The 113,023-nt window shown below is 46.3% G+C and overlaps 3 protein-coding genes across 12 annotated transcripts; 1 reads left to right on the top strand and 2 right to left on the bottom strand.

Annotated features, from left to right (window-relative positions):
- Positions 1 to 282: 282 nt before the first annotated feature.
- Positions 283 to 29,322, bottom strand: COPS7B (COP9 signalosome subunit 7B). 8 transcript variants are annotated; one of them, XM_026491701.4, is made up of 9 exons: positions 29,108 to 29,322; positions 28,753 to 28,989; positions 24,831 to 25,240; positions 23,023 to 23,200; positions 19,896 to 19,971; positions 17,505 to 17,593; positions 15,574 to 15,776; positions 12,952 to 13,057; positions 283 to 1,524 (listed from the first exon to the last, which is right to left on the bottom strand). In XM_026491701.4, exons 4-9 carry the CDS (start codon positions 23,182 to 23,184, stop codon positions 1,366 to 1,368), a joined length of 795 nt encoding a protein of 264 aa, XP_026347486.1. In that variant the 5' UTR covers positions 23,185 to 23,200; positions 24,831 to 25,240; positions 28,753 to 28,989; positions 29,108 to 29,322; the 3' UTR covers positions 283 to 1,365. The 8 variants fall into 8 exon arrangements, with proteins under 8 accessions (XP_026347486.1, XP_048070260.1, XP_044236778.1 ...); XM_048214303.2 differs by having other exon boundaries at positions 24,831 to 25,112; XM_044380843.3 differs by lacking the exon at positions 24,831 to 25,240.
- Positions 29,323 to 29,413: 91 nt separating this feature from the next.
- On the top strand, positions 29,414 to 77,618 carry PDE6D (phosphodiesterase 6D). The gene is made up of 5 exons (XM_026491706.4): positions 29,414 to 29,933; positions 73,281 to 73,369; positions 74,178 to 74,303; positions 75,013 to 75,118; positions 77,016 to 77,618. Exons 1-5 carry the CDS (start codon positions 29,884 to 29,886, stop codon positions 77,095 to 77,097), a joined length of 453 nt encoding a protein of 150 aa, XP_026347491.1. The 5' UTR covers positions 29,414 to 29,883; the 3' UTR covers positions 77,098 to 77,618.
- A 15,100-nt stretch (positions 77,619 to 92,718) lies between these two features.
- On the bottom strand, positions 92,719 to 97,887 carry PTMA (prothymosin alpha). 3 transcript variants are annotated; one of them, XM_026491708.4, is made up of 5 exons: positions 97,449 to 97,887; positions 94,630 to 94,701; positions 94,267 to 94,360; positions 93,711 to 93,784; positions 92,719 to 93,471 (listed from the first exon to the last, which is right to left on the bottom strand). In XM_026491708.4, exons 1-5 carry the CDS (start codon positions 97,491 to 97,493, stop codon positions 93,424 to 93,426), a joined length of 333 nt encoding a protein of 110 aa, XP_026347493.1. In that variant the 5' UTR covers positions 97,494 to 97,887; the 3' UTR covers positions 92,719 to 93,423. The 3 variants fall into 3 exon arrangements, with proteins under 3 accessions (XP_026347493.1, XP_026347492.1, XP_057161550.1); XM_026491707.4 differs by having other exon boundaries at positions 94,267 to 94,363; positions 97,449 to 97,860; XM_057305567.1 differs by having other exon boundaries at positions 92,719 to 93,784.
- Between the last annotated feature and the right edge of the window lie 15,136 nt (positions 97,888 to 113,023).

Here is a 113,023-nt window from a genome sequence, read left to right as displayed (position 1 = left end):
CCATGGAACTGAAAGAGTGTCACATTTTCCCTGAACCACCCTAATCCCAGACCCTCCAGATCCACCAGCTACACAACCCCGCACTCCACAATCACATACATTAAATCTACACTTTTATTTTTTGTTCTAAAATGTGCTTTTTCTCCCATTGAACTTTAATCAGTCCAGGACCTCCACCTCCCCTTAAAAAAAACAACACACACACACAAACCACACACGTCGCCCTCCAACCAGGTGAAAAATCCCCGGCGATTAGTTTATAACAAATATTGACACGAGGGGGAAAAAAGGCATGTTGAAATGTATTAAATCAGAACCTGTACAAAAAAAAAAAAAATTAAAATATAACCTGAAACTGTTCAAGTTCAGAAAGGCTAGTCAAGTCCTTTTCTCTTGCCAGGAGAATGCCATCATCAGAGGGCTCTGGGTCATCAGCCAAGGAGGGGTGGAAAGAGAGAGACAGAAGCAGCAGCAGGTCCTTCACCAGACAGAGGGCCCTCGGCACTACCATCCCCAGCTCGGACATCGCTGGGAGAGATAAAAGATCTCGGGAGAGCAAGTGCCGGCAGACAGGCCCAGGCGGCAGCTGGGGCCTTCACACTGAAAACCAGTCTGAGTAGTCAGGGGGCAGCAGGAAGCGTGGCCAGCAAAGAACACCAAACCGGAAGGAACTTCTGCCACCCAGCAGACCCGCAGCACCCTCCACTGGTGCGCAGATACCAGAGGTTAGTCAACCCAGTGCTCCCAACTAACGAGAGATTGGAGCTGGGCTTAAGAGGCTGAAAACCCGCAGGTTTAGTAAACATAGCCCAGCATCACATCCCTCCGTGGCCTGATCGGAGCTGCCAACAAGGGATAAGGCAGGAGAGGGAAAACACAGCATTTGATACCTGGCTAGAGATCACCTGCACCAGCGTGGGTACTGTGGGACACGGGGCTGGAGAAGGCACACCCTCCTCCTCCCTCAGAGAGGAGCCTCCTTCGCAGTCATCCCTGTGGGCCGGCTAAAGCTGCCTCCGGCTTACGACCAGCCTGACAAAATGACATGGAGCAAAAGAAAAACTAGGAGGGAGACAAGCCCTTAAACAAAGACAAGAACCTCCTGGAGGGAAGCTGGGCAGTGTCTGACCCTGATGGGATGGCATCAGTGGAGCCCCTGAGTCTGAAGGAACAACTGGGGGAGGAGGGAGTGGGTGAAAAAAGGATGAACGGTTCTTCTGGAACAGTACCAACAGGGTGGGAGGCGCTGGTGAGGGGACGGGCAGGTCTGGAACTCACTGAAGGTAGACAGGGGAGGAAATAGGCCCTTGGTGTCCCCTCCCCACCTGACCCAGGCCTGGTGAGTGCCAGCTGCCCCAGCCGGCCCTAGTGGCGGCTGGAGACCAGACCTTTCACTTTGGACATCTTCTTGGTGGGCTGCCTCTGCTCAGCATGAGGGGGACACTCCCGTTCAGCCAACTGTTGCTCCATCTCCTGAGCCGAGGAGGAGGCGGTGGCTTTGAGTGTCTTCTTAATGTTGGTAACCTGGAGGGAGACACAGAATTAGTGTCCTCAGCCTGTAAGTGCCAAAAACTCATTGAAACTTGTTCTCACCATACTGGGGGCCACCCAGGGAAGAAACCAGAATCCTCTGCAAGAAAATGTGAGATTATCCTTAGAAAACCCAGATGAGGAGAGGCAAGCAGGGACTACTCGTAGAAGATACAGGGAAATGAGTCAAGCAAAAAATGGAACTAATGCTTCCTTGGTTGAAAAGAGGGAATAAGTCAGTGGAAGTGGACCATCTGGCAAAGAGGTACAACACAGCAGGTGAAAGAAAGCACTGGTTAAAATGGCTTTAGAAACAAAAAGGTGGCCCTAAGAACACTGTAGTCAGTTAACCACTGTTCATGTATGAAACCAAAATTATTTTCACGGGAACTTTGGGAATACAGCTGAATGAACCTTTCTGAACAAAGAACTAGAGGATGAACTTCAGGCAACCATGTGACAAATGATGAAAACATAGTATCAGGACTGGCAAAACACGATTACACGAGTTTTCAGCACACGTTTCTTTACTCAACAAAGAAGGGCTCAAAATTACTTAAGCAACTTCTGAACATTTTCCACATCAAAACACACATCCTTGGTATCATCTATGTACTGTTATTATGAACGTTTTGCAATTTTTAAATTAGTTCCCAGTTTGCTTTTCACTTACGTATACTGCGGCTAAGAACAGTCATCTATGTTTAACTGTTCGTACTTTTGTGAACAGCTCTGGAAGACATATTCCTAGAAGTGAGCTTTCCAGATCAAAGGGTTGGTACATTTTACACTGTAACAACTATTGCTATCTTGCCTTTTGAAAAGAGATTATACCACCTTGTACTTCTACCAACCGTGCCCTCCTGGGCCTGTTTATATACGCATTCCCCAACGCCAGTTCTAAAGGATCTTTTATGCTTTTGCCCCTCAGCCAACTGAGAGGAAGAAAAGGGGAAAGAATTGGAAAGCATTGGAAAGAATAAGAGGAGGTAAAGGTGCTTCCCCAGTTTGATGATCCCTGTGTTGTCTGGGAAGCAGGCAGTGTTTTCTATAAAGAAGAGAGTTGTCATGGGGCGCCTGGGTGGCACAGCGGTTAAGCGTCTGCCTTCAGCTCAGGGCGTGATCCCGGCGTTCTGGGATCGAGCCCCACATCAGGCTCCTCCGCTATGAGCCTCTTCTTCCTCTCCCACTCCCCCTGCTTGTGTTCCCTCTCTCGCTGGCTGTCTCTATCTCTGTTGAATAAATAAATAAAATCTTTAAAAAAAAAAAAAAAAAAAGAAGGGAGTTGTCAGGGTCAAAAGTTCTCAGCAGAAAAGAATACATCCGGAGGAGTTAAGATGGCGGAGGAGTAGGGGACCCCTTTTTCAGCCGGTCCCCTGAGTCGAGTTGGATAGGTACCAGACCAGCCTGAACATCCACAGAATCACCATGAGAGGCAGGAAGATACATCTGGATCTCTACAAATGAACATCTCCAGCGCTGAGTATTGAGGTACGAAGCGGGAGCCGTGAAACTGCGCACAGATATAGGAAGATAAACGGAAGGGGGAGGGAGCCGCAGGGTCTGGGTGCCGGGAAGCGGTAGCCACCTGCACCGGGAGCGGGCGGACTCGCGGATCAGCACCCTCGAGAGAGCAGAGAGAGCAGACTGAGACCGTGAGCCGGGGAACGCGCGCCACTAGACTGAAACGGAGCTCCGGTGTGCTCACTGGAAACAGACTGAGACCGGGAGCTCCGGGAGCGCGCGGGGCAGCTGGCGGCTGGCGGTGTTAGAAACACAAAGGACAGAGACGCGCCAGCCCTGGAAGTGAGGGCTGGGATGCCGGGTGTGGGGCGCACATCCCGGGACGCTGCAGGGTTGAGCAGCACCAACAGAAACAGTTAAAAACATCAGTGGAGAACGGTCCGCGATCCCTCTGTTCTGAGACAGAGGCTGAAATTCGGCTATTGCTGCTCTGACTCTCAGAAGAGGCACAGCAAACCGCCAGGGAAAGCCGCCAGAGAACAAAAGCCTGGAAATACCGGCTCACAGTGTGCCCATCCCCATCTCCACTCCCAGGGGACACGGAGACTCTACCCAAACAGGGTTGCCTGAGTATCGGCGCGGCAGGCCCCTCCCCCAGAAGGCAGGCTGAAAATTCAAGAAGCCCACATTGCTAAGATCCCTATAAAACAAGGGCGCACGGCCTGGGTCCCAGTCAATAATTTGGGCTCTGGACAACCCCGCAACCTCTCATCAGAATGACGAGAAGGAGAAATCCCCCCCAGCAAAGAAAAGACGAGTCTGTGGCCTCTGCCACAGAACTAATGGATATGGATATAACCAAATTATCAGAAATGGAATTCAGAGTAACAATGGTCAAGATGATGTGTAGACTTGAAAAAAGTATTAACGAAAATGTTAATGAGAATATAGAATCTCTAAGGGCGGAAGAGAGAGCGAATCTGGCAGAAATTAAAAATTCTATGAGCCAAATACAGTCAAAACTAGAGGCTCTGACGGCCAGGGTGAAAGAGGCAGAAGAACGTATCAGCGAATTGGAGGATGGGTTAGTAGAAGAGAAAGCTAAAATAGAATCTGGACTCAAAAAAATCCATTCTCATGAATGTAGGTTACGGGAGATTACTGACTCAATGAAACGTTCCAATGTCAGAATCATCAGCATCCCCGAGGGGGTGGAGAAAAACAGAGGTCTAGAAGAGATATTTGAACAAACTGTGGCTGAAAACTTCCCTAATCTAGCAAAGGAAACAAACATTCGTGTCCGAGAGGCAGAGAGGACCCCTCCCAAGCTCAACCACGACAAACCTACGCCACGTCACGTCATAGTGCATTCGCAAATATCAGATCCAAGGATACAGTATCGAAAGCAGCCAGGGCAAAGAAATTTCTCACGTACCAAGGCAAAGGTATCAGAATTACGTCAGACCTGTCTACACAGACCTGGAATGAGAGAAAGGGTTGGGGGGGGGGCATTTTTAAAGCTCTTTCAGAGAAAAACATGCAGCCAAGGATCCTTTATCCAGCAAGGCTGTCATTCAGAATTGATGGAGAAATAAAGACCTTCCAGAATCGCCAGTCATTGACCAATTTCATAACCACGAAACCAGCCCTACAAGAGATATTAAGGGGGGGTTCTATAAAAGTAAAAAGGCCCCAAGAGTGATACAGAACAGAAGTCACAATCTATAGAAACAAAGACTTTACTGGCAACATAGCATCATTAAAATCCTCTCTCTCAATAATCAGTCTCAACGTAAAATGGCCTAAATGCTCCCATAAATGCCACAGGGTTGCAGACTGGATAAAAAGACATGACCCATCCATTTGCTGTCTACAAGAGACTCATTTTGAACCTAAAGATACATTCAGACTGAAAGTAAAGGGATGGAATACCATCTTTCACGCCAATGGACCTCAAAAGAAAGCTGGGGTAGCAATTCTTGTATCAGACAGATTGGATTTTAAACTAAAGACTATAGTTAGAGACACAGAAGGGCACTATATTATTCTTAAAGGATGTATCCAACAAGTGGATATGACAATTATAAATATATATACCCCCAGCAGGGGAGCAGCAAGATACACAAGGCAACTCTTAACCAGAATAAAGAGACATATAGATAAAAATACGTTAATAGTAGTGGACCCCAACACTCCACTATCAGAAACAGACAGAGCACCCATGCAGAAAATTGACAAAGAAACAAGGGCTTTGAATGCCATACTCGACGAGTTGGACCTCATAGATATATACAGAACACTACACCCCAGAACCAAAGAATACTCATTCTATTCTAATGCCCATGGAACATTCTCAAGAATAGACCATGTTCTGGGTCACAAAACAAGTCTCAATCAATACCAAAAGACTGAAATTATTCCCTGCATATTCTCAGACCACAATGCTTTGAAATTGGAACTCAACCACAAGGAAAAATTTGGAAGAAACTCAAACACTTAGAGACTAAGAACCATCCTGCTCAGGAATGATTCGATAAACCAGGAAATCAAAAATCAATTTAAACAATTTATGGAGACCAGCGAGAATGAAAACACAACGGTCCAAAACCTATGGGATACTGCAAAGGCAGTCCTAAGGGGAAAATACATAGCCATCCAAGCCTCACTCAAAAGAAGAGAAAAATCTAAAATGCAGTTTTTATATTCTCACCTCAAGAAGCTGGAACAGCAACAGAGGGACAGGCCTAATCCACGCACGAGGAAGCAGCTGACCAACATTAGAGCAGAAATCAATGAATTAGAAACCAGGAGTACAGTAGAGCAGATCAACAGAACTAGAAGCTGGTTCTTTGAGAGAATTAATAAAAATGACAGACAACTGGCAAGATTTATCCAAAAGAATAGAGAAAGGTCCCAAATTAATAAAACTATGAATGAAAAAGGAGAGGTCACAACCAACACCAATGAAATTGGAAGGATTATTAGAAACTTTTATCAACAGCTTTATGCCAATAAATTAAGCAATCTGGAAGAGATGGAGGACTTCCTGGAAACCTATAAACTACCAAGACTGAAACAGGAAGAAATTGATTTTTTAAACAGGCCAATTAATTATGAAGAGATTGAAACAGTGATAAACAACCTTCCAAAAAACAAAACTCCAGGCCCGGACGGTTTTCCTGGGGAATTCTACCAAACATTCAAAGAAGAAATAATACCTATTCTCCTAAAGCTATTTCAAAAAATAGAATCAGAAGGAAAGCTACCAAACTCATTCTATGAGGCCAATATTACCTTGATCCCCAAACCAGGCAAAGACCCCATCAAAAAGGAGAATTACAGACCGACTTCCCTAATGAATATGGATGCCAAAATCCTCAACAAGATCCTGGCTAATAGAATCCAACAGTACATTAAAAGGATTATCCATCATGACCAAGTGGGATTCATCCCTAGGATGCAAGGGTGGTTCAACAATCGCAAATCAATCAGTGTCTTAGATTTTATCCAGAAGGAAAAATCCAAAAATTATATGATTCTCTCAAAAGATGCAGAAAAAGCATTTGACAAAATACAGCATCCTTTCCTGATTAAAACCCTTCAGAGTGTAGAGGTAGAGGGTACATTCCTCAATCTCATAAAAACCATCTATGAAAAGCCTACAGCAAATATCATTCTCAATGGGGAAAAGCTGGAAGCCTTTCCCTTAAGATCAGGAACACGACAAGGATGCCCACTCTCGCCACTATTATTCAACACAGTACTTAGAAGTCCTTGCAACAGCAATCAGACAACAAAAAGGGATAAAAGGTATCCAAATCGGCAAAGAAGAAGTCAAAATGTCTCTCTTTGCAGATGACATGATACTCTATATGGAAAACCCAAAAGAATCCACTCCCAAACTATTAGAAGTTATAGAGCAATTCAGTAATGTGGCGGGATACAAAATCAATGCTCAGAAATCAGATGCATTTCTATACACGAATAATGAGACTGAAGAAAGAGAAATTAGGGAATCCATCCTATTTACAATAGCACCAAAAACCATACGTTACCTTGGAATTAACTTAACCAGAGACGTAAAGGACCTATACTCTAGAAACTATAAATCACTCTTGAAAGACTTTGAAGAAGACACAAAAAGATGGAAAAATATTCCATGCTCATGGACTGGAAGAATTAACATAGTTAAAATGTCCTTGCTACCCAGAGTAATCTACACTTTCAATGCTATCCAGATCAAAATACCGATGACATTTTTCAAAGAACTGGAACAAATAGTCCTTAAATTTGCTTATGGAACCAGAAAAGGCCCCGAATCGCCAAGGAACTGTTGAAAAGGAAAAACAAAGCTGGGGGCATCACAATGCCGGATTTTGAGCTGTACTACAAAGCTGTGATCACAAAGACAGCATGGTACTGGCACAAAAACAGACACATAGACCAATGGAACAGAATAGAGAACCCAGAAATGGACCCTCGGCTCTTTGGGCAACTAATCTTTGATAAAGCAGGAAAAAACATTGGTGGAAAAAACACAGTCTCTTCAATAAATGGTGCTGGGAAAATTGGACAGCTACATGCAAAAGAATGAAACTTGACCACTCTCTCACACCATACACAAAGATAAACTCCAAATGGATGAAAGACCTCAATGTGAGACAGGAATCCATCAAAATCCTAGAGGAGAACATAGGCAGCAACCTCTACGACATCGGCCAAAGCAACCTTTTTCATGACACATCTCCAAAGGCAAGAGAAACAAAAGATAAAATGAACCTGTGGGACTTCATCAAGATAAAAAGCTTCTGCACAGCCAAGGAAACAGTCAAAAAAACTAAGAGGCAGCCCACGGAATGGAAGAATATATTTGCAAATGACACTACAGATAAAAGACTGGTATCCAGATCTACAAAGAACTTCTCAAACTCAATACATGAGAAACAAATAAACAAATCAAAAAATGGGCAGAAGATATGAACAGACACTTTTCCAATGATGACATACAAATGGCTAACAGACACATGAAAAAATGTTCAAAATCATTAGCCATCAGGGAAATTCAAATCAAAACCACACTAAGATACCATCTTACGCCAGTTAGAATGGCAAAAATTGACAAGGCAAGAAACAACAATTGCTGGAGAGGATGTGGAGAAAGGGGATCTCTTCTACATTGTTGGTGGGAATGCAAGTTGGTACAGCCACTCTGGAAAACAGTGTGGAGGTCCCTTAAAAAGTTAAAAATTGAGCTACCCTATGACCCAGCCATTGCACTACTGGGTATCTACCCCAAAGATACAGATGTAGTGAAGAGAAGGGCCATATGTACCCCAATGTTCATAGCAGCATTGTCCACAATAGCTAAATCGCGGAAGGAACTGAGATGCCCTTCAACAGATGACTGGATTAAGAAGTTGTGGTCCATATATACAATGGAATATTACTCAGCTATCAGAAAGAACGAGTTCTCAACATTTGCTGCAACATGGACGGCACTGGAGGAGATAATGCTAAGTGAAATAAGTCAAGCAGAAAAAGACAATTATCATATGATTACTCTCATCTATGGAACATAAGAACTAGGAAGATCGGTAGGGGAAGAAAGGGATAACGAAAGGGGGTAATCAGAAGGGGGAATGAAGCATGAGAGACTATGGACTCTGAGAAACAAACTGAGGGCCTCAGAGGGGAAGGGGGTGGGGGAATGGGATAGGCTGGTGATGGGTAGTAAGGAGGGCACGTATTGCGTGGTGCACTGGGTGTTATACGCAACTAATGAATCATCGAACTTTACATCAAAAACCAGGGATGTCCTGTATGGTGACTAACAATATAATAAAAAAACATTAAAAAAAAAAAAAAGTTCTGGGGCACCTGGGTGGCACAGCGGTTAAGCGTCTGCCTTCGGCTCAGGGCGTGATCCCCGCGTTATGGGATCGAGCCCCACATCAGGCTCCTCCCTGTGAGCCTGCTTCTTCCTCTCCCACTCCCCCTGCTTGTGTTCCCTCTCTTGCTGGCTGTCTCTATCTCTGTCGAATAAAAAATAAAATCTTTAAAAAAAAAAAAAAAGTTCTCAGCAGTCACAGTATCAAGAGCTTGAGTAAGCGGCAGTCCTAACACAGAGAAGAAACAATGCTATGTTTTAAGGCCAACACCAGGCTCCTGCAAGAGATCTATCATCTGCAAAATGAGCCTTGACTAGATTAAAGCTCATCTTTTACTTTGGTTTTTGTTTTTGTTTTGCGATGTAGGAACAGCCATGCCCTAACCTGCTGTCACCTGGATCAACACTACAACCTTCTAAAAGGAGCATCAACAGAGGACTGTGGGCTGGGACAGTGAATACAGAGGGCATCCTAAGTCAAGTGTGGCTTCACCCACTGTCCTGCCAGTCCAAGACACGCCATCTCAGGTTGCCTGGGTGGCTCAGTCAGTTGAACATCTGCCTTCGGCTGAGGTCATGATCTCAGGATCCTGGTATCGAGCACCGAGTCGTTGGGCTCCCTGCTCAGCAGGAAATCTGCTTCCCCTCTCCCTCTACCCCACCCCCTGCTCGTGCTCATGCACACTCTTTCTCAAATAAATAAAATCTTAAAAAAAAATTTTTTTTTTTTAAAGATATGCCCTCTGGAACCCGAGGCACCCCACTTCCCAGGGGCTCACTGCTGCTTTGGTATCTCTTATTCAGGACAGTTACTTAGGAATACAGCAAAAGAAGAATCAAAAGCAAATGATGGCTTGCCACCTTTTCTCTTACAAAAGAGATATTTGGTTTCCGTTTGTTTTATTTAAAGGTGCATTTTGGCCACCCAGGTAGGTCACCAATTAAACCTGTTTTGGTCATGTGGAACAATCATGACAAGTCTAGTTCTTCTTTCACGGAGCCACCCTTCAAATGATGACAAATATCCGCACAGACGTGTCTTCTTTGGCCTAAATGTCCCTGGCCCCTGCTAATTTTCTTCTGTGAGTGGCTGGCTTGCAGGCCACCCACATCTCACGACCCCAGATGACCCAAAGTTTATCAAGTCCCTCAAACCATGGGCCTTTGGGAACTTTCAAATGGGACTGCACCTGCTAACAAGACTGCAGCCTAGCTCCATTAGAGGCCTTAAAAATTCAGGCAAAAAGGAGCATTAAGAGCCTCCTAGGGGAGGAACACATTGGGCTATGGGGCAAAGGCAGACAAGAGGAAGCAGAGTCACAGCTGGAAAGATCAAAGACGAGGAGAGCCGAGAGGTGGTGAGAATGACCCTCTAGGAGGAAACAGGCGGGGCACCCTCCTGCTGTACTCTGGCAGCCACCAGACCTCAAGATCTGTCACTAATTTAACCCCTGGGAATCTCTACAGAATGGAAAACAGCTTATTTTGCCCAATTACGGTTTATCACCTACATGCCTCGAACATAGTCTATTTTTTGAATGTAGTAAGAGCCATATACTGACATTCCACAGAACCTCAGACATAAGCTCATTCAAATGTAAAAAATATATATACTTCAAAATCAAATATAAGCGAGAAGGTATTTTGTAATGCTTTGACTAATCATGACCTCCCCTCCAGAGCACCTGCTCAGAGATAATGAAATAGCTTTACTGTTACTGTTCAATCTCCCCCGGGTATGCTGGAAGTGTAACTAATACGGGTTACTTCTGTGAGCAGCTAAAAGGAGAGAAATATTCTTAAGCAGTTTATGATAGGGCTGACTTCATTAAGAGGGAAGGCTCTTGAAGCTAATATTCACCAGAAGCAAGCTGCTGTTAACAAGATTTGGGGGGGAGGGGAATCAAGTTTTTCCCTCTGAAGACAAGCAACCTCACTTAAGGACAATAAAAGATCAACTTAGTTGAGAAAATGGCTAAAAAAGTTCAGTTAAGGGTAACAGAAGCATAAATACAAGCAGAATAGGACAGAATTACACCTTCGTTCTTGGTAGATTTGTTTTCTTTTCAAGTTAACAAACAGCCTTCTATATGCCTTATGCTGGGGAATGATCAGCATCCTACACTAAGTACCCAGATTATACATTTACGGAACAGAAAACGGACAAGGCTCTGGGTTTTCACCATACTCCCTCTCTTCTCATACTGATCTGTTCCAGGTTTTCTAGAAGACTGTTAAGACAGTACACTGTTTTAACTGGTGGTGGTGGCGGCCCTGGTCTTTTCCTCAAATTTCCTTCTCTCAAATTTAACCAAATTATTACCGCCACCTGGTGGCAGCATCGGGTTCTGCCAGTAGAGTAACTGCAGCTGTGGTTTTCCAACAGTGGGTCGCACTGGCTCTCTCTTTCTTTGTAATAACCATAATTTAAGAGCCCACACTGTTCTCTAAGTATTGGTCATGCCTCGCCATTAGTCAGTGCCTTCTTTCATCAGATGCCATTTGTCATGGAAATAAACCTGAACCACTCAAAATTCTAAAACTAATATTCATTTTTGCTAGTGAGGACAATCCAAGCCCACCACCTACCACACAATTACAACAGTCTGGGCACAGTGGGGTCGCCAGCAGTGATCTGGCTCCTCTCCAGCTACCAACCATGTTAAAGATGGTTTGCCTCACACAGGGTACCCCAGGTCAGTGGATGCGTTTCACCTCCAAACTTCATTCGTTTCCATGGTTTAATTTATAGAGAAGAATCAATGGATAGGAGAGAGTGGTTAGCCCTTGCTACTTTGCTCAGACATCAATGCCAGCTCAGAGAAGACACCACAATCTTCAACACAGGGATTACACAGCTTATTAGAGAAGTAGCAGGCTTACTGTTCTAATTGTATTTGTCATTGGCTAATGCTAAATTAAGTGTAATTCAGACTTCTTTGGCTAGAAGTAGGGTTAAAAATTAAACAGTGTACTGATAATTCACAGACTTGGTATGTATATTTATGTATGTAGGCGTGTGTGTATATCAAAAATAAATGTGTTCTACTACATGAGAAGTGGAGTTCAGCAATCCACAGAGACACAGGGTGTACCAGAAATATTCGGGGCAAAAACAGAGCACCTACTATGGGTTAGGCATGTGACAAGGAACTGGTCTTACAAAGACAAATAAGGTTTTATTCTCAAGGAGTACATATAACAGAGTAAGGGAAATCCTCAAACTCCACAAATCCCCCTTTGGAAAGCACATCTACTTTTCTTATGTTTCTTAAGAACATAACTCTGGGTCCCATTCTGCCATACTCCTGGACACATGACTTCTAAAACTCATTAAAAACCATGAACACTTCAAGCTCCATCGCACTAGGTAAGGACTTCCAATGCCAAAATTTTTATCTTATGGGCTCTGAATTTTGAGGTTGCTCCACAAATGTCCAGGCCACAGGCACACAAGCTCCCATGAACCCAAAGGCTACACAGCCTGTGTTTTGAGAGGCTAAAAGTGTCCGGAACAACCAGGTATCACTAAAATCATAATCACACACTTTCTTCACTTGCGTTTCATCTGCCAAATGTTTCCCCTTTCTTCCTTTTTCAACATGAAATCATGCATGTTAAAAGGTTATAACATACATGTGTAGCTTAAAGAATAAAATACCCACAGTGCACCTACCACACACCTTCAGAAGCAGAGCAGAACCAGGGCCTTGAAGCCCCACGTGCGCCTGCCCCACTGCACCCCTCCCTCCACCCCGCCTGCTAACCACCACCCTTTCACCCATCTTTAAGGCCCACCCCCAAACTCGTTTCTTTTGCTCTACACCTGGAAGGTACACGTGTACCATGGAATGACAACATTCTCCGCTCTCCAAGCCTGCTCACCCTCCAGCCACCAGGAATCAGAAAGGAGACAGAGAGTATGAAAAGCAGGGACCACGTCATCCGCATCTGTACCCCGCTAGCCCAGTGCCTGTTTGTTGGTGGCTGTTGCACCTACACCAAGAATCACAAAATGAAGGATCAAACAGGGATATTCTGGAGAAGGTAACAGATGTCCTCTTCCTTACCTCTGCCTCTACCTGCTGCTGAGTTCGGCTGTGGTTCTCCTTGTACTGGTTGGCTCGCAGAACTTGCTGCTCGATGCCTAGCAGAACTGCTTCGCAGCCATCGCACCTACAATGGAGATAACCAGCCCTGAAAGGAGCCACAGAAAGGCCTGGGAGCTCTCCTCCAGCCTCCAAAACCTCCATCCCCAACACCTGATAGGGACTTCCCTTAACACCCTATCTGCCAAGGAAGGCTCTTGCCCTTCACAACTTCCAAAACCAGTATTTCTGAATATATAACACCTGGAGACAAACACGGACGATGCGGGATGGTTTCCTAGAACACAGCCCGAACGTCAACTTTTGTATCCCATGGGAAAGGTTTTTAGAATGTACCCCTAAGGGAATTAGGAGATCTCAGACCTTACATGTGGCACAGATTTACCACTTTTCTCAACAGAAAAAATGATTTTCTAAAAGCATCCTATTTTTTAAGATTTTTTAAAAATTTATTTATTCACCAGAGAGACAGCAAGAGAGCACAAGCAGAGGAAGCAGCAGAGAGAGAGGGAGAAGCAGGCTCCCCACTGAGCAGGAAGCCCAATGCGGGGATTGATCCCAGGACCCTGGGATCATAACATGAGCCAAAGGCAGACGCTTAACCGACTGAGCCACCCAGGCGCCCCTAAAGACTGCCCCTTTTCTCAGAAGTTTGTTACTTCCGGGATGCCCAGGTGGCTCAGTCAGTTGAGCGTCCAGCTCTTGATTTTTTTTTTTTTTAAGATTTTATTTATTTGAGACAGAAAGACAGCACAAGCAGGGAGGAGGGTCAGAGGGAGAGGGAAAAGCCGACTCCCTGCTGAGCAGGAAGCGCAATGTGGGGCTCGATCCCAGGATCCTCAGATTATGACCTGAGCCAAACGCAGATGCTTAACAGACTGTGCCACCCAGGTGCCCCCCAGCTCTAGATTTAGGCTCAGGTCATGATCTGAGGTCATGGGATTGAGCCCTGCATGGGGCTCCATGCTCAATGCAGAGTCTTTTTGTCCCTCTACCTCTGCTTCTCCCCCTGCTCCTCCCCCTGCTCTCACACACTCTCTCTCTCTAAAATAAGTGAATAAATAAAATCTTAAAAAAAAAAAAGTTTGTTACTTCCTAATTGCCATTCCCCTCATTATTTCATTTCCCCACTTTTTTTGGAAATGTTAAAACCTACAAAAAAGTTGAAAGAATAGTACAATAAATACACATTTATCCTCTACCTTAAAGTCAGTAATTGCTAACATTCTGCCATATTTGGAGTACTGCTCGACCTAACAATTTTATTTCAAATCTAACTCTAGTGCCTCAACACAAGCTTTAAGAATCTATACTAGTAACCATCCTGGGATGGGGTTCAGATGGCACCTCTCCATGGAAACACGGTGAAGCTAGACTATGGGCATGGAAACAGCATCAGTCATCTCAAAGATGGAGTAAGGCAGCCGACACAGTAGGACTGGAGGCCTAGATCTGTGTGCCAGGGCACTTTCATGCAAAGGGTGCTTTCTAAGTTTATTTCCTATTTATTCTGATTGAACACTTTTACAATCTTTTGAAAGTTCCTGCCTGTGTCAGGTGTTGTAAAGGGAAGGCGTTTGGGGCCACACTTGGGACAGAACCTGGGGAAAGGGGTGGACAGTATATGCCCTAGGGTCCAATAGTAGCCGAAGTGAGGGAAACTCAGAGGGGTTTGGACAGGGGGTCAGGGAGTCAAACCTCGGCCACTCATGCCTGAAATGTTTCAGTCCATTTTAAAGAAGACAATTTCCCTAACCCTCTGCAAAAAGCTTGCCTGCTCTGTTTCATGATTTCCAACAACACCATGTGCCTGCCTGAGGACATGCTCTCCTCACCTCCAACTATGCCCTAACCCTGCCCTCCTTCAACACTCAGCTAAAGCCTCTTCTCCAGCTAGACCCATCTGGCTTTATAAGCTCCAATTCATTTTAGTAAGTACATAACAAATCCTTGTAGAATGTCCAAAGCTCTTGCAAACATCAAGTTCCATTAAAATAGAGAATATGCAAAAAAAAATAAAATAGAAAACATGCAAATGTCCCACTTCTTTTTATATACCAGAATATGGTTATCAAATAGTCTGTGTATGCGTCTGTGTTTCAACTTAGAATAACCCATTCCTTGTCTTCACTATCCCTCACAATGTTTTACCAACACTAGCCCAATGTTATTGAGGCTGAACGTGGGTTCTCGTATCCACAGAATCTGAGCAACACTAACTTCCTGAGCTTGGTCAAACTCGGAGGCTGAATTTGCAAAGCACTGGATCCGTGTCACACGGCTAGGCTTCAGAGGCTCCACCTGCTAAGCCTGCTATGAAACAGCCGTCCCCCCCCCCACCCCCTGCCGCACAACGAGAACTATTTCACAACCAAGGCCCTGGGAGGCCTGCAGGGATTCCTGCTGCCATACAGCTCTGGTCGCAAATGCAGCCCCACTCCCTGGCTTAAGGTCCTAATGCTCCAGCTCCCAAGCAGCCCCAGCTGATACTGGGAGAAAACATTTCCCCAAGCAGAGGCACAAAGGGCATGCCATATGTCCCCCTCCCTAATAAGAAGGGACTCCTCCTTCTTTCAGCCTCACCATTCATGCAAGGTCTTGACAATATTATTGATATCCTTCTTTCGGATGTCACGGCCAATGCAGAAATCCACTTCCAGCAGCTGGTTTCGCTGGTCCAGCTTCCCCTGGATGATGTCAGTGTAGACAGCCTCAATGATGAGGTCTTCCAGTTCCCGGAGATTCCGCATCTCCAGGTCCTTCAGCAGCACAGAGTAGGGGATACACTGCAGATAAAGCCATATGATATTTACAAAAACCACTGACAAGAGCTAAAGAAAATGCGGGTGTACACCTGTCTCAGGGGTTTGGGAAATGCAGTGTGGTGGTAATTATTAATATCAATGGCAACAAGACATAGATAAATGTGAGCTGTGGGACCTATGGGATCCAAACAAGACCCACAGCATCTATGAATGCATTCTCCTAGATTCTCTACCTCCTGGACTTCACCCAGCCTTTAGCTTTCATGTTGTGAAGCACTCTTAGAAAATGTCCCAGAAGAGAAAGGGAAATACTCGGCGTGTGCCACTCTGCCACCTTCTGGAAGCTTTCAGACGTAAAATGCCAGATCATCACAAACTCCAAACAACTTCAGACACTGGAGAGGAGATCTCGCTGCCTACCCAGGAGAGCACAAACAAAAAAATTTTCAGGCTAACATATCCATCTACAGGTGGCCAGTGGATACTCCCAGCTCAGGGGTCATCCTGAAGTTTACATCTGTTTTCTCAGACTCCTGCAATCAATGTCAATTCCCCAACAACAGTCCCTTACTGGACACACCAACATTTTACATTTATCCAAGACAACTGTATATCTAAATATCCAGTTTTCTGGACACATCACTACTAGTTTGGAGGTTAAGACAGCAATCAAATCTCTGAAACAGATAGGACGAAGAGATATACAAACAAGAGAGTAACAGCAAACATACCTGGAGGGGTTTTTTATGACTAGAGGTCTGAAACCCAGGGATGCAGATGGGCTTATAATGACAGGTTGCAGAAATAAGGAAAAAAGTTACTCCTACTCTTTACTACACTTGGGAAGGCCAGGCTTAAAAAAAAAAAAAAAGGCCAGGTCCTCATTTCCTAAGAAAACAAGCCTCCCACCCGAAATGCCAGACTGAGAATCAGAAATTTGTTGTTAGTCCAGGGAAAATGACCTCAGCAACTGAAATGGCAATGCAAGAACAAATCTACATCTCTCAAGCTCAATCACACAGGGGAAATGCAAAGGGCAAACCCCTTCCAGTGGCAAAGCCCCACAAAAACTTAGAGAGTTGTGCCGGGATTGGGCAAAGAGCCAAAATCAACTATAAATTAACCAAATCTGGATCTTCTTTATTAATGGCTACAAGAAGCTGGCTGCAAGGCCTTTTCTAAATCGAATGGGGCAGAGAACTCAGAGATATGATGGAGTGGTTATCTTAGAGAAGGTTAGCATCTAAAGATAGCATATAAGGCAAAAATCCCGATTAAGATAATTAAGCTTGACAATCCCCAGAGGGAGGCAGCGTATTAAAAATCTAGCTGTCAGTAAGTCCAACATAGCAAGTTTTTCCTCCAGCATTGGCACAGTTCACTGTGCACTGAGCAACAGATGAAGTGGTTAACTTGCCTTGAGATGCCCCCGTTTAAAAAACTACGTTATCTCGAAACAGCTGTCTTCCTTTGGTACGGCAAAATGCTCACACCAAGTGAGTCACTGCAGCATGCCAGAACTGAGACCTGCTGATTCACAAGGTCTCCTGGGCATACTTTTCCTGAATGAAATGGTGAATACTTGTCTACACTATTTTAATTGTTATCTTTACCTCTGTTGTCCTCTGCCAAGCCAATTTTATGCGTTCATGGTATGACTACTATGCATAGCTGGGAGCTCGTGCACTGATGCCAGTGCAACACCTGCCTAAGGGTGAGGAGCAGGAGAGGAAGAGGTCGGCACTATACCTTCATTCTCGACGCCAAGCTCACGATGGTAAGGTGTTTCAGCTTGTTCTGCTGAGCTGTGCTCAGTTCTGGCAGGCTCTCCTTGTTGGCTGCTCAGTCCCACCCACCACAAAAATCAAGACACAAAATAAAATTAGAATTTCTTTATGGAATAAGCCCGCCAACGCCCCACACCAAATCTACTATTGATTCACTGTCATGACTCTGCACTTATTCATGAGGCAAAATGTTCCAGGGGCACCTCCTGTCTTCTCTGGAAGACCATGTGCTCCTGAAAAGCCAGGCATGAATGCACAAAATACGACAATCACCTTAATGGAATACTATCTGTGCCCTTTGTGACATTCAACCAAGGTCAGCATGTCTTCACTGGGAATCTGTTATGTACAATGTCCTGTCTTAAGTGATTTGGGGAAGTCAAGGACAGATAAGATGGGCCCTGTCAGGGCTGCTACGCTACACAACCCCAGGGACAATAACCACCAGACCTGTTCAACTCCAGGGCCTTGGACTTGTCCTCAGTCTTATAATCGGGTATTTCAACAGCTACAGATGCAAGACAGAACCACCAGAAGAAAGGTACAAACTATCAGGAGAGAGCAAGAGGCTGAGGAGGAGTGGGGAGGTAGGAGAGAAAAGGAAAGAAACAGAGAAAGGGAGACAGCAAGTGAGCACAATCATCTTGGGAGGGATAGGAAAGAAAAAGAAAGACAGGAGTCTGAGATGAGCCTTGAAGAATGGGCAAAATTTTAGTAATAACAGTAACGATAACAAGAGCAATGGCAGCAGCCACAGGGCACGTGTACACACACATCCAGTCAGTCCTCAAAACAACCTCGCACGACAGATCCCAAATGCCTTCAATTTCTTATCTGTAATCCTGGATTCCAAAAAGGTGAATCCAAACTGACTTTTTTTCTTGGGCATGCTGCTGAAATTCATCTGGTGGCAATTCCTGACCTCAACTGAAGCAGGCTTTTAATCTCACTTGTCGTACAACTTCATTTGTTTAGTTGCAAAACTGTGGATGTGTTTTCATTACAGGTGCTGCCCACATCTTGGAGGTGTTACATAAAAAGGCATATGCATCACAGTACCTCTTTAGAGTTCCCAAAATTCTAAATTCTGAAGCATCTAGCCCCAGGAGTGCAGGTAAAGGATTGCGGACATCTATTATTACTCCCATTTTACAGATAAGGAAACTGAGGTACAGAAGATTATTTAATTTGCCAAAGGACACACAGGTAGTAGAAGGGGAGCTAGAATATAATTCAGACAGTCGGGTTCCAGTCTGTGCAATGTTGTCCCTTTAATGAGGATGGAAACAGAAGACACCCTCACTGGAACAAAGCAAAGGTCAGAAAAAACTAACACGTGACAAATTGTCCAGATGACACAGCACAGGGTAGGTACAAGTGACCAGGAGGAAAGAAAGGGTAAAAGAAGTCTGGGATATAGGAGGGAAGGCCCTGAGTCATACCATTAAAATAAACTACCAGGCCTTTGTCATACCAACAAAAACTAGGGAAGCCAAACAAAAATGGCTTGAGTCAAAGTAAGTTAGTGTTTAGACATGCATTCACCTCATTCCTGATACTTAAAATCCTAATATAAAATGACTCAAATGATCAAGGCCCCCTGGCTGGCTCAGTCAGTGGAACATGTGACGCTTGATTTTGGGGTCATGAGTTCGAACCCCATGTTGGGTGTGGAAATTACTTAAAAATAAAATCTTTAAGAAAAAAAGAAAGGAAGAAAGAAAAAAAGATTCAAATGACCTACAAGAGGGAATGGGCTGAATACGGAGTTTTAGATCATAAAATGTTAAAAATGACTACAAAGACATAAAACATGGATAAATGCCTATGAAGTAAATGAAAAAAGATACAATATCACATACATAACTGAATGACACCTACATAATAGCACAAGGGGGGAAAAGTCCAGTACCATAATGCTAACAGTAGTTTAATGGTGATACAACAAGTGACTTTGTGTCCTATTTTCCAAATATTCTCTAATATAGTGACATTATTCTGATAATATTTAAAACACTTAAGTACTTTACAAGTGGGTATTCTGTCACTTCACAACATTTCAAGTGTTCTACAAACACCAGTCCTCAAGAATCTCAACTAGAACATAAATAAGGAATATATTTACACAAGAGCATAAACATAGTCCCCCTTTTACCCACAGAGATATAAAGGGTAAGAAGTAAAAACCTCATGTGAGGTCACCTACAGTGCACAGGAAAGTGGAAAACAGCCAGGTCAGAAAGTCCCCACCCCATGCTTTATATCCCAGAGTTCAGTGATCCTCATGGAAGCATTATGTCCAAATAGAGTGACATAATTAAGAAAAGTCTTTGGAAAAGCTTAACCAACTCACCTAAGTAATCTGGGTATGTTCCATAGGCAAACAGGTTCAGCAACTGCAAATATGCAGCATTAGCTCCTTCTGCAAGCTGAGGAAGGAAAAAACAAAAACAGTTCACAGACCAAACGGTCTACCAGTGATAGCAGTGTTCAAGCAAAGGGTGACGATCATGTGCCACAGCTGACTGTTTTACTAGATGGTCCCTGAGGTCCCTTCCAACTCTGAGTCTCTGGGAAAAAATAAGTAAGATTTATTTAATTTTATATTTAATTTTTCTCTCGCAGGAATACATGTTTTACACTCCACATAGCATGCCTAAGCAACTGCTTTTGTCACACACACACAAAGCAGCAAGTACCAGGAGAAGTTCAGGCTTTCTTAGAATTTCCTTGCCATTAAGACAAAGACTGGAGGGGCGCCTGGGTGGCTCAGTCAGTTAACCATCTAACTCTTGATTTCAGCTCAGGTCATTATCTCAGGGTCGTGAGATCCAGCCCCACGTCAGGCTCCATGCTAGCATGGAGCCTGCTTAAGATTCTTTCCCTCTCCCTCCGCCCCACCCCCCCCACTCGCTCTCTCTCTAAAATAAAGAAATAAATCTTTAAAAAAATTTTCCAAGAATTTCATCTATCATTCAGACCACTGAAAAGCAACTAGGGTTCCCAGTTCACACATGGAAAAACCAAACCTGGGGAGATAGAGGTGATTTGCTCAGCACCCCCATGAGAACTCTGGCTTCCTATTAACCCAGTCTACCTCCTCAGGTTATCAAGAACCTCTTGGGGTCCTAAAACAAACGAGGAAGAGACCATCAAATCTAGCCCCTACTTTTCAGACGGACAATTACAATACTAACCCTAAAGACTATTTTCTTTAGGGAAGAGACTCCAAAACTTCTCCCACTGGCCTAAATCAATGTCTCTCATTTTAATTTTCATCCATCTCCTCTCAGGCCATCTTCCACAGTTATGAAACAACCACTTGGCATATTCATTCAGGCTTTTTATGAACCTGAAGGAACTATTACTCCTTTGTCATCTCTTCTGTTGAAAAAATGATGAGCTATCAAGCCATAAAAAGACATGGAGGAAATTAAAATGCATATGACTAAGTAAAAGAAGCCAATCTGAAATGGCTACATACTGTATGATTCCAACTATATGACATTCTGGAAAAGTCAAAACTAGGAAGAGGGTAGAAAGATCAATAGTTGCCAGGGATTAAGAGGGGAAGGATGGATGAATAGGTGGAACACCAAGGATTTTTAGGGCAGTGAAGCTACCCTGTACGAAACTGTAACGGTGGACACATGTCATTGCACATTTATCCACATCCACAGAATGTACAACACCAAGAGTGACCCCTAATGTAAATTATGGTCTTTGGGTGATAATGATGTGTCAGTGTAGGTTCCGCACTGGAAGGGGATATTGGTAATGGGGGAGGCTACCCATGTATGAGGGCAGAGATATACTGGGAATCTCTACTTTCCTCTCAATTTTGCTGTGAATCTAAAACTGCTCTAAAAAGATAAAGCCTATTAAAAAAAATAATAAACCTAGTTTTAAAAATTTTTCCTCACAGGATTTCTTTTACAACTCTGGTAAATTAATTTTTACTAAAAGCCTACTGTGTGTCAGACTACATATTAAGCGCTAAGGAAACAATGGGGACCTTACCCTTACAGAGCTTACAGTCTAGCAAGCAAGGATGACATTAAATAAAAATTCATGGGGTGCCTGGGTGGCTCAGTTGGTAAGGCATCCAACTCTTGATTTTGGCTCAGGTCATGATCTCAGGGCTGTGAGATCGAGCCCTGCATCGGGCTCCACGCTGGGTGCGGAGCCTGCTTAAGATTCTCTCTCTCCCCAAACCCCTCTTTTAAAAAAAAGTTCACGATTAAAACGTAAAAGTGGCTCTTTCTGTCTCCGTTTATCACAGCAAGACAAGATGACACCACGTCCATACATGAGCAACGGAGGGTCATGGGGAACTGCTCCAGTTTCCCAATCAAGAGGAATAAGAAGATGTGCAACAGCAAGTCCCATAATCCGAAGGCCCACGCTTCTGCCACAAGCGGCTGATTCACCACAAGGCTATGGACATGGAGCCAGCACCTGATGGCAAAGGTGTCCTAATGGTCATGAAGTGAAGAACCAGACAGCAAAAGCCAGCCACTTCCTACATATGGACCACCATCAACACGAATGCCCAGGCCACTCTCAGCAGCATGGTGCACGCAAGCCACAAGAACAAGCACCACACTGATCTGTGCGTGGCGGCCACCCCCAGAGCTAACACCATCCTGGGCAGCCAGAGAGAAGCTGTGACGGTAAACAGGGAGCTAACCTACCCTCCAAGAGCTTCTGAGCACAACCCCCAAAACAATCAAGATGTTGCCAGATTTTTCAATCAATCAAACAGTCAATATAAAGTACGAATCAATAAATGTAAAAGTATCCGAAGTGAGAAGTAGAGGTTGAAAAGTGTAGGTTGCTTTACACATCTTTGTTCCACCTAGTCATTCTTCACCAGTCTTCTCATTTTTAAGGCACAAGAACCACAACTAGATACCCAACGTTTCAATAACAACAATCAAAAATAGAAGCAAACAAAGCAAAAAGGACTACTTCCCAGCTTTTCATGTCATATTTTTTTACACATCCATTAGCACAACATTGCCATTTTCAACAGGACAATATATTCCTTCTTCATGCCCAGCTTATGTTCAATAGCAACCATTTTCTGCTTTGTATGTACCTGACCAATCTTTCTTGTCTATATTTGTGCTGGAGGTTTTTTAGTCCTCGAAAATGCCTAAAACTACCTCTGTTAAACATCAGCTATGCTTATACTCTACTTTTCTTATTTATCAGGTTCAAGTGGATTTTTCCCCTATCTTTCAAATTATTAATAACCCAATCTAATTTTACCCCAAGTTGAGATGAAAACATTGACCAGAGGAGCCCAATCATCATCCTTCGTCTCCTTCCCTCTTCCCCCCCAATTCCCATCCCTCCCTCAACAGCACCTCTCACAGGTTCACAATCCTTCACCACTGAATTTCCTTGGAAACCTGGAGAACCACAGGAAGGTTTAGAACAAAGAAGACAGAGAAATTGTTTGGAACTGCTCTTACCTCCTGCACGTTGGCCAGCTCCAGCAGTTCTCCAAAGACATATACTCCAGGAGCCTCCAAGACTTGGCTTATGAGAGCAGTGAGGGCTGAGCCACTGGTACCTTTGGCTAGTAAAATAAACTGTTCCAGGAGGTTACTTGAGGGTTTCTGTTCACCTGCCATTCTCTGGCCTTGAGATCTGTCCAAAAGAAAAGTATTTCAACCATTCTTCCTTCTCTTTTGCAAAGTCTATGCTTATTCGATGCCAGATCAGACATCAGAATACTTTAATTTTATAGTATCCAAAAAAGAAAACAGTCCAGATGCTATGACCACTTTGTAAGATGGACAGGGTTCCACCTAGAGTTAAAGGGATTGTGTCCTTGCTTGAAGGTTTGAGACACACTTAGGAAAAGCCACTTCATCCCCATGTGGCCGTCTTCCAACAGCAGCACGTTGTAAGCCCTTAAAACTGACCAGACCCAAAAAAACACACAGGAGTTTCTCAGTAGCTGTTTCATATCTACCTTACTTATAGACTCTACTTAAGAAACAGAGAATTTTGCCCATACACAGAAGCAGCAGATGTAAGCAAAAGCAATCAGTTACAGCTTACAGTGTGCCATCAGAATCCCACCCACAGCCAGATACAGATAAGGAAAACCACAAAAAGACAAGAAAGATGTCTCCTTTAATCAGAGGAGTCATTTGAGCCTAGAAAAAGGGAGAAACATAAACAACATATTCAAACTAAGAAATACGTGCTGTTTAAGTCCTTGAGGAAAAGCCCTCTATTTGACCTCCTACAGCTATGTGATTTTGCCAAATATGACTTCAGAATTTGTACAAAATCTCAAGAAAATAATAAAAAGATCTGAGAAAACAATGAAGATATTGTATTGCCATCCTGAAGACATTAGGGACCCAGGGGCCCTCCATTGTATAATCCAATTACATGCTGAGTGTATGGGAACACACGCTGCATACCTACTCTGCAGGAGTCCTGTGTGAGAAAAGACTACTCCACCAGGAACGACACATTTTGGGGCAGTGTGACAAAAAGAAGAGGAAGAGTAAAGTGAAGAAGAGAAAATCTCAAACGATAATTTGGTGCAAGAGAAACCAAGTTTTCTGTGGACGCAGTCCTTCCACCGTATGAAAGAAACAAGCATGTCGCCTCACTTAGGGTTGCTTAAGAATGTCTTGTCCGAAACAGAGAAAGCGAAGTGCTAGGAAATAAAAGTTGCTGAGGAAGGAAGGGGAAAGAGGAGAGAGATGAGGTAAGGTGGGAGAAGGAGGAGAGATGATGGAAGGAAAACCTCGCCTCCAAGGGGACACGTGTGGAGACTGAATGGAAGGGCCGGGGGTGGGGAGGGAGTAGAGAAATGGACAGAAACTTCGGCCCCTCAAAAAAATCTCGGCCTAAGCAGCAAAGCCTGTAGGAGCAAAGAGGTAAGGAGGCGATGAAGAGTCGCTTTTTTCTGAAGTGGGAGGACTGAAGGAGGCGGCTAGCGACACAGGGGAGATGAATCCGCGTCGTGCGGGGGCGCTATTTTGATGCACAGGAGAGGGGCAAAGAGGCAGCCTTTGGGGGTTGGGGAAGCGAGAACCGCCTCAGCTGAGGAACTGAGGGTTGCAGGCTGGGGTGGATTTCAGGGCGGGCGGCGTGCTCCCGGCAGGGCCGCGGGTGGGGAGTGAGGGGCCGCGGGGCGCGCTCCCCGGGGCGGGGCCGGCGCGGCGTGGCCACGGGCTTTCGCTGGGACTGGCGCTAAGCCAGACGGCTGGGACAAGCCTGGCCCGCCGGGCCCCGCCCTCTCGCCGACCCCTACCTGCCCTCGCCGCCTCTCCGTCCTCTCGGTCGCTGGCTCGGCCTCCCGGCGCCTGTCCGCAGGTTGTCAAGCGTCCATGATCGGCCCGGCGTCCGACGCTTTTCTGCCTCCGCCGACCCGTTGCCCTTGCGGCTCCCCCGGAAGCCTCCCGCCGCTGCACTCGAGTTCCGCCCACACTAGGTTCCCCCCGCGGTGTTGGCGGCCTCAGACCTCCAGGGCAGTCTGGGCCTGGGAGAGACCGTCCGAGGTGGGTCGTAGCCCAGGAACGGGGTGAAGAGGAGCCTGAAGAGAGGAATGCAGTCTAGGCAGTGGCGGGGCCCAAACCATCGCCATCACCATCACCATCCTGGGCCCGAAATTCACCGCTTTGGCCGAGCTTTACCCCTCAGGAGCTCCTACGGCAGCAGCGGCTACCCCGGGATACAAAGACATATTAAGTGTAATAACAACTCCCGTTTATTGAGCGTTTTCCCATGTGCCTGGTGTGTACATTGTCTCGCTGAATTACCTAACTTCTAACTCTAAGCTTAAAAATCCAAAAGCTAGTAAGTGGCAAGGTCGGCTTTGGACCCCAGGCTATGGGAAGCCAAAGACCATACTCGTGACCTCTGTGGAGAAAACGTTTTAAAGTAAGCAAGAAGAGATGGGTTGAGCCAACAATGGTTCTGTGAGCAAAATGACACACATGGCGTTGCATTTGGTACTCAGCAACTCTCCTGGAAGATGGCTAAGGAATGCTACACAACTGAACACTTAAGCTGGTTCTTTTGAAGTATACATTTGAAGACTTTCGGGTCTTGAAGACAAGGAAAAGAGCCCTGTTTGCTTTTGGTGAATCAGAGTGCAGAAATCAGAAAAATGCAAAGGAACCTAGCACCAACCCACTGATTTATTCAAAAAATGTCTTGTTCTGATTTCAATGTTCTAGATTATATAAAGAGAAGACAAGGTTCTTGCCCTCAAAAAGCTTCAATGTGGGGGCGCCTGGCTGGCTCAGTTGGTAGAGCAGGAGACTCTCAATCTCCAGTCGTGAGCTGAAGCCCCACATTGGGCATGGAGCTTACTTAAAAAAAAAGAAAAAGAAAAAGCTTTAATGTGTTAAGTGCTATGAGAGAGATATGACAATACTTCAGAAGCACAGAAGAGAGTATGTATGTTGGGGAAGAGAAAACAGGCATCTTCCAGGCAAAAAGGGGAAGAAAAGGCGGCAGACCATAGTCACAGAGACTTGCTCTGTGTAGCATATACTAATGCAGAAAAGAAACCCAGAGTGTCTGGAACCCAAGGTTCAGGGATGAGAAGTGAGGGCTACAGACCTGGAGTCAGGACATCAAGGGTCTTGTAAACCACATGGAAGATACTATACCCGGTAAAAACATTAATACAGCGAAGTTCCTACCTGGGAGAGCCCACAGTGCCTGAGACAGACCTTTCTGGCAATCACGCCCTAGTGCTACAGATAAGGCTCTCCTGCCTGTGCTCTGGGGAGAGGTGATTTAAGGCACGGTTCTGGAGGAGATGAGGCTTGAGTTGAGCATGGAAGAATGAGCAAGCAAATCACAAAAAGTATAAGCATGTAAAGGAGTTTTTACTTTATCTTAAGGGCATTGGGGAACTACTTAGGGCTTTTAACCTGTGAGAAGTGTGAATAATTGACACTTTAGAATGATCACACTAGCTGCTATAGGAATGGATTGGATATGGAGAGAGAGCTGGAGGCAGGGAAACTCTTGAGGTGATTATACAGTATAGATAAGGGACTGTGAGATCCTGAACAAAGGCAGTGGCAGCTGCGCGTGAAAAAGGGACGTTGTTGCAGGCATTTAGACTATAGAATCTATCCCACCTGGTGACCAGTTCAATGCAGGGATAGAGAAGGAAGATATCACCCAGGATTGTGGGTAGGTAGGCCGGAGCTGTCTTGGAGGTGGTGTTAAGTGAATGGGGCTGCAGAGAAAAAGCAAATTTGGCGGTGGAAGGAAGACAACTAAGTTCTGTTTGAGTTCATAAATATTCTGGCAGTGCCTCTACTTCCCCCAGAATAATGTCCAGACTCCAAGGCTGCAGTGAAAGCCCTTCTCAGTATGCTCCCTCCAATCTTTACAGCTTTATCTTGCTCCACCTTCTCACAGCCCAACTCCAGGCCTTTCCATGCCCAACACAACTACCCCTTCCCTCTCTGACACTGGGGCCTAAGCTCAAGCTTGCTCTCTCTTCTTTTTTGCAATGCCCTTCCCTCCTGTTTGCCTCTTAAAATCCTACCAACCCTACAGGCAGAGATTTCTTAAACTTATTGCAAAAAGTACTAATCATAAAAGAAAACACGAAACTATTGCGCTACATTAAAATTAAGAATTTCTGTTTATCGAAAGAGACCAGTGCGAGACTAAAAGGCAAGCCACAGACTTGGAAAAGATATCTGTGAAGCCTGTAGCAAAGACCTCCATATCCAAACTTTATAAAGAACTACAAATTAATAAGAAGACAAAAAGCCCAATTTAGAAAGTGCACAAAAGACTTGAACAAGCACTTCACAAAAGAGAACACTGAAACAGTCAAAAAGCATATGTGAAGGTGCTCAACACCAGAGGCGATGTAAGAAAAACTATTAATAAGATACCACATTTAGCCAAAATAGCTAGTTAGAAAGACTGGTAAGACTCTGTTTTGACAAGGATAAGCGTCAACTAGAATTTTCTTACATTGCTGGTGAAGGCGAAAGTGATACACACGCTATGGAAAACTGGCAATATCTACTACTGTTGCTGATCATATGCACACTGTACAAGCCAGCTACTCCTCTCCTAGAAATGAGTGCGGAGTCTGCAAAGAGAACCTATAAGAATGCACATTGCAGCTTTGTTCACAAAAGCCCAAAACTGATAACTGATAACCTAAATACCCATCAACAGAATAGACAAATATTGCTAGCTACGTACAATGGAATACCAGTCAGCAATTAAAAAAAAAAAGTAACTGCTACATACAACATGGATGAATCTCACAAAAATAACTGATTAACAAAAAAAGCCAGACTCCTACTGTACATACTGTATGATTACAAATAAATGAAATTCACAACAAAACTAGTTTATGGTAATAGAAGTCAGAAGAGTGGTTATTGGCACGGGAGGATGCAGTGCCGGTTGGGAAGGGGCACAGAGGTGCTGGAAAAGTTCTATATCTTCATTTGGGGGGTAGTGACATATATATATATATATATATGTGACATATATATATATATATATACACACACATATATAAAAACAGTGCCCTTCCTGCATGTCATACCTCATTAACCAAAAAATTTTAAGATACACTTTTTTAAACAAACAAACAAAAAAAAATCCACCCATTCTTCAAATTCAAATGCCACCTCCTCCATCAGTTTTGCCAGCTGGAATTAATCTTTCCATCAGAACCTCTGGAGCATTCTGATGACTTTTCCCTTACGACATTTAATGCAGCTCATCTTGAAATCTCAGCAGTCTTCCTTTTTTTCCTAACTAGATGGTTATCTTCCTGGTGCCTGTGACAATGCCTTCCAGCCTTTACCGGAAACCTGAAAAGGCTCTTTGTTGAATTACAATGGAAGGAAAAATTGGGTGGGTGCCTAGATGGGTGAAAGAAGGACGGGAAGAGGAAGGAAGGCCTAGGAAAAGAGATAGGAGATGTCCAAGGAAACCTTAGCATACACGATGTTACCCAGTTCCTAAAATCACATTAAATGTCACCTTGAGCAACAAACAACAAATCAAACCACTAAGTCCTTCCCAGACTGAAGATAAGCAAACATCACACTCCTTCCCTTACAGGAAATCCACCAAATGAATGCTTGCCTAACTCTGGGTGCTTCAACCTGGGGGAAACTTCACCAAGGAGAATAATAATCACATAGCCATGTTGCTAAAAATATCGCCACCTTAGTGTGGTGTAAACAGCGCAGACTGCGGGTCAGGAGACTTAGAGCCGAATTCTAACTGTTCCAAGTTGCTGTAACCGGTGGACGATCTCTTCACCTCTCCGGGCCTCAGTTTCCTCGTATGTAAAACAAGAGGAGTTGGACTGGCAAATTCTCTTAATATCCCTTCCGGTATGGATATTCTGAGTATACAATCGATCTCTCTCCCAGTCCAACGCAGGAGCACACGAGAAACCCCTGCAAAACAATTAGAAGGCGCCCGAGACCAACAAACAAGCACAGTTTGAAGGAGTCATTTTGTCGTATCATCTCCCATGGTTTAATCTGTGTTTTTGTTTGTTGTTCGCAGCCTTACCATGATTTGCAGGAGACTTCTGAGTTCCGTGTAAACAGATGTTACCTCTCTGTGGGCTGTCATCCTCTTCTGAGAGTTAAGGGGGTCTTCCCGCCCAGTTTCAAGTCTCCGAATTCAGAAACCCCCCAAAGCTGAGGGAAGGTTTATGAATTTGCGCACACTGCGCGGCACACTGGAGTCTAAGTTACAGAGGAACAGGGTGCAAGGAATGCTGGGATTTGTAGTCCCTGGGCCTCTTTGTTGCGTGCTGGGATCTGTGGTCCCCCGGGCACTCCCCCTGGAATGCTGGGAAACGTAGTCTCTCTCACATCGCACAGGGCAGCCCGCCGTCATCTCAGAGCCCTCGTGTGCCCGGCGGAGGGAGCGGGCTCCTCGAGCCTCTGCAGAATTGAAGCTAACCCTCCACTGGGGCAAACTCTAGGCAACAAGACCTCAAGAAAATTTTGTCCTGCGGGACTTCCCGGGGAGGGCCCTTCCCACTGACGCTCGTCGTCCCCCCGGTGAAGCCGCTGAGTGTTTCTATTGGCTGCTCAGGATGCCAGTCGGCGAGGGGGGCTATCCATTGGCTTTGGGGCGGGAGCTCCGAGGCTAGGGGGAAGGAGAAGGGATCAGGAGCGGGAGCTGAGGGGAGGGAGAGGCCGGTCCGGGTCTGGCCGCTGCCGCTGCTCGCCCGAGGTCTTCAGGCCGGGCTGCGGCTCCGTCCTCCGTTCCTGGGCACCGTCTGCGAGGCTCCACCGGGCCAGCGTGGGAGAGCCGCGGGCGGCAGCCGCCGCATCATGTCAGCCAAGGACGAGCGGGCCAGGGAGATCCTGAGGGGCTTCAAACTGTATCCGCCCGGGAGCGGGGCGGGGCCGGGAGGACTGGGGAGGCTGCCGCTTGCTGAGGAGACGGGCCGGGGGCGGGGGCCGCGCCAGGTGGGCACCGGACGGGAGCGCAGCGGGAGGAGACGGAGGGAAAGGCGTCCCGGCCCCCGGCGGGACCGGGCACTGGAGGCGGGGCAAGGGGCGTCCTGAGGGAGGAAAAGGACGTTGTCGGGAGCCCCGGGGGCTGGAGGTGGAGGAGCCCCGGACGGAATTGGGCTGGGAGAAGCGCCGGGCATCGGAAATGGGTATCGGGGAGGCCGGCTTGGGTCCGAGCCTCGGCCCGAACCCAGAGGCCGGGACGGGGCTGCGGCCCGCAGGGAAGGACCGAGGGGGCGCGGTGAGCTGCCCTCGGAGCCCAGCAGCCCGTTTGGCGGGAAGCCCCGGGGGGAGCAGGAAAAAGTGACTTGGAGCAAGTGACCTTGTGTGGGACAAATGCAAATGCTTGTGCCAAACTCTCCCGGGTTCCCGCATCCCACCCCACCCCCTCCTTGTTTCCACAACTTCTCTGCCTCACTTGTGGCTCCTTCCAGGGCTGGAGCAGAGGAAGGTGGGCAAAGAGAAGCCGGGGATCGACCTCATCTTAACTCTGTCTTGGCCTTTTGAGGCATTGGATGGTGGCTGCTTCTTTCTCAGCTTTTCACTTTTCTGTCCAGCGAAGTGAGCACCCTAAACTCGTGCGTGAGGTGCCTTGAGGTGTTTTGGTGTTGCACTGGGACTCCTGGCAAAGGTATCTGCTTGCTCGCGTTTGTGTGGTTAACGCGTAGACAAGGTGGAGCTGTCCAGCAATTATTTGATTACGTTGGGGAGACGGTAGGATTTAGCAGGATAGAGAAATCATTGCCTTGGGCCTGTTGTGTTGCCTCTTGTGCAACCTTCGCTCCTTCAAGTAGTGAGGAAGCCTCGTGTTTTAATGGAGTGTCGCTCTGTAACCATAGGATGCGGATGAAAAAATGCAGTCCTCTACGTTCCAATTTCAGATTTTTCTGCTGACCTTAATCTCTTTTTACATCCTGTGCGTACGGTATGGAATATGCTCAAATTTCTCTCAGTGAAATTGTACTCATCACTTTAGGTCTCCTCCCCTAAAGGAAATTTAATGAAGCACTTCTCTCTGAGCTGCCTGTGTGTTTTCACAGTGCCCATTTTACCCCTGCAAATTTTAATTGCTTTGTCATCGTAAGAGACCAAGTTGGTGGTAAATTTTTTTTTTTTAAAGATTTTATTTATTTATTTGACAGAGATAGAGACAGCCAGTGAGAGAGGGAACACAGGGGGAGTGGGAGAGGAAGAAGCAGGCTCATAGCGGAGGAGCCTGATGTGGGGCTCGATCCCATAACGCCGGGATCACACCCTGAGCCGAAAGCAGACGCTTAACCGCTGTGCCACCCAGGCGCCCCTAAATTTTAGAACACAAAATGCAAAACAGTTACAGGACGCTTTGGATATACAAATGGAAAGTTTCAAACAGAAGCTGACCTGCTATGCTTCTTTTGAAAAAAAAATGGAGGCATTATCACCTAGGCATAATGCCACTCCTAGTAAACTTTCAGTACTTTTATGTAGTGAAGTTTAGTAACAGCCTCTTTTATAGCTCCATGTACCTTTTGGTGTTTCTCTTCATAATGGCACCTATAAGTAAATAGAGATGGCTGAAGTGTTAGAAAAGTTATGACATGGATTATATTTTTCCCTTAAGTAATTTAAATAGTTACTTAACATGTATGCTGTAGACAGTAAAACCGGAGACTGGAGAATTGAGAGATTTCAGAAGCAACATTTTTGTCCGATTGGAATTAACATATTGCTGAAAACAAGAAAATCTTTTTAATGGCTTTCAGACAAAGCAGAAAGGGAAAGTTTAACTTCTTACCTCAGTCTGGGCTCTTGAAGCTGTTGAAAAAGAGGCTAAGGGACAAATGTGAAAAGAGTAGAAAGAACCTACATCAGCCCACTAGAAGGGCATGTGAAATAACCAGTTCAGTGATGACGTTCGTGTGTTAAGAAACAGGCTTTCAGAGGTTTGACCTGAGCTGATTAAATCTCAAGGGAAGCAGCCACATAAAAAAGTTAGCATGGGAGCAAGAGGATGCTCAGCCTCTGGTAGCCTTTACTGACGTCTGAGGCTTGAGAGAGAAAGGGAAAGTTTTAGAATTTGCTACCACCTTCAGGAAAAAAAAACAATGTTTTAGTAAAACAAACTACCTATTGTCTACCTTTTTTATTGGGTAAATTGTTTTGCTGAGCTTTCATTGTATCTGTTTCTGTTAAGAGTTTTTTCTACCAAAAGAAAACACCATTATATTCTACCAACAATGGTAACAATGCTTATTTCCACATTGACTGTGTCTGTCTTTTATATTTTTGACAATTTAGACAAGTGATACCTTGTTTTAACTTGTATTTCCCTGGATACCTAGATCCTTGGACAGGTAATGGAGCATAGTGGTTAAGAGCGATTCTGGACTGTAGAGCCATACTGTCTGTGTTGGAATCCCAGCCCTGTACTCTCGGTTGTGTGTCCCTGAGCAACTCCTTTAACCTCTGCCTCAATTTCCTCATCTGTAAATGGGGAGAAAAATAGTACTTATCTCATAGGGTTGTTGTGAAGATTGAATGAGTTGATAGCAGAAGCATTTAGAAAAGCACCTGATGCCTAGTAAACATTATGTAGTAGCTCTTTTTTTTTTTTTTTTTTTTTTTTTTAAGATTTTACTTATTTGTCAGAGAGAGGGAGAGTGCACAAGTAGGGGAAGGGGCTGGCTGAGGGAGAAGCAGGCTCCCCGCTGAGCAAGGAGCCAGGATTTGGAACTCTATCCCAGGACGCTGGGATCATGACCTGAGCCAAGGACAGATGCTTAACCGACTGAGCCACCCAGGCATCCCTGTAGTAGTTCTTATTATTGTTAGAGAAATTGCAAAATCTTCTGTTTGGCAGTTTCTTTTCCATGAATTGCTTGTTGATTTTGTTTTTTCCCATTTTATTATTGAATTTTTTACTTTTCTTACCGGTTTGTAGGTGTTCTTTATTTTAATATTTGCCTGTTCTGTGTGTTGCAGATATTTTCCATCAGTGTATTGCTCATTTCCTTTTTTGTTCAACAAATTTTATTTATTTATTTATTTATTTATTTATTTATTTATTTATTTTCAAAGAGTTTATTTGAGAGGAAGAGAGCATGGAGGGGTAGGCCAGAGGGAGATGGAGAAGTGGACTCCCCTCCACTGGGCAGGGAACCCAACTGGGGGCTTGATCCCAGGACCCTGAAGGCAAATGCTTGACTGACTGAGCCACCTTAGGCACTCCTGTTGAACAAATTTTAAATTATCATTTTAAATTCATCAATATTTTACATGTAGCTTCTGCATTTTGCATTTTGTGCACCTTTTTCTTTTTCTTTTTTTTTTTTTTTTAAGACTTTACTTATTTATTTGAGAGACAGAGATAGCGACAGAGAGCACAAGCTGAGAGAGGGAGAAGCAGGCTCCTCGCTGAGCAGGGAGCCCAATGCGGGACTCCATCCCGGGACACTGGGATCATGACGTGAGCCAAGGGCAGACACTTAACCGACTGAGCCACCCAGGAGCCCCTGCATTTTGTGTCTCAAAGATTTATTTATTTGAGTGAGTGAGAGAGAGAGAGAGAGTGCTTGCGTTGCGCCATGAACCACACACATTCATGCACGCACAATCAAGAAAAGAGGTGGAGGGAGAGGGAGAGAATCTCAAGCAGACTTCCGCTGATTTGGAGCCCAACTCAGGGCTTGATATCTCCACCCTGAGATCCTGACCTGAAGTGAAAAAAGAATCCGATCCTTAACCAACTGAGCCACCCAGGCACCCTTGCATTTTGTATCATGACCTTGGGCAAGTCACTCCACTATCTCTTTCCATCTGTTTCTTTAATATTCAAACATATAAAAATCATAGTATTTACTTCATAGGTTTGCAATACAGATTAAATTAATTGTTATAACTAAATAAAACCTTTCTTATCCCAAAATTAAATATTCTATGTTTTCACTTCTTTTTAATGTTTAGCTCTCTAATCCACCTGGAATGTTTTTACACAAATGATATGTGGTAGAAATCTAACTTCTTGTGCCGTTTTAAGATGGTATTTAATTTTTCTATTACCAACCCCAACCACCCAGAAATGACCTTTATTGATATTTTAATATAGCCTTCCAATGTAGCTAATGTAATGTATTTGCTTTTATAAAAATTGAATCATAAGCATTATTGTGTAACTTAGTTTTTTCTCTTAATAATAAATTTACCATGTTCATAATTTCCAAAGATTTTGGAAATTGCTTTCCATGACATAAATCTGTCACACTCCTTTTACACAAGTTTTCTAGTGTAGTCCGTATAATGCACTGTTCTGCCTCTTCAAACTGCTCTTCCTCAACATAAATACAGTTGACTCTTGAATAACACTCTTTAAACCGTGCAGGTCCACTTACACAAGATTTTTTCAAATGACTATAGTATACAGTATTGTAAATGTATTTTCTTTGCCTTATGATTCCTTAATAACATTTTTTCCTCTAACTTACTTTTTTGTAAGAATATGGTACATAATACACATAACATACAAAACACACGTTGACTTTATGTTATCAGTAAGGCTTCTAGTCAACAATAAGCTATTAGTAGATAAGTTTTGGAGGAGTCAAAAATTAGACACAAATTTTCAACTGTGAGGATAGTTTGTGCCCCAGCCTGTATACAACTTTATTAAATTAATATCAGGAAACTGACAGGGGCACCTGGGTGGCTCAGTTGTTAAGCGTCTGCCTTTGGCTCAGGGCATGATCCCAGGGTCCTGGGATCGAGCCCCACATCGGGCTCCCTGCTCTGCCGGGGGCCTGCTTCTTCCTCTCCCACTCCCCCTGCTTGTGTTCCCTCTCTTGCTGGCTGTCTCTCTCTGTCAAATAAATAAATAAAGTCTTAAAAAAAAAAACTGACTACCATAAGAAAGATTATGCTTTTATAATTTTATTATTTTTATTCCATGTGGAATTTGCTTTGGTCTAAGGTATGAAGTAGTAATTTAACTTTTTCTTTGAAGATTAGCTAATTGCCCCTATTTACTTATACTCCAGAAGTTAATATAATATCTAGAATATAAATGATTGCCTACAGGGGCACCTGACTGGCTCAGTTGGTAGAACACGTGGCTCTTGATCTTGGGATTGTGAGTTTGAGACCCACTTTGAGCATAGAGATTACTTAAAAATAAAATCTTTAAGGGGCACTAGGTGGCTTAGTCAGTTAAGCATCCAATTCTTGATGTTAGCCCAGGTCTTGATCTCAGTATCATGAGATGAAGCCCCATATCAGGCTTTGCACTGGGCATGGAGCCTGCTTAGATTTTCCCTCTTCCTCTCCCTCTGCCTTTCTTTCTCTCTCTCTCTTTCTCACTGTCTCTCTCTCCCCCTCTCTAAAATAAATGAGTAAGTAAATAAATAAATAAAATCCTAAAAAAAAAAAAATGCCTACAAATCAATAAAATAAATGTTTGGGGCGGCTGTGTGGCTCAGTTGGTTAGGTGTCTGCCTTTAGCTCAGGTCATGATCCCAGGGTCCTGTGATTGAAACCCGCATCTGGCTCTTTGCTTAGTGAAGAGCCTGTTTCTCCCTCTGCCCCATCCCCCTCCTTGTGCTCTCTCTTGCACTCACGCTATCTCAAAGAAAATCTTTTAAAAAAATAAAATAAAATTTTAACTGAAAATGGACAAAGGATATGAACAAAGAGTTCACAGAAGAAAACTACAAACAGCCGATGAATAAATTAAGAGATGTTCAACCTTAATGAATCAACAGACTCTTTTTTCCCAATTAATTGACAAAAATTTAAAAGGTTGATAATCGGGGCGCGTTCAGTCAGTAGAGCATGTGACTCTTTTTTTTTTTTTAAGATTTATTTGAGAGAGAGAGTGTGCACAAGCTGGGGGAGGGGCAAAGGGAGGGGGAGGAGCAGACTCCCCACGGAGCAAGTAGCTGGATATGGGCCTTGATCCCAGGATCCAGGGATCAGGATCAGAGCTAAAGGCAGACACTTAACGACTGAGCATGCAACTCTTGATCTTGGGGTTGTGAGTTCCAGCCCCACATGGGGCATGGAACCTACAATGAATAAATAAATAATCGATAGATAGATAGATAGATAACATTCAGTATTGGCAACTGTTTGGCGGAAGGGACATTTCACTTGCTGTGTGTGTAGTTTTTATAGAGAAAATTTATGTGTAACTGCAGCAGAGCATAGAGCAGTAAAAAGTTCAGTGGTTAAGAGTGTGGACTCTAGGTTCTGACTTACTGACTCCACCATTGTTACCCTAGACAGAACATTCAAACTCTAAACCTCAGTATCCATATAATTTCCTCAGAGTGTTGTTAGAATTACATAAGATTACATATAAATCAATTAGTATAGGGCCTGGCACATAGTAAGTAATAAATGTTAACTGTGTTATTATTTGTTTTATTAATAATTATTAACATTATAACAATAACGGTGGTGATATTGCTGCAAAGCCAGTTTTTTTTTCTGAGATAAACCAATGCCTTTGTGCTCTTATTCTCTTACTGAGAAACTATAATATTTCTGTTTTGCCTCTTTGAAGAAATTATTTAATTAGTAAGCATTGATGTATGCCTAATGTTCATCTTGTTTTCTGGGAACTAATTACATTTCAACATATGACAGCAGAAAAGGAACTAGTTTGGCTCAGAAGGTTTCTGAAAGAACCTTTCACTTGTGTTCTTGCATTCCCTCACCATAGTTTGGTCCTGGATCCCCCATATCCTCTTTCTCATAGCACCTTGATCTTTGACTTTACTTCCAGTCAAAAATAGTTGGCTTTAAATCTTCTATTCACAGATCGTCCAGTCATAAACTTCATGTTGATTGTGATTGGTAGTGTGTTTTCCAGGATGAGAAGTTGTTATTGTTACCCTGAATGGATTAAATGAAATGATGTCCTTTTGATCATGTTATTTAGGATTTTTAAATGGGCATTCCTGCTTTCACATTTTGGGGAGGAATTTGGAATATAATTAGATACAGTCTTCTTCAGATCTTCTAAATTTCTTTCAAGATTCTGTATATGGGGCGCCTGGGTCACGCAGTCGTTGGGCGTCTGCCTTTGGCTCAGGGCGTGATCCCGGCGTTCTGGGATCGAGTCCCACGTCGGGCTTCTCCACTGGGTGCCTGCTTCTTCCTCTCCCACTCCCCCTGCTTGTGTTCCCTCTCTCGCTGGCTGTCTCTCTGTCACATAAATGGATAAAATCTTAAAAAAAAAAAAAAAAAAAAAAAGATTCTGTATATGGTTTATAGTGAAACATTATAGTAACTTCTGGAGAAATGGAACAGAACATGCTAAGACTCCCATGAAAAATTCTGGCTATATTGTCACTGTATTTGATAAAGGGCTAACAGTGGTGCTGAAATTTGGCACCTCTGAGTTCCTATTAAGCTTGACCTCACTTTTGGCTCAAAGATCTCCCTTGTCAGCTGTCTGCATCCTCAAATCCCCATGGTAGAGGAGGACTTGCCTTCTGAATGTGCGGACCTATCCCTATTCCTGAGTTTTAGCATCGTAGGAAGGTAGTTTAAAGGCCATCTTAACTAGTAGTAATAAAGGTTCTAACCATTGCTTGAATACTTAAAACTCAGATTTTCAAGATTTTAAGAGTACTGTTCTTTTTTTGCTTTTGACCTGATGATAATTTTGAAGCTGAGAGGAAAAACAAGTATATTTTCCTATAGTCCAATATCCATAAAGATCTCAGTGATTGGCAAAGAAGGTAACAGTCCCACATATGAGGAACTTGTTTGGTCTACAGTGAGGGGGTCACAGCTAAGTGCACCTGGTCCGGACGAGAGGCACTGGAATCCTATCGTATGTAAAATAGTCTGAGAATGGGAAGGTTGGACCTGAAGATGAAGAATTAAGCAAGGGACACGAGTGTTCTCTTCTAAAGTTTAAAAAACTATTCTAAAGAGCGATAATTAAATGTGTTCTGTGTGGCTCTCAGAGAAGGGAAGACGTTATAGGGGACAAAGTTTATTTAGCCCAGTTTCCAACAATTAGAGTTACCTGAAAGGAAAAAAAAAAAAAAAGCATTTTCCAGAAAGTATTTTTTTTTTAAAGATTTTATTTATTTATTTGACAGAGATAGAGACAGCCAGCGAGAGAGGGAACACAAGCAGGGGGAGTGGGAGAGGAAGAAGCAGGCTCATAGCAGAGGAGCCTGATGTGGGGCTCGATCCCAGAGCCCTGGGATCACGCCCTGAGCCTAAGGCAGACGCTTAATGACTGCGCCACCCAGGCGCCCCTTCCAGAAAGTATTGTAAGCAGCAAATGGATGTTCCTGTCCATCAAGAGTATTGCGGAGGGAAACTATGTGTGCATCAGATAAGGTTTTAGAGAGAGAATCTCCATAAGGACCAAATCATTTTCCAACACTGCAATTCTTTGATTTGGTGACAATCATTCTTAATTAACAAGGATTCTTTTCGGCAAGTATTTCTATTCAGATATATGCTACACCTAAAATAGGCAAAACATTTTTTGTAGTTTGATGTAATTAAAACAAGATATCATTTCCATTTTGTTTTTCAGACAACTCTTTTCTTAGATACTCAGTATTGATGAAGTATTCTATTTAGTGCATTGTGGAACCACTGATTCAGAGTCCCAGAGAGCAATTATTATCTCTGAATTTAGATAAAGTCTAAAGAACTAAACAAATAACTCTAATATAAATAACAGTTTAAATATAGCCGCAAGAAGAAAGGGGGTGGCCTAATAATAATCTGACATTCCTATAGTCTTTTTCCGTTTTTCAAAGTACTTTGAAATATTATTACATTATCACAACTCTTTATATTACTATCCTCACTTTATAAATGGGAAGTTAAGGATTGAGAGGTTATCCCTGAGATAAAGGCATAACCTTAAGGTTCTGACTACACGAATGTCAGATATTATTAGGCCACCCCCTTTCTTCTTGTGGCTATATTTAAAGTGTTACAAAATGATAAACTGGTTTTCATATCCAAAGAAATTTTATTGTATAAGGGAGAGAGAAAGGGACCATAACAATCGGAACACAACCGTGATAAGTGCCTAAGTAGCATAAAGTGCTGTGGCATCTCAGAGGAAGGTTGACTACTGCTCGAGGTGTTGTGGAAGAGTTCAGAATTGTCATTAGAATAGGATCTTGAGAGATGAGTAGGTGTTGAGCAGCTTAATTTTCAAGATCCTGGAGAGTAACAGAGGAAGGAAAATGACATGAGACATGCAGGAAGAGAGTGCTTCAGAGGGGATTTGGAATCAACAATGAGGAGGAACTAGGGTCAAAAACAAGTCCTTAGAATTGCTGGAAATTGAATTCATTCAGTGAATATTTGAAACTACTAAGAGTCCCATGATACCTTATAGGTCATTGGTGATCTTTTTGAGAGTAGCCAATACTTGAGGAAGCAAATTAAGTGTAATCTGCCAGGATTAGAAAATGGATAATAGGGGTGCCTGGGTGGCTCAGTCGTTAAGCATCTGCCTTCGGCTCAGGTCATGATCCCAGGGTCCTGGGATCGAGCCCCACAGTAGGATCCCTGCTCAGCGAGAAGCCTGCTTCTCCCTCTGCCTCTCCCCCTGCTTGTGCTCCCTCTCTCACTGTGTCTCTCTCTGTCAAATAAATAACCCCCCCCCCAAAAAAAGAAGCTGTTAAAAAAAAAAAGAAAATGGATAATAGATGAAGAAATTAAATCACCTTACTTTTTAAGAATTTAAAGAATACCTTACTTTTTCTAGAAGTCTGGTGACCTAGGAAAGCAGAGATCAGAGAAGTAGCTTGAGTAGGTAGGTCTTATTAAAGAATGGAAATTACTGGGGTGTCTGGCTGGCTCAGTCAGTGGAGTGTGTGACTCAATCTTGGGGTCATGAGTTTGAGCCCCACTTTGGGCGTAGAGATTACTTAATTTAAAAAAAAAAGAATGGAAATCACTTATTTAAGCTAGCTAACTTTGTGCAAGTTGCTTAACATCTGTAAAACAAGGAAAATGCTTGCTTTGTCTGCTTAACAGAGATGCTCTGAAATTTGAGTGAGATAGTATGTGCCAACTCGCTTTAAAAACCATAGCTCTACCGGAGCACCTCGGTGGCTCAGTCGGTTGGGCATCTGCCCTTGGCTCTGGTCATGATCCCGGGGTTCCAGAATCAAGCCCCACATTGGGCTCCCTGCTCAGCGGGGAGTCTGCTTCTTCCTCTCCCTCTGCCCCTCCGCCTTCTTGTGTGCTCCCTCACTCACTCCCTGCCTTTCAAATAAATAAATAAAATCTTTAAACAAAACAAAACCAAAAAAAAGTAGGTCTACAAATGCTTTGGCATTAATATAGCATTGTTTCAATTATTTTTCTTTGTTTTAAAGTTCAGGGTTGCTTTCTCTTTTGCAAATTTGTAGGTTTCATGTTTCAGGGTATTGATAAAGCCAGAGTCTTAGTGATTCTCTTTTACTCCAGCTTAGACATCTGAAGCCTTTTTTCACTATTCTGGGATGGGACATAGTGACTGTTGGAAGGAAGCCCTCTACATGACATACATATATGTCCCACTTGAAAACCAAAATCATCTTCAGCTTTGCTTTTCTTTTTTTTTTTTTTTTAAGATTTTATTTATTTATTTGACAGAGGTAGAGACAGCCAGGGAGAGAGGGAACACAAGCAGGGGGAGTGGGAGAGGAAGAAGCAGGCTCATAGCGGAGGAGCCTGATGTGGGGCTCAATCCCACAACGCCGGGATCACGCCCTGAGCCGAAGGCAGACGCCCAACCGCTGTGCCACCCAGGCGCCCCTGCTTTTCTTTTTTTTAAGAGGGTTCTAACTTGAAGTTGATTTCCCTCTCAATACTGTAGCGTTATTTTAAAACTAGGTAAAATTCACAGATCTCTGAATGTGGCTTTTAATAGGATTCCAAGCAATATCCGTATGCCTCCAAATAACATGTAAGAAATAGTGGCTGATCCTTTTGGGAACACACCCTTGGGGAAGAGCCTTGTATTATCTCCATGGATATGTCTATTCTAGCTTGTTTCTGACCAGTTTCAGGCACATAACTGCACATATCAGTAGAGTAATGGACCTATGAGGAAAAAAAAGGTTTGTTTCATTTGACTTTGTTAGTGAGAAGAGTGTGTTATGTTTCAAATAACCATCTTCTCATTACTAAATTACTTGCCTCCACTGTTTCCCAGGCCAGTTTGAATTTTGATTGTATGCTTTCCAAGCACAGTGCCTTTGCCAGGGCCAGAGTATTATTTCACAGGGATATCACCACCGACTACAGTGCTGCATATTATGTTTCAAGGATACTGAAACCTGGTTTCTCAGGGATCCATTTATATTTTCTCACTTCATCCCCCATAAATAGGAAAAATACCACAGGGAAAATCACTGGGAGATTATTGGGGAGAGAAAGATGTGTAAACATCTGTGAAATAGAATTGGTTCTCCTGAACGTGAGGATACGTACAGGATGTTCTATATAACCAATGCTAGTGCAGAAAAAACGTAGAAGGAGGGCTTTGAAAGGAGTGATATTTAAGAATTAATGAAGGTTTTGGGGCACCCAGCTGGCTCAGTCGGTAGAGCACACGGCTCTGGATCTCAGGGTTGTGAGTTCAAGCCCCATGTTGGGGGTAGAGATTACTTTAAAATAAATTAATAAAAATTTTTTTAAAAGAATGAAGGTGGAAATGAAATGGGTTTAGAAAGTGAGCAAGGAGGAGAGAGTTTGAGAGGGGAGAGATTATAAAGGCAGTGTTAAAAGAGACCAAGAAGCAAAAGAAAAGGCCACAACCCAAAACTAGGAAAGCAGAGCAAAGAAAGGCATTCCTTTAAAAAAAGAAAAGAAAGGCATTCCTATAATGAAAATGTGTAGGATACCACCAAATAGAGACTCCCTTTGTTTATTGCTAGTCATTACAGCTGCTTGCAGCCCAGAGGAATGAGAAGAGAGAGGTTTTTCTTCATGCCTGTGACCTTGGTGTCGAAGCTTGGCCTTATATGGCTCTGGTCTGCCATGGTAGACATTAGCATTCATCAGTATGTACTGAGTCAGCCGCTTTGCCTGGAAATTCAACTTACCTTGAAATTCCTCAAACTATAGGTAATGAACTGCATGCCCATATATAATTTACAGATACTCTGCCAAGTCATGAATTCAACCTAATGTAGAATGGGCTTTTAAATTCTAATGTGTTTTTACCTACAATTTGGCCGACTGACTTAGCTGTTCTCCTTAGGGAGAATGGGGTTTTTTTGGTTGGTTGGTTTGTTGCTTGTTTATGCCGAGCTCCAGTTCTAAGTTGCCCTTGCCACAGCCTTCTGAATCCTGAATGAGCAGTTCTCCATGTTTGGCTCCTGGACACTCTTCAATGAGCCTCACTTTCTGGTTACTCAGCTTGAGAGGGAGAATTCTAGTCAACCCCTCTGACTTGCTCTCTAATACTTATTGTGGTTCAACACACATTTGAGTGTCAATTATGTGCGGAGCCCTGAGAAAGAATAAATAATAGTGTGTCAGTGGCATTTGACTTGCAAATTTGATTTACATTCTGATAAGTACTTCCATGCAGGTGTAAACAAGTCTACAGGTACACTGAGGAAAGATCAGATAGCTTTGCCTCAGGGTGTATCAGGGACTGCAATTAGAGAGGAGGCTGACATAGCACTGTGGCTTTAAGGAGCATCGTAGGAGTGGGACGCATGTTCTAGGCGGAGTAGAGCAGCGTGTGCTAACCACTGAAGCACAGGAATATACTGTCTGGGAAATGCAGTAACGAAGCATGGCTGGAAGGTGAGGTGCATCTAGGGACTGGAGTATAAGGTGATTCTAAGAATGAAATGGATGGCAGAGACTAGACTCAGTGTCTTTCTTCCTCTAATAAACCTTAATTTACCCTCTTGACTTCATTACCCCAGTCTTATAGCACTTTATTATACCTGCTGCCCTTCTGGTTGCCTTTTGAGTTGCTGTTCTTTATCACATTGTCGTTTCTACTTGCTTGACATCACCTTCCTGTCCTACCCTTCTCTGTTCTTCTTTTAACCTAATATTAACTCATAACCCCCCCTTTTTTAAATCAGCATTCCCCAGACCTGTTTGCAAAGCTCGAACTTTATATGTCCCTCAGAAATGTGTATGTCTGAAAGTGGAAGGACTTTTTTTTATTGGACATTCGCATAGGATTATACTGAGACCATATCAAGACCAAAAGTCTTATCTTTCAATCTAGAATAGTGCTTCTTGAACTGCCACTGGTAAAGATCCAGTTTTTTACTTCTAATCCTTCACAGACCAATATTTTCATAAAATAAAATGAGTTAACAAAAATAATAAATGAGTTATTAGAAAAATGACATATAAAATAAAAGCCAAAAGGTTTTATTAGAATCCACAAATTACTCTGCTTAGTTGCTATTAGAGTTTTTAAACACCTTGTCACAAACTGGTAATAGACAATTCACAAACCAGCCCCACCGGTCGATGGAACACATTTTTGGCAGCACAGCTGTAGAATCCTCAGTACAACTTGTGCCTGATATACAGCAGAACTTCAGTGAATGAGATGGTTAGCGTGATTATACCAGAGAAAGGGAAAAATAACAATAGCAGCTCTCTTTGGAGGCTTGGGGGTAAATGATAAAGGGAGAAAGAGTACTACAATAACATTCACCACCACCACCCCCCCCATAAAACAGACTTTTCACTCTCTGAACATCACTTCTTTGGCTCTGTAGTGAGCCAGATATATATTAATAAATCATTTGTGTAGATTTCTGAGAAATTATAGTTTTGGTTTTGCCGATTATGCAAAACTTAGTGTCTGCAGAAAGATGTCAACCCATGTCTCTGAACTAGCCTTCATGAGCAAATCTACAGTTTGCCAGGATTGATTTCAAATCCTAATCCCCGCTCTTCGAATCAAAGCATTTCTCCAAGTCATAGTATGGACCTTACATTGCCAAATGCTTCCCCTGCCTGAGATTTTATTTCCTTTGGTATCTTCTGAATAGGGTAAGAAGTCTTCTTATCAAAAACTTTGTAGTGAATCAGCCTTCTATGTCAATTAACATAATTTTAGATTGCTTGCAACACTGCAAATTTTCAGTTCTTCAAAGCAAATTGTAAGGTCTTGAATCCCCTTCAAAGGGGGGATTCATGGTATCATTCAGAAGATAGAAAAAAGCAGGTCTACATTTTAATATTCAGACATATAGCTGCAATCGAAGGATATAATTATTTTGAAATATTTAAACTCAAATAATATTTGAATGTAACTTATAATAGGGAAGTTTTATTATTATTAATAAGATTTTGTTTCCCTTGTGGATAGGTACAGAATCAATAACTCGGTACATCATCTGCATTCTCTGCTAACCATACCCCAGGAGAACATCATTAGAAGGCTGAAAAGACCACTTCCATGGCATATTTGGGGATCTGGCTGCCTTTCTCACCCTCTTACCAGTTCCCTCAGTTCTTCTAGCCCTGGAGACCTATCCTCACAAAGATACCCCAGACCTTGCAGCTGCCTAAAGCCACTCTCTAAGTGTACGTAGTATGGACAGATCTCTGTCTGAACACTAGCTATGTTATTTACTAGCTATGGGTTGCTGAGAAAGGTATTTAATTTCTGAGAGCACCACTATTTCGTGTGGGTGTCAATATTAAAGGAGATAAGACTGAGAAATTAAAATGAGCTCTTTCTACAGTGCTTGGTATATATATTGAACGTAGGTACTCAAATAGCAGTTATTTTAACCTGCCTACTCTTTCTTTGAGGACTAGCTTTAAGCAGTGAATGTCGCCAGCTGCCAGATAAGACCGGAAATACTGTTTACCTTTTCCCTGGCCTTATACTGTCAGCAATTACTAAGTTAAACAAGACTGTTAGGAAGCTAGCTCTGAGAAATGCAAAAGATTAGGACTTTGTCTGCATTAGTAATGAACCACTGATTAGAATTATTGACCTTGGGGCACCTGGCTGGTTCAGTCAGAAGAGCATATGACTCTTGATCTCTGGGTGGTGAGTTTGAGCTCTGTGTTGGGTGTAGAGATTAAATTAATAAAACTTAAAAAAAAAAGAATTATTGACCTTTTTAACCATCATTAGACTAACGCAGTGAGGTTTCCCTTAGCCTTTGGAGACTTTGTAGAAACTCAGAAGAGAGACCAGAAGCTCAGTCTTTGATCTGTTTTCCCAGTCTTGAGTAGACTGGATTGTCCAGCCACACACCTTAGCATTTGAATGTGGAAGAGACCAACCCTTAACTACTAACTAGATCTGTCACCTGGACATTGTTGTGGCTCTATCAGTTTTACATACTTTGATGTGGTTCAATAATTTCTGGAAAGTTTGCGTAAGCTAGAAAATAGTGTCTCTAGTCCTACAATGTGTCTTTTTTGTAAATATCTTTTACCCATCAAGGATATATAAAAGATCAAGAATCAGGGACCCCAAAAGTAAATAAATCATGACCTATGGAACATGATAACAGCATAATCTGAGCTGGCATTCCATGGCACCAAAGACGTCTATATCTGCAGTGTTTGGAAGTGCCTTTCTAGGCTCTTGTGCTGGAAGGACTGCTTGTCCTGTACCATGAGCTTAAGGATCATGACTTAATTCATCTTCTGTCCCTGTCTTGAGTGTAGTCTCTCCCTGGTACAAACTGGGCATGCAGGATAGCTGACTGTGTCATGTAAATATTAAGAGCTTGGACATTAAATCAGGCAGTCAAAAACCAACTTTACTGCTTACTGGCTCTATGACCTTTGAGCCAGGTACTTGCCATCCCTAAACCAGATTCCTCATTCACGTAAGAACTCTAATAACAGTGCCTATTTCATAGTATTGTGAGGATTAATTTAGATATGGATAAGCACTTAGCCCAATATCTGGCATTCAGTACATGTTAGCCGTCGTCATTTTACACTAAGTCCTGAATGTCAAGATCAGTGGTATTGTTGTGATTGCCTGTGTTTCTCCCAAAGATCCTTACACTCAAGAGATGTGTAACATGAATTATCTGACAACAGAATCCTTTCCATTTCTTGGTAAAATCTTCCCCTCTAGTTTCTTCTGTTCATTTAAAAAGAAATTTACTTAGAAATGACCCATTCGAGGGGCGCCTGGGTGGCTCAGTCGTTAAAGCGTCTGCCTTCGGCTCAGGGCGCGGCTCAGGGCTTGATCCCAGTGGTCTGGGATCGAGCCCCACATCAGGCTTCTCTGCTGGGAGCCTGCTTCTTCCTCTCCCACTCCCCCTGCTTGTGTTCCCTCTCTCGCTGGCTGTCTCTCTCTCTGTTAAATAAAATCTTAAAAAAAAAAAAAAAAAGAAATGGCCCATTTGAGGGGCACCTGGGTGTCTCAGTCAGTTCAGTGTCTGACTTCGGCTCAGGTCATGATCCCAGAGTCCTAGGATCAAGTCCTGCACCAGGCTCCCTGCTCAACCAGGAGCCTGCTTCTCCCTCTGCCTGCCGCTCCCCCTGCTTGTGCTCATGTGCGTGCACGCTCTCTCTCTCTTTCTCTCTTTTTCTGTCAATTAAAAAAATAAAATCACAGGGCGCCTGAGTGGCTCAGTCGTTAAGCATCTGCCTTCAGCTCAGGTCATGATCCCAGGGTCCTGGGATCGAGCCCCGCATTGGACTCCCTGCCCAACAGGAGGCCTGCTTCTCCCTCTCCCGCTCTCCCTGCTTGTGTTCCCTCTCTCACTGTCTCTCTCTCTGTCAAATAAATAAATAAAATCTTTAAAAAAAAAAGAAGAAGAAGAATCACTACACTGTACACCTGAAACTAATATAACACTGTATGTTAACTATACTAGAATTAAAATAATAGAATACAGGTTTCTTAAAAAAAATAAAAATAAAAAATAAAATAAAATCTTTAAAAAAATGGCCCATTTGATAAGGAGTGCCTGATAAAGTATACCAGCTGATTCATATATTTGCTCCAGATAATTTTATCTGAAAGTTTTCATATTTTTTGTTTTTAGAAATTATTTTGGAAGAATAACAGTATGGTAGTGACTTATGAATATTTTTATATTAAGTATTTACTTTGTCATTCTAAAGAATATACTAAACATTTCCAATTTCCCTGGGAAAATCTTTGGGGGAAAATTTTTTCCCCTTTTTTTTTTATAGTTCTAGTGAAATTTAGAGATTTGAAGAAGGGTATTCCCAAGAAGCTGCAAAGAGACCCCATGGTTGAGCTTCTCAATGTTCTCTCTACAGACAAAGAGAAACATTTGGGCACATAGTCCACTGTTTGTTGTTGGTTCCCAAAGCTCTGCCAAGGGAGACCTAATACTCTCGGGGTCTCTTCTTAGGTCCCCAGGAGGGAGTTGACGGAAGATGGTTATTAATCTACACCAACCTCAGTTTATTAGCTGTAGTGGTTCCCAAACATGTTTTTGGCAGAGAAATAAACTCTGCAGTTCTCCTGGTAGTGTTTCTTTGTCCCTTTCCAGCACTGCAACCAAGGGTTTCATTTTTTCCATAAGAATTTTGTAGACGTTGGATTTTTTTTTCCTCACTGCCCACCTCTCTGCTTTCCCCTACTTGCTTGTACTCCTTTGTGCATACCAAATAGATAAGCTTCAATGATTGTTTTTCCTCTGAAGAATGTGTTATTCCTAACTTTCTTTCAGTTCTCTAAAAGCTAATTTCCTTGAAACATCTTTTAACAACCAGCGTCAATTCTTTGTCCATCCACTGTAGATCACCACCCCCTGTCTTGTGGTGTACGATATGGGCTTCAGTGGCTATAAGTTGTCCTTTCCATTCTTTAAGAGTTTTCTTTCCCAGAACCCTAAAGCTCAAAGTATGGTCCCTGGGACAGTAGTCCTGGCATCACCTGGGGACCTGGTTAGAATTGTAGAATCTCAGGTCCTACCCCAGACCTACTGAACTGGAATGTATATTTTAACAAGATCCCCAGGGGATATATAACACCACCACTCTGTTTCTAAGATTCTAGGCACCTTACATGAACCAACTCACTTAAGTGTGCTGTCCGTTAGCACCCTCTTTCATTCTCAAAAGTTTAAGAAAGCACTATCAATCATAATTTGTTCAAAGCAGGGAAAACTCTGTCATGTAGTAGTTCTCAGCCCTGGCTGTTCAGTGGAATCACCTGAGGAACTTTGAAAAATGCCAGTATCTGGACTCCCCATCTCCAGAAATTCTGATTTAATTGCTCTGGGGGTGGTCCCAGCATTGGGAGTTTTAAGCGTTTCCCGGGTTGATTCTAATATGCATTCCAGGTTGAGAACTACTGTTGTTCATGACTTACAATTTTTCCTAGTTTTTTAGAATGGCATGTATATATAAATCAGTGCAAGACTAATGACTAAAAACTATAGTTTTTATATTTATTGAAAGGAAGTATATATGCCTAGAAAAAAATTGGAAATACATACACCAAAATACACCCAGTAATCTCTGGGTTATAGGATATATAGCTCTTTCTAATTTTTTGTCTTCTGTTTTTCAAACTTTCTATAATGGCCATGAGTTCTTTTGGTAAAGAATCCTCATATGTGTATATATGCTTTTTAATAAATATAATCATATATGTTTTATAAAATGCTTTAAAATTTTTAAAAATTTTATTCTGCTTTTCACATATCGTTATATCAGTATATTATGAACATTGTCTCATACCTTTAAATACCACTTACATAGGCTCTTATATTGTTTAAAGTGAATCCTGACCCAAGATGAATGAATGGATTTTTGCCTTAAAAGATACATTTACAGGGACGCCTGGGTGGCTGAGTCAGTTAAGCGTCTGCCTTCACCTCAGGTCATGAGCTCAGGGTCCTGGGATTGAGCCCCACAGCAGGCTCCCTGCTAAGCGGGGAGTCTGCTTCTCTCTCTCCCTCTGCTCCCCACCCCCCCGGCTCATGCTTTCTCTCTCATTCTGTCTCTCTCAAGTAAATAAATAAAGTCTTTTTTTAAATGTATGTTTACATACTGACTGTTGTCTTGAGAGACTGTTTAACTCTTGCAAACCTTCAGTGTTTGGAAGCTTTCGTTATCCACAGAAGGGGAGGTGTTTAAATGGAGGTGTCAAAACTTCAGTTAAGTCAGGTCAGACCTTCCCAGGAGCTTTTGCAACTATTGTCAGTTGAGAACCAGCATTTTCTTGAGTTTTTAAACCTAATACATAGAACTTGACTTCTTTGTCCCACAATATGCTGCACCCTAGGGAATTATTTTTATTTTTTAGAGAGAGAGAGTACGTGAGTGGAAAGGAGTTGAGGGAGAGAGAGACTCTTAAGCAGGCTCCATGCCCGAGGTGGAGCCTGATGTGGGGCTTGATCTCACAACCCTGAGGTCATGACCTGAGTCGAAATCAAGGACACTTCACCAACTGAGCCACCCAGGCACCCCACCCAGGGAATTCTTAATGATGTTTGGATTGTAGCTTATGTGTCCTGTTGGAGGGAATTATATTTCTAAACTTCCTCTTCAAATCCTTTTTAGTTTAGTTGGAATTGTGCTTCAAGACAGTTAGTATCTCTTAATAGTTTGAGTTTCCTCTTCATTAATATGTACATTGTGATATGGAAAGCTAGAAAATTCCTAGAGCAACATCTTGAAACCTCAGTGGTGTGGAGTTGGCCAAGCTGTGTTGTAATCAAAGAAAGTCAAGTCCTTGGGAATAAAAACCAGTTTTATGACTTCAAAACAGTGATCTGCCTCTAAAACTGTTCTTTCCTTAACCGAGTCAAGTTGCATTATTTGAGAAAAGAATAATCTTGCTAATGGTCTCTTTGTAAGAGAGGAGACACAGTCTACAGTTGGGGAAACTTTCGTAGATGCATAGTAGCTTGCTTTGCAGGAGAAAAGCTCTTATTGCCATCTTCTCTACCAGAATCCATATATAAAAGGTTCAGAAATGTGCAGTTTTTAGTTTCAGAAAAACAGGCTTAATATTTTATTCAAAGAATTGAATTTCTGGCTAACAGCTTTTGAACTTAGCATTTCTTCTGAAGAGAAAGATTTGTAAGCAGTTCACAATGTAAAGACTTCAGGAGCTGTACCTGTTGCCTAAGGTCATGACTCGATGTGTGTTCTTTAAAGTACTTTGTGTTTGGTCTGAGTTTTCCCCTTAACCTGAGATGATAGCACACTATCAACCTTGGCTATCTGCTCTGAATATGCAAATCAGGAAGAGACACGATACGACACCTGTGTATAGCGTAGTATCGAAAGGTGATACAGGTTAGTAAGTGGGTATTCAGCATTGGAAGCATGTTTTAGACACTGATATTTATCTTATCTCACGAGACCTGATCACAGGTAAGCTGAAGATGGTACTTTGTACAAGCCTCCATTATAGATAGTCCTTCTCACATTGCATTGCAATTATTCTTTTACCTGGTAGTTTCCCCTACCTGGAAGAGAGTTCCAGGGAACATACACAGGGATTATGTTTTATTTATCATAGTATATCCTAGCTCTGAGCCTAACACTCATAAATCTTCAGTAAATGTTGGACAAATGAAATGTCCAATTCAGCCTTGTTATAATCCAGAACTCTTTGGTATATTCAAATCTGGGTTAACCTTTTTTTTTTTTTTTTACCAGTTATAACTTGAGCATTACTTAATGCCGGTAAATGATTAACAACTATAAAGTAGATGACTATGCTGGACATTTTGCAGGGAAAATAGAGGAAAAATAATTATGAAACCTTTTATCTCAATCAGCATTGGGGATTTGGGGGCCACTTGGCTGGCTCAATCAGTAGAGCCTGAAACTCTTGTGTCAGGGTTGTGGGTTTAAGCCCCACATTGGGTGTAGAGATTACTTAAAAATAAAATCTTTGGGCACCTGGGTGGCTCAGTTGGTTAAGCGTCTGTCTTCGGCTCAGGTCTTGATCTCCGGGTCCTGTGATAGAGCCCCAAGTCAGGCTCCCTGCTCAGCAGGGAGTCTGCTCCTCCCTCCCCAGTATTCCCCTCTCCCCCACTCATGCTCTCTCTCTCTCTCTCTCTCTCAAATAAATATATAAAATATTTTTTTAATTTTTTTAATAAAATCAAAAATTGGGGGAATTCGACTTTTAGACCACATCAGAATGAACATGTTATGGAGGACATGTATATATTTCAGTGTCATCGTGGTGCTTTTACTTTTTTTTTTAAAGAGAGGAAGGGAGGGAGAGGGGCAGCAGGAGAGGGAGAATCTCAAACAGGCTCTATGCTGAGCACATAGCCTGAGGTGGGGCTCAGTCTCACAACCCTGAGATCATGACCTGAGCCAAAATCAGGAGTTGGGTGCTTAACTGACTGAGCCACCCAGACACCCCATGGTGCTCTAACTCTTAAATAAGATATGAAAACACAAATTTAAAAAAATATTTCTCTGGCCACTGATGTTAATATATTAAGTAAATAGAGTGGATAAGACACATGTGTGATTTTTGGATGCCTAGCAAAGTTATGCCTAAAACCTTTTTTTTTTTTTTTTGACTCCTTAAGCATTAGTATCTACGGTAGTCAGTTTGGAATTTGTTCATCCTAATAGTTTTCTTTATTTTTAAGAAATGAAATCTATGATTGAGATTAGTATAGAATATGTATTATACTGTATATTAAACTATGTCTCAGTATATACCAAATTACTATTTAAAATGAGTTCTAAATACTACATGTAAGAGAAAATTCACGAAGAAAAAACTGTAGTAAAATAAAGGAATATTCTGTGCAAAAGAACAATTTCTTTATAAGCTTACAGGGTGGCTTATTCGTAGAGGTAAGACCTGGGTTCTAAGGTATTTCCACCTCTCACTAGCTATGAGGCTTTAAGTCTGTTAATGACTCTGAGGCCGTTTTTTAATCTTTAAAATGGGAATGATATCTGCTTTGAGAGGGTCAGCTGAGATAATATGTGTAAAAGTGATTTATAAACTTTTAAGGTGCTATACAAAAGAATGATGGATTTCACTGACGGCCTTAGGTTTGATCGCCCAATTCTGTATCTTTTTATTATTGCATAATAAACCATAGTAAGCCTATTAAAGCGATGGTTTGGAAAACATTAGGGTGGAAGGTTTACTTGGGCATAAAAAATAACTACTGTTAAGCTTTTCATGTATCTACAGAGCCTATGTGCAGACCAGACTTTTTTTTTGTAACTTCTACAACAATACTGCAAAGAAAGGTGGAACAGATTATGTTGGACTCTCCGTAGTTTTTCTTTTAATATTTTTCCAGTTTTATCATAGTATAATCGACACATAATACGCTTTTGCTTTTGCTTTTTTTTTTTTTCAGAATAGATCCAGACCAAGAATTTATTTCCTCTTTGTGCTAGATCCTTTCCATTCCTACAGATCCCTGTATCACATGTTTATCAAGTGTCTCTCTGAATCTTTTAAGATTTTATCTATTGAAAGAGAGAGTACAAACAGGGGGAGTGGCAGAGGGAGGGGGAGAAGGAGGCTCCACGCTGAGCAGGGAGCCAGACCTGGGGCTTGATCCCAGGACTCTGAGATCAGGACCTGAGCCAAAGGCAGACACCTAACTGACTGAGCCACCCAGGCACCCCAACTCTCTCTGAATCTTTATTGGATTTTTGCTTTTGAAACATTTTATGACCCTTTTATTAATTTTCAAAGTCTTTTCTTGGTATCTCTATAATCCTTTAAAAAATAATTATAAATATTGTATATTGTTGGTGAATATTTGGGTTGTTTCCACTTTTTTTGGCTATTATGTATAATGCTGCTATGAACAGTCACGTACAAGTTTTTGTGTGAACGTATGTTTTTCTCTCCCTTGGGCATATACCTAGGAGTGGAATAGCTGGGCCATATGGTAATACTATGTTTAATTTTTTGAGGAACTGTCAGATTCTTTTCCAAAGTGATGCACCACTTTACATTTCCAGCAATAGTGTGTGAGGATTCCAATTTCACTACATCCTCATCAACACTTGCTACTATGTCTTTTTGAGAAGACCCCTCCCGGAGAGTATAAAGTGCTATCTCATTGTGGTCCTAATTTGTGTTTCCCTGATAACTAATGTTGTTGAGCATCTTTTTATGTGCTTATTGGCCATCTTCGGAAAAATGTCCAGATTCTTGCCCATTTTTTTTTTAAGATTTTATTTATTTATCTGAGAGAGAGAGAGAGCTGGGGGAGGAGCAGAGGGAGAAGGAGATAATCTCCAGCAGACTCCATGCTGAGCACAGAGCCCGACATGGGGCTCAATCCCATGAACCTGAGATCATGACCTGCGCCGAAACCAAGAGTCAGACACTCAACCAACTAAGACACCCAGGCACCCCTTGTCCATGTTTAATTGGGTTATTTATCTTATGACTGAGTTGTAGAAATTCTTTATATATTCTGGATACAATTCCCTTATCAGATCTATGATTTGCAAGTATTTTCTCCCATTCTGTAGGTTGTCTTTCTATTTTCTTGATAGTATCCTTTGAAGCATAAGTGTTTTCAGTTTTGAGTAATTCCAATTTTTTGTTATTTTTGTCACTTGTGTTTTTGTTATCATACCTAAGAAGGCTGTGCCTGACCCCAAGTCACAAAGAGTTACTTTGGTATTTTTTTCTAAGTTTCATAATTTTAGCTCTTAAATGTGGATCTGCAACCCATTTTATGAGTTCATTTTTATTTATGTGAGAGCTGGGGATCCAGTTTGTTTTTTGCATGTAGATATCTGTGGTCTCAGCGCCATTTGTTGAGAAGACTCTTTTCTCCCATTGAATTATCTTGGCAAACTTATCAAATCTCAATTGACCATATATGTGAGGTTTATCTATGGATTCTCAATTCTATTCCACTGATAAGTTTGTCTGTCCTTATGCAGTACCACACTATCTTAATTACAATAGCTTATAGTAAGTTTTGAAATCAGGAAGTATGTGTTGCCCAAGTTGGTTCTCTTTCTCAGGATCGTTTGGCTACTCTGAGACTCTTGATTTCTATATGAATTTTTGTATCAGTTTGTCATTTTCCACTAAAAAAAAAAAAAAAATCCAGCTGGGATTTTGTTAAGGATTAAATTGAAACTGTAGATCAATTTGGGGAGTATTGCCATCTTTTTTTTTTTTTTTTTTCTTTAGTAGGCTCCACGCCCAGCATGGAGCCCAACACAGGGCTTGAACTCATGACCCTGAGATCAAGACCTGAGCCAAGATCAAGAATCAGAAGCTTCACTGACTAAGCCACCCAGGCGCCCCAGTGTTGCCATCTTAACAGTATTAATTTGTGCCATCTATGGAATTCGATTTTGATCTGTAGGAAAGAATAACAAAAAGCATTGTAATGAAAGAAGTTCTTGCCCTCCTTCCACAAGTAAAAAGCCTCTGGGGAGAATCCCACAAGTGGGTGGACAAAGAGACCTCAGAACCATCAATCCCAGTCTCCCAACTCAGAGAGTTACATACATTGAGCCTTGGAGAATCCACAGCCAGCGTTTCTAGAGGCTGACATGGGCCTGTCCCCTACTGATGGGGACATAGATTTTGTTCCTTCTGACCTCTAAAGTATCCCAGGTGGTCAGAGACAGAGCAGGGGAGGCATGTTTGTTTCCCAAGTAGATGAACCTGTTGTTTTTGTATCCTTTAAGCCTTTAACTTCCCTGGGCATGAGAAGATTGCTTTTTGCTGTTGCCATTTTGTTTCATGGCTGTTAGTTTCTTTTGCTTGTCTTTTTTGGAGTTCTTTAAATTTTATCAGCTAAAACAGTTGAGAGTTAGCAAAATAAAATTTGCAGGTTTAGCTTAAAGGCCGGACTTCTTTAGAGTCTGGAAACTATAGGTTCCAGTGTGTGATGATTCCAGTGGAAATCACTTCAAACATAATTACAATATCAGTTAATTTAATGGTTCATTTTTATGTTCCTTCAATTCTTACCCACCTAAAGTCCACTTGTATATAGTTTCACCCACATGTAATAGATCAGAGTAAAGAATATATACTGGTGGGGTCTGTCCTTCCTGTGCCCTTGATGGTTTTGTCTTTCTGATTCTTAAGACTCACAGTCTTTTAAATGTTACCTTTGGGGGGCGCTTGGGTGGCTCAGTCGTTAAGCGTCTGCCTTCGGCTCAGGGCATGATCCTGGCGTCCTGGGATCGATTCCCACATCAGGCTCCTCCGCTTTGAGCCTGCTTCTTCCGCTCCCACTCTCCCTGCTTGTGTTCCCTCTCTCGCTGGCTGTCTGTCTTCCTCAAATAAATAAATAAAATCTTAAAAAATAATAATAAAAAAAAATTTTTTTTTAAATGTTACCTTTGGGAAAAGTTGGCCTCTTCTGTACTCAGGAGGCTTGGCTCTTTCTGTTAAGAGCCTCTCTTTTTTATCCTCAGAAAACTAAAGGAGGATAAAGGATGCCTTTTGCTGATGGAAGCCTGGTTTTTGTTCTTGATCCCTGATGGCATGATTTCTGACTCTGGAAATGATCTTCCTCTCTTCTAGTAACAAAACATGGAGCTTCTAGTAGGCTCTCTGTCTGAAAGTCAAAGGGTAATGGCAGCCCCTGGAGGAAAGCAGGGGCTCTGGCTGTTTGGGGAGTGATGCTGAAGCCAGATCTAGTGACAACGCTCAGTTCTCCCTGTGGAAATCTCTAGGTAAGGGAAGAACGACAGAACTGGCTCATTAGGACTGCCCAGTGATCATTCGTAGAAATAGTAGGCAAGTTTCAATCTTAAAAATAAGTCCGTCAAAAAAATCACTTGCATCTTTATCCCACTATTTGCTAGCTATTTCATACTAGATAAGGTTTTTAATATCTCCAAAACTTCATTTTCCCATCTAGAAAGTGAAGTGATGGAGGTAATGATACCTAAACCATGGGGTTTTGTGTCTGTAAAGCCCCTAATGCAGGGCTTGGCACACCAACTGTTAATGAGGTGAAGTCTATAAAGTATAGGGAAACAAGACCTAAATATAAAAAGCTTAAATGTAGGAATGAAACAACAGTGCACACAAGCTATTACCAGCTAGTGAAACAGACTTTACACTCAGAGAAAAGAGTGTATTTTGACAATAGTATTAATACTAATCTAGTGAGTACTTACTGCTTTCTGGGCACTGTCCTACATTAATTTTCATTGAATCCTCACAAAAAATCATTGAAGGACTTACATTTTGGAGTTGAGGCAAACTAACCCTTCAGAATGGCGGAGCCACGGTTTAACCTAGGCTCTGGGACTCCACGCCTGCGCTTTAACCACATGTCCACTGATGGGAAGAGAGGGACGCTGGAGAAGTAAAAGGGAAAGAAAAGGGGGTTTCAGGTGGGATATCAGGCTTAGGAAAGCATGGACGGTTTCAGGGGCTGGTGTCACATAGAGGGATAGATCAGTGATGGAACCAGTTGGCTGGAGCGGATGTTTTTAGGTGAACTGGAGACATTGCAGAGTTTTGGGTGTTGGATGAGGGTGCGTCTACACTTGATCCACTGACAGTAGGAAGCGCTGAAAGGTTTTGGAGCAGGGAGGGGACAGGACCCAAGGGATATTTTAGAAACAATAGTCTGGCAGTAGTGTGCAGATTGGGTTGTAAAAACGTGCAAATGCATTTCAGTGGAAGAAATAGCAGGGCTTGGTGACTGACAGGAAAGGAAAAGTCAGGGGTGGAGTGCGGGAGTCATGAAGGTCAATGCCCAAAGAGACAGAGCCCTCAGGCAATTTTGACGCCAAAATAGTTTTGTCAAATTTGGAAAGCTTGAGACTAGGCTATAAATGACTCCCTGACTCTCATTCCGGTAAACTTCCTATACTTCCCAAAACACAGGCTCTTCCAGGCCTCAGTTCCTTCTGCTTGTCTCATCCCTTTGCTTATACGCCCCATTTCTCCCCAACAGCGCCCTGTCAGAAAGCCCTTTTCCTTTCTGAACAAAATCTCCTCCTCCTGGAGCTTTTCATGGAGTCCTCCCTCCCATTTGCCCACTTCCCGAAACCTGACCCTGCCCCACGGAGGTGGCTTCCTTGGGAGCACTGAGGAGGACAGCCGTTCCCCACCTGCTGGGGGGGGGGGGGGACAGGCTCACTGGGCCAGTTTGACAGGTGGAAATATGCATTTCCCCCATGTTTTGCCTAGTGTTCTTTTGAAACATTTTATCTTTTTCTTATATAAATGCTCCTTGTATAGTAAAGACCCTTTCCCTTTGCTTGTCATATTATAAATATTTTCTAGTTTTTCATTCGACTTTATTTATTGATGGTTTTGAGGTATGGAAGGTGTTCTGGTTTTACTTTCAGAAATACTTTCAGAATTAGTTAACTCAGGGAATACACAAGTACATTTTCCTTGTAAAAACTTAACATAATTTGAATAAACTAGTCCCTTTTTATATCTGTACCCAACCCTAGTCCTCTTTCCCTCCTACTGAAACCACTCAGGTTCTAAACTTTTTCTGTGGAATTCTATATACTTAGTTTTTTGTGTGACTTCTTTTGTTTTTCTGCTCAGAGAGGCCTTCCTCATCCTCAAGTCATATAAATATTCACCTAAATTTTCTTTATATCTAACTCTTGAGGCCAGTTGGGTACAGGTATCCCCTGCTTTTCGAAAGTTCATGTTAGGCCACTTCACATTTACAAAAGACCTACATTAGTACTTGATTTCACTAACTGAAAGAAATCCGAAGAGGATTTTCACTTCTACAGAAAAAAGGGGAAAACAACAATAGTGTTGAACGTTTGTCTTGCAGTGAGCCATTATGGACACAGCACGCACCCCGAGCAGCGAGCATGGTGCCGCCCAGGTCCCACCCTGAAAACTACACCCAGCATCTCAGCATCAAGCCACCATAGCTTTGAATTGTGTATGAACATTTGTGCTTTATCTTGATTTATTTTGTGCATCTGTTAGCAAGATGTATGCTAAGGTATCAGAAAAACCTAAGAGAGATGATTTTATAGGTGTGGAAACACTCAAAACTTTTTCTACCATAGTGATAATTACTTCTTGGCTTTGCACCATCTTGGCTTACAAAAGTTTTCTTTTCTTTTCTTTTCTTTTTTTAAGATTTTATTTATTTGTCAGAGAGAGAGAGAGCAAGAGAAAGCACAAGCAGGGGTAGCAGCAGGCAGAGGGAGAAGCAGACTCCCTACTGAGCAAGGAGCCTGGTGTGGAACTCAATCCCAGGACCCTGGGATCATGACCTGAGCTGAAGGCAAATGCCTAACCAACTGAGCCACCCAGGCATCCCTCAACTTATAAAAGTTTTCATAGGAACACTGTTCTTTTGGATAGTGGGAGAAACCTCCATTTTATAATAAGCAGTGTAAGATAATTAACTATTTTTCTTCACTGATTTGGAATTTAGCATATATAAAAGTATATGCTGGGGTCATAGCCAAGTTTTCTGGTATATCAATCTACCTATTTTTATGCTGGTACCAGACTAATTGTAGCTTGGATTATACTTCAGTGTACTTTCCACCACTACCACCTACATGTTCTGCATTACCTTTTTTTCTTTCATCCTTGAGGTTCTTGAAGGGCCTTCCTAATAGCATCATCCTTTACCAACCCTTTCCCCCTTCTCTCTAAAGTAAAAATCAGGGGCATCTGGGTGGCTCAGTCAATTAGGCGTCTGCTTTCGGTTCAGGTCATGATCTCAGGGCCCTGGGATCAAGCCCCATGTTGGGCTCCCTGCTCAGCAGGGAGTCTGCTTGTCCCTCTCCCTCTCCCCTCTGCTCGTGCTCTCTCTCTCTCAAATAAATAAGATCTTTAAAAAAAAAAAAAAAAAGGATGGTCAGTTTGAAATATAAATAAAGTAAAAATCAGTTTTTTCTCTTGAATTCCTTGATTTTCATTAAGTTCCATTATTTTTCTAGCTACCCGGTTCAAAACCACCACCAGCTGTTTCTAAGCCATCAGCTCTCTCCACAATGATTAACTTTTCTGTATCTTTTTCCCACCCCAAAACCTGTTAATTCTCAGGCCAGGAAATAAACCCCCAGGCAAAGGAAGACAAGAAACTACCTCCTCCTGGCCTTTTTCTGTAGTTTCTCTTTAACTTCACTTGGACTATACTACTGGCCTCTCTTTGCCCTTTTTCCCTATTGAAATTTTTGTTACACTACTGGAGTATCATTTACTCTGATATCACTAAGGGAAAAAAACTAAGTGATAAGGTTTAAACCTAAGTAAAGTACAACAACAATGGGATAGTGAAGTCCATAAAGAAGAGCCCAGCCGTAAAGTCTTAAGTTTTGTCTTAGAAACTAGTAATATGAATGTACAGGTGGGCGTCTTCATCAGTTTTTTTATTCTTTAACTTCATTTTGAGGAACTCCTGGGTCAGTCAGTTAAGCATCTGCCTTCAGCTCGGGTCAGGATCCCAGAGTCCTGGGAGTCTGCTTCTTTCTCTGCCTCTCCCCCTGCTTGTGCGCGCTCTCTCTCTCTCTCTATCAAATAAATAAATAAAATCTTTAGGGGGAAAAAAACCCTTCATTTTGAAATAATTTAGCTTATAAGAACTTATAAAAATAGTACAGTGAGTTCCCACGCACCCTTCATGTACAGTGAGTTCCCATGTATTCAATGATAACATCTTAATATCACCTACCATAGCCATAGTACATTATCAAAACCAGGAAATGGACACTGGTGCAATACCATTAACTGCTGTTTTACCTGGATAACATACATTCTAGAATTACCCTAAGAATTCACTTGGCCATGCATGGAATAATCATGGAACCAGCAGCTTTTCAGCTATCTTATTTACATTCGGGCTCAGTGATACATATTAAAAGAAGTGAAAGGTTGAGCAAAGAAACAAAGGGTAGTGGACTTTCTTGTCAAAGGCAGCTCTGCAGAATGTCCTTTTGTTCTTCCTCTGATAGACATTTCCATGTTCCCCAAGTAGCCAACCAGAAGTTTCATGGAATAGCAAATTACTCGACCCGTTTGGTATGTTCTGTCTCCAGTTTTATCCTGTTTCCAGGGGAGGAGTCAGGAGTCAAGTCAGGCAGGGGAGGGACTCCATAGCCTCTGCTGTTGTTACAAGCCCTCCCCTGTGGCTTCTGACTGAGACAAAGGAAAATAATGTGACAGGAACAAATTGACAGTGGCCACATCTGCCAGCAGTTACTAATATAGCACAGAATTTCAGGTTCTTTGGTTAAAGTTGGTGCTGCCCTGGAAGTTGTTTCCCATAGATAATTTGGTCTTGACCCTTGCTTGAGGCATCATTGGAAGTGTATGCTTGTCATAGAGTGTCATCAATATATAAGACAGTGCTGTTTTTGGGTTCTTTGGCAAAAAAAAACAAAAAATCAAAAAGGAACAAATGTAAGTTGATGAAGACATCAAGGGATTTTTTTCTTTCTTTCTTTCTTTTTTTTTTTTTTTTTTTTTTTTGAGCACTCTTTTGTGGCAGGGAAAGGGGGAAAGGTATATTACAGTGGTGTAACAAATTAAGGTCTGGCTTTTTAGGGACTCAGTATCTGAAATGTGTTTATATCTAAGTGGAGTATAATCTTTAGAAGTTGTTACCATCTGATAATGACTAGAACTCTTCCCCATCACAATGAAGACTTCTCACAGATATATCCTGCCTTGAGAAATCACCGTAAACAAGTTCACTTATAACTCTCAGATTAGGGCGGGGCACCTGGATGGCTCAGGCTTGAACCAACTCTTGATTTAGGTTCAGGTCATGATCTTGGGTCTTGGGATCGAGCCCCCCAGGGCAGACTCTGTGCTCAGCACGGAGACTGCTTGAGATTCCCTCTCCCTCTTCCTCTGCACCCCCCCTCATGTGTGCATATGCACACTCTCTCTCAAAATAAATATTTATTTTTTAAAAAACAACTCTCAAATTGGGGCTTTATTTTTTTTTAAGATTTTATTTATTTATTTGAGAGAGACAGCACAAGTGGGGGGGGGCAGAGGAAGAGGGAGAAGAAGACTCCCCACTGAGCAGGGAGCCCAACAAGGGGGTTGATCCCAGGACCCTATGATCATGACCTGAGTTTGAAGGTAGACGCTTAACAGACTGAGCCACCCAGGTGCCCGACATCTCACAGACTCTTAGATGTCGTACCTTTTTCTAGTTAAAAGTGTACATTCACATGACCAGCAAGCAGATACACTCATTTATTTTTAAAAGCTAACGTATCTCCAAGTATGAAAATATAAAGAGACTGTTGTTTATTTAGGATAATACCCATTTTAAAATGATCCCTTTGTCATATGTGAACTATTCTTCAGTAATAAATTTTTTAAAGATTTTATTTATTTATTTATTTGAGGGAGAGTGCGTGCCAGTGGGCAGAGGGAGAGAGAATCTCAAGTAGACTCCACACAGAGCCCAACATGGGGCTCGATCTCACAACCCCAAGATCACGACCAAAGCCAAAGCCTAGAATCAGACACTCAACCAACTGAGGTGCCCCTCAATAAAATAAATAAATAAATAAATAAAAATTTAAGATTTTGTTTATTTATTTGACAGACAGCACAAGCAGGGGGAGCAGCAGGCAGAGGAAGAGGGAGAAGCAGGTTCCCTGTGGAGCAGGGAGCGTGATGCAAGGCTTGATCCCAGGGCCCTGGGTTCATGACCTGAGCTAAAGGCAGATACTTAACTGACTGAGCCACCCAAGGACCCCAATAATATAAATTTTTAAGTAAATAAACATAGAAAAAAATTAAGCTTAAAATCATATATAATATTTATATCAGCAAAATTCAAGGACTTCCAAATGGATGTGCCTAATATTTGAAAGTGAATTGAAGGGGTGCCTAGGTGGCTCAATTGGTTAAGCGTCTGCCTTCAACTCTGGTCATGATCCCAGGGTCCTGGGATGGAGCCCCGCATTGGGCTCCCTGCTCAGCAGGGAGTCTGCTCTCTCTCTCTCTCTCAAATAAAAAAAAAATCTTTTTAAAAAATGAATTGAAGAGGCGCCTGGGTGGCTCAGTCATTAAGCGTCTGCCTTCGGCTCAGGTCGTGATCCCAGGGTCCTGGGATCGAGCCCTGCATTGGGCTCCCTGCTCATGGGGAAGCCTGCTTCTCCTTCTCCCACTCCCCCTGCTTGTGTTCCCTCTCTCTGTGTCTCTGTCTGTCAAATAAATAAAATCTTCAAAAAAGAAAAAAGTGAATTGAAGACATTTATGAGATAAGGATTGTGTACCTAGGATTTCTACACTTAATGGGAAAAATCATTCCAAATGAGATTTATTCATTAAAAAATTAAAACGAAAAAAATTATTTATTTGCGCTTGGTCAAGTTTCATGCTAATAGAGCTAATAAGGATCTCTTTTTTTTGGCATAGCATTAGGAATGTACCCCTGTTTTGACTTTGGTAGCATCTTTAAGAGATTTCATTTTCCAAAGTTTATAGTTCTGAACTGTTCTTAAAATGGCAGGAAAGGATTATTTCTAGAATCTGATTATTTTTTTATCTTTTTTAAGATTTTATTTATTTGAGAGAGAAAGAGAGAGCACAGGAGCAGGGGGAGGGGCAGAGGGAGCAGACTTCCCCGCTGACCAGGGAGCCCATCTTGATCCCAGGACCCTGAGATCATCACCTAAGCTATAGGCAGATGCTTAACTGACTGAGCCACCCAGGCACCCCTGATTATTTTTTAAATAGACTGAAAATAAGAACCAAGACCTAGACAAATAAGAACTCTACAACAACTCTAGGATACCTGTTAATAAGTGTTATGAGAAGGAGATAACTTGAGCTTTACAAAGTAGAATAAAAATAAAATGCTGATTAAGAAATTAGTCCCCCATGGGGCACCTGGGTGGCTCAGTCGTCAAGCGTCTGCCTTTGGCTCAGGGCGTGATCCCTGTGTTCTGGGATCGAGCCCCGCATCAGGCTCCTCTGCTGGGAGCCTGCTTCTTCCTCCCCCGCTCCCCCTACTTGTGTTCCCTCTCTAGTTGGCTGTCTCTCTCTGTCAAATAAATAAATAAAATCTTAAAAAAAAAAAAAAGAAAGAAAGAAAGAAATTAGTCCCCTTTTTGCTTTAATTCAAACATAATTCTTTTTTTTTCAAGGTTTGTTTTTGTTTTTGTTTTGTCAGAGAGCACGCACAAGCAGGGGGAGCGGCAGGCAGAGGGAGAAGCAGGCTCCCCATTGGGCAAAGAGTGCAATGTGGGACTTGATCCCAGGATGCTGGAATCATGATCTGAGTCGAAGGCAGACGCTTAACTGACTGAGCCACCCAGGCATCCCCAAACATAATTCTAAAATGAAAAACTTTTCTAAGAAAATGTACCCTATAAAAAACCGATACTGAAGAAAAATAAAACAAAACTGATATTGACTATCCTTATACAGAGTGCCCCAAACCTAATAATCTATAAACAATTTCTCTATCATTTGTCCTTCCTAGCCATATTACCCAAAAGAAAAATAAAATATTTTCTAAGTACTTTTGTATGCTAGAAAGTTACTGATTGATGTGGCCAGATTCCAGGAACTCATAGCCAAAGATTTCCCTGCTTTTGCTGTCAACTCAACGAGAGGAAACACCTCTCCCCTCAAGAAGCCCATAATCAGGGCACCTGCTGACTCAGTTGGTTAGGCTTCAGATTTCTGCTGGGGTCGTGATCTCAGGGTCCTGGGATGGAGCCCTATATGGGGCTCTCTGCTCAGTGGGGAGCCTGCTTCTCACTCACTCTCCCTCTGTGCTCTCCCTCACTCTCTCCCTCTCAAATAAATAAAATCTTAAAAAAAAAAAAAAAAGATTTTGAGTGAATAAAACCAAAGTCAAACATTAATTAATACAACTAAGTTTTTTGTGACTTTTCCTTTATTGAAAATTATAAGAGAGTTTAATGTGTGCTTTTATTAGAGAATGTGAAGTACCTCCCTAGAAGTTACTTCTTTAAGGTGTTTTTGCTTTGTCTAATCCTGAGTAATTATGATATTATTATGACTAGTGAAAACTAGTCAGACTTGATATATTTTAGAGAAATTTGCTTGGATGGCTTTGCTGTGCAGTTAGTACGTCTGGGCAGTTGTAACCAGCCTTTGCCAATGATAATTTCTTTGTCTTTGTTACTCCCATTTCCCTCTGTCATGGTTGCCTCCATAAGGGTCCTCTAAGTTAAAGAAAGGTTTCTTCCCACCTCCTTTTATCAGCTCATCTGGTGTGGCCTTGTGGTGATCATAACACCTGATTGGGTCCCCAAAAAGTAATTCAGTTCTTTGGATTTTGCTGGCTGCCCTCGTGAGAGGCTTCAAATGAGTGTCCAGTGTCCAAGCTGACCAGAGAGCATAGAGGTGTATGAGGGCATAGTATCTTCCCTATGTCTAGATGAGAAGAGGCAATAGGGAGGAGTGTGCAGCAGAGTGACCAGAGAGATGTTGGGGCCACAAAGTAAAGAACTTAAAATGCTAAGCTGAGAATTAGGAGTTTCTCAGTGAAAATCTTTTGATGGGGCACCTGGGAGACACAGTCAATTAAGCATCCAACTCTTGCTTTCGGCTCAGGTCATGATCTCAGGGTTGTGAGATCAAGCCCCACGTCAGGCAGTTTGCTCGGAGCAGACTCTGCTTGAGATTCTCTGTCCCTCTCCCCCTGCCCCTCCCACTCGTGCTCTCTCGCTCTCTCTCCTAAATAAATAAATCTTGAAAGAAAGAAAAAAAAGAAAGAAAGAAAAAGGAAATCTTTTGAAAGTTTTTGAAGGGGAAGTAATGATATGATCCAGCTTGTTTTAGGAGTGTTCCTCTAGTCACTGTGGATTAGATTATAAAGGCTAGATAAGTGGTACCTCAACTTTTTAAAATGAGCATTCCCAAGGCGCCTGGCTAGCTCTGTCAGAAGAGCATGTGGCTCTTGATCCCGTAACCCAGATGAATCCCTGAGACTTAATGGTGAGCATCTTAACTAGATATTTTTAAGCAGATTGTTTAGTGTTGAAACATTTTCATGTTGGAGATAAGAATTTAGGTATCAGAGCACAGTCATTTGATAATAAAATCAACTGGCCTGATATAAATAATTGAATAAAAAATCAATGGGAAATTCCAAATAATTCACATTCTTCCCTCAAGGAGATGGAGCATAACTCCCCACCTGTTAGTTTGGGCCGTATACAGTGACTTCCTTCCAAGAGTACAATGTGGAAGGAAGGGAAAAAGAGTATATTTATAGTGGAGAAACCTGGCAAGCACCCCCTCAGCCAGGTGGTCAAGATCAGCATCAACAGTGAGAAATCATGTTGATAGTACATAGCCTTGACGTGATGACATGAAAGTGGCACTTCACCTCAGTGGTCTTCCTCTTAAAAATTCACAACCCCAGACTAATCATGAGAAAAACAGCAGACAAACCCGATTGACAGACACCTGGAAAATACTTGACTAGTACTACTCAACACTGTCAAGGTCATTAAAAAAAAAAAAAGCGGAAAATCTAAGAAACTCTCATAGCCCAGAGGAGCTTCAGGAGACATGATAACTGAATGTAATGTGGGATCTTGGGGCAGAAAAAGGACGTTAAATTAAAACTAAGATAATCTGAACAAACTGTAGACTTTAGTTAGTGATAAGGTATCAGTTTCGGTTCATTAGTTGTGACAAATAGAAGATGTCTATAATCTGTTTTCTATAGAATATCTATATGGAATCTATAATCTAATAACTTTTTATAAATCTAAGAAAGTTTACTTTTCAGAAAGGGCTAGAACAGAATAACAATTGATAAACCAATTCCCTTCCTGGTAAATTGTTAGGAATTGAAATAGTATAGCTCTTCCATCCCTAGCTTAGTAATCAGGATCTGAGTTAATATCATTAGAGAATTATCTCAGTATCACTGAGAATTATCCAGCTTGAGTATGAATTGTTTTGAAGGACATGAATAAATAAGTTATTTGGTTTTACGTAGAAGAAATCCACAAAATTATCAGAATAATTCCCAAATATAAAGTGACCCTGAATATAGGGCAATCTCTCAACATTCCTATGAAAAAATATTTTTAAAAAGGAACATGGGTAGAACAGACAAATGTGGATTTTGCCTACATATTTAAGACCATAAATTTATAAAATAATATATAAACTTAGAAATATTGTCCCCATCCTCTTGTCTGTCACTTTTTTTTTTTTAAGATTTTATTTATTTGCCTGAGAGAGAACAAGCAGGGCGAGCAGCAGGGAGAGGAATAAGCAGACTCCTCGCTGAGCAGGGAGCCCGATGCGGGGCTCGATCCCAGGACCCTGGGATCATGACCTGAGCCGAAGGCAGACATTTCACCAACTGAGCCACCCAGGCACCCCTGTCTGTGACATTCTATGAAACAATATTGCCCAGATTTTGTACATGTCACTTTGATGTCAATAGCTGGCACACAGTAGGTTGTCAATAAGCACTTACTGAATGAGTGATAGTTTGAGATCAGATATATGGAGAGACCTGGATTAGTCTGTGAGGATCCTTTGAAGGATCCAGGAAAGTAATACAGCAGAGGTGAAGTGGTATTTAGCCTCTGCTCAGGGGACTCGGAGATGGCACGAGCTGTCTGCTTTAGGGGAGGCCAGGATGCAGCCAGGGTTGGCATGGGTGCACAGTAGGAGCCCCAACTTCAGAGCCAGGCACATCTGGATTCTGTAGACTGGGTGGTCCCAAGAGTCTCTCTGAGGAGGTGCCACTGAAGCCAGGATCTGGGGGTGTGAAGAGTAAGGGCAAGAGCACTTGGGCAGCATGACGGGCAGAAGAGACATTAGCGTGCTGAAGAAAGAGAAAGGAGGCCATTATGGCTGGAGCATAGTGACTGGGGACCTTGCAAACCATGTTTCCTTTGAAAACTGGGGATTAACATCTAATTCACAGTCTTTTTACAAAACTACCTTCTGTGAGGAGAGTAGATTGAAGGAGGAAGCAAGAATGAAAGCCAGGAGGAGCACTCGGGTAGCTCAGTTGGTTAAGCGTCCAACTCTTGATTTCAGCTCACGTCATGATCTCAAGGTTGTGAGATTGATCAAGCCCCACGTTGGGCTCCACACTGAGCGTGGAGCCTGCTTGGGATTCTCTCCCTCTCCCTCTGTGTCTGCTCCCCACCCTGCACTCTCTCTCGCTCTTTCTTTTAAAAAAAAAAAAAAAAGACTGGAAGCAAGGAAAGCCATCAGGAGCCTAGATAGGAAACGATAATGGATTCATAACACCACCGCTCTGCTTCTAAGATTCTAGGCACCTTACGTGAACCAACTCACTTAAGTATGCTGTCCGTTAGCACCCTCTTTCATTCTCAAAAGTTCTAGTTTGGATGACAAATTACAGGAAACTGTGAATCAGCCAATCAACATTTGGGGGGGGGGGATCTTCCTACCTATCAATTTCAAACCATTCTATGAAAGCCACTAACCAGGACAACTCTAAAACACAAGATTTAAGCAGGAAAAACTGGAATCTTGTCTCCAAACTTCCTGAGCCTCTTCTTTTTTGTTCCTTTCTGTTCGGGCCTGCTTCTCAGTTACATGGGGGCATTTTTACTTGTCTCTTTCTCAGTATGTTTTTTTTTCCTTCACACCCTCCCTTGTGTGTGTCTCTCTCCCCCTCTGTTTGTGTATTCCATGTTTCTCTCCTCTCTTCTGCCATGTACAGTGGATCTGTTCTATTAAATATATGAAAATGGAGTTTGTATTCATGCCAAAACACTTCTAGACGATTGTCAGTAAATATTTTAAATTCTTTTATCCCAGTGCCTGCATTCACGTCTCAAGGAAATTCACCTCGTCCCCCATTCATCTGACTGGTTTCTTCCAGCCCCCAAGCCTTTGCTTCCCACTCCACCACCACCTCCCTGCCAGCCTTCTCTACCTCTGGTCTGTCCCCAGCCCCCGCACTGGACCAAAATCATACCAGGTCACAGCTATTTAAAACACAAGAGGACTTATGTAACCTTCTGTGTGGAGCCAAGTGACTCTCATTCTTCCATGTGTATCTTAGCTTACTTCCTTTTTTACCTTTCCTAAGGCTCAACACTCCACAAACTATTGTTGTTGGGTTTTTGTGTGTGTGTGTGTGTGTTTTTTTTTCTGGAGCTTATTGTTTCCAGACTGAAGCTTATTTTTAACATGCTCTTACTTTTACATATGAGAGTGTGCTGCTTTTGTCTGCCTGGTTCCAAATAAGAAGCTAGTGGGAACAGTTCTCCCAGCAGAGGCTTCCCATAGTAAAGGAGTGTTCTTTTGTGCTCACCCTGGGTATAAATCAGCCAGGAGCTTTTAAATGAGAAAAGACCTGGCTGACCCAGAAGGTGGTATTTATAAATAGTCCTCCAGCACCCCCCTCCTTAAGGCTTGTACCTAATCCTCTCCTCTCTCAAGATTGGAAGTGACTTGACCTTTGAGTCTTAAAACTCAGGCTCTTTTTCTCTGAAAAATCTAGTTACCAAAAAGCTGCTAAAACAAAAATGTTTTCAGCCAGATGATGATCAGCCGTTAAACCTTGCCTTTCATCTCGAACATTTTTAGCGAAATATGCTTCCTCTTTTGAGGACCATCTTTTCTTGGGGTTATTATTTTAAGATCCCTACCTTAGGGGCGCCTGAGTGCCTCAGTCGGTTAAGCATCTGCCTTCAGCTCAGTCATGATCTCAGGGTCCTGGCATGCTCAGCAGGGAGCCTGCTTCTCCCTCTCACTCTCCCTCTGTGCTCTCTCTCAAATAAATAAATAAAACCTTAAAAAAGAAAAAAAGGTACCTACCTTAATAATTTTTATTTCTTTTTGCTGTTGGGCTGTCATGGATTTGTATTTTTATGATTTATAAAGCTGTTCCCAAACGGCTGCATCTTTGCCATTTGAATTAAGAGTGTCTCTTTTCGCCCTAACTTAGCCAGCTTGGAGGCGCTCTAAGTAGCCTCCGTCCCAACATCATTGAATGGGGTTCTGTTTGTATTTCTCTAACTTTGTGGTATTTATTGAGGGTAAAATCTTACAGGTTTTGTTAGGATTATACAATGAAGCCCACGATATAGACACGGATAGGTTTCCAGATTAAGGTACATGCAGGAAATGCTGGATTGTTGAACTGGCCAAAATATTTTTTTTAGTATATTTCCCGAAAAGACAATTAAGTCCTTAAACTGATTATTTATAAAGAGAGGAGGCGCTTATGTTAGGGAGATAAGCCTTGTATTTTTAGCACCTTCTCTCCCTTGCTATCAAATGGAGGAATCTTAAATTCACTATCCACTAATTATTGGAGAGCACACTCTCATATAAGACGTTTTCCTTTCTATCCTCTAATAGATGGAAGAGTAAATTCTGGTGCCAGGCTTTTCTTTGCTGACCCAGGCCAGCAGCAGTAATGCTTTTTTTGGAAACTGCTAGATCGGATCTAGCTGTTGCTTTACAGAGGGAGCCCCTTTTCCGGGGCTTTGCTTGCTGTCGTTTTGCTAGAATGCCCCACTTGTATGTGAGCCTGAAACTTCAAGAGTAATTTAGTTTTGTTATTTAATTTAAGAAAATCTGGTGTCCACTATATTGGTACCTAAGAGACTGTCTATAGAGAAAGAATGAAAAGCATGTACAGAGCAGGTTAAATGAGTGCTGTGTCTTCTGAAAACCTTGGGCTCGAATGTCTGAGGCAATTCTGTTTACATCTGAGCTCAGAGCGGACTCGGTGGAGCCGTAGTATTTACAGTTTCAGGTCTCCACTTGGGGAAGCTTTGTCTTCATATACGGAGACCCCGGAATAGCTAAGCGTGTTTGTAATTATTGGAATTCTAATACGTGATCTGGGGGTGCCTGGTTGACTCCATTGGTGGAGCATGCAACTCCTGGTTTTGAGGTGGTGAGTTCAAGCCCCACATTGGGCATAGAGCTTACTTTAAAAAATAATAATAATAATACATAGTTTTTTAAAAAGTGATCTAAGCAAATATGTATACTTTTGACTTGCTTTTGAATTTAGTTTTTCAAAAAGTGGAATTTCAAAATATGAAGCAGAGAAGAGAAAACCACCAAGGTATGTAAAGAGCAGCAGTATCTGGGGATATAATGAGCACACAAGGAGACTGTGAGGACTGCACACAGGAGAGGAGAGAAGCACACGGATGGGAGGTTCGTGCGGAGGGGAGGGGAGGTACAGTGCACACTCAGGTTGAGAGCGCAGGAAGCTAGGATAACCCTTGGTTGTCTTTTGTGACTTTTCTTTAGTAGCAGCAAAACCTAAAAAGAATCTCTCCAGAGGGTTAACTGGACCATTACCTGCTTAGTGATCCTCATCAACCGTGTTGCTCTGGGTTCAACACTGCAGGCTACCCAAACAGTGGGAAAGGTTGAAGGCTCCCTGGAGCTTCAGAACTGACAGCAGCAATGGCCACACAGCAGGAAAGTTTGGGTTAGCACTACCTGCTGCCCCATCCTAAAGAACTGCGGACTTTTCCTCAAGTCCTGTGTGACCAGGACCCAGAACTGGTACCCAGGCGTCCAAGGCTAGGTCATGTGCTTGCCCCCAGCTGCTCCAGGCTCCGGAGGGAAGGATTTGGATCTTCTAGTTACAGTAATGGATGGCAGTCACTGTCTCCCATGGGGACAACCGGGTGCTGTTGGGAAGAGGGTTTGGTTGCTAGACAGCAAAAAGAAAAAAAAAACAGAAAGACCTGTAAACTATCAACTATTTATCTGAAAGTCCGTCTCTTTGTAAATATTAACCATCGTTCTCAGACTTAGCCTCCATGGGATAATATTGAATTTTCTTTAATTATTTGTCCATTGTTTTAAAAAAAATCTCAGGACTGTGTTTTTAATTTTAATGTTTATATTTTTGAAAGTTGTGTGTGTACATTGTTCAGAGTCATAGTTCTCCCTGGTTTTGAATGACGAGCCGAGTTCTGTATCCTCCCATTCCTATTTTCTACTCCCCAGATAAAACTGTTTTCAATTTCTAGCTGATTTATTTGCTATTTATCTTCATATTTCTGAATTGCACACTGTGGCTATCCCTTAATGTCTCCGTTTTAAGCATTGTTTGTCGACTTCCCACTATGGAAAATGAGTTTTGTTCTTTCCCAACACTTTCTGCCTGACCACACATACATGCTCTTCTCCTTCCCCCATCCTCCCAGGATAATGGTATTGGACCCATAGTCTGTGTTTTTATTATTATGAGTATGTCAGCCCTGTTTGCAATGATGCCATGTAGTAAACTGCAACTACTTTTTTCTTCCAATACCACCTTTGATTTTTCCCTGATGTTAATTATTGTCTCAGTTTTTTATTCGTTTACTTAGATTTTCTGTGCTTCTCACTAATGAACCTCCAAATGTCCCCTAACTGTATAAATCTTTCCCATTTAAACCCATCAGATATTCTATGAATTTCATCTTCTTAAAATCTCTCCCTAACCATTTTGACCTGCTCTTGTGTGGACCCTTGACCGGTCGCCCTCCAGGCCTCTAAAGAGCTGTTACCCTGGGGTGTCCTTTACCTGTCTCTTGTTTTAGATCCCTTGCTTCCTGGATCCAATATCATCCTCTTCCTTAGTCTTCCCTGTCGTTTTGAAGTAGCATATTATCATTAGTTTCTTTAAAAAGTAAATCTTTTTTTAGTTTTAGGAATTTCCCTGAGAATTTTAAAGGCACTGCTTCATTTTTTTCTATCTTCCACAGTCCCTGTTGAAAAGTGTGATTCATTCTGATTTTTTTTTCCTATTCTGATTCTGATCCTTTATGTGACCTCTTGTTTTCCTTCTGAAAGCTTTGCTTTAACCTTGACTTTCTGCAAGTTCACAATGATGTGACTTGGGCACTTGCTAGATCCTTTCATTCTGGGACATTTTCTTGAATTAATTCATTGATGACTTCCTCTCCTTGGTTTTTTGGTTCTGTCTTTCTTGAACTCTTGTTAGATTTTGGATCTCTTAGACTGATATCCAGTTTTTGTATCTTTACTCTCCTGTTTTCTATCCTCGTGGCTTTTTATTTTTCTTTCTGAAAGAGTTCCTCAACTTTGTCTTCCAACGCTTGCATTGAGTTATTCGGTTCTGCTATCAAAATGTGTGTTTTTCTCGCATTCTTTTTTGTTCTCTGAATGTTCTTTTTTTCATTGTTATTAATGATTCATTTATTGTATGATGAACAATGCAGAAACTGGAAAATACAACTACTTAAGTTAAGAAGGCATTTTATGACAAAAAGAGATTATCAATTGACTAGCCTCAAAATTTGTAACCTTGAGCCAGAGAAAATCACTTTTCTAAAATATACAAAATTCAGTTGTATATAATTTTTAGTGTCCATAAGGGTTATGTTATCTCTGGCTGTTTTGTTTGTTTTTAATACTTCTTTTTAAATTTTGTATCTTCCGGGGTGCCTGGGTAGCTCAGTCGGTTAAGCATCTATCTTCGAATCAGGTCATGATCTCAGGGTCCTGGGGTCAGGCCCCACATTGGGCTCCTTTCCTTAGCAGGGAGTCTGCTTCTCCCTTTTCCTGCCGCTCCCTCTGCTTGTGCTCTCTCACCTCTCTCAAATGAATAAATAAAATCTTTAAAAAAAAAAAAAAAGTTTTTATCTTCCTCTGTAGTCTCTTTTTTCCTCTAAGTTGCTTTTTTCTCTTTGTTTTGGGCTGTCTTTCAGAGTAAATTCTTTCCTCGGTTTCTGGTGATCCTTGGCTAGTTTCTGATATTTAAGAGCAGGCCATTAACAGGTAGTTGAGATCTCTGGACTTGTGAGTAAAACTTATGGGATGTGATCGTCACTGTGGGGGTGGTCTGCATGAGTCATTTCTTGGGATACCTCTCTTATCTGTTTCTTAGGTCTTTTATCTTGACTAGTCTGATTCTGTTGAGAAATTTTTAATTTTGCTGTATTCATTTTCTCTCTCTTTCTTGCAATTTCTAGATGTGTAGTCTTTGGTTTTCATGTTGTGGATAAAAATATCTCCGCTGGGGGGTGCCTGGCTGGCTCGGTCAGTTAAGTGTCTGCCTTCAGCTCAGGTCATGATCCCAGAGTCCTGGGATCGAGTCCCACATTGGGCTCCCTGCTCAGCAGGGAGCCTGCTTCTCCTTCTCCCTCTGCCTGCCACTTGTGCTTGTGCTCTCTCTCTCTCTCTCTGTCAAATAAATAAATAAAATCCTAAAAAAAAAAAATCTCTGCCGGGTCTCTGCTTAGATCTTCCTTTAGATGTCCTCTGGACCCTCCTACACATTCTTACTTGCTTTCATGGCACTTGGCAGATAGGCAGACTTGCTAAAAAGTAAACAGGAGCTGAGAGCTAGAACACACCTAGAGTACAAAGTAAGAGTCACTTTCAGTGCATTATTTTCCTTAATATATCTGATCAGAAATTGGATGAACCTCCGGGATGCTGAGACAGGGAAGATACTGTGGCAAGGAACAGAAGACCTGTCAGTCCCTGGAGTGGAGCATGAAGGTACTCCCCAACCCTTTGTCTGCACAGGGCTCTGATGTTTCCGGAGCAGAGCCTTAGCATCAGGGAGCTAAATTAATGCAGACCCTAATGGGCAAACCCCTGTGGGCACAGCATGTGTTGTTGAGATTCCTAGTTCCTTACCTACCTGTTTTTCCCTCTCACTTCCCAAAACCCATTTTGTGCTGAAATTTTAGCATTAGAACATACCTAAAGATACAAACTAAGCTCTCAACTTTTTTTCCCAAGAGAAAATTTGCATTTTTATCTCCCTGAAATAAAAGAAAAACTAAGGGGTTAAAACCAACAGAACAGAGTAGAGAAGGTTGCCCATTCAGCACTTTTCCTGATGAGAGCAGCTGAGGAAGGATGCACTACATCTGGTGTTTCTTAAAAATCTTTCAGGGGGCACCTGAGTGGCTCAGTTGGTTAAGCGTCTGCCTTTGGCTCGGTTCATGATCTCAGGGCCCTGGGATCGAGCCCCGCATCCCAGCCTCAGGCTCTCTGCTCAGCGGGGAGTCTGCTTCACCCTCTCCTTCGGTGCTCTCCATCTCTTTCTGTCTCTCTCGAATAAATAAAATCTTTAAAAAATAATAATAAAGAAAGATCTTTCAGTCAGATGCACATGACCAGTTGGGGACCTCTGCCTTTAATTAAAAAGTGTAATTCTTTTACCAAGGCATTCTCTGAAATTTAACATAGGTAATGTGTTCTCTAAATCAGCTCTAAGAAGCTCCCAGAAACTTGCAGCATCATACTATGTGATTTTCATTGAGAATGGCTTGCTTCAATATTTCTTTTTCTTTACCAGCCCGCGTTCCCAAGAAAATCCTCAAGTGCAAGGCAGTGTCTCGAGAATTGAACTTCTCTTCAGCAGAGCAAATGGAAAAATTCCGCCTGGAACAGAAAGTTTACTTCAAAGGGCAATGCCTAGAAGGTATTCTGTGGCCTAGTGCCTGGAAGCCACACTTAGGGTGACAGGGAAAACAGGCAGGACCCATTCAACTAAAAACACTGCTTTGGTAATAATGTTCATTTTGCAACTTAGTTTGTAATGGGATTCCTACGTCCTCCGGGACTGGGGGCCCCAGCAAAAACAAAGCTGGCAGTGACAAGGGGCTTTGAGCCCAACAAAAGGGTTTCTGACACTGGTGGGCCTGGGTTGGCGCCTGCTTTATCACTGGCAAATTGTAACATGGTCACGAGGAAGCTGCCGATTAGGGCCTGGTACAGTGCTCTCCTCCTGTGGATCTGACCGGCAAGGCCACTCTGCCCTGCGTTTCCACCATGAACTGTAAGAGTGCACATATGTGTCTTAGAGCTGAAAGTCCAAGTGAAAGGCCTATTCTGTTCTTCTGTTTATTATATACGTATAGCCTACTTCTAAGAAAGCATTGCTTATACTGTATCCGCCCACCGGTCCTCATCCTTTAGACCCTAGGGCATAGGGAGTAAGCCTCTAGTTTGGTCCAAAGGACAGCCTCAGGGGGCTTTCACGACCTTTCTTATGCCTCTGGCCTGAGAGGTTTCTGATGGCTTCGTTTGTGGTTCTTGGGGTAAGAAGAGGCTCACTCTAAAGGGGGGCGGATGCGGAGCCCTGAGACTGTCTGGGGTGCCCACTCACCATCTTTTCCTTCTTCCTTCAGAATGGTTCTTCGAGTTTGGCTTTGTGATCCCGAACTCCACCAACACCTGGCAGTCCCTGATAGAGGCAGCACCCGAGTCCCAGATGATGCCCGCCAGCGTGCTAACGTGAGTGAGCAGACCACAGGCTTTGTAGAGTGGGTCTCGGAGCAGGTGTTCCAGGCGGGGGGACTTGTGGTCCTGTTCAGCGGGCAACCCAGGTTGAAAATAAGGGTAGAGAGTATCCAGGGGTATTCGAGTTTACAGGTTACTGACTTCTGTCATATGAAAAAGACAGTGTGATCAAATGGAAAAAAATAAAAAACCTTTAGATTAGACCTTTAGACTAAATTCCTGATTAACGCTGACTTGCTGTGCAATCTTGACAATGTTTACCTCTCTGGCCTTATTTTTCTCCTCTCTAAAGATAGAATTAATACTATCTCACAGAGGTGGAGTGAGAGTAAAATGAGATGATTTGGGAGAAACTGGCTTGTACTTTATAGTAAATCTAGGCTAATTTGCTTATTTTCCTGACTACCAAACTTCTAATACTCTGTACTTTTCTTGAATGGCCTTTAATGGAATCTGGCAAAGTTCTAATTTTGTTTTAGAGGATAATGTTTGGTTATAGTTTTTCAGAGACTAGCTTACCATTTTAATAGTTATGCTTCCTGCTCAAAGAATAATCAGTTTGTCCTTTATCCACAACACTGTCAGTATGGCCCACCTACCATTTTCTCTTGGGAAAAGGTATTAAACTTTCAGAGGTTTTAGTAATAGTGTCTAGTAATGAGTTATTCACACAGATAATTGTGCAATATTGGATTATCCCTTTGAACAGATCCTTGGTGAAAGCCATACTGAATATAAATAGAGGTTATTTACTTTATAAGTCTTTAATAGGTTTTTAATTATAACAGTAGGTATTTTTATATTCTAATAGCCAATTAAATCTTGAGTTTTTTATGTACCTATTTTATAATTAATTACCAACAAAAATGTATCTGCTGGCTATTAATTATCCTGGGAAAATACAGGGTGGTAATAGAAGGGCATTTTTTTTATTTTATTAACTTTCATTGACTCCTCCTTTGCCCAGGCCCAATTTCTTTCAGGTACTAAAACCAGTAAGTCTATGATGACATATTTCGGTTCTTTAAGTCGTATTTTACTTTTGGAACCCAAAAACAGTACCTCTATTGCCCTTAACTTGGTTCAAAAGTGGTTTGGTTTGGAAACACTGAGATACCCACCAAGAAAAATGAAATTCCACTCTGTGCAATACAGGTGTGTCATTTGGGGTTTTTGGCTACAAGCCATAGAAATGACTCCAGCTGATATGACAGCGCTGAAGGGGGTGGGGGGGCGGGCGCTGAGACCCAAGCAGCTTGAAAGATGCAGATGGCAGGAATCCATGGATGATTTCCTTCAGGAGCAGCCATAGAAAGGATCCTGCTCCGGGGAGAGAGTCTGATTGGCCAAATTATGTCCTGTGCCCACCCCTTTGCCAGATGAAGGAGGGGCTACTTGACTGACCTATGGACTGGAGATGGGTAGGTCCCCAAAAGAAGAGCAGAGTGCTGTTACCCAAAGTGATGAAAATAGATGCGGGAAAAGCCAACCCACAGCTATCTACCAGAGTAGGTGTTGTAGGGAAAGATACCACCCCTAAGGCCTGCAGGTTTCCATGTTTATCAAAAAGTCATATCTTTAAAAAAAAAAAAGTCATATTTATAAGCACCTGTATGTTCAGAGCACTCTGCTAAGGGCTTTACATATATCAAGGATTAAGACATGCTCTTTCTTCTGTTTTCTGAACTTGGGGAGAAAAAAAATCTAATCACAAAGTTAAATGTCACATTGGACTTCTAACCCCATTTGGACATAGATTTCAGTGTCCCCAAGCCAAGGTTCAGGTAGGTGTGTGTCCCTGGGCCCGGCGGACCCAAACTGAAACCACTCTGTGGAAATGAAATCTGTTGCCTAACACACTCACTCTTTTGCCCTCTCTTCTTACTTATAGTGGGAATGTTATCATAGAGACAAAGTTTTTTGACGACGATCTTCTTGTAAGCACATCCAGAGTGAGACTTTTCTACGTTTGAGAGAAGAATATGTGTGCATTTCAAGAATTTGGGTTTTGGGGGGAAAAGGAGGAAACTGTTTACTTTTTTCCTCCACACATTTGATTTTTGACACTTCTACCCCTAATTCCTTGTACGGCAAAACCCACCTGCGGCCACCAGGAGACTAGTTCTGTGTAGGTAACCAGATGGCTGTTTCCTCCCAAGCTGCCATCTTCCACTGACCAGACTCAACTCCCAACCCCAGACCAGGGCAGAGGGTGAGCCTTGACTCCTTCCCAGGGTGACACAGGGATAGACGCTTACCACGAGAGCCAAGGCTCTTCCCACCCCCTCCCTGCCTCCTCCTTGGGCCCTGCAGGCAACACATCTTCCTTTGGCCCCTGGTTTTGGAAGAATTCATATTCCTGACCTATGTTTAGTTTTTTTCCTACCATTTCTATTTCATACATTCTCATACATTTAACTTGTAAAATAGACTGTGATATTATTATTACGTAATGAATTAAAACATATGAATTAAAATATTCCTACAGTCTTTAGCATGGCACTGCTTTCATCTCTACTTTTTCTGGAACATGAACCCGGCCCCATGATGTGAAGAAAGACATTTATCAGACCGTAGGATCACAACTATATTTTACTCCAGGGGTGACTGATAGATCTTGAGTTCCCGATGCTTCAGTTGCTGCTTTCTAAGAACGTACAACGTACCCAAACAAGATGCATGACCTTAACATTTGTCTTTGAGAATGATATGTAGTGGTTCTCTTCCACAACATAGATGCCCTGTTTGTTTGTTTGTTTGTTTGTTTGTTTGTTTGTTTGTTGTTGCTTTTAACTTTTGTCATACCTTTATGATATACCTTTGCTCAAGAGGTTTCCAGAAAGGGTAGAAGTTCCAAGCTGGCAGAGGAGAGACTCTTCTATTCTTACGTGAGAGGATAGAAGTTACAGAATGGAGAAAAGATCTCCCGGAAGTCATGTGGAGAACGATGGGAACGCATCTGGGATGGGGTGGGGTGCTGGGAGGCCTTAAAACCCAGGCAGAGGAAGCCAGTGTGGACGAGAGTGATGGTAGCTGGGTGCCTGCAAGTCTGACATGAAAGACAAGTGTTCTTTTTTAGGAACTTAACCTCTGAGCTACCAGCAGGCTTCACAGTTCTTTGTATGATACCAGCAATTCAAGGGTTTCCAGTTCACACACTAGTGAGGTCTGAGGCCAGAGGGGAGGAGAATACAGCCAGAGATGGGCCCTCTCTGGCGTAGCCCCTGCTCACATATTTCTTCTCTCCTTCTGTCCGTTACCAAAGGGTCTGTTTGCATCTGTGGATGGGGAGGAAAAGGACATTTTTAGTGGACTGTCACCATCTTTCAGTGACAATTCCATTCCTCACATGAGGGCTGTTGTCTTCAAGAGCTAATTTTTAAATACCAAGATTGAATGAAAAAGTTAAAATGAATCCACATTTCCTTTTGCTTTCTGGAAATGCCATCTCTTCTCTCAGAGTGAACTCGTCTCCTTTTCCTGAACTACTACTGCTCCCCGGAATTCCAGTGGGGAAGGCTCTCAGGGAACTGGACACCTCCCAGTGGAGAGAGGCCGTTCCAGGGAAGCTTCTCCACCTGCTTAGAGCCTCCTTCCCTGCCCTTCTCCACTCACTCACCCAGCCAGAACTGTCAGGGACACACTTCTTTGCCAGCTGCTCTGAGAAAAGAATTACAGCTCAGTCATTCTTAGACGCTTTCCATCTCTTCAGGCAAATATGCTCAGGCAGCGTTGCTCATTTTATCATGAAACAAGTAAGGCCAGAATGTGTGCTCCGGGGACAGTGTGATTGAGGGGCTCTGAGCCGTGCAGGAGGGATTGGGGCTGGCTGGGAAGATGGCTGCCGCTGTGGTGGGAGGAGGAAGAGGGGAGGGTATGGGCAGGGGGGAGCACAAGGAGAGGGCACAAGAGCTGTGGGGACTAGGGCCTTGTAGGTCAGAGTCCGCTCCGGTAGAGTGGGCGCAGGTCTAAATGCCTGAAGAGCTGGGGGTTCTGTAGATACATCGAAGGCCACAGAATGTTGCGAAGGAGAGGCCTGCAGCCCAGGCCTGGCACATTTCCAGGTACCTGCCCCTGCCCCAAAGATTCTGATTCAGTAGGTGTGGGGCCCAGAAATCTACCTGCTACAGCAGGCGGTCTGTGGTCCATACTTCGAGAAACGCTGGTAGAGGCAGTAAGGAGGTGTGAGACGGATACATGTGCACAGGTAAACTGAAGTCGTGCGCCAGTGCCGTGGCCTTCTCCGATGGGTGTGTGGTGGAGCCCTGAGTCTGGCCTCAGTTGGGCAGGAAGGGGTGGGAGGAAGTCCAATCTACCAAAGGGGAGCCGGCCACGTTCAGGCCACACCTGCACTCTTCCTGTATGCATACCTGTGAGGCACAGGCCTGCCTTTCTGAGATCCGTCTCTAGTAGAGGGATGTGACAGGTGACTATAAATGCCTGTGATAAGGGAAGCACAAGGTGAATTTAAAGGAAGAAGAGATAAAAAAAGAAATGAAAATGAAAAAAATGAGATTACACACACTTCAGAAAAATCAGGAAAGCCCTCTCTGTTTTTTTTTTTTAAGATTTTATTTCTTTGTCAGAGAGAGCGAGTGAGAGAGGGCACAAGCAGGGGGAGCGGCAGGCAGAGCAGGGAGCCCCATGTGGGACTCGCTCCCAGGACCCTGAGGTCATGACCTGAGACAAAGGCAGATGCCTAACCAACGGAGCCACCCAGGCATCCCAGCCCTCTCGTCTCTAAACCCTTCCAACTCTTAGCCTATAAAACATGTTCAAGTGACCCTAAAAATATAAATTTTTAGGGGCGCCTGGGTGGCTCAGTCGTTAGCCATCTGCCTTTGGTCCAGGGCGTGATCCCAGGCTCCTGGGATTGAGCTCCTGATCGGGCTCCCTGCTCCGCTATGAGCCCGCTTCTTCCTCTCCCACTCCCCCTGCTTGTGTTCCCTCTCTCACTGGCTGTCTCTCTCAAATAAATAAATAAAAATAAATAAAAAATCTTAATAAATAAAAATATAAATTTTTAAAAATAAGGCTTGTGGGGCGCCTGCGTGGCCCAGTCAGTTAAGTGTTGGACTTCAGCTCAGGTCGTGGTCTCAGGGTCCTGGAATGGGCCCCTGGTGTCGAGCTCTGCACTCAGCAGGAATCTGCTCTCTCCCTCTCTCTCTCCCTCTGCCCCTCCCCTGACTCGTACTCTTTCTCTCTCTCTCTCTCAAATAAATAAATAAATCTTTTTAAAAATTAAAAAAAAACAAGGCTTTTCTTCAGTCCTGCAACGCCTACAGCTCCTGCTCCATCCTGCTCTTTCTCTGCAGATCCAAATTCCTTGGGATTGTCTCCACTCACTCTTCCCACCTCCCCGCCTCTGATTTACTCTTCCACCACTGTCTTGCTCTGGCCAGCGGCCACCTTTCCTCCAGTGCATCCCCGAACTCCACTGATCCACTGCCCCCTTCTGGTCCTCCCTGCTTTGTCAGCTGTATTTGATACTTCAGACAGCTCCTGGAAGTTCTTGTGGATTCGGGGAGCCCCTTTCCTGGGAGTTCTGCTCCTTGCGGGCTCTTTATTTGCTTCCAACCATCTTGTCCCTAAAATGTTTGTTAGTAGATTTTTGGATTTGTTTCTGTTTTCTTTCTTTTTCTTTCTTCTCTTTCCTTCTTTTTCTTTCTTTCTTTTTCTTTCTTCCTTTCTTTTTCTTTCTTCTCTTTTTCTTTCTTTCTTTCTTTCCTTCCTTCCTTCCTTCCTAGCTGTTGTATAGTGAGAACATTCTGTGTGCAAATTCTTTAAGCATTATGCATTCACTGCACATATATTTATTGAGCACTTTTTATGTACCAGATGCTGTTTTAAATGGTGGACATACTTGCTGGACAAGACCAGTGAAGTCCCTACCATCACATTCTAATGAGAGGAGACAGGAAGCAAATAATTTCAGATAGCAATCGGTGCTCTGACGAGAATAGGACAGTGCAATGGCAGCATCAGTCTTGTGTGAGAAGGAATGGAAAGAAGTCAGCATTCAGCCTTTGACCACCAAAACAGGATGGACAAGTCCCCAGCAAGCCAGCAGCCACGGAAAGCCAGGCTTTACTCGAAAAGATTTTTTAAGTCCATTAAACTGTCAACAAAGCAAGAACCTGGGGGGCCACACACCATTGTCTCACTTACTACAAAGAGCTCCTCCTTGTGGGAGGAGTGAACCTGCCTCTTCCAGCCTGGTATAGGATGGAGAGGGGAAATGAGGAAGAAGTAGGCCACAGAGGTTAGAGACAGATGTCCCTGCTTTCATTCACTGCACCCTCCCTCCCAGGCTGGGGTGGGATGGGCGGATAGAAACCAGGTTCCGGGGAAGGAAGAGAATTTCAGGGTTGATAACCACTTCCTGGAGGTTAGCGGGGAGAATGGGCTGCCCCATAATCCAGACCAAGGCCTGTTGACTAGCCTTACAAACATCTCCACCCTTACTGCCCATGCTGCAGTTCCTGGGGCCTGTCGGGCCAGCGTCTTCCCTTCTGATTTATCCTTAACATTTCAGCCAAAAAGAGCCCCAAAATGTGTTCCTGGTTGCCAGTCCCTCTACATTGAACAGTTTATTTTTAAAACTTCTTGCTAGTGATCTGGTAATTGTTTTGCAGCTTGCAAAATACACTGTTAAGGGGCACCTGGGTGGCTCAGTCGGTTGAGCTTCTGCCTTTGGTTCAGGTCATAATCTCCGGGTCCTGGGACCGAGTCCCACCTTGGGCTTCCTGTTCCGTGGGGAGCCTGCTTCTCCCTCCCCTTCTGCCTGCTGTTCTGCCTTCTTGTGCTCTCTCTCTGTCAAATAAATAAATAAAATCTTAAAAAAAAAAAAAAAATACACTGCTAAAATAGTCCTCAAAGTGAAGACCAAACCTGGCTTAGCAGGTTTTTGGTGCATTTTTATTTGGTTTGAAACTAAGCAGCTTTGACATAGGTTTTGGGTTTTTTGTGGGTTGTTTTTGTTTTTTGTTTTTTTAAGATTTTATTTATTTGACAGAGAGCAAGACAGCCAGCGAGAGAGGGAACACAAGCAGGGGGAGTGGGAGAGGAAGAAGCAGGCTCCCAGTGGAGGAGCCCAATGTGGGGCTCAATCCCAGGACTCCAGGATCACACCCTGAGCCGAAGGCAGATGCTTAATGACTGAGCCACCCAGGTGCCCCAGCTTTGACCGTCATTTTGAATAAACTGAGTGGTGAATTGGAATGGAGTGAGAAGCAGAGATTTGGTGAATACATTTGGTTCCCAAACTGTGCACCAAGGCACCCCAGGGCACCGCAGCAAATTCACAACCGTGCCAAAGGATTCTTTAATTTTCAAAGGAAATACAGCCACTGGGATGTCTGTTGTGCACTGCTCACAGTGAGCTCAAGGTAGTCAGTTCCAACATTATATTGCACCATACTACATTCTTTTGATGAGCTATCTTTGGGAATCTGAATTTTTGGATGTTTTTGTGGTAAACAAGTACCCCTGAAAAGTCAATGTGAACAGGGGTGCCTGGGTGACACAGTCAGCTAAACATCCAACTTTTGGTTTCGACTCAGGTCATGATCTCGGTCGTGGGATCGAACCCCACATCGGGCTCCACACTAAGGGCGGAGTCTGCTTGGGATTCTGTCCCTTTGCCCCTACCAGCTGCACTCGCGCGTGCTCTCTGTAAAATAAATGAATAAATCTTAAGAAAAAAAAAGTGTGAACAGGAAATGAGGGTGGTTGTGTCCAATCTGATTCCAAGGTTTGAGAAGCTGTGCCGTGCTCAGCAGGCACACGTCACGTCCATAAGTCATTGTGATTATAAATAAAATATTTTTTCTCTCAATTTATGTGGCTTTTCTTTTTCCAAAATAATATGACAGCTACTGGGTTAGAATATAAATACTTAACAAGTTGTTTGGACCTAACTACATAATTTTTTTAATTATTTATTTTGGTTTTGTTGCACTGTAGAAAAATGACTGAGACACTAAGTGTGCTGTGAACAGAGAAAGTTTAGGAACCTCTAATAAGCCCTTAGTTTTTTGGTTTTTTTCAGATTTTATTTTAAGTAATCTCTACCCCCAACAGGGGGCTCAAACTCACAACCCTGAGAGCAAGAGTCACATACTGTACCGACTGAGCCAGCCCAGCACCCTAAACCCTCAGTTTAAAAATACGTCTTTCAGGGGACGCCTGGGTGGCGCAGTCGTTAAGCGCCTGCCTTCCGCTCAGGGCGTGATCCCAGCGTTATGGGATCGAGCCCCACATCGGGCTCCTCCGCTATGAGCCTGCTTCTTCCTCTCCCACTCCCCCTGCTTGTGTTCCCTCTCTCGCTGGCTGTCTCTATCTCTGTCACATAAATAAATAAAATATAAAAAATATATATGCCTTTCAGGAGCACCTGGCTGGCTCAGTCGGTAGAGCGTGCAACTCTCAATCTTGGGGTGGTGATTTTGAGCCCCACTTTGGGGGTAGAGATGACTTAAAATAAAATATGCCTTTCCGAGGGTTAGAAACACATGCATTACCATCACTGACAGCCACAGCAGGAAGTGGGCATTGACTCCCTCTGAACCCTGAGACAGCTCTTGGTAATGGAATGCTTTTGAATTCTTGTACTTGTTAAAGAAAATGTTTTCAAAGGAAAAGAAGGCATTTTTTTCAAATTTCTTAAGAGTGGCTTTTTAAATGACTTGATTGATTCAAATCATCCCCCAAATAGCTCTTCTCAATTAGAAGAGGATAAGCAAGATTATTATCACTTGAATGTTTTATATATAATTATTACTTTCATTTGGGGCTAAAGTGTGTGCATTCGAGCCATACAATATGATCATTTGCATATGGTGCACAGGGCACCCTGTGTAATTAAGTTATACACGATTGGTCTACCTCTTAACAGAACTTGAAATTTCGTTTCACTTTTTTATGTTACAAAGATTGATAATGGTCTTTTTTCTTCTTTCCTGGTATGTTGTTGGCCATACACACTGTTTACTCAGAGCCCAGCCCTGGGTCAGGATTGGAATCCAAATCCTCTCTTCTGGCAGATTGTCTAATTGTTACTCACTTTTAATTGGCTTGTATTCAGCAACAGTCTACAACATGTTTGGTACAATTAGGCTAAGGTTTTTCTTGGAGGGTTCACATTTACTTAAAACGAGACACTTTTGATATTCAAGAGTTTTATGGCCATAATGATTCTCAGACATTTCCAGGCTGAAATGATATCGTTCTGGCTCAGAATTCTGAGACCTCAGGGTGGATGTGGTTGTGTTTTGAAGGAGGCACACAATCATTTGCTGAAAAAAACCTTGCTTCTGCCCACAGGCACCTCCTTGGTCTCCCTGGGGAGGCAAGTGGCCACTGGGAGTGCCACATGTAAAAAATGTCATTGCATAACGAGAGACTAACCATTTAAAAGTTAAGTCCTGTTTGTGATTTTGGCAGGCCCCTGAGCAGAGCCGGAAAATAATAGAAAGCCCGCCTACCTAATAATGGAACTCGTTTGATCCCACGGTCTTTAAAATGGATTCAGACCACACTGTCTCCAAGGAAAGAAATGAGCATCCCCTGGTGAGAGGGGCTTACTGAGAGGTTGACTAGAAGAGAGGTCAGCAGGCTCTCAAAGCTGGCCAAGGACAGTGCTGACAAAGGGTTAGACTCCACTGTCACCTCCCCCCATGGGGCTGGAACTCACCCAGCCTCAGTATCTTCCAAGGCTAGAGGTCTGCCCAGCATCAGTATGCAGCAGGCCACAACCCAGGCTCTGGTGGAAACCACGGGAGTCACACTTGGGACATTGTGGGGAGATTGGTGAGAAGGACCCAGAGAATACCTCTGGGAAGGGGTAGAAGTTTTCCTAGGATACAGAATGGAGTTGCAGATGAATTTCTTTTTTTTTTTTTTTTTTTTTTTTAAAGATTTTATTTATTTATTTGACAGAGACAGCCAGAGAGAGAGGGAACACAGCAGGGGAGTGAGAGAGGTAGAAGCAGGCTCACAACGGAGGAGCCTGATGTGGGACTCGATCCCGGTACGCCGGGATCACGCCCTGAGCCGAAGGCAGACGCTTTAACGACTGCGCTACCCAGGCGCCCCTGCAGATGAATTTCTAAGACAAAGGAGGGTGTTCACATTTTTCGGAACTTGATATATAGGGTCAAATGCTTACCAGAAAGGTTTGTACCCATTTCCACCCTTAGCTACGCCCAAAACTACTGACACCAACCACGTCCTGGGCTGTGTTGACAAGGGTCACAGGGCCCCAGACCACCTGCTGCTGAGGGAGCCTGCGTGAGGCCGTGCAGGATTCTATGGCCAGACTATGGAACCAGTTCTCAAAGGAATCCTTTTCCTATCGTCTGTTTAGTTCAGCAAACGCCCTGGGCCCTGGGAAGCGTCCTTGTACAGGATCAGCTTTTCTGGACACTAATATCCTTCAGTATGTTAATAGGCTTTCCAGGGGGGAATATTCTGTGAATTATTACTCAGCCATCAAAAAATGAAATTTTACCGTTTGCAATGACATGGATGGAACCAGAAGGTATTATGCTAAGTGAAATAAGTCAGAGAAAGACAATTATGATTTCACTCATATGGTATTTAAGAAACAAAACAGGATCACAAGGGAAGGGGGGGAATAAGATGAAATCAGAGAGGAAGAGACAAACCATAAGAGACTCTAAACCATAGGGAACAAACTGAGGGTTGCAGGAGGGGAGATGGGTGGGGGGATGGGGTAACTGGGTGATGGGTATTGAGGGCGCGTGATGTAATGAGCACTGGGTGTTATAGGCAATTGATGAATCACTAAACTCTACCTCTGAAACTAATACACTGTATGTTAATTGAATTTAAATTTAATAATTCCAGGTCAAATTTGGAATGAGCTACATGTTAAACTTTCCTCTTAGAGACTCCTTCGTATGTTAAAGACCCAGGGAGTCTGTTTTCTTTCGGTTCTGTTCTGTAGAAAGAAAACTGTTCCTGTTGCTTACCCCAGCACTTCACCAAACAGGATGGATGCAACCTCTCAGGCACACCTTGGAGCAGAGAGACAGTTGGAAGGTGCCAGGTTGCATGGAGTCGGGGGTCTTGCCCTTGAGTCCAGTGACACTGTGTTCAGCTGTGAGGCATAGGTGGGAACACTGTAAGTTCTGTGAGTTCCAGGGAGGTCAGAGGACCAGGGAGCACTGCAGGCTGGAGAGAGGGAAAGGGGGACTCCAGGCTGTGGATGCAAGGTGGGCAGCTCAGATGACTGGGCCATGGCCGCCCCACACACCAGCTGGAAATGAGTCCAGCAGGACTCTGTGGTCCTACCGAGTGATGAACTATGAGCATCACAGCCTATTCCGAGGCTGATTCACCTCCCTCTGCTCCCCTTCAACATGGAAACCACGCCAGAAATGCAGTGCCCACACCTCTGCCCTCCCCCTTCCTCAAGCTGTCTTTGTTGTTCATGGAAGTCTGATTGGCTTTGGAGATTAGAGCCCAGAGCCCAGTATTCTCATGTCTACTAGTATGACTCATTTACAGATGACAGAAAACCCACCCTGAACCAGCGTAAACTAAAATAAAATGTACTGACTTGCATAATTGAAGAGTCCAGAGATTGGTACGGCGTTAGGTACAGGTCAACCCAGAAACTCAAGCAATGTCATAGAACTTAGGGTCCCTCTGCCTCTTGGCTCAATTCTTCCATCTGTGTGGGCTGCAGTCTCCACCTCTCACATCGCCCTACGTTCAAGGCTCACCGCCCAGGCCCAGGCTTCTTCCCTTTGCAGCAACTCAATCAAAAAATCCCAGGAGACGGGGCGCCTGGGTGGCACAGCGGTTAAGCGTCTGCCTTCGGCTCAGGGCGTGATCCCGGCGTTATGGGATCGAGCCCCACATCAGGCTCCTCCGCTATGAGCCTGCTTCTTCCTCTCCCACTCCCCCTGCTTGTGTTCCCTCTCTCGCTGGCTGTCTCTGTCTCTGTCAAATAAATAAATACAATCTTTAAAAAAAAAAAAAAAAAAAAAATCCCAGGAGGGGGCCCCCTAGCTGGCTCAGTCAGTGGAGCGCAGGGCTCTTGATCTCAGAGTCCAGAGTTCCACCACCATGTTGGGCTAGAGCTAACTTTAAAAAAAAATCCCAGGACCCATTCTGATTGGATCAACTAGGGTCATGTGCCAGCCCTGAGCCAATCAGTATAGCCAAGGGTTCCTGGGCACTGATTGGCCAAGACCAAACAGCATATTCTGCTGGTGGAATTGGGGTGAGAGTGGGGGAGGGAAAGTTCTTTAGGAGGCAAACTGGACACCATTTCAGGAGATTATTGCCAAGAGAGGGGTGATGGGATGGCTGCTGGTGACAAAAACAGCATATGTCCCCTGGTACCTTATGGAATCCTTACCAGCAGCTCCCTCCTGCCAGAGATCTGCTCCTGCCAAGAGCCTCACAGCTGGGCCCCAGCACGGACGCATGTGAAATGAGGTTGTCTCCAGTGACCACCTGGCACTTCCTGTTGCTATGGGCAGCAGCCTTGACGGAGAGCTCATGAGGACATACTCCCTCCAAGCTGGGTCCCTTGGCTGTGTCCAGGACTTCATGGAATCCACACCAGCCACAGGCTGCTAGGTCTTCTCCATAAAATCATTCCCCTAGTATATAAGGTCAGTGTTGCAGGCGGCCTCAGGAGGTTTCGGCTGTTTCCTAATTTGAGCTTTCGTCCCCTCCCTGAACTCAGAGCAGACCCTGTGAGTGGAGGCTGAGGTCTCTGGAGAGGAAGGCCTGGGGAGAGCCTTGCCCTCTTCCCTGGCTGGCCCTACTACCCTTCCCACCAAGGGCTTGGAGCTAGGGGTTGACTAGCAGCCACACTGCAAAATTCGACTACCCCACATAAAGCTGGGACCAGGGTTTCTGTCCCCATGAAGCAGCTTTCCCCAGGCAGGGACCACGAAGTGGCCAGGGCCTGAGGCAGGCAGGGTTGGCCTGTGCCCAGGACAGAGGAGGCCACACAGGAGGCATGGCAGAAGGCTGGGCTTTGGGGATCTAGGTCTTTGGACCCTGGGGCCAGCAACGGCAGCGGAGGAGAGGTGGCACGAGATCCTGGCACTCGGGCCTAGGCCAGCCTGGCAGGCAGCTCAGAGTGCCAGGGAGCGCAGCTGGGAGCCTCGGAACTCCAGCCCCGCGTTCCAGGCAGCTGAGAACCCGGGGCCTGGGACTCAGCTCAGCAGCCACTGTGAAGAGCGAGCAGGCAGGACCAGGAGCTGGGCCCGCCCCAGGAAGGTGCTGTGCACACACCAAGCATTTGAACCGGTTAAGCAAGAAGGAGCCCAGGGGGCCAGAAGCCAAGGAGGGACCAACCCTGGCCTCAGCTCAGGCTCTGGAGAGGCCTGGGGTCTCCCCTGACGAAAAGGACCAATCAGCTGCCCAGAGGGAAGGCTTGGGAAATGACCACTGACTCGCATGTCTGACTGGGGCTCCAGAAACAGAGAGGGAGGAAGGTCTTTTTGTTGGGGTAGGGGTGGCTGAGGCGGCGGTCCCTGGGGCTGTTCCTTGGACTGAACAGAACCCTGCAGAGCCCCCTGCAGTTCCCCTATGTCCACCAGAGGGAGCCCGTCCCTCGCAAATCTCCCAATTCGGGCTGCAGGGGCCGCCCTGTCCTTGGGAGGAGGATGGACGGGACTCTGGACTCCGAGGACAGGTCCCCGGGCAGTGATAGTGTGCTAGTCTCGGGACTAGAGGAAAGTGGGCTCTGCCGAAGGCAGCAAGGACTGTTCCAGGCCGGACTTGTGGTGGGGTGAAGCTATGTGGCGAGGCTAGGCGGCTGGGACAGAGGATCCAGGGGGCTTGGTGCAGACGCAGGACGTTAAGAAAGGCCGCCCTGAGCCTCGCTCCTGCCTCGCACTCTTGTTCCCACTGCGCACAGGAGACCGAGGCCCAGCAAGGTTCAGTTACTTGCTCCGTATTAACATGGCTGTCGTGTCTGTGCCTGAATGGGGCTAAGCCTCTCACTGCCTTTTGAGGGGAGCCGTTCCTCGGGAGCAGGGCCACGGCCTGAGGGAGCCTGGGAGCCTGATGCCCGCCACACGTGTTGCCTGCCACGTGGTCTCTTGCCCACCCCACCCCACTCCCACCCCCACCCCCAACCCCCCGCCCCAGGCTGGAGACCCGCTCTGGGCTCTGGGCCTTGGGAACGTCCGCAGGCCTGAGCTGCCCTGGGAAGCAGAAGAGAGCGGCTGGTCAGTCTTGCCTCAGGAGCCTGTGCCGGTCCTGTGGGGCCGGCGCGCAGGGCCAGACGTTCCCTCCAACCAAGGCCTTGATCTGACCCTGACCCTGACAGTACTTTGGGTACAGCTCGAGGGGGGACGGGCAACCTGGGGCGTGAGCGGCCCAGTGAGGACACTCCACACTGTTGTCACTGCACAGGCTCCAACCCCTGTGAAGGGCAAGCCCCCTCCCCAGTGCGGCGCCGGCAGAAACCACGAATGTGGGCGGAGGAGACACGGGTGTGGAATGCTGTCCCGTCACCGAGAGGTGTCCTGTGGTGTCCTGAGGAAGGACCTTCTCTCTCGTGTTTCTGTATCCCTAGAGCCTAGAATGGAGTCTGGCACAGTGACAGCATGACAACAGTACTATGTGAATGAATGAATGAATGAATGAATGAATGAATGACTACTATGTGCAGGGAAACGTGGTGAATGAGACATGGCCCTGACCTCAGTGGGGGACAGCCAAAAACACACAAACCAGTAAATTGAAAAACTCACTTTGTGAGAACTGCTATGTGGCCGAGGGACAAAACTGGGGAGGGCCTTCTTTAGGTCAGGGACAGGGAAGGCCTCCCTGGGGAGATAACACTGGCGCTGAGACCTAACATGGATCAAGTTATGAGAAGTCTGGGAGTCAGACATTCTTGGGGCGGGAATGGCAAGTGCAAAGGCCCTGAGGGAGGACCAAGCTTGCCTTGGACACAGGGAGGCTGATGCGGCTGGTGAGCAAGGTAGGCAGGGCACAGGATGAAGGGAGAAGTGGCCTTGGGCTCGGAGCTTTCACTTCCTGGGAGGGACAGCACCCAGCTCTCTGTGCTTCCCCGTGTGACCTAAGCCGTAGCTCTTCTTGCTAGGCCCTTGTCCTGGCCTATCTTGTTCATACCTCGGCCTCTGTCACTCTGGCCCAACCCAGGCCTCTCTCCGGCCTTCCGGACCTGTGCACCCAACAGCCTCTGACGATTCACCTTAAACACAGTAAGGTATCCATGCAGCTTTAGACCTTCATCTCCAGCCCCTTCCACATGGTAAATGGCTCCTCCCTGTGCTGGAGGGTTCAGGCCAGAGCCTGGGGGATCCTTGCCTCCAACACCCATTCTGTCCCCGAGTCTTGACACTTTACCCCATATGGTATCTTTTTATTTTAGTTATTTGAAAGAGAACAAGAACAAGAGAGAGAGAGAATGGGAGGGAGAGAGAGCACAAGCAGGGTGAGGGGCAGAGGGAGAAGCAGACGGCAGACACTTAACCTACTGAGCCACCCAAGCGCCCCTACCCCATGTGATATCTTAAATGCACTGGTTTCTCTTCCAACTGGCACTTCCCCGTAATCCAGGTCCCCTGCCTCTGCAGATGTCACTTCGATGCTTTCCAGGGAGCTTTTCTGCCTAAAACCATTCCTTGGCTTTCCCGAATCCTACCTCAGTACCTGGTCCACAGACTGCCCGCCCCCTTTGCCTGTGTACCCTGAGCACCCTCCTACACTAGGGCCTGCCCATTCAGCACTCCTGCCCCCCCCCAAACTGTCCCCCATCTCCTTTCTCATCCTCCTGGCCCTTCCTATCTCAGCTTTAATGCCGCCTCCCCAGGGAAGCCCTCTCTGCTCTCAGGTCCCCGTCTTTGTGCTCAGGGTCCCATTATCCAGAGATGGTCCTTAAGGAGTCGTAGATGGATACCTCAGTTAACTGCACCATCGTCCCACCCCTGGCTGCCCGTAGGTGTCTTGAAGACTCCCTAACGAAGAGAGTGGGGGCCTGAGAGAGAAAGGGAGAGGAAGACAGGAGGGCTATGGGGGCGGTATCAGCAGAAACTGGGGTCCCAGGCTTCTTCCTTTGGATATGGTGGTAAGTCAGCTCAAATGTGAGGCAAGAACTCCCACATGGCCAGAGTGTAGGGGGACAGGAGCGGGTAGGGAGCGTGCATGGCTTCTCTGTTCCCCTCGTCCTCTGCCCACAGCCATTCCTGCCTGTGGGGTAGGCTCGGGCACTCCAGCCCAAGGATTCTGTGCCCCACCCCAGTTCCGCCCCCCCTTTCCCTTCAGTGTCTCACTTGGACTCCTGAGAAAGTCATCTTTAAGACTGCATTCAGGGGGCACCTGGGTGGCTCAGTCGCTTGAGCGTCAGCTGGGTCCCATCTCAGAATTGTAGGAACGAGCCCCACATCAGGCTCCATGCTCAACAGGGAGTCTGCTGGAGATTCTCTCTCCCTCTCGCTCTGACTCTCCCTCCCCCAAAAAGTCTCAAAAAAAAAAAAAAAAAAAACCACTACATTCAGGAGTGACAAAGGAGACGAGACCCAGGATCGCCCAGCTGGTGGCAGAACCCTTATTTTCACATCCTCAGTGAATAGATTGTCCCACGAAGTGAGGCCAGTCACCCATTCTCAGCACCTCCAACAGCCAGGGTGTCAACCCTCACTGACCCCCCAGAGAATGGGAGCACAACTCCGGGGCACACTATGGAGGCTGGCAGGGGGCTTCTGCTTGTGAAGCTTTTCAGGCCCCAGGCAAGGGAATAAGCACAGGAGGCTTAGTGGGCGCTAACAGCTCCCTTCCCTGAGGGCTCGAGCTTCGCTTCACCCCCGCTTCACCCCCACTTCATTAGTGTTCCTGACTCACTGCAACCGGTGCTCACCACCACTTACCACCTTCAGCTGTGCGCAAGGGGAAGGCCGGCCTGCCTGCAGTCCACAGCTTTCTCCAGGCAAGAGCTTGGACAATTAGGGCAAGGCCACGAGTGCCCTGAAAAGGGAAGTCCAAGGGGACAAGGTGCCATATGCCACCACCAGGGGGAGCCATCGTCACCAAACTAATTAGGTGAGGACCCAGGAAGGCCAAAGTTACCGGTTGTCCCACTGGGAGGCGGCTTGTCTGGGGTCTTGGACCCGTGTTCACACTTGGCCCATGCCACCACCCACCCACTCCGACCTGCGTAAGAGCAGCGCCTCATGTAGCCCGTTCCTCTGGAGTGCCTGAGGATACGGACCCTGCCTCCAGGGCGCCCCATCCACCTGGCATCCAATAATGTGGTCCTGGGAAAAGGCTCTTGGTAGCATCAGTAGACCAACCCCAGTAAGCAGCTTCTCCTTCACAAACCCTAACTCCAGCGCCCTCCCACACGTCTCGGTGGCCGGCGGCAGCTCAGTCTCTCATCTCCACGGCCACCCACCATGCTGCCCAAGGGGCACAGCCATCCTCCTTGCTGGGGTGTTCAGCCCACTATCCCCAGGAAATACAGCCGGGCCGGAGCTCAAGATCCTCCCGATCCCCGCCCCCACCCCCGCTCTCCTTGCCCCATCCCCAGGTCTAGAGAAACTGAAACGCAGAAAAACCAGGCTTGAGACAGCTTTGTTAGAACAACTCAGCAAAATAAAATTCCGGTTTATTGTTGGACAACATTGTTTCACACATACATCAAACAGGCCAAAAAAAATAAACAGCAACTTCATAGACAAAAAAGGAAAAAAAGAAACCTTTTATCTTTGGCCTTTTTAACCATCTCATACAAACCAACTACTTATAGTACAGCTAAGTACATACACAAAAAAAGTTACTGGAATGCTCGGAATAAGATTGTTTTTTTGTTGTTGTTTTTGCTTTTTTTACAAGGTTTTTTTTCTCCTTTGAGATTATAATGAACATGGTCACACCACAAGTAAAGTCAGAAGTAGGACAGAGAACGCTCCGAAGGCTGGTTTGGTCATCCGAGATCATTAAAAATGGCTGACCCCTAACAATATGTACAAAAATATAAAATGTAAATAAAAAATACAAACAAATTTTCCTTTTTAAAGTACTTTTAAGAAAAAAAGCAGGGCCTTGGAAGTTTTGGTTCTTTTTTCCTCCCCTGTTGCAAATTCACGTTGTGGTTTTGGTTGGGTGGCGGAGAGCGTGTGTCATCTGCGGGTGGCGCTGCCCGCGTTGGGCAGGCGGGCGGGACTCTCTACTCGAAGGTGACCACGTTTAGATTCTGAGACGGGAAGTGGAGGGTGAATAGGTCACGGTGGCCTTTTTTTTTTTTTTGTTAAGTTTAACTTTTCCTTTTTTGCTGTCTAGTCATCCTCATCAGTCTTCTGCTTCTTGGTGTCGACGTCGTCATCCTGCACAGAGAAAGATGGTCAGGGCCCCTGCAGTCCACGGGGCCCATCCCCACATCTGCGGGCAGAGGCAAGGGCCAGGCACTGGCTGCTCCAGAGGCTTCCAGAGCTCTGGGAAGGCAGGCCTAGATTCCTTCCTGTTCCTGCCCAAGATAAGGAAGCCTTTCAGGGCCACACCACCAAAATCAGCCCCTCTGGCTATCGTGCCTCGGATCCCAACCCCTACCCAAGCCAGAACCCACCTCATCATCTTCAGCTGCCCGTTTGCCCGTAGCTGCCTCAGCCTCCTCATCTTCATCTCCATCCTCTTCCTCACCTGCAGAAGCAAACCCCAGGGTAAACCACGCTGCCTTCCCTCAACCAACCAGGAAGAATCTTGGTGGAATCTACCCACCCAGTGACAGCCTGAACTAGGGTGGGGTGGGGACTCAACAGAACACCACAGCTCCTCAGGGGACCTCCCAGTGACAGATTCTCCAGGGAAGAGGAATATCATCCCTGATCTCTGCTGCCTGACAAACGAGGCAGTCAGGGCGCCTTGCCACCCATGCAGGGACTTGTCTCCAGGCGAGGAAAGAGCAACACATCAGTGTGTGGGACGCACCAGTGGGAGCCTGGGTGTGTGGCGCATAGCTTCACTTCACTAGCCTAAAACCAGAAAAGTCCTAGCCCCACAGTATAAACCCAGCTGCAGATGGTCCACTGGTCTCCAACCCCAGGAACCCCCAATTCCTGCCCTTTGCTAGACAGGCCAGGGAAAGGAACCCCCTAAAAGGGGAGACAAACAAGGCTACTCACCGTCGCCTTCCTCCTCCTCCTCCTCTTCCTCCCCCCCTTCTTCCTCTTCTTCATCTACTTCATTGTCGGCCTCCTGCTCCCCATTTTCCTCATTCTCCTCAACAGAAAACATACCAGGTTGTTAGTGAGAACGGATCACCACCCCTGCCCCATCCCTTCCCCCAGGCCCCACACAATTCATCTGCAGCCCGCAGACCAGGCAAAAGATCTCAGCTCCTCTTCCTAAAGCTCCACCAGGAGACCGTGACGCAGGAACTACCCAAGGGCTCAGCCTCCTCCCTCACCCCAGACTAAGCCCAAGCTGGAGTGAGAGAACTCCCTGGCCAGGAGCAGGGAAGCATCATGGGCAAGGTGGACACTCACAGCGTTCCCATTAGCAGGAGCGTCTCTTCCATTCTCTGCCTCCTCCACAACTTCCTTCTTCTCCTTTAAGTCCTTCAAAAAGTTAAGAGGGAACCAGTAAGTCTTTTGAGAAACCCTGGGCTGGCAAAGAGGCCCAGGACCCAAGGGTATGAATGCAGCGCGGATCTGGATGTCCTAACAGCCCCCTGTTACACTTGGAAACACGGGAAGGAGGGGCCACAGGATACCCAGCGTGTCTGTGGTCAGTGTTTCCTCCGATTTCTCAACCCTTAAGAAACACACCAAAAGAGCCCCTGCAGTTGTTCGACTGTCCCTTCACTCATATTTCTTAGGACAAAAGCCATGTGGCACCAGGGCCTTAAACCCGTCTGGCCGGGCAGACGAGCCCGGGAACACTTCACTCGCACACCCATCACAGGCTGGTTTCCAACCAGAGGGAGCTCCGCCTATCACAAATCCTTCTTGGAAGACAGCAGGTATGTGCCATAAATAAATAAGGTAAGGGAGGGAGGCCCGGGCACTGCGGGAGAGCTCCCGTGGGCGGGCTAGCCCGGGAAGGGAATGGGAGGGAGCTAACAGGCAAAACTGAAGGGGCTGTCTCAAGTCCTCACAGCCGAGCTAAGCACCAGAACCACGGCAGCCCAGGTCTCTGAAAAAACCCAAGCCCACCAATCCCTGTATGTGACAGCTGTCCCAGGAAGTCGCTGATCCTCGCCGGGAAACACGCCCGGGCTTAAGGCACTCGACCCTTGTTCAGAAACGCGCCGCCCAGTGCGCTCCATCTCCCTCCCGACGTCTCGCGGCGCGCGCGGCGGCTCTCGGGGCCCGTCAGACCGCACCTCGAGGAGCGGACCTAGTCCGCTTTCCAAAGGGCAACGCCGCCGCAGGCGCCCCGAAGCCCCGTAACTTTTTCCACCTGGCCCTGCCGATCCGACCGCCAACACAAACAGGCAGTCGGGCCGGGCGCAGCTCGGACTCCGTCCAGTGAGCGGCCCCCGGGCACCTGTCGGCCCTATTACCACCGGCCGGCGGGCCGCAAACCCCGGCACCGCCCGCTCCCGCCCCCTGGCGGCCGAAGCCCCGGGGAGCGGGTGGGGGCGGGGAGAACGCTGCGCGCAGGCGCGCAGCCCCCGCCCGGCGGGCTTTGCGCGCGGGCCTCGGCACGCACCGCGCGCGCGGAGCACGTGGCCCAGGGCCGCCGATTGCGCCCCTGACCCTGGAGACCCCCAGCCTGCGGGCTGCGCTGGCCCCACCGCCGCGCGAGCTGCGCGCGGGTCTTTCCCGGCCTCTTGACGCCCCCACCGCCGGCATCGATACGCGGGCCTGCCTCTCTGCATTTGGCGGGCAGAGTCCCGCGGGAGGCCGCCCCGAAGTCCACGGGGCTTTCACGGTCCCGCAGCCCGAGGCCGTCGGGGACGCGCTCCACGGGGCTATTTATTGCTCCCGGCGGAAAATCACCTTGGAGGAAAACGAACACGGACGTCCGCACGGGGGAGGGCCGACCCTTCCCCCACCCAACTAGTTCCCGGGCTGGGCCCAGAGGGGGCCGGCTGGATCCCTTGCGGAGATCCCAGTCGCAAGCTCCATTCCGCCGGGGGAGTCACCCCTGGGAGAAAGCCAGAGGTGACGCCAGGGGCACAGAGGTTAAGGAGACACCAAGGTGACTCCTGCCCGTCCCTAGCGGGGCACGAGAGGGGCACGGACCAGAGCCTTAGGTAAAAAAGCAGACCTGCCTTAAAGTGCCGCGCTCCCGCCGAGGGCGGAGACGAGACGCTCCCCGCGCGGGCCGCGGGAATGACCCGGCGCGCAAAACCCGAGCTGCGCCAAACGCGCAGGAGCTCAAAACCGAGGGCAGTGAACCCGCAGCACCAAGCCCCGACAACCCCCGGCGCCCGGCTCGACCGTGCAACCGATCAGCCGCTGCCATAGCTTTTGTTCGTCCGCGTCGCCTCCGAAGCGGCCGCGCACACGGTACTCCCGGGCACCCGCGGGGGGCGCCCATCGTCGCCCCGGCGCGCCGTTCCTTCACTTTCCGTTTCCTCCCAACGGCGCGTGGGCTCGCCTCCTCCACAGCCAAACCCGGCACCGCTGGTCAATTATTGAAGCTGGGCGGCTGCTCCGAGCGCACTCTCCCCGGAGGACGCCTACCCCCGCCCTCCCTGAGGGCACCCGGGGCGGAGGAGACCTTCACACCTCCACGGAGACAATCGACGTCGCGGTCGGCCGACCCGCTGCCTCACTCCGCCTTATCAGAGCTTAGTCCAGATAAACCACCTCGGACCCACCGCAAGGCGCGAAACGAGGCGGCCCGGCTCGGAACAAAGAGCAGCGCCGCCGGCGGGCGCTCGTTGCGGAGCCGCCACTTCCCGCAGCCGGTCCGCGCCCGCACACGCGCCCCCCCCAGCACTTCCGATTCCAAACGCGCTCGAGTTTCAAAGTTATTTCCGTGCGCCCTGCGAACTGACGACCCCCAACCCGGCCCCTCTCCTCCCGCCACCGTTCAGACGACTCACAAACAAGTTTCAGGAGCTGTGGAACAGCTACCACCCGACCCCTCAGGCCCCGCGCCCGCCCCCCAGGGCACCGAGGGCGCCCAGCCCACTCCCCGACGGGCATCACGCCTGCCGCCGTGCTTCCCGCCCCCTCCCCCGCACACAAAAGAGTGGGTTGCCTGGGGTCCTAGGCCAGGGGCGAGAGGTCTCTCCGCGGGAGGAAGAGACAGCGGGCTTGGGACAGCCCAGCCGCCGCGCGCGCGCCAAACACCGCTCCGGCGGCAGGAGCGCGCGGACCCCGAAGGGGCGGGCGGCGTCCAACCTCACCTTGGTGGTGATCTCGGAGCTGGTGTCCACGGCTGCGTCTGACATGATGGGGCACGCCGGTGATCCGATGCAGCGGATTAAAAAGAAAGCAAGAGTTCTAGGACTCTGGCGAGAAAGCTGCCGGAGTCCGCGGTGGCGGAGGAGGCGCGCGGCGGAGGTGGTTGCGGCGAACGGGAAGCCGGACACGGGAACAATGCAAAGATGGCTTTTCAGAGCAGCCAGTGGGGAACTCACGCGGCGCCAGAACCTTTAATATAGATTAGTGGGCGGCGCTCGGCCTCCTCTGCCCGAATACTATTGGCTGAGCGCAGGGAGCGGGCGCTCGCTCATTGGCTCGATTCCGAACAATGGGCAAGCGTGCTTAAAGCGGCAGTGCCTTGGTGCGTCCCGCGCTGCGCAGTCGCCGACCGCACTGTCATTCAGGGCCTTGGTTTGCCGGGTCTCGGCGGCGCCGGCGCCGCGGGGGAGGGGCGCACAGCGCGCTCTGGGCGCGCGCTCCCGTCGCTGTTTTGCTGGGGCTGCTGACGCAGAAAGCCAAAGCGCGGCAAAGCCGCCCGCCCAGCCCCCCGTCCTCCCCTCCCCGCTGCTGCTCGGAAGGAGGGGGAGGGAAGAGGAGGCGATGGCCGGCGCGCACGACGGCTGCCAGCGAGGGGGAGGGGAAGGCCGGGTGCTGGGCTGCGCTCGCCCGGGGCGGTGCCCTGTGCAGTACCCGGGGAGGTGCCCGCCCCCCGCGCCGGGGCACCTTCGACCGAGAATTGTCCCAGTGCAACTGGGTGGAAGCCCTGCGACGAGCAGTGAGGGCGCGAGGCCGAGACCCGCGCTCAAGGGACGCCCCGTCTCTACCTCGTCCACACCCTTTGCCCAACCCCAGGTGCCCCGGGTCTTTGAAGAGGTGACCCCGTTGCCCACCACTAGCCCCGGCGTTGGCCGCCTGAGCTAGCCGAAAAGCGGGCTCCGTGCCAAGCACACACACACACTCTGAGATTCATGCTTCGAGGGTACTCGTGGGCTGGTGCGGGCTCCTGCCTTCGAACGGGACAGCCCACGAGCGTCGCACCACGCAGCAGTCTCCGCACTCCAGGCCGTTGGACAGCGCCTGCCCCGAGCGGTCACTGCCGTCGCGACAGCCTCGGGGAGCCTCCTCTAGAGCCCGGCCATCGAGTCCACCCTCTCTCACCCCACTTAAGGGGCTGCGAGGGGCACATGAACTTATACACTGAGAGTTTACTGGGGGAAATAATCGCCCTCTTAGACCACTTGGTCTAGTCCTTGGGAACTCCTTGAAGTTTGGGGCGCCATTTAGAGAACCACGCGGAGCCCGGAGAAGGGAACCATCAAGGCGCCACACTCAAGATGGCGTTGGGCTCGGCAAGCGTGGCGTGACGTGGCGATCGGATCACGCACACAATCCGAAGACCACAGGTTACAGCCTCTTTATCGTCACCGCACTTGACTGTCGAACTAAGAAACCAGCTGTGTGAGAAGAAAAATCAGAATAGGTGGGAAAATGTTCCAGAAAAAAAAAAAAAAAAACCGTGCCGCACTCAACATGGCGACAGATAGGGTTCATCCCCGTGTTGCCAGAAGGGGGCGCCCGACACGGAAGGCGGGACTCTGGAGAAACGGGCGCGCACTGGCTGAGAGTGGCGGGCGAACACAAAGTTGACGCTTTGCGTCCTGCCATTGGCAGGTTCCGCTGTCTGTCTCTTGGGGCCGCGGACCTGGGAATGGAGAAAACCCGGAGTCTGAAGTCGTGGAGGAGGGACGGATGCCAAGTCCAGTAGAACTTCAAGTGAGGAACGGGAGGAGAGACCGAGTCGTCCTTCTTGGTTCTCTTAGGTCAGGGGCTCGCTGACCCCATTCCCACCCCGAGACTCCCTTTGCTGAGCTTACCACGCACTCGCCAACTGCCTCCTCTGGCCCCGGACTCCCCTTCCCGGCCTGGAGGAGGCACGGAGTGCCGGGGCGCCACCTGGGTCTGGGCCCCCTCCCCACTTCCCCTGTCCCGCACGCGTCAGGCCCGCATCCTGGTTCACATCTGTCAGTCTGGCCGTTGGGGCTTTCCCGAGCGACTTGTCCTCTGGGAAAAGAGAAGCCCAGGCTCCCTGTCCTTTGGCCGGGAGAAACGTAGGACAGGTGTTGGACAGGGCGGGAGAGCCGCGCCACCTCCTGTTGCTTGGCGGTCGCCATCCCGTCCGCGGTATGCGGCAGCGGAGGGGGCGCCCGCCGGTCTCAGTCCAGCCCCCAGGTACCCGAATGGCTGGAAGTGGAATTTTCCCCAGGGTGGGCGCGCGCCAATCCAAGGGACTCACAATGGTGTCCCCGAGGACCACGCGTCCCAACTCTTTGTTCGGTCCCCTCCTTCACCCGGCTGGTGGCCTTTATTGCGGCGCAGACCTGGGGCCGCCTTTCGCCCCAAAGGAGGAAAGGGCTCTTTGGCCGCTGCCACTGTGACCCCCCTCCTTTGTGCCACAGCCTTAAGAGAAGTGGAGGGATTGTGCGCATAGGAAATGAGGCATGACAGCGCCTTCTACCTGCGGTGCATCCATTAAGTTCCAGTTACCCTAGAAGGGATTGTTCAGTCCACAAAACCCGGATACCGATACCCCGAGACCTTGGTCTGTGCCACATCTAAGCGATTGCGGCTTCTTTCCTCCCCGGATGGTGGCTTTGGGCAGTTGTCTCTGTGTCCAAGCTGAAAACTGGACATGACTTCTGGATTCTGGCCTGGACGGGGGGGGGGGGGGGGGGGGGGGGGGACACGACACACACTGGAGCAAACAGCCGGGAGGCGCTGGGTGAACGTGAATTTCCCTCGAAGAGCTGCTTTGCCTGACCCTGTCCCCAGGCAGTTGGCTTTGCTAGAAGCGGTAAGGAAGGCTCATGCCCACCTGGTTCTGGAACCAGTATTTACATTTACCAAGCATTCACTGGGTGCCTGCTGTGTACATGGCAGTGAATCTTTGGCTCACGCTTCAAACATTTTCATTTATCCTCTGCACCTTGAAAGGTAGACAGGACAATTATAGGGTTGAATCATATGAAACTGATGTTTTTGTAGGTCAAAACCAATTGAAAATCAGCAAATTTGTACGTTCAACCTCTAATATGCTATCACTTTACTTGTAACAAGTCAAAAAAGCAGACCAAGGGATTATAGCAAGGAACTTGAAATAACCAAGTGAATCAGTGACCAGGCTGGGACTAAAATCCTAAAATGGAGGATCCTGTCTTGTTAGATGAGTCCTGGAGCAGAAGTGGCCTCCCTGGACCTTCTTGGGCTTATAAGTGGTGGAGTTCTTTAGGCTACCAAGAGCCTCCTTTCTCCAGGAACAGGCAACTCACATCATCTTTGCTGTTTCTAAATCGATTGTTCTTCCTGTCCTCTGTCACTTCCACTCACCAATGCATCTCTGTCCTTTGCTGCTTCTGTGTTCTTTCAAACCCCCAAGACAAGCTGGTATGCCCTGTTAGGCCACATTTCCTGTCACATGTCCGGGTGCAGTAGGCTTATGTTAGAGCTGCTCTATGATTGGGGGTGTGTTTTGGGGGGTTGGGGGGGGTTGTGGCAAATGGCCTCCAGGCAAGTTTTATTTTAAGGAATTTGTATAGGGACATCTCTGGGTTGCCTACACATTCTCCAGTTGAGACCACAGACCTCTCCCCACCAGGCCTGAGTCACACATTTATTTCACCTGCCTGGCCCTATAGGCATTTAAAGTTTGCAACCCTTGCTCCTAAGCCATTTCCAGTGTATTCCTAATTGGTTGTCTCACAATTCTGCTTGATTCCCAAAAGACCAAAAAGGATATAAATGCTGGTAAAGCTGCTTGGGTTCATATCCCAGTCATGCCACACACTAGCCTTGTTGACCTGGGCAAGTTATTTCCGCACCTCGAAAGGATGGAAATGACAATGACAGGGCCTACCCTCCAGGGTAATGGTGGGAACCGAACTGGGTAATATTCAGGAAGTGCTTGAAATAGTGTCTGGCACATCCAGGAACATCATCACTGTTCTTGGGACCCCATTTTCCAGCTGCTCTCTGTAACCTCAGTGGGTTGGTTTCAGTGTTTGCAGGTATCTGGGCAAATCTTCAACAAATTTTTCCCATATTCAGTGGGAAATGAGGGCACCAGCCTAGCTGAGTTTCTGGAAGCCTGTGATTCGGTGCCTGACATGCTTGGCAGCCCCTCTGGCCTCAGAGGAATGACAGAGTCTGAGAGGCAGCCTGAGTGGAGCAGGCCTCAAAAAATCCCGCCTTCCCGCCCTTCAGAAACCCAGGCATTTCAGGCTGTGGTTTCCTTGCCTGGGCATAAGGGCCTGGGGAGCTGCCAGGGGCCTTTCAACTCTCCCGCCTTGCCGAGGCCGGATGGGATTGTGTAAGAGCCACCCCCCCACACGCCTGCTCCCTTGTGCAGCACGTCCGGGCCTGCCCGTTCTCCTGAGGAGCTGTGCCAGAAGGCCCTGGTACCTACACAGGTCTGGCAGCCCCAAGAGGCTCCTGCCTGGCAGAGAGAGAGTGGGGGACATCTCCTGACGTTCAGGGCTTGCCCCCAGACTGATGCCAACCCGGAGCTCTGGTTGGAGACTAGATAAGGAGGCTGGGGGAGGTGTGGGTGCTGTGTCCATGGCCACCGCCGCCTCCCAAGCACGCTCGTGCCATGGCACCAGTGCTGGACCCCCCATGCACGTGCCCCCTGTGGTGTCTCTAGGAATCTTCTGCCTGCCCCTGCTGTTTCCCAGCCCCGCTTCCCAGCATCCATGTGTGTGCACGCCTAGCTGCAGAGCTCAAGCTCCGTGGGTGTTTTGCTTAAGCTCTGGTTACTGTGTGTGAGCGCGTGGGCCCAGCATCCCGCTGGCAGGTGAAGGTGCTGAGTGGGGGAGCACATCAGTGGCTGTGCCCGTGAAGGCCTGTGCGGGCAGAGCAGCCAAGGAAGGGTTAAACACCTCTATGTGACATGAGGAGACCTTGAACTGGTCATCTCCACTCCTGTCCCTTCTTGCCACCTGGAGCCACACGGGAACCTAGCAGGATAGGGGCCTCCAGTGGGCCCTAGAGGAGGGTCTGTGCACCCCCTGCGAGGCCAGAAGTCCCACGCCAGGTAAGCTTGAAGTTGGGGAGAGGCAGGCTCTTCGACATCTTGAGGTGTCTGCTTTCCTCTTTTCTGTTAATCTCAAATGGGTCTTTCCTTCACCCCAGCAGAGAAGCCACCTGCAGTCCTATTTGGGGGGAGAAGGTGTAAGATGGGGAGGACACACCACCAGCCAGAATTTGCTCACTCTCTCACACCAAAGGGGAGTACGGACAGGGCGACCAACTGTCCCGGTAGCTGCAGGACATAGAACTCTTAGTGCTACAAGCAGGAAACTCCCAGGCACCCTGGGCACATTGGTCACACTGGTCCAGTCCTTCTTCACAAGCTGGTAAGAATAGCATTTCTGAAGAAATCTGTAACCACCGCCAAGAAGGGTCCTGTGGCCCTTGATCCAAAAACAGCGTCCCACTTGGATTCTGCTTGTCTTTGCCGTGGAGAAGCCAGGGTGATGCTGGGAGCATTTGGCTTGCACATGGCAGGGCAGAAGGATTGAGGGGCTTAGCAAAGATCACAGAGCAAGCAGGCGGCGCCGGGATCAGGACCTCCCACACCCTCCCGGAGGGCTCTCAGCTGCCACGTGCCGTGAAGGCTGCCATGAGCTGACAGTCGTGACTGTTTCTAGATCCAGGTGGGAGCCAGGGTCTCTAGAACAGGGGGAGATTTCTTAGGCTCCTTTCAAAAATACTCTCTCCTCCAAGAGGTTTTCTGCGAATCTCACAGGGGAGAAAAAGCAAGGATCTCACTTGGACAATCTTGTAGGAAAATCTCAAAGCAGGACGAAGCCTTACCCCAAAACCCAAACCTTCCCAGAGAAGAGAAGGTAGCAGTCCCTTTCCCAGGCAAATGTGAGCTCCTCACGCATTTAAAACCTGAGAGGAGGGGCTCCTGGGTGGCTCAGATGGTTAAGCAACAAGCTCTTGATTTTGGCTCAGTTCGTGATCGCAGAGTCTTGAGATCGAGCCCTGTGTCGGGTTGTGTCCACGCTGAGCGTGGAGCCTGCTTAAGATTCTCTCTCTGCTCCTCTGCCTCTGCCCCACCCCCACTCTCACACTCTCGCAAACTCCCTCAAATAAATCAACAAAATAAAATAAAATGAAGCCTGAGAGGAAAGAGTTCACATACACGAACCAAGAGCCAGCCCAGTGCTTTCCCCAGCTGCAGCATGCTCTCGACGGCTATGTTGGGGCTAGGCCTTACAGCTAGGCCTTACACTGTGACCATTCACTGGCTCTTAGCAGATTTGCCAAGTTATGCCATCTTTTGGCACTGAGGCATTTTTAGAGTGTCACCTCAAAAGCATCAGCCAGACACCTACCTGTCCACTCGGCTCCTGGCAAGGTCTCTGTCTTCCCACTTGCTAGACAGAATATGGCCCAGCTCCCAGGGAGAAAACAGCATGGCTGCCTGTCCCTGCTCTTGGGCTGTTCACAGGGCCACAGCACTCTGAGTTGCAAAGTCCTTGGCCTAGACGTGGTTTTGAGACCCCCAGGGTATTTCTCACCTTGGTGGTAATCAGTCTTGGGCCTGTCTGTGATCTGTTGGAGGTCTACCTCAATCGATTTTTTCAAGATGATAAAATGTATTCCTGAATGTTCTTCAGAAGTCACCACTATTATAAAGGCTGAATTTGGTTTCAGGGACGTTCCTGATAGAAAGTAAAATGTGTTCTGAATACCTGCAGAAATAGATAAGAGGGAAATTAGAAATTAATGATTAATGTTAAAAAGTGAGCCGACCTGAAACGCAGCAGCTCTCAAAGCAGGGAGGGGCACGCATTAAGAACCATCCTTAATCAAGAACCCGGGCTTCTGGTTAGCCAGAGCTCTCAGCCTCATGCGCGGCTCTGCTCTAGCAGCAGTGGAGGTCTCCATGCTTGCTTTCCGCAGTCCCTCGGAAATGCCTCTGTTCATTTCATCTCAGGGCCACCAGTAGGAGTTGCGTGCACAAGGATCTGCTCCTAGGCTTGACTGACACTGGTTCTAAGCAAGTCCTTGTATCATCCCCACCTTGTTCCCATGATCTGGGCTAAAATAAGAGGGGACCTCTGGACCTAGACAGTCACATAAGTGCCCACTGCCCCGCACGTACTGTGAGCTGGTGGTGGCAGGGCGGTCTCTCTGGGCCCCCACTCGGCATGGCTCTGTGCCTTGTAGATCTGGCTATACTTCCTCAAGAAATGACCGTTCAATTGCTCTTATTCAAATGGAATTGGGCCCAACATTCCACTGAGCCCCCATCCCAGGATGCTGACACCTGCTCCGCGCCAGAGAAGAAAAAAATCGAACACATTTCAAGCAGTTATGGCAAGAACCACCCCTCAGCCCCCCGCAGATGGAGAGGATGGAAAAGAGCCTCATTCTACAGATGGAGGCACTGGGACCCAGAACGGGAGGCTGATTTGCCAGCAGAGTGACTCCTGGCCAGGAATAGAGTCCCCTTAGCCCTGGCTGCCAGGGCCCCGTGCCATCCACCCCCCTCTCACTGAATGACTGGGGCCCTGGCTGACACCGGCTCTGAAAACTCAAGAGACCAGGGCAGACCAGAGTGGTCAGGGGGTATACCCTGGAGCAGGTAGGGCTCGGCAAGAGCTTAAATCAGGGTAAGATGTGAGGGCGAGAGCAGGAGTGAGAGTCTTGGCAGCTCCAACGTGGAATCCAGCCAGGCAAGCGCATGAAGGAGAAAGTGTGGCAAGAGGGGCACCGGGAAGGGGGGCTCTTCAGAAACCCGGCTTGCCCCAACTGAACAGAGGCATTCCAAGTGTGCCCTTCCACTTTGTTGCATGACTGGAACCCCACAGCCCCGCCCCACTGGGGGCACAGCAAGCGACCATAGTCATAGCCCCAGCACATCGGAGGTGCAAGAGGAGAGCGGCCACATGAGAACGGCAACTCCTGCTTCACTGAGCAAACTCTGGGCCGGACATTGTTCTGAATTCTAGACATATTAACTTGTTCAATCCCGTGAGGCTTGCGGTTATCCCCACCTTATGAAAGGGGAAACTGAGTCATGGAACAGGTAGGTGCGGCCCAAAGTAAGTGGCAGAGCTGGGATTTGGAACCAGGCCAGGGTCCAGAGCTCTGCTGGCAGGTGCAGCCCCATAGCTCCAGGAGGGAAAAGTCACTGGTCCTCAGCGCCCCTCCCGCCATCAGCCTCTGCCCACCCCTCCTCCTCAAACGTCAGGGACAGGATCCTGGGGCTTCCTCTGTCGATCAGTAAGGAGTTTATTTTTACCAACTGAGGCCCTCGTCGTCCGGCCGGTGCCTCTCAGGTTGTAGGAATTGCAGAGAAGTCCTCCCCAGATTGGTGATATCTGGTCGTGGGGCAAGATTTTTTCCAGGGTGGCCTGGAGATCTGGGGGGGCGGGGAAGGGCATTTTGCAACTGTTTGCCGCCAAGGGCTCACCAGAAAATCAGCCTACTAGAAACTAAGTGTTCCTAGGATGTTCCATTGAGTTTTTTCATGGGATCAGTAGACAACTGGTAACATCTGTCTTGAACATTTCTCCAGGCTACTGTTCACCACGGCCTGACTCTGGGCTCTGGAAGTACAACACTGTACAATGTTCCTTTTAGAGCGACCCACAGGACAAACTTCTCTCTAGCCTCAGCACCAGCAGGACAGTGTGGCCTGATGCTTAGGAGTGCAGACTCCGGGTCTCTCCCTCCTGTCCCCCTAGGGGCAGGGTAAGAGCCCATTGGATCAGGGCTCCCCACCTACCTCTGTGGCTTAGAGTGGGTCAACAATTCTCGGTTTTCTCGGGGATGTACTGTATGGTGACTAACATAATATAATAAAAAATCATTAAAAAACAATTCTCGGTTTTCTCACCTGTAAAATGGGAATCAGTAACAACCTCCTAAGACTTCTCTTGAATAGTGTGTTTCATTCTGTCGTTATAGACCCTCCTTGTCTGGTACCGAATCACATTCCCCTGTCTGTGGGCTGTGGGAAGCTCAGCACCCACCTTGAGGGCACTTCTGAGTTCCAGAACAACCCCTGAGGCTGATGGAAGGAACCCTACCCCTGGCTTCCTCATATTTGCTACCCTCTTTTCTTCGCTTAGCCTAACTTCCGTGATTCTCTTTCTGTTGGTCTTTAGGCATTTCAACAAACTTTAGAACCGAGGTCTAAATTAATTAAGTGGGGGCGCCTGGGTGGCACAGCGGTTGAGCTTCTGCCTTCGGCTCAGGGCGTGATCCCGGCGTTATGGGATCGAGCCCCACGTCAGGCTCCTCCGCTATGAGCCTGCTTCTTCCTCTCCCACTCCCCCTGCTTGTGTTCCCTCTCTCGCTGGCTGTCTCTATCCTGTCGAATAAATAAATTTTAAAAAAAATTTAAAAAAATTTAATTAATTAAGTGATAATTAACTAAACAGCTAGAGCCTTTTATACCTGAAGCACTTTCTCACAGGTTATGCGAAGTAGGCCTCACCCCTATCCAGGGAGGTGCCCCATTTTACAGAAGAAGAAATGGAGGCCCCCCCAAAGGGTGCTGATGGGGTAGAGACGGGTTGTCCCGCTCTGCCCCAGCTGCGCACCACTGGCCTCCCTTTGCCCCTGCCCTGGCTCCTTCCCAGCCCTTCCCAGCATCCCTACCCCAATGTGACTTGGTGATTCTGCCCCTCCTTGACTCTTCACTTCCACCCCACCTTCTGTTTCCTGTTACCATCTCTTGTCCTTTGGGGGACTTTCCAAGAGATGGTAAAATTCAGCACATTAAGGATGAGTGAAAAACCAGCCTCTCCATGCCCCCTTCATGGCATTTACACAAATAATTCAGATTTGGCTCTCACCTCAAGTGACAGGAATGTGTCCCCCAAGTGCTGCTATGCTTCTCAGCCTGAAGGAGGTGTGGCCCCAAACACCCCCAGAAACGAGCTGCAGGAGCTCAGAACACAGCTTCCCTGCCCATTTCCTGGGACCATCAACCTGGACATTCCACGGCTGGGCCGGGGCTGGTCCCTCAGAGAACCCGAAGGCAGGCCGGAAGAGCGACTATCCAGCCCAGCACCCCCTCACTCCCTGAGTGGGCTCCCTGGGGGAAGCCCGAGACCCCGAGGGGCTCACAAATCCCCAGTGAAATGCGGAAAGGACCCTCTTTACAGCCCCAGCCGCCCTCTGAGGCTTAGAGCCTCTGAGTCCAGCTGAGCCACTAAAGCCCCGGGTGGGCCAACATGGACTGGGAGCTGAGTTGGGGTCAAGGTGGAGAGAGCTGACCCACTCTGCAGAATACGGGGGCAGATGAGCTTTGCCGGGACACTGGGCAGCAGTCATTTTGCTCCCATCCCAGTGACAGAGCACCCACGACTTGCAACATACTGATAACTTGTATTGTTATTACTTGATGGCAATTTCCCTTCTCCGGGTACAAAGCTCATGGTGGCAGCCTTTCGGGAAACTGTGGCAGGGTGGTTAGTGGTATCAGCTCTCAGGTCAGCCAGCTCTGCCCTCAGGCACTGACCCCTGCCCTCTGGTCCCCCTCCTGGGGGGCCTCGTTCTCTCTCTTTTCACCGTGGCCACCCCTGAGTGTAAGCCATCCGGCAGACAGGACTGCCTGCTACGTCCTTGCTGCTGGAGTTCAGGGGGCTGGTCTGGCAGAGGGCTCAGCATGAAAGGCTGGCAAAGAGCCAAGTGTTGCAGGCTGAAACCCCGGAAACAGGGTCAGGAAGCCCCAAGCCTGCTGGCTCCCACGTGGGCTCTGGGTAGATGAGGGAGCTCGCCTCGCCTATGCACACAGGAGCACGGAGTGGGAGCGGCCGCTGGCCGGGACAGCCGCGGCAGACCGGCACATGGCAGGCACACAGCGGGCACACCCGGCCTTGGCCCAGCTTCACTCTTCTCTGGAACAGGCCCCTCTCCAGACGATGGGTGTGCACCTGTGTTGTAAGTTCAACCATGAACACGTACCCCACATCCATGTCGGGTGACATGTCTAGTGAGTGCAGGCCATGCATGTGTTTTCATGCGTGTGCAGACCTGAGCATGTGTGCCTGGGCTGGCGGCAGTCATGGAAGCCTCCTTCCCATCTAGGGGCTGGGGCACCAAGCCAGTCCCTGCAGGTGCATGGGTGTTTGCCTCATTCTCCTTTGTACTTTTCTGTATTTTTCTAACCTTCCCAAATGTAAGCAGATACATGCACGAACATCCCCCCACACACACACACAGAGGCTCCCTGCCCTGCTTACCACCCAGTAGGGGAGGCAGGCACAGTCAGGAAGATCCAAGGGCCAGAGCAGGGGGAACCAGAGGAGACAGCAGATATCAGCTCTGTCTGAGCAGTTATAGAGGGCTTCCCGGAGGAAGCATCCTCTGAGCTGGGACTTCAAAGACGATGAGCAGGGGCACCTGGGTGGCTCAGTCAGTTAAGCATCTGCCTTCAGCTCAGGTCATGATCCCAGGATCCTGGGATTGAGCCCCGAGTTTGGCTCCCTGCACAGCGGGGAGTCTGCTTCTCCTTCTGTACCTCCTGAGCACGCTCTCTCTCTCTAATAAATAAAAATCTTAAAAAAAAAAAAAAAGACAAAGATGATGAGCAGCTCTGCTCCAGATGGATCCAGACCTTCCCTGCTGACAGCTCCCGGGGCCCCAATGACTTTCCTGCAGCAGAGCTGCAGAGCGGACCCTCTGTGGCTGCTTGCTGCGCTGTCCCCATCCCCCATCCTCACCTCACTGCACCTCTGGGACAGGCCCATGTCTTCCCTCACGTCTCAGTGCTCTGACCGAACAAAATAAGCAAGTCAAACAAACAGCTAATAATGCAGCTGATCTGGCTGATAATGGAACTTCAGTTCCAATGGAGGCATTTCATTTGGCCTCGTCTTTTTCTGAAAGTTTCTGAGTCACCTAAGCCTAAAAACGGAAGGGGAGGGGGCACCAGACTGGCTCAGCAGAGTATGTCTCTCTTGATCTTAGGGTCGTGAGTTCAAGTCCCACGTTGGGCATGGAGCCTACTTAAATAGAAATAATAAATCAATAAAATAAAAACAGAAAGTGATTATGGAAATAACCTAGTCCTACATCCCACCCTGAGAGACATGATGCCTCCAAAAGCCCCCTTCGGGGATCACCTTGTCTCTACCCAAACACTTGCACGCACAGATGATCTCACAATCCTGCGCCGACACCCATGCGCCCAGCCTGCCTGAGAAGTGCCCCCCCCATCAGCCATCGGACCCCAGGTAACATCCCTGCCTCCTGCCGAGCTCCTACCCCGTGCCTCCCTCCTCCCCTGCCTGGAACCAGGGACACAGTGAGCTAGGGACCAGCAGGCTCCATAGGCTGGAGAGAGGTGAGCTCTGCCTCACCCTTCCTGTGTGGTCTTAGAGAAATCTATTAACTTCTCTGAGCCTCCAAGTTTCCTTTTGTAAAGGTGGGAAGGGGATGAGGAAAAAGTTACAGTTTGTAAACTGTGAACTGCTCCGCAGATGCTATTTATTATGACGAAGCCGTGTGAGAGCAATTACAGAGCAGCCATCAAGGCTTAGAGAACAATACAGGCAAATGGCACACATATGTGCCAGGGAGGCCCCCCAGGAAGAGCACTTTGAGCGGAGTCCTCTCGTGGCTACCATTTGGGTGGTATCTCTATGCCCTGTTTTCCTTGCACAAGATAAAACGCTTCTAAGGTTCAAAGCCAGCCTGGGTGGGGGGAGGGGAGGGTTGGCCCCACATGACCAAGAGGACCTGTTGGCTCAGAGACTCAAAGGCACAGCTCAGAGAAATAGGCCAGCGCCGGAATTCATGTCTTCTGGCCACGAAACAGAGGTGCTTTCCACTCTGTAGGGGCAATGGGACAGTTTTCAATCCAGAGATAGGAGAAGATGTGAGTCACACGAGTTGATGAACAGAAGTCACTCTTTGCTGTGGGGAAGGGCATTCATTCGTTCATTCATCAACACCTGTTTCTGAACACCTATCTCCTGTTGAGTAAATGAGAATGAGGGATGGAGTGGCATTGAAGAGATGTGTGTGGGCTCCTCAGGGCTTTCGTGGTGGAGACCAAGGTGGTGCCTTCCTCGTCCAAGTGAGTCCTAAAGCCAAGACCAGCCCGAGGCTGGCAGGGCCCAGCCCCAGGCAGTTACTGGGAACTTCTTATGCACGGGCAGAGCCTCTGTTTTTCATCAAGACTGGTTAAGTGAATCCCAGGGCTTCAGTTGAGGGGGGCAGGAAGGCAAAGAGGGAGAGGGAAGGAGGATGAGGGAGCCTCCCTGGGGTCACTCAAGGGGCCCAGGGGATGAAGGGAACGGGAGACAGAGCCTGGCGGGGCGGCCAGGTTGGCGGAAGCAGGGCTGGGCACAGGTCCAGGGCCACCAGGCCTGCGTGAGGAAGGGGTGGGCGGATGGAGGCAAGCGCGACCCGAGGGAGCAGGCAACAGCCTGATTAATAGGATGATAGGGGGCAGATGGACGGGCAGCCAGGGCTGCTCTGGGCACCAGCCTCCTGTTCCCCGGCCGCCAGCCAGGCCAGTGGTCTGGGGGCAGGGACACCACTGGCCTCTGGTGGGGGTGAGGCTGTGGTGAATGAATCACTGGCCAGTGCCAGGAGCCTGCAGGCCTCAGCACTAGCTCCCGGAGGACTAGCTAATTCACTTGGAGTGAGGCCGGGCCGCTAATGACAAGAGCAGCCTGCCTGGGCCCTGCTGAGCCCCATGCACAGCTGACCACTAAGCAAGGGGCCGGGCCGCAGGGGACAAGAGGGCCCACCCCTGACACAGGCTTGGCCAGGGCTCCCCACCTGCCTTCAGGAGGGACAGCAATGCCCCCAACGATGGGGAGACCCCCATCCTGGACCAGCCTGAGTCTGGGGGGTGAAGAGGAGGCACAGACTCCTCCTCCTGAGCTCCAAAGAGCCTAATTATGGTGGGACAATCAAGAATCAGGTTGAAGGGAGTGGACTGGGAGGGCCAGCCGAGTCCTCCTGTCCTGGAAGAAGGAGGAAGAGGAACCTCGTTCAGCCAAGGCACAAGGCCAGGCTGCGAGCTTGGCCCCACCAGGAATAGACATTCAAGTCCCCGAGAAACAAACCACTTGGAAAACAAGGCCTGGCATCTTGCCCAGCTCTCCCTGACGCACGCTGTTTGCTGATGGTGTAGGTGTGGCGTTCCCAGGCTGACCCCTATGGTGTTCATGCCCCAGGGTTTAGTGAGCACCTACTGTGTGGCTCTCTGCTGGGGTCCAAACGCTGACTCAAAGGCTCAGCCAGGAAAGGGCTCAGCACACAGTAATCACAACAGGGATAACACCAACTTCCACGTACCGGGTGCACAGCCCCAAACCAGGGGTCTGCGTGTGCTATCTTGTTTGTCCTTGCATACACCTGCAAGGCAGTGACTGTTAAGGATACCCATTTTACAGATGAGAAAACTGAGGCATGGATCACTGGCCCAAGGCCTTTAACTCATAGGCAGCAGAGGCAGGTCTTCAACGACTCCCAGGTGTAACCTCTGCTTTGCACAGCTCCAGGACTCTGGGTTTTGGGATTGGGGGTTGGGAATTCCTCAGACTTCTGTCTTTACAGAATCAAAGTCCTCACCAGTGTGCTCAATAGGGCCAGAAGAGCTGAGCACTGGTGAAAGGGGAGGATTGAAGGGCTTGCTTTTGGAGTCCTAGCCTCCATTTCAGGGGTCAGGGTCCCCCTCCCAGGAGACAACATGTTAACAAACTCTTGGACAGATAGTGGGAAGAAGGGAAGAGCTGCAGACCTGTGAGGGCCCCGGGGGGTGCATGGTCCTGACTACTGGGCCTGGATGATGGGCTAGCTCTCCCTTCTTGTGGTGGCTGCCATCCCTGTGCTGTGCCCCACGGCCCCCCAGCTCGTCTCCAGGGCCAAGAGGAGCGAGACCAAGCAGGGCCCCGAGGACTCTGTGGCTAAGCGGTCCCCAGGCGCAGTGGCTTCCTCCGGGGCTGGGGAACAAAGCGGACCTGGCTTGGGAGGGAGGGTGGCGACCACATGCTCCCCCTCCCGCGGCGGCTGGTCCCGGAGGGAAGGGACCTCGGGCGCCCTCTGCTGGCCTGGTGGCTCCAGGAGGAAGGAGGTGGCAGCGGCCGCAGGGATCCGCAGCTCCTCCTCCTGACCCCGAGGCCTGGCGGAGCGTGCTACCCGTGGGTGCGAGCTTCTGTACGGGTCTGTGAGTGTGTCTGTGGGTGCCTGTGTGTGGCATGCATGCGTGTGCATATCTGTGTCTGTGCGAGCGCCTATCAATGTGAGCGTTTGTACGCGTGCACGTCTGTGTTTGTATTTGTGATGTGTGTCTGAGTCTGGGCCTGTCTGAGTGTGCACATGGCTGTGTGCACGTGTGTTTGTGTGTGTGTGTGTAAATGCGCATGTCCGCCTGGGCCCCGGGTGTGCGGAGTGTGAATGGAGCTGGGCTTTCGCCCGCAGAGTTGCGGGGCCTGCGACCGCTCAGCGGAAAACAACCCGGTCAGGTGGTCCCCCGGGGCGGACAGCTCACGCGGGCAGCGGCGGGAGGCTGGGAGGG

This window comes from Ursus arctos, unplaced genomic scaffold (genome assembly GCF_023065955.2).
Source record: "Ursus arctos isolate Adak ecotype North America unplaced genomic scaffold, UrsArc2.0 scaffold_1, whole genome shotgun sequence".
NCBI lineage: Eukaryota > Metazoa > Chordata > Mammalia > Carnivora > Ursidae > Ursus > Ursus arctos.
The sequence above is the reverse complement of the archived record's forward strand: the minus strand, read 5'-3'. Positions and strand labels throughout refer to the sequence as shown.

What these genes read in the sequence shown, in the direction of transcription:
- COPS7B (XM_026491701.4), bottom strand. Translation starts at nt 23,184, where the DNA reads ATGGCAGGTGAACAGAAACCCTCAAGTAACCTCCTGGAACAGTTTATT. An exon ending in GCTTGGCGTCGAGAATGAAG is followed by an intron (nt 15,777 to 17,504) that starts GTATAGTGCCGA and finishes CTTTATCTGCAG; the next exon opens with TGTATCCCCTACTCTGTGCT. An exon ending in AGCAGCAGGTAGAGGCAGAG is followed by an intron (nt 1,525 to 12,951) that starts GTAAGGAAGAGG and finishes GTCTCCCTCCAG; the next exon opens with GTTACCAACATTAAGAAGAC.
- PDE6D (XM_026491706.4), top strand. Translation starts at nt 29,884, where the DNA reads ATGTCAGCCAAGGACGAGCGGGCCAGGGAGATCCTGAGGGGCTTCAAA. An exon ending in ATCCTGAGGGGCTTCAAACT is followed by an intron (nt 29,934 to 73,280) that starts GTATCCGCCCGG and finishes ATATCTGATCAG; the next exon opens with AAATTGGATGAACCTCCGGG. An exon ending in CCCTGGAGTGGAGCATGAAG is followed by an intron (nt 73,370 to 74,177) that starts GTACTCCCCAAC and finishes TTTCTTTACCAG; the next exon opens with CCCGCGTTCCCAAGAAAATC.
- PTMA (XM_057305567.1), bottom strand. Translation starts at nt 97,493, where the DNA reads ATGTCAGACGCAGCCGTGGACACCAGCTCCGAGATCACCACCAAG. An exon ending in GCTCCGAGATCACCACCAAG is followed by an intron (nt 94,702 to 97,448) that starts GTGAGGTTGGAC and finishes AACTTTTTGAAG; the next exon opens with GACTTAAAGGAGAAGAAGGA. An exon ending in GGAGGAGGAGGAAGGCGACG is followed by an intron (nt 93,785 to 94,266) that starts GTGAGTAGCCTT and finishes TTGCTTCTGCAG; the next exon opens with GTGAGGAAGAGGATGGAGAT.